General features: G+C 40.7%; 2 protein-coding genes across 2 annotated transcripts; one reads left to right on the forward strand and one right to left on the reverse strand.

Annotated features, from left to right (window-relative positions):
- Positions 1-34799: 34799 nt before the first annotated feature.
- RTF2 (replication termination factor 2) lies at positions 34800-107851 on the reverse strand. The gene is made up of 9 exons (XM_070744578.1): positions 107695-107851; positions 105554-105648; positions 105356-105449; positions 104494-104633; positions 97455-97533; positions 40722-40835; positions 38283-38337; positions 37146-37232; positions 34800-35735 (listed from the first exon to the last, which is right to left on the reverse strand). The coding sequence occupies exons 1-9, from the start codon at positions 107761-107763 to the stop codon at positions 35548-35550; spliced, it is 921 nt and encodes a 306-aa protein (XP_070600679.1). The 5' UTR covers positions 107764-107851; the 3' UTR covers positions 34800-35547.
- On the forward strand, positions 67809-74323 carry LOC139163650 (beta-1,3-galactosyl-O-glycosyl-glycoprotein beta-1,6-N-acetylglucosaminyltransferase 7-like). The gene is made up of 3 exons (XM_070744577.1): positions 67809-68857; positions 72295-72390; positions 73325-74323. The coding sequence occupies exons 1-3, from the start codon at positions 67888-67890 to the stop codon at positions 73519-73521; spliced, it is 1263 nt and encodes a 420-aa protein (XP_070600678.1). The 5' UTR covers positions 67809-67887; the 3' UTR covers positions 73522-74323.
- Positions 107852-112896: the final 5045 nt, after the last annotated feature.

The raw sequence follows: 112896 nt of genomic DNA on the forward strand, positions 1-112896 counted from the left end.
AATAAAATAAAATAAAATAAAATAAAATAAAATAAAATAAAATAAAATAAAATAAAATAAAATAAAATAAAATAAAATAAAATAAAATAAAATAAAATAAAATAAAATAAAATAAAATAAAATAAAATAAAATAAAATAAAATAAAATAAAATAAAATAAAATAAAATAAAATAAATAAATTCCACAGCCAGCTTTGCTTTGTGGACTTCAACTTCAACTTGTGGACTTCAGCTCCCAGAATTCCACAGCCAGCTTTGCTTTGCTGGCTGAGGAATTCTGGGAGTTGAAGTCGACAAGTCTTAAAGTTGTCAAGTTTGGAGACTCCTGCTCTAAAAGTCTCAGATTATGAGTCTGGCGTCCGTGTTTTAAAGACAGAAAAGGAGAAGGGTAAGGGAATGCTACAACCCCTTTCTCTGCATGAAATGTAAATAAGGATGGGGAGAAACCAAGGGTAGGCTCAGACATGATGCCCATCAGAGGAGCCAACTTATGGGTGGTTCAGAAGAGTGACCCCCCATACAAGGTTGGGAGGAGCGGGTTAAATGCCATATCTAACCATGGAAAGGAAAAAAGACACAAGAGCCTGACACACCCAGCAGAAGAACTTCTCAGAAACTTTGGCTCCTGGTTGTCTCGGGGCAAGAAGCTACCTAAACATTTCAGATGATTGCAGGGATGTGCGGTTTTTTCCTCCTAAACTTAATCCATGGTTTGCTTAATTAGGGTTTGTTGAATGAGCCACAATGACTGTGGGCCAAGACTTAATCTTGGTTTGCAATCAAGAGTTGTTGGCTACAGGTACCGGTACATGGTGGAACACATTCAATTTGAAATTATGGATAAAAATATGAATGTGATTAATGGAAATAAATTGCAGGAACTGATGGGACAATGGGACAGGTGAGAGGTTATATTGATGAGGAACAACGGATGGAAATTGAAAAAGGAGAGATTCAACCTGGAAACAAGGAAGAACTTCCTGACGTTCAGAGAGATCAACCAATTGAACGGCCTGCCAGCGGAGGTTGGGAATGCCCCAACTCTTGACATATGGCCGGGGAGGTGTAGGGTTTCTGCTTGAGCTGGGGGTTGGACTTGATGACCTGCAAGATCCCTTTCAACTCAAATGAAAGAATGAATGAACGAATGAACTACCAAACAAACAAATTCAGTAGAATTTGAGACCAAGGTATAAAGAATAAATTGGAATCACTCTATAATATGTAAATATTGTAATGTTCTTAGTTTAAAATGCTATAAATAAGGTACACCCTCATTCTTCAAGGCATCGGACCAGAATATCTCCGGGACCACCTTCTGCCACACGAATCCCAGCGACCGGTTAGGTCCCACAGAGTTGGCCTTCTCTGGGTCCCATCGACTAAACAATGTCGTTTGGCGGGACCCAGGAGAAGAGCCTTCTCTGTGGTGGCCCCGACCCTCTGGAACCAGCTCCCCCCAGATATCAGAGTTGCCCCCACCCTCCTTGCCTTTTGCAAGCTCCTTAAAACCCACCTCTGTCGTCAGGCATGGGGGAATTGAAATTTTCCCTTCCCCCTAGGCTTATAGAATTTATACATGGTATGCTTGTATGTATGATTGGTTCTTTAAATTGGGGTTTTTTAGATTATTTTTAATATTAGATTTGTTCACATTGTCTTTTTTATTGTTGTTAGCCACCCTGAGGCTTTGGAGAGGGGCGGCATACAAATCAAATAAATAAATCAAATAAATAAATTCTGGTGGAGGGGTTTGAATGTTGTTGGGTGGTGGGAGCACGCATCACTGAGCACTGTGTTAAATGTAGTGTGTATGTGTTATTATTTTAAAAATCAATAAAAAATTAAGACATCAAAAGAGACCAGTGATGGTGAATCTTTTTTTCCTTGGATGCCGAATGAGTGTGTGCCCTCGCTATCGCACCACACCCATAATTCAATGCCTGGGGAGGGCAAAAACTGCTCCCCCTTGCCCCCAGGAGGTCCTCTGGAGGTTGGAAATGGCCTGTTTCCCAACTTCTGGTAGGCCCAGTAGGTTTGTGTTTCACCCTCCCCAGGCTCCAAAGGCTTTCCTGGAGCCGGGGGAGGGTAAAATGTCCTCCCCATTCCCCCCGGAGGCTCTCTGGAAGTCAAAAACGCCCTACCGGAGCCTCCGTGTTAGCCAAAAATCAGCTGGCTAGCACACACATGCATGTTGGAGCTGAGCTAGGGCAACAGTTCACGTGCCAGCAGATATGGCTCTGCGTGCCACCTGTGGCACCCGTGCCATAGGTTGGCCATCACTGAAACAGACCACCCCAATCTAAATTAGACAAAACCATTTTATGACTTAGTGCAATGTTGTTGTTGTTGTTTGACATTAGCCACTTGAAAAGATCTTCAACTCCCAGAATGCCCCACCTGGCGTGAGTCAGTGCCTGCACCTGGCTATCATCAGAGCTCCTTACCATGAAGGAAATCAGATGAATATGCAGTGACTGATAAAGATAGAAATTCCTTCTCTTTGCAAGATTGGATTTTGAGAGGAGGCTGAGCTCAGTGCATTAAGGTAGCCCCGTCCTATCTTCTGCATGCTAATTTATTCCACATCCTCTAGTGGTCTTGGTTCTCAGTAGCCTCATCGCAATCTTTTGAATCAGTTCCATGACTCACATGGGATATACACACATAGAATAACATGCTAGCCTTCTCAAAATATTACACTTGGGAGTCTACATCGAGGAACAAAACAAAGCTTTGAATAATTCCTATAACCCCCCAAAGCCAAACTGTAGCAGGTACTCTTCCTGCAAACTTAGGAAGTCTCTTCTAACCTAAGGCCACTCTGGCTAGAAAGATGGCAAGCAATGACATATGAAGGTTGCTGGGTTGAGAAAGAGGTCTCTATCCCGGAGCACCTATAGAGGAAGGGAACGTGCAAAATTTGCAAGATGGCAGAGATGGTTTTTCAAATTCATCCATCCATCCATCCATCCATCCATCCATCCATCCATCCATCTGTTCTGTCGGGCTCTCTGGTAGACTCCTCCCAAAAATTCACAGGTACAAATTTCAGACACACACACACGTTTGAAAATTCAAAACAATGTTCTTTATAATGAAAATTCACTTAAACTAAGCCCTCTTTTGGTATAGCAAAGAGCACTGGTCTCCAAACAAACTGGTAATTTGTACAAATCCCTTATCAGTTCTGTGATACTTAGCTTGCAGCTGTGAGGCAATTCACAGTCCTTCTTCTTTCACAAAGTGAAACACACTTTGCTCTGGTTTAGTTTCCAAGCGGGGGAAAATCAGCACACAAAAGGTCAAAGTCAGTAAAGCAGTCATGAAACACAAAGATCAGATAATCCTCCACAATGGCCAAACCCACAGGCTGCTATTTATAGCAGCCTCACTTATCACCACAGCCCCACTCAACCACAGGTGGCCTCATTTTCTTTGATAATAATCTCTCAGTTGTTGTTGCCTATGCATCGCTCTCCGCATGCGTGGCTGTATCATTAACTCTTGTTCTGAATCCAAGGAGGAGCTAGATAATTGATCTCCTTCTGAGCTGTCTGCCCCACTCTCCTCCTCCCTGTCACTCATGCCTTCTTGGTCAGAGGAGCCTTCATCAGCAGATTCCACTGGGGGGGGGGGGGCAAAACAGGCCTGCAGCATGTGGATGTCTCCCCCACATCCACAGTCCTTGGGGCAGGAGCTGGGCCAGAGCTAACCACAACACCATCCATTCATCCATTCATCCATTCATTCATTTAGAGTTGGAAGGGACCTTGCAGGTCATCTAGTCCGACCCACCCCCTCAAGCAGGAATTCCTACACCATTTGAGACAGATGGCAGTCCAATCTCCCCTTGAAAGTCCCAAGTGTTGGGGCTCTCACAACATTCGCAGGCAACCTGTTCCACTGGTTGATCGCTGTCACCGTCAGAAAGTTCCTCCTTATTTACAGGTTCAATTTCTCCTTCGCCAGCTTCCATTTGTTATTCCTTGTTTGGCTTTCTGGTGCCATAGGTAGCATCCTTTCAACACTATCATGTCACCCCTGGTCCTTCTCTTTGCCAGACTGACCAAACTCAGTTCCAGCAACCGCTCTTTGTATGTTCTATTGTCCAGACCCTTTATCATCCTGGTTATTTTCGCGAGAGTTTCAATGTCTGTTTTGTAGAGTGGTGACCAAAACTGGATGCGGTAGCCAAGGCTTTATACAGTGGTATTAGTACCTCTCTGGTCCTTGATTGTATCTCTCTATTTATGCAGCCTTGGCCTCTTTGGCTAACCAAGTCCCCAAAGCATAATCCCAAAACCATTTCTACCATCTTGTAGATTTTGCTACTCTGAGATGCCTCTCTGCTCTTTACACTCATCCCTGATGGAGCTTAGGAGTTCACAGCCTAGACTGCAGCTCCTTATTCACAATTCTTTTGTTTCTTGCAATATCTGAGAGCAACACTTGGGGAAGATTGGTTCCAGTGACCTGAGAACCAACTTAAGAATTATCCTGCAGTTGCATTGGTGGGGTGGGAAAGACTGCAACTCCTTATTCTGCGGAGAAGGGTGGCATACAAATCTAATAAATTATTATTATTATTATTATTATTATTATTATTATTATTATTATAGAAACATAGAAGATTGATGGCAGAAAAAGACCTCATGGTCCATCTAGTCTGCCCTTATTACTATTTCCTGTATTTTATTTTAGGATGGATATATGTTTATCCCAGGCATGTTTAAATTCAGTTACTGTGGATTTACCAACCACGTCTGCTGGAAGTTTGTTCCAAGGATCTACTACTCTTTCAGTAAAATAATATTTTCTCATGTTGCTTTTAATCTTTCCCCCAACTAACTTCAGATTGTGTCCCCTTGTTCTTGTGTTCACTTTCCTATTAAAAACACTTCCTTCCTGGACCTTATTTAACCCTTTAACATATTTAAATGTTTCGATCATGTCCCCCCTTTTCCTTCTGTCCTCCAGACTATACAGATTGAGTTCATTAAGTCTTTCCTGATACGTTTTATGCTTAAGACCTTCCACCATTCTTGTAGCCTGTCTTTGGACCCGTTCAATTTTGTCAATATCTTTTTTTAGGTGAGGTTTCCAGAACTGAACACAGTATTCCAAATGTGATCTCACCAGCACTCTATATAACGGGATCATAATCTCCCTCTTCCTGCTTGTTATACCTCTAGCTATGCAGCCAAGCATCCTACTTGCTTTTCCTACTGCCTGACCACACTACTCACCCATTTTGAGACTGTCAGAAATCACTACCCCTAAATCCTTCTCTTCTGAAGTTTTTGCTAACACAGAACTGCCAATGCAATACTCAGATTGAGGATTCCTTTTCCCCAAGTGCATTATTTTACATTTGGAAACATTAAACTGCAGTTTCCATTGCTTTGACCATTTATCTAGTAAAGCTAAATCATTTACCATATTACAGACGCCTCCAGGAATATCAACCCTATTGCACACTTTAGAGTCATCGGCAAATAAGCAAACCTTCCCTACCAAACCTTCCCCTATGTCACTCACAAACATATTAAAAAGAATAGGACCCAGAACAGACCCTTGTGGTACACCGCTTGTAACCAGTCTCTGTTCAAAATACTCACCATTAACAACAACTCTCTGAGGTCTACGCTTCAGCCAACTGCAAATCCATTGAACTATCCAGGGATTAAGACCAATCTTCACTAATTTATCTATCAGCTCTTTATGTAGAACCGTATCAAAGGCTTTGCTGAAGTCCAGATAGACAATATCCACGGCACCACCTTCATCCAACATTATTATTATTATTATTATTATTATTATTATTATTATTATTATTAATTATTCACAATTCTTTTGTTTCTTGCAATATCTGAGAGCAGCACTTGGGGAAAATTGGTTCTAATGACCTGAGAACCAACTTAAGAATTATCCTGCAGTTGGATTGGGGTTGGGAAATGCTTTAGATCTTTGTAAAGCAAACTTTGTTGCATCTTATCAGTTTCTTTAACAGCTTCTTAATGGAAGAACTCAACCGGAGAAGATCTTCACAACATGGTGATCATCATTATCACTTGCTAATGTCTGCAATGTTCGAGAACTGTTTCAAAGTGCGTGGATCAAAGTTGGTATCTCTGGTGATAAAAGGAAGCAAGAGTTTTTAAGCTCAGAAACAATCCAGCCTTTTAAGACAATACAGACAACAGTGGGTGATCTTTATTTTTGAACTGTCTGATGTTTCTCACATTACAATTACTAAGACTACTAATTTTGGAAACAGTCCGGTATGAAAGCATTCATAACCATAATACTGTGGGAAAATTTGTCCTACCTGCCCTGCAGGACATGAAGTACTTATTCACTCTATAGGACAGCAGAATTCCTGGAAAATTAGGCTGAGAGCAGAGCTGGATTCAGCATCCTGCTTTTAACAAACACGGATCAGCTAGCTGTTACAGGAAAGTTGAGAAACAGAGCAGAAAAGTTGAGAAACAGAGCGTGGAATCAACTCTCTTCTGCTATTCCTTTCCTCTGTCCTTTGATGTACGGAGAGGCAACTGAGATTCATAAAATATGTAGCATGTAGCAGTAACCGGCTGCTGCCCACACCAGTGGGGGGGGGGGATACAGTGGGAGCAGTAAGTTTATGCACTATTTATTGTATACTTAATAATTTTTTTAATTGTCCTTCCTTCTCTAGTACCTTCATATGATTCTTAATCACTTTTAAAATAGTAAATAATTAAATAGTATGTTTTTAGTCATAAATGCTTTAAGCATTAGAACTGAACTTTTATAGCAATTAAAGAAAATCAAGCTACTTGCCTAATCTGTTATCATACTGAACCTTGTGGGTTAAGTACAAAACCTTAAAATGTTACTGTGCTCCTCAACAAATAATGCTTTCTATCATTTGTTCTTTTTGTGGATAATGTGACTTAATCAACTGAAAAAGAGTCCAAGCACCTATTTGAAAACTTATCTTGGCCGGTAAGCCACTCCCATGACCTTTTAAGCCACCCCCAGTCACATGATTGTCAAGCCACTCCCACCTGGTCACAAGGCTTGCAAGTCACTCCTACCCGATCACATTACCATCAAGCCACACCCATACAATAAGCCACACCCACAGTGTGGTAGTAAAACCTTTGGCAGCCCTCCACTGCCATGTAGCTTTTGCAGAATTCTAGTCAACCATCTTTGTTGAGACACAGATACTAAAGAAATACTATGGAAGGAGGAGACAGGGTTAGAGAAAATAATAAGAGAAAAAAGTGAGGGGATAAAGGCGCAAGCAACCAATATATATAAATTGCTAGTGCAGTCAGATGGGGACACGATTGATGGATTGACTAAATGGGGGCAAAATGAGATATTAGTAGAGGTACAAGAGATGGAAAATATAGTAGAAAATATAAGGAAAATTAAAAATACAAGAATCAGGGAAATGAGAAGGAAAATATTACATAAGTGGTATTTTACTCCCGTTCAACTCGCACACTTTCAGCAGAATGTCAGGGGGAATTGTTGGCACGGGTGTCAAGATAAAGGAGTGTTTATGCATATGTTTTGGGAATGCCCGATAGTGCAGGAATTTTGGCAAAAAGTGAAAGAGGATATCAATAGAATGCTAAATATACAATGGACAATCACTAAGGAAATGGCAGTACTAGTTAAAAGTAATGCGATGGGAGAATTTAGAGAAATAAAAAAAGCAGCAATAGAAAGCGCTCAGGCAGTAATAGTTTTGGGTTGGAAGGATGCGACAAAATGGACAATGCAAAATTGGTATAGGTACATGGTGGACCATATTCAATTTGAAATTATGGATAAAAGGATAAATTCGGATAATGAAACTGAGTTGGGACAACTGGTGGGACGGTGGGACAAGGTAAGACAATATATGACGAGCAGAATCCGAGACCAAGCTACAAGAAATAAATTGGAATCACTCTATAATATGTAAATAGATATATTGCTCTTGGGTCAAGTGGATTATATAAGAAACACACCCGATTTGGTGGTGGGGAATGTGTGTCTGGGTGGTGGGCACATTTCACTATGCACTGTTTTATGTTGTGTGATATATAAATTGTGTTAAAAATTAATTAAAAAAAATTATATATATATAAAAAAAGAGACACCGATACAGATTAACAGAGTTGGAAGGGATCCTGTAGGTCATCCAGTCCAAACCTCCATCCAAGCAGGAGATCCTACACCATTTCTGACAAATGGCAGTCCTGTCTCTGCTGGAAAGTTTCCAGGGATAAAGCTCCCACAACTTCTGCAGGCAAGCTGTTTCGTTGGTTGACGGCTCTCAATGTCAGAAAATGTATCCTTGTTTCCAGGTTGAATCTCTCCACTCTGTCCTCATGTTTATAGTAACCATCTGAACATTTTTAATTCTAGCTGTGTTGCCTGTGGGGTCATCTAGTTTAGCCTATCACAACAGGTTTGTTTATCTAGCTCTGTGCAGCATGTTAGGTGATGTATGAGAGCGATGGCAATAGAAGAAATTGCATTCACCCTTGGGTATCAAACACTGGGAATGAATCTGCAATGTGCAAATTTTATTGTGAGGCTGGCGTGATTTATAATTTTGGGGTTTGGTCATTGGATGATGTTTCTCAATGATTGTTGAGTGTCACACCAACACTCCGCAGTCTGCATTGGTTGCCAATCAAAGTGTTGGTTATGACCTATAAAGCCCTTCAGGGCACTGGACCAGATTATCTCAGGGACCACCTTCTGCTGTACGAATCCCAGCGACCAGTTAGGTCCCACAGTGTGGGCCTTCTCCGGGTCCCGTCAATTAAACAATGTCATTTGGCGGGACCCAGGGGAACAGCCTTCTCTGTGGCAGCCCCAGACCTTTGGAACCAACTCCTCCCAGAGATTAGAATTGCCCCCACCCTCCTTGCCTTTCGTAAGCTTCTTAAAACCCACCTCTGCCATCAGGCATGGGGAAACTGAGATATTCTTTCCCCCTAGGCCTTACAATTTATGCATGGTATGTTTGTATGTATGTTTGGTTTTACAATAAGGGTTTTTTAGTTTTTAGCATTGGATTGTTACATGTTGTTTTTTATCACTGTTGTTAGCTGCCCCGAGTCCACGGAGGGGGGGCATACAAATCCAATAAATAATAATAATAATAATAATAATAATAATAATAATAATAATGCCTGAACATCTTTTAAAATCATCTGAATCAGGACTTATATTGATTGATTGATTGTATTTTCTATGCTGTCCAACTCCTGAAGGACTCTGGGCGACTTACAACAGGATATAAAATACAATTAAAAACATCATAAAAGATTAAGAAAAAACAGTTTAAAAAATCACATACGGTACATGTATACATTATGATGTTTGCCAGTGAGCATTTTAAAAATAGAATGTTTGCTTAATTGCAACAAATAATAGAAACAGAAACAGAAAAGTTTGATGACAGAAAAAGACCTCGTGGTCCATCTAGTCTGCCCTTATACTATTTCCTGTATTTTATCTTAGGATGGATATATCTTTATCCCAGGCATGTTTAAATTTAGTTACTGTGGATTTAACAACCACATCTGCTGGATGTTTGTTCCAAACTTCTACTACTCTTTCAGTAAAATAATATTTTCTCACGTTGCTTATGATCTTTCCCCCAACTAACCTCAGATTGTGCCCCCTTGTTCTTGTGTTTACTTTCCTATTAAAAACACTTTCCTCCTGAACCTTATTTAACCCTTTAACATATTTAAATGTTTCAATCATGTCCCCCCTTTCCTTTCTGTCCTCCAGACTATACAGATTGAGTTCATTAGGTCTTTCCGGATAAGAAATGTTGATGCTTTGAAATACTGAGAATAACAATACAATACAATACAATACAATACAATACAAATACAATACAAATGCAATGCAATGCAATGCAATGCAATGCAACACAATGCAACACAACACAATACAAATCTAATCTATTTTTTTCCAAAACATAGTATCTAAAGGTACAATACCTAAAATCTCCATCTTTTTCAATTAAAATAGACTTTTTTCAAAAGTTTTTTTATTTTTTCTCCATCTTCACAAAACAAATTCACATGTGTATAGAGTCCAATGTTACAGAAAACATATATAAATACACATTCTTATCATTTATTCAAGAATCCCGTTCTTAGTCCATTGTTTTTTTTAACTTCCCCCAGTCTGTTTCTTTTATCATTCTTTCTTGGGCTTGTTTAGACTTGTTTTAAAGCCTGAGTACCTGCTTTGGATTTGAAGTCATTGATTATAAATTTTTTAAAAAGGAAACTTAGTTAAATGAAACAGCTTGCCTCCTGAAATTGTGAGTGCTGCTTCATCTTTGAAGGTTTTGAAGAAAAGAATGGACCGCCATTTGTCTGAGATGAAATAAGGACTCTTGCCCTGGGCAGGAAATCGGAGAAGAAGCCCTCAAGACCATTTGCAGCCCTGTGATGGGGGAAGTGTTCAATTTCTACCAGGCTGCACAATTGGGAAGGGTTGGGCCAACCTTTTTTTTAAAATCAAGTCTACTCAAGCATTTGCTGTGAGGTCAAGGGAGAGAGAGAATGAGATAAAGAAATGTCACGCCATAACTTCTCCCTTTCCATCTAAAATGACTATACAACCACACACACACACACATTAACATAATCAACCTATAAATATATCACTATGTAGAAGTGTTCTGTCGGGCTCTCTGGTAGACTCCTCCCAAAAATTCACAGGTACAAATTTCAGACACACACAGTTTGAAAATTCAAAACAATGTTCTTTATAATGAAAATTCACTTAAACTAACCCCTCTTTTGGTATAGCAAAGAGCACTGGTCTCCAAACAAACTGGTAATTTGTACAAATCCCTTATCAGTTCTGTGATACTTAGATTGCAGCTGTGAGGCAATTCACAGTCCTTCTTTCACAAAGTGACACCCACTTTGCTCTGGTTTAGTTTCAAAGCAGGGAAAAATCAGCACACAAAAGGTCAAAGTCAGTAAAGCAGTCATGAAACACAAAGATCAGATAATCCTCCACAATGGCCAAACCCACAGGCTGCTATTTATAGCAGCCTCACTAATTACCACAGCCCCACCCAACCACAGGTGGCCTCATTTTCTTTGATAATAATCTCTCAGTTGTTGTTGCCTATGCATCGTGGCTGTATCATTAACTCTTGTTCTGAATCCAAGGAGGAGCTAGATAATTGATCTCCTTCTGAGCTGTCTGCCACACTCTCCTCCTCTCTGTCACTCATGTCTTCTTGGTCAGAGGAGCCTTCATCAGCAGATTCTACCGGGGGGGGGGGCAAAACGGGCCTGCAGCATGTGGATGTCTCCCCCACATCCACAGTCCTTGGGGCAGGAGCTGGGCCAGAGCTAACCACAACACGAAGTGACAGGGAAAGGAGTTTATCTACCTATTATCAATGTTTATCTACCTATTATCAGTGTTTTTCAACCAGTGTCGTGGGGAAATTAAACATGGGTCCCCAAACTACCATTCCTGCCAGGACATCCCTTTTGTGCTCATTGAAACAGGGCCAGGTTTCACTGAGTATTAATACATTTAGAAACAATATTATTAACTATATGTATAATATGTACTGTGTTAGAGTGTCATTTTGTGTCATTTTGGTTGGTGGTGTCCCCAGGATTTTGTAAATGTAAAAAATGTGCCGTGGCTCAAAAAAGGTTGAAAATCACTGGTGTAGATAGTCCAACTAGATGGACTACATCAGTGGTCCCCAAACTAGGGCCCGTGGGCCACATGCGGTCCACTGAGGCCATTTATCCGGCCCGCCGGTGAGTGACAAGAGCACAAGGAAAAGAGAGAGAGAAAGAAAGAAAAGGGAAAGAGAGGGAGGGAAGGAGAAGTGGAGATGAATGAAGGAGGGAAGGAAAAAAGGAGAAATGGAGGGAACAAGAAAGGAAGGAAGGAAGAATGAAATGAATGGAGGGACAGAGGAAGGAAGGACTGTTTTGGGTGTGTGTGTAATTTTTTTAATTTTTTCTCTCAACATACATTCCAACAACACAGTGTACCATCTAATTTTCCATTAATAAAATGCAGTATTTTGTTAGTAACTAATATCAATCATCAAAAAAGTTGCAAAAGTATTTTTTTTCTAATTTTGTCATCCAGTTACATTCATTTTTTAAAATTAAATTTCCTCCTTAATGTTCCTTCAAAAAGTGCAACACCAATTATATTTCTAACTTATTAACCATTATGAATTTCATATATGAATTTCAGACCTTCTCCCCCCCCCCCTAAATAGTACATTCCCATTTTGTTTTTTACTTTAAAACAAGGTATGTGTAGCGTGCATAGGAATTTGTTCATAGGTTTTTTTTATAGTCCGGCCCTCCAACAGTCCGAGGGACAGTGAACTGGCCCTGTGTAAAAATTTTGTGGACCTCTGGACTACATGAGCTACTCCAGTGTTGGTGAACCTTTCTGGTACCGAGTGCTGAAACAGGAGTGCGCGTGCATGGGAGCATCCAAAACTGGAAAAACAGCTCCCTTGCACACATGGACAGGTGGTCTCCTAGTTTTTGGCATGCATGCGTGCACAAAGAGCAGGTGGCTGGTGTGGATGTGTGCGCCGGAAACCGGAAACTCATCTCCTGGGAGCATGCATACATGCCGGGGAGCTGCTTTTCCAGTTTCCAGCACTGCCGCACCTATGAAGACCAGCTGGCTGGCACAATGCACATGCTGGAACCCAGAAGAGCAACAGGCAACAGGGTGGCGTGCTCAGAGAGATGGCTCTGTTTGCCACTTCTGGCATGTGTGCCAAAGGTTCACCATCACGGGTCTACCCAAACAAACTCTGCTGATATACTGGGATCGCATTTGCCAGAAATCTCCACCAGGCTAACTGCAAACTCTGGATGCTGTAGACCAATGTTTCCCAACCTTGGCAACTTGGAGATATTTGGACTTCAACTCCCAGAATCCCCCAGCCAGCTGGCTGGGGGATTCTGGGAGTTGAAGTCCAAATATCTCCAAGTTGCCAAGGTTGGGAAACACTGCTGTAGACACACAACTATCTGGAAGACGTCAGACTGTGTGATGTTAGTTCTCACATTAGGGTAATACTTTGGGAAAAAGTTTGGGGTCACAGTTGTATAAGAGGTGTGATGCCAAATATAGGTAGTGCTGTCAAACTATTTAATAAGTTTGCCCTACTATTACTACTAGTTTCTTCTCATCATTCCTATCACACATTTCCTCCTACTTAGGACTGTATGACTGTAGCTTGTTGCTTGTATCCTTAAGATTTTTATTGTTTCTTCGTTGCTTATTTGACCCCTATGACCAGTGTTCCCTCTAATTTTTTTGGGGGGTGGGCGGAAAAGTATAGTGTCTGAGCAGTAGTCCCTTCGGGACTGGGAGGCACAGAAATAAACAAACAAACAAACAAACAAATAAAAAACCCACCCTGTTTTGCCTCAGAGAATTTCAAAATAAAATACTGTAGTGTGTGTCTATAACAGTGAGCTCATAATAGGGCAACTCTATCAATATCAAAATGCCACTTAAATAGTTGAGCTAGTTTCAAACTAGATTTTGATTTTCTTTCTCTCTTCCTTATTCCCATTCTTTTTCTTTCTCTTTTCCTTCCTCTCTTTTTTCTATCTGTTTCTCTCTCTTCCTCTCTCTCTCCTTCCCTCTCACTCTTTCCCTCTCGGCTTCTGGGCAGGTTTGGAAAACTCTGAGTTGATGATGATTTTTAAGTGAGCGATTGCTCACTGCTCAGCTTAGAGGGAACTATGCCTATGACAATCATTAAGTGTTGTACCAGATGATTCTTGACAAATGTTTCTTGTCTTTTATGTACACTGAGAGCATATGCACCAGAGACAGATTCCTTGTGTGTCCAATCACACTTGGCCATTATAGAATTCTATTCTATTCTATTCCATCCCATCCCATCCTATTCATTGAGTTTAGGAATAACAAAAAATCATAGAGTGGGAATTAAATAACATAATTAAATCCAGAGCAGGCTCTTCCCTTTTAACATCATGAAATCCTTATTTCATGCTTTCTACTGTCACTTTACAGCAGACAGGTCCAGTCTAGAATTCAGAATCTATTAAGTTCTCTAATGTCTCCATTGAGTAATTTTATTCATTTTAAATTTCACTCCACTCCTATCACTTTTGAGACTTTTATTTTGACTCATCTCTTCTCACAAGACCCATTTTCCAAAAAAAAAGGCTGTGCTGTGGTTGCCATCCTGTGGACAAAGCTAGCAACTGCAACTGAGCAGCCGGTGCTCTGTGCTAAAGAGATGCGTATTTTGAAATAGGAAAATTTGACCTCCTTAGCCAGAGGTCTAGCTTCAAGAGCTACAGTGAATTTGAGCAAAAGGCATTAGCAGAGTTTAAAATTTGTGCACACACATTCACTCCCAGCCATAAATCAGCATTTGGAGACAAGCCCCTCCCTTCCTCCTCCAGTCACTTCTTATAGTCTTTCTTTCAAGCCCAAATTTTGGATTAAAACCATTCCTAATGTTACCATTGGTTACAAAATGCAATCACATGAAAAACAGTAGGACTGCAGGAGCTACAGGAACCTATGAAAGAATTCAGTTTTGATGAATGTACCAAGAATGGGAACGATGCCCTACAATGAAATCAGAAAATGGTTGAGTTCATTAAGCGTGGTCAAGAAACAGATGCATCGCTTATTTTCAATAACTACATTTTAACATTTAAGTGATAGAAAGAGATAAACTCTGCGAGGCTATTTTCAGGAGAACCTTCTGTTTTTCATAGAAGAGACATTTATACTTTCTCAGCTCTCACCTGGCAGGAATAACCAATCCAGTTGATCACCTTCAAGCTTAATTGGAGAGAAGAAAAACTTCAGAAGAGAAGGATTTAGGGGTAGTGATTTCTGACAGTCTCAAAATGGGTGAACAGTGCAGTCAGGCGGTAGGGAAAGCAAGTAGGATGCTTGGCTGCATAGCTAGAGGTATAACAAGCAGGAAGAGGGAGATTATGATCCCGCTATATAGAGCGCTGGTGAGACCACATTTGGAATACTGTGTTCAGTTCTGGAGACGTCACCTACAAAAAGATATTGACAAAATTGAACGGGTCCAAAGACGGGCTACAAGAATGGTGGAAGGTCTTAAGCATAAAACGTATCAGGAAAGACTTAATGAACTCAATCTGTATAGTCTGGAGGACAGAAGGAAAAGGGGAGACATGATCGAAACATTTAAATATGTCAAAGGGTTAAATAAGGTCCAGGAGGGAAGTGTTTTTAATAGGAAAGTGAACACAAGAACAAGGGGACACAATCTGAAGTTAGTTGGGGGAAAGATCAAAAGCAACGTGAGAAAATATTATTTTACTGAAAGATTAGTAGATCCTTGGAACAAACTTCCAGCAGACATGGTTGATAAATCCACAGTAACTGAATTTAAACATGCCTGGGATAAACATATATCCATCCTAAGATAAAATACAGAAAATAGTATAAGGGCAGACTAGATGGACCATGAGGTCTTTTTCTGCCGTCAGTCTTCTATGTTTCTATGTTTCTAAGAGTTACCAACAAGATGCTGGAGATGTTGAGTCCATACCAGATGTTAGAAGGTGGGTGGATTTGTAGCCGGTGTTTGATAGTAATAGCAATAGCATTTAGACTTATATACTGCTTCACAGTGCTTTACAGCCCTCTCTAAGCTGTTTATAGAGAGTAAGTATATTGCCCCCAACAATCTGGGTCCTCATTTTACTGATCATGGAAGGATGAGTCAACCTTGAGCCTACTGAGATTCGATGTGCTTCCAGAAATGGTGGTATTACAAACTGGGGAAAAATGCCCCCTTCCTTTCAATTTTGTTTGTGCTCTGACAGGGATCTTAAATCTATCATTTGAGACACACATCCCACCCAGCAAAGCTACAGGTTTTACTAGAAAGAGCATTGAAAGTTAGTTTGGAGGTATGCATAACAAACCTGCCAGTTTGAAATAATAATAATAATAATAATAATAATAATAATAATAATAATAATGCTCTCTACATGGGGCTACCTTTGAAAAGTGTTTGGAAACTTCAGATCGTTGAAGAATGCAGCTGCGAGAGCAATCATGGGCTTTCCCAAAAATGCCCATATAACACCAACACTCCGCAGTCTGCATTGGTTGCCGATCAGTTTCCGGTCACAATTCAAAGTGTTGGTTATGACCTATAAAGCCCTTCATGGCACCGGACCAGATTATCTCAGGGACCGCCTTCTGCTGCATGAATCCCAGCGACCAGTTAGGTCCCACAAAGTGGGCCTTCTCCGGGTCCCGTCAACTAAACAATGTCGTTTAGCGGGGCCCAGAGGAAGAGCCTTCTCTGTGGCGGCCCCGGCCCTCTGGAACCAACTCCCCCCGGAGATTAGAATTGCCCCCACCCTCCTCGCCTTTCGTAAGCTCCTTAAAACCAATCTCTGCCATCAGGCATGGGGGAAACTGAGATACTCTTTCCCCTAGGCCTTTAAAATTTATGCATGGTATGTTTGCTTGTATGTATGATTAGTTTTACAATAAGGGTTTTTTAGTTGTTTTAGTTTTGGATTTACATGCTGTTTTTTATTGTTGTTGTTAGCCGCCCCAAGTCTACTGAGAGGGGCGGCATACAAATCCAATAAATAAATAAATGAATGAATGAATGAATGAATGAATAAATGAACAAATAAATAAATAAATAAATAATAACAACAACAACAACAACAACAACAACACATGTTTTTAACAGGTGACAGAAGCTCTGATTAATAATAATAATAATTGCGGAGAAAAAGAAAGTATGGATCATCAATATCGCAATCCCAGGAGACAGCAGAATTGAGGAGAAGCAGCTAGGGAAATTAGTGAAATACGAAGATCTAAAAATCGAGCTGCAACGACTCTGGCATAAGCCAGTGAAAGTGGTCCTAGTGGTACTTGGCACGCTGGGCGCAGTACCAAAGGATCTCAGCGGACATTTGAAAACCATTGGAATTGACAAAATCTCCATCTGTCAATTGCAAAAAGCTGCTTTACTGGGATCGGCAAACATAATTTGCTGCTACATCACGCAGTCCTAGGTGCTTGGGAAGCGCCTGACTGGTGATGAAATATGAAATCCAGCATAGTGATTTTGTTTGCTGTATTGTATTGATATAACAACAACAACAACAAGAACAACAATAATAATAATAATAATAATAATTATTATTATTATTAATTAGATTTGTATGCCGCCCCTCTCTGAAGACTCGGAGCGGATCACAACAACAATACACAGTGTATATATCCAATGTATTTAAAAACAATTAAAAAACCCTTGTAATAAAAATTAATCACACAACCCAAACAAACCATATATAAACCATGATAGCTAAGGGATATATCAATTTCCCCATGCCTGGTGGCATAGGTGGGTTTTCAGCAGAATATGACGTGAACAGAGGCTTATTAGAATATTCTGTCCATTGTTCCAATGTATTTATCTACTGTCCACAAAAGAAAATTGTCTCTGGAGTTCGTAGCTGACATTCAGATAAAATCTGTCGCAACAAAGTCTCGTGGAAACAGATGGATTTCAGTTGGCCATGACAATCTGCCTCAATGTTAACAACTTCACTCCTCTACGGTAATTTCAATAAATCAGAATAGAGCTGGAAGGGACCATGGAGGTCTTCTAGCCCAGCCCCCTTGCTCAAGTAGGAGACCTTATACCATTTCAGACTGTCCAGTCTCTTCTTAAAATCTCCCAGTGATGAAGCACCCACAACTTCTGAAGGCAAGCTGTTCCTCTGGCAGCGTTCCGATATTTGAAGAGCTGCCAGAGGAAGGGGTCAAGCTATTTAACCAAAACACCTGAAAACCAGACAACCTGGAAATAAGAGGAAATTTTGTGAAAGTGAGAGTAATCAACCAATGGAATAGAAGATGATATTTTGGCAAAGATGGTATTTTGAGGAGGGATGACAGATTATTAAAAACGTACTAATTATGAAATGATGTAGTGAGATTTACTGGGTGTTGTTTTTAAGATATATTTCAAGTTATTAAATTTTACTGAAGTATAGAATTATACAGAAATAGATAGAAATACTTAGATCATTGGATTATTGAAACTATTGGGAAAGACGATGATAACAAAGTGATAAACATTTGAATAATAATTATGACTTGGAATGAAATATGATTATAATATTATGATGATTATTTGAAGATTTAAAATAATGGTTTGGTTAATTTTTATATTGTTATAATATTGTTATAATAATAGAGTTCATTTTTTTCTTTGATTATTTTTCTTTTTTCTTTTCTTTTTTCTTTCCCTTCCTTTTCTCAATTACAATTCTCCTTTTTTATTGTTTGTAGTTGATAAAGTCTATTTTTTGGAGAATACATAAGAAGGAGTAGGCACTATGGCATACCTGAATTACTAAAGGAGAAGGATATTAATTCAATAAGGTTTGAGATTCAATAATCTCAAAAGGAGATTAAGTTTGAATTAAAAGAAAATTAGATATCTAGTCTAGATGACAAAATTAGAGGTCAAGGTTGGGGGGGGGTTGGATTGACACCGGAAGTAATTAATTGGGAACTAATAACTTTTTGGGGGATATTAATTATAAAGAATTTACTAACTCGATACTGTTTTTATTATAATATGAAAATATTTTAAAATGTGTTGAAGAAGTTTGTATGAAGAAAAAAAAATTACCCCCCCCCCCCAAAACCCCCCCCCCCCAACAACAACCAAAAAACAATGGAATAGAAGTTGCCTTCAAAGGTTGTAGGTGTTTCATCACTGGAAGTTTTCAAGAAAAAGATTGAATTGCCATTTGACAGAAATGGTGTAGGGTCATCTGCTTGACCAGGGGGTGGAATTAGATGACCTACATGATCCCTTCCAATTTGGTTAATCTGTATCTTAGACAATGACCAGTGGAGTAAAATCCGCAGGGACTTTACCTTTTTTGAGTCTAAATGTCTTTAATTTTCACATACTCCTTGCAAAATTGAGAATATAACCAGTAAGCAGTTATACAACAAACTCAAGAAATTAATAAGATAAACTATAGCTTATAGAATTATTCCAATTTGGGAACTCTCGTACAATCCACCGACCTCTAGCCAGATGAATTAAATTTGCACAATGAGCTACCAGTGGTTCTCAACCTGGGGGTCGTGACCCCTTTGGGGGCTGAACGACGACTTCACAGGAGTCGCCTAAAACCATGGGAAAAGACAAATTTCCATGGTGTTGGGAACTAAAGCTTCTATTCTGGCGCCTTGGAACATATTTTTACAATCTGACCAATCAGGCGTTTACAGTGGGGGTGGCTCTCTGACCTTCCTGCCAATCAGCTTAAAGCTCTGTTGGGAGAATTGGCACTAGACTTATGCTTGGGGGTCACCACAACATGAGAAACTGTATTAAGGGGTCGTGGCATTAGAAAAGTTGAGAACCACTGTAAAAGGAAACTCTTTAGCTCATTGTTGCAGCTCAGTTTGTCAGGCAAGTCAATAATTACATACAAGTGGTGAAAAAACCCATCAGTATTAGTGGAACTTGCGAGTCAGCAAAAAAAAAGAAAGAATAAAAAGATTTAAAAGTTTCTCAGGTTTGGTTGCCTGCCCTCCCACCCCATCCAAATCTGTGAACGAGCTCAAAGGTTGCTTACACCTACACCATTCTGTCCAAGAGCTCATAACTGAAAAGTGCTTATAAGATTTAAACCTGCGAAAGAATATTAAAAGATAATTATCCCCTTTCTTCCAATTAAACTGAGCTGAGCTGAGCCTCTTAGGATGAAAAAGTGACACTGGGAATGGGAGTAAAGCTGCAGCAGGTGTCTGCTGGGTTTCGAGGGTTATTTAAAAGCACAAGAACATTTGCTCCCGAGACAATCCAGACACACAGCTTAAGGCAAAAATCATATTTCTCACTCCAACTTTCCCTACAAGATAATTGCTAAGGAGCAAAATGTGCAGGCACAGCACAACTATTCTACATCAAGTTTGATTTCCAGTGGAAACCAGGCTTTCAATTCCCAGCATTTGTGTGTGTATTTGTGTGTGTGTGTTTAATTCTTAGTTTTAAAGGAGGTGTTACCTCTGCAATGCAAAACATCTGGGAATTCTCTTTTTTGTTGCTGTTAAAGCTGAGACAGCAGTTGCCAACAACCAAACATACTGTGTTTTTTTTCCAAAAGGCAACTGGAAATTTCTTGGTTTCATCCTTGAAAGCTTTTTGCTTCACATCCAAGAAGCTTCTTCTGTTATTGGAGGAGAAGCGAAAACTTTTTCAAGGATAAAACCAAGGAAGTCCAGTTGCCTTTTGGAAAAGCACCTTTGGTACAACGGTCGACTAAAAATGTCATCTGGCGGGACCCAGGGGAAGAGCCTTCTCTGTGGCAGCCCCAACCCTCTGGAATCAACTCCCTCCAGAGATTCGAACTGCCCCCACCCTCCTCGCCTTCTGCCAGACCCTGAAGACTTATCTGTGGTGCCAGGCATGGGGAAATTGATGCATCCCCCTTAGGCTAGTAAGATTTATGTGTGGTTATGATTGGGTAGTATTGACTGTTTTTAATGATATTGGGTTTTTAGTTATAGTTTTTTCATCATTGGATTTGTATTGCATTATTTATTGTTGTTGTGGGCCGCCCCGAGTCTTCGGAGAGGGGCGGCATACAAATCTAATAAATTATTATTATCATTATGAAGTGGATGATTGAGAAAATGTATAGCAGGGGTGTCAAACTCAATTTCATTGAGTTGTATTTTATCCTTGGGGGAGGGGCAGGGCCAGTGTGGATGTTGCCCGCTCGACATCACTTGTGTCAGTTGCACCTGTGGTAGCCCGAGTGCTCTGCAAGCCAAAACACACACCCTTCTCCCGTTTTCAGCTACAATGGCCTCATACAACCCTTTGCCACTGAAAACATTTTCCATTTTCGCTGGCGGAAGCATCACGGGCCAGTCCTTCACTTTTCCAGGATGGCCCACGGGCCAGATCTAAGCAGCCTGTGGGCCAGACCTGGCCCCTGGGCCTTGAGTTTGACAGCCCTGCTGTATAGACATGCAAACATAAAACACCTGAATGATTTTAGAGTGGGTGTTATTATGTTAGAGATGTCTTCCTTTTTTTTGTAGATACACAAGTGTCTTGGAAGAGCCATTCTATCTTTCTAATGGGTTTCCGCTTATTAGATTAGATTTATTGGATTTATATGCCGCCCCTCTCCGTAGACTCGGGGCGGCTCACAACAATGGTAAACAAAACATATTAACAAATCTAATATTTTGCAATCTAAATTACAGTTTTAAGTTTAAAAAATCCAAAAGAACCCCAATATATAAAAAACAAGCACACAATCGAATCATACACAAAAACTACATGGGCAAGGGGGAGATGTTTCAATTACCCCATGCCTGACGGCAGAGGTGGGTTTTAAGGAGTTTCCGAAAGGCAAGGAGGGTAGGGGCAATCCTAATCTCTGGAGGGAGCTGGTTCCAGAGGGTCGGAGCCAGCACAGAGAAGGCTCTTCCCCTGGGTCCCGCCAGACGACATTGTTTAGTCAACGGGACCCGGAGAAGGCCAACTCTGTGGGACCTAACCGGTCGCTGGGATTTGTGCGGCAGAAGGCGGTCCCGGAGATATTCTGGTCCGGTGCCATGAAGGGCTTTATAGGTCATAACCAACACTTTGAATTGTGACCGGAAATTGATCGGCAACCAATGCAGACTATTATTTATTTCTTCTTCTTTTTTTGTATTCGTTTACTTGTCAAATGTAGTAACTACTGATCTCCCTCACAGAGGGACTCAAGAGCTCGAAGCAGGACGAATGCAATTCCCTTCTCCATTTTTTCCTCACAATAATAATAATTGTTTGTACGATAATTCTCTGTGAGGTAGATTGAATGGAAAGAAAATGATTCTGTTCTGCTCGGCCTAATCGGATCGGAACAAAGGGAAAATTCACCCGCTGAGATTTCAAATCAAATCAAATCACGTATATATTAAAAAACAGGATTTATACAAGCAAGTTCAGGTGTTTTGGTCCATGTTGGCAGCTTTCAAGGTTAAATTGGCGAAGAGATAAAGGACCGGGCTGCAGCCAAGAATGAAAGCCAATTAATATTAAGAACATAAGAACATAAGAAGAGCCATGCTGAATCAGGCCAAAGCCCATTGGTATTCTTCAGTGAGATAATGTTTTCTTCAGTCACATGTGCACATTCACGGATCTCCAAGTTTTCCTCAGACAGCTGCATCTCGGCTCGATGAATATAGAAGACTAAGAGCAGTTTTCCAGTAAAGCATTTCTGGAACTCCGAATCCAGGACTTTCACCATTACAAATGTTGCAACTCCACACCTTTTTAACCCACGATTCTTCACTTATATACCGTCTGGGTGTGGTCAACTGTTTCCTAGTGCTATAACTGTCTAGACTTTCTTTCATAGACTCACCTTCTGAACCTTTACCATAAAGATATTCCTGTCTGCTTTGTGACCTTCTAACCCAGGCATCTAATAGGAGCTCATGATCCCCCATGTCGCCTTCCTCCTCTGACTCTGACATTACCATCATTGAGGTTTCTACAGTCTCTGGAGGTTCCTCAGGTTTCTCAGGTTCCAACTTTCCCTCACTCTCACTCTCTGACTCAGTTATCAAAAACACTGGCCTAGGGTACATGGTTCATTCTCCTCAGAATCTGTGACTGAGCCCATTGTGGACCACTCACAACATGATCCACAATCACACAATAAGGTTCAATGGCTGACTCAGGGATTCAATTTGGTTCTCCCTTGGCCAAGTTCAACAGTTTAACCCCTCACTTCACTAGCCCTCTTGTTCATTTTACTGAATGGGGTTTTGGATTGATATCCCTGAATGCTGTTCTGATAATTCACTGGCTGGAATGTTGGAAAACCATATAGAAGCCAACATGCAGTGGTCGGCTGCTGATCGCAAGGGTTCAAGTGAACCTTTAGCTCTGGTCTCTGCTGGGCCCAACCACTTGCTCCTGTTCTTTTTTTTTTAATTTAATTTTTATTGCAATTTTCCCATTAAAACCAACAATAAAACAAACAAACAATACCACGTTCAAAATAAACTTGTACATCACATATATAGAAACATAGAAGACTGACGGCAGAAAAAGACCTCATGATCCATCTAGTCTGCCCTTATACTATTTTCTGTATTTTATCTTAGGATGGATATATGTTTATCCCAGGCATGTTTAAATATAATTCCATTAAAACAGTTTTACGCCATTGTAATTTCCTTCTCATTGCCACATTTTCCTAGTTATGGCTACTGTTATATACTCAAACATTTCCTCTCTTTTCCTGTTTGGTATATACACTGCTACCTGTTATCCCATAGTTTCATACTCTTATTCACTTTTATATACACTATATACATTATTTTACAACCATTTAAATTTAAGGTTACATCTCTCATATTTCCTCTTTTTTTGTTGTTTCATTTTTTCACATATTTGCTTCTATCCTATGTATAGAACTTTTATAAGTAAGTTATAACTTACTAAACTATAACTAAACTATAACCAAAACTTATAACTTACTTTCAGGCTAGTTGGCTGGCCTAGTTGCGTTCCGTGCTGCCCCTGCTGTTCTCACCAGAGCTGCCTGGCATGATTAGGAGCCTGTTTGAAGCTCCATTTCTCTCCCAAAGGGGAGCCTTTAGAAAAGCAAACCTTTTGTTTAAAAAAGTGCAGCTCACCTCTGCCAACAGTCATTCACCTAGGTTAAAAAAAAACCTAGACATACATACAGCCTGGGAGAAACCCCTCTCAGCAGTAGCAACGGCGAAAGAGATCTCGGAGTCTTGGTGGATAATCAACTAAACATGAGCCAACAATGTGCAGCAGCAGCCAAAAAAGCCAATACAATCCTAAGCTGCATCAACAGGGGAATACACTCCAAGACCAGGGAAGTCTTAATACCACTCTACTACGCCCTGGTCAGACCACACCTGGAGTACTGTGTTCAGTTCTGGTCACCACACTTCAAAAAGACGTTGAAACTCAGGAGAAGGTGCAGAAAAGAGCAACCAAAATGATCAGGGGTCTAGAAACCAAGACTTACGAAGAGAGACTGCGGGAACTGGGCATGGATAGCCTAGAGAAAAGGAGGGCCAGAGCGGACATGATAGCAGTCTACAGGTATACGAGGGGTTGCCACAGAGAGGAGGGGATCACTTTATTCTCCAGGGCACCGGAGGGCCAGACAAGGAACAATGGCTGGAAGCTGACCAAGGAGAGATTCAACCTGGAAATAAAGAAGAACTTCCTGACGGTCAGAACGATCAACCAGTGGAACAACCTACCAGCGGACGTTGTGAACTCCAATATTCTGGACATTTTTAAGAGGAAATTGCACTGCCATTTGGCTGGGGTGCTATAGGGTTCCTGCTTAGGCAGGGGGTTGGACTTGACCCGCATGGTCCCTTCCAACTCTAACAATCAATCAATCAATCAATCAATCAATCAATCAACAAACAAACAAACAAACATGATACGCCTATGTGTATACTCCAACCAATTAAGTGTGTTTAGTCTTTGACTTTCTTTGAGCTTTGTTCATTTCCCAGTATCGCTTGTAGAGCACCAACTTACGCAGCTTCTTCTCTGGCAATATATACACTGCTAACCAGAGCTTACAAAACATTTGTTAGACCAATTCTGGAATACAGCTCACCTGTCTGGAACCCGCATTGCATATCAGACATTAATACAATTGAGAGTCCAGAAATATTTCACAAGAAGAACCCTTCACTCATCCGCTCGCAACAAAATAGACTTGAAATGCTGCGATTAGACAATTTACAACTATGTCGCCTCCGATCTGATCTAAATGTAGTTCATAAAATCATATACCAAAATGTCCTTCCTGTTAATGACTGCTTCACCTTCAACTGCAGCAATACATGAGCACGTAATCGATTCAAACTAAACGTAAACCACTCCAAACTCGAATGCGGAAAATACGACTTCAACAATAGAGTGATCAGTGCCTAGAATGCACTACTTGACTCTGTAGTTTCTTCCCCAAACCCCAAAATCTCAACCTTAGATTGTCTACAGTTGACCTCTCCCCTTTTCTAAGAGGTCTGTAAGGGACGTGCATAAGCGCACCATTGTGCCTACCATCCCTGTCCTATTGTCCTCTTTTATCATTTTATTTATTTATTTATTTATTTATTCATTCATTCATTCATTCATTCATTCATTCATTTATTGGATTTGTATGCCGCCCTTCTCCGTAGACTCGAGCTGGCTAACAACAGTGGTAAAAACAACATGCGACAATCCAATACTAAAACAGCTAAAAACCCTTATTTTAAAAACCAATCATACATACAAACATACCATACATAAATTGTAGAAGCCTAGGGGGAAAGAATATCTCAGTTCCCCCATGCCTCACGACAGAGGTGGGTTTTAAGGAGCTTATGAAAGGCAAGAAGGGTGGGCGCTATTCTAATCTCTGGGGGGAGTTGGTTCCAGAGGGCCGGGGCCGCCGCCGAGAAGGTTCTTCCCCTGGGTCCCACCAAATGACATTGTTTAGTTGACAGGACCCGGAGAAGGCCCACTCTGTGGGACCTAACTGGTCGCTGGGATTCGTGCGGCAGAAGGCGGTCCCGGAGATAATCTGGTCCGGTGCCATGAAGGGCTTTATAGGGTCATAACCAACACTTTGAATTGTGACCGGAAACTGATCGGCAACCAATGCAGACTGAGGAGTGTTGGTGTAACATGGGCATATTTAGGGAAGCCCATGATTGCTCTCGCAGCTGCATTCTGCACGATCTGAAGTTTCCAAACACTTTTCAAAGGTAGCCCCATGTAGAGAGCGTTACAGTAGTCGAGCCTCGAGGTGATGAGGGCATAAGTGACTGTGAGCAGTGACTCCCGATCCAGATATGTTTATACAAGCTACTACTATCCTATACATGTTTGACAAATAAACAAAATAAACTTTCCTTGGCTTTCTAAACCTTGGCTTTGGTTTGTGATTGGAGCTGGCAGTTTTGAAAAAGAAATGGGTAGGATTAAGTGGCTATGGAGATTCTCATGGTTGCCCCAAAAGTGCTTTTTCAAAAGACAACTGGGACTTGTTTCCCCCTGAAGACATTTTGCCTTCTTATCCAAGAAGCTTCTGACTGAAGACTGAGTCAGAACTGAAGAAGCTTCTTGGATGAGCAAAGAAATGTCTTCAAGGAAAAACAAGTCCAGTTGCCTTTTGAAAAAAGCACTTTTGGGGTAGGGCCAAGGGGAAAAAAATATTGATTTTTATCTTTGTCATTTCATTCATGTTTGCATTTATATTATTAAAATTGAATGTATCTAACGTGCAATAATGCAGTTAGGATATTCTCCTTTATTTAAAATTCAGGTTTTGGTAAATTTATTAATTTAAATTTGATTTCAGGAGGTATTGCATGGATGAATCCAAAGATTATAGTGTACAGTGTTCCCTCAATTTTCGCGGGGGATGTGTTCTGAGACCACCCGCGAAAGTCAAATTTCCGCGAAGTAGAGATGCGGAAGTAAATACACCATTTTTGGCTATGGACAGTAACACAAGCCATCCCTTAACATTTTAAACCCCTAAATTACCATTTCCCATTCCCTTAACCATTTACTCACCATTATTACTGGTACTCACCATTGAATAAAACACTTAGTGATCCTGATATTTATAAACATAATTATTTATTAAAAATTATTATTATTTTTTTATTTATTTGCAAAAATTATTAGTTTGGCAATGACGTATGACATCATCGGGCGGGAAAAACTGTGGTATAGAAAAAAAATCGCGAAGTATTTTTTAATTAATATTTTTTTTAAAACCGTGGTATAGGCCAGTGTTTTTCAACCAGTGTGCCGTGGCACACTAGTGTGCCGCGAGACATGATCAGGTGTGCCGTGAAGCTCAGAGAAAGAAAAGAGAAAGAGAAAGAGAGAAAGAAAGAGCAAGAGAGAGAGAAAAAAAAGAGAAAGCAAGCAAGAGAAAGAGAGAGAAAGAAAGAGAGAAAGAGAACAAGAAAGAAAGCAAGAGAGAGAGCAAAAGAAAGAAAGCAAGAGAGAGAGAAAGAGAGGGAGGGAAGGTGGGAGAGAGAAAGACATAGAGGGAAGTAGGGAGGGAGAGAGAGAGCAATAAAGAGGAAAGAAGAGAGAAAGAAAGAGGGATGGAGAGAGAGAAAAGAGGGAGAGAGAGGGAGAGAGAAATAGAGCGAAAGGGAGGAAGAGAGAATTTTTTTGTCCAAACTTTTTTTAGCCCCCGCCCCACTCAATGTGCCCCATGGTTTTGTAAATGTAAAAAATATGCCCCGACTCAAAAAAGGTTGAAAATCACTGGTATAGGCTATTCACGAAGTTTGAACCCGCGAAAATCAAGGGAACACTATATTCTACATGCATTGGACTCCAAAAAAGATTTATCTATGGTAGATCATTGTTGCTTTGTTCTGTTTGTGAATTCTGCCCATACTATTAACCAGCATCTGGCTCCTGTTTTATATAAACTTGGATTTATAGAATACAAGCAGCCCCCTTTTAAATTGTTGCCTGTCATTGAACTGGATGAGCTTGTTACAGTTCTCCCATCCCAAATGATGCTGACAGCAACTGGCGCCTCAACATTGAAAAATTAAGCCATGCCACTTATGAAAGAAGTCATGTTGATCCTATAATCCAGCTAAGAACGTGACAAAGAAAGGAGAAAAATATTCATCTCGCTACATTGGGAGATGTATTTGACATTGTGGGAATCTCCACCATTCACAGAATTCAGTGAGTTGAATGCTCATAAAATAACAAAAACAACAACAATTTTAGAAGTAAGAAGTAACGTGAGAAAATATTATTTTACCGAAAGAGTAGTAGATGCTTGGAACAAACTTCCAGCAGACGTGGTTGGTAAATCCACAGTAACTGAATTTAAACATGCCTGAGATAAGCATCCTAAGATAAAATACAAGAAATAGTATAAGGACAGATTAGATGGACCATGAAGTCTTTTTCTGCCATCAATCTCCTTAGTTCTAAGTTATTTCTTTGTTTAGTTTCCACCCATTGCTTCTTGTTCTACCCTCAGGTGCTTTGGAGGATAGCTTGACTCCTTCTTCTTTGTGGCTACCCCTGAGATATTGGAACATTGCTATCATGTCTCCCCTGGTCCTTCTTTTCATTAAACTAGCCATGCCCAGTTCTTGCAATCGGTTCTTCATATGTTTCAGCCTCCAGTCCCCTAATCATATCTGTCACTCTTCTCTGTACTTTTTCTAGAGTCTCAATATCCTTTTCACATCGTGGCGACCAAATCTGAATGCAGTATTCCAAGTGTGGCTCTACTATTATATAGTGGTATCAACACTTCACCCGATCTTGATTCTATCCCTCTGTTAATGCAGCCTAGAACTGTGTTGGCTTTTTTGGCAGTTGCTGCACATTGCTGCCTCATATTTAAATGGTTGTCCACTAGGACTCCAATTGTCTTAGGCTCCATCCATACATTCTCTAGCATTGATTTGAACATGTTCTTCAGAGGCCCGTCTGGATGACCCTTGTCTTTATCCCCAGACATAGCTGAGGACCTTCATGGCACCGGACCAGGGTATCTACAAGACCGCCTTCTGCCGCACGAATCCCAGTGACCAGTTAGGTCCCGCAGAGCTGGCCTTCTCCAGGTCCCGTCAACTAAACAATGTCGTTTGGCGGGACCCAGAGGAAGAGCCTTCTCTGTGGCGGCCCCGACCCTCCATTACCCTGGGGGGGGAATTATTGACCCCCTCAGAGAGGGTCCGCAACTTGGGCGTCCTCCTCGATCCACAGCTCACATTAGAAAAACACCTTTCAGCTGTGGCGAGGGGGGCGTTTGCCCAGGTTCGCCTGGTGCGCCAGTTGCGGCCCTATTTGGACCGGGAGTCATTGCTCACAGTCACTCATGCCCTCATCACCTCGAGGCTCGACTACTGTAACGCTCTCTACATGGGGCTACCTTTGAAAAGTGTTCGGAAACTTCAGACCGTGCAGAATGCAGCTGCGAGAGCAATTATGGGCTTCTCCAAGTATGCCCATATCACTCCAACACTCCGCAGTCTGCATTGGCTGCCGATCAGTTTCCGGTCACAATTCAAAGTGTTGGTTATGACCTATAAAGCCCTTCATGGCACCGGACCAGAATATCTTCGGGACCGCCTCCTGCCGCACGAATCCCAGCGACCGGTTAGGTCCCACAGAGTTGGCCTTCTCCGGGTCCCGTCGACTAAACAATGTCGTCTGGCGGGACCCAGGGGAAGAGCCTTCTCTGTGGGGGCCCCGACCCTCTGGAACCAGCTCCCCCCTGAGATTAGGATTGCCCCCACCCTCCCTGCCTTTCGTAAACTCCTTAAGACCCACCTTTGCCGTCAGGCATGGGGGAACTAAAACACCTCCCCCTTGCCCATGTTGTTTTGTTGATTGATTGACTGTGTGCCTGTTTTTTATATATACTGTTTTGTTTTTGTTTTTTTTATGAGATTATTAATTTCAATTGGAATCTGGATGGGTGGGCATTGGATTTGGTATTGTGTACTGTACTGTTTTTTATTATTGTTGTGAGCCGCCCCGAGTTTGCGGAGAGGGGCGGCATATAAATCCAATAAACCTAAACCTAAACCTAAACCTAGTATGTATGTTTTTTATATATTGGGGTTTCTTGTTTTTTAGACTTTTAAAATGTATTATTGTTATTTTAGATTCTAACTATTAGATTTGTCATTATATATTGTTTTTATCATTGCTGTAAGCCGCCCCGAGTCTACGGAGAGGGTCGGCATACAAATCTAATAAATAATAATAATAGGGTGTTCCTGAACAAATGTGGAAGGAGTGTTTCCCTTTTTTTCCTGACACCAGCCATTCAAAATGCATGATTTATGTTGCACTGATGGAAACAAAAGTGATGAACTACCTTATCTGCAATCTATCCAGCTTCTACTGGTTGCTTCTCCTTTCCAGTAGCTCCTTTCCAGTCATAGCATAATTTAACATAACTTTGTAACAAAGCGTACAGGTAATGAAGTATTGTTGTTAGGAAACAGAAAATTTCTGGCTAAACTTCAGTTTCTACCAACACTCACTATTCAGTTGGACTGCTGAGAATTATGATCCAGAAACATCTGAATATTTCTATGAACCAAAAGCTAGCTAAGTCAGATATAAACAGAAATTTACATTATTTCTCTATGATGAACTGCTTCTTTGGAGAAAAGCTAAGGAGATGTTGTCAAAATATATCTACACTGTGAATTGGACTGTCATATTCTGCCTTCTGTAATGAGAAATTAGCTTCTGTGCTTCACAATCGAAAAGAAAAAAGGAAGAGAACAAGAGGGAAAGGTCAAACATTCATTTATTAATAGAATAGAGGAGGATGAGAAAGCCTCACAATGTTTTGATCTGGGAGAAAATTCTCAAGGAGGTAAAATTGTTTTTTAATGGGTTAATAACTTAGAAGAAGGGAAAAAAAATATTATGCAAATGATATGACAAACCAAGTGTGAAAAATATGACTAATTATGTGTATAAAATGGGGAAAATGTTGCAGCTACCAGTACTGAAGCTGTCCTCAGTACTACTCCACTATTAATATTGGTGGAAAAAACACAAACAGCATCTTAAGGCAATGTCATTATTAGTAACATCTCAAATATCTATGAAAATTCTCATTAGCATTAATTGTGTGCAAATTTTCAAAAGCTCTTTCTGGAAACCAACACTAGGTGGCAGCACTGTTTTTTTCTGTATTTGTAAATTTGTCTCTATTTGTGCTCTTCAAATGTACAGAAGTTCACTCTCATTATCCCCAGCTAGCATGGCCATGTTGCGCTGGAAGGCACATTGTGGAAACAGGACATAATGTCCTGCTTTGTCCTTTTGGCAAAAAGTGGTGATGAGTTAATTCATCTGGAAACTTTTGAGGAGTAACTGAGGAAGCATTGCCAAATTAAACAGAATCAGCTTTCGAAAAACTCAATTTCAACTGTCCTTCGATCCTTTTTTATTTATTTATTTTTAAATTAATTTTTAACAAATTTATATTACACACAACATAAAACAGTGCATAGTGAAATGTGCCCACCACCCAGACACACACACATTCCCCACCACCAAATCGGGGGTGTTTCTTGTATAGTCCACTTGACCCAAGAGCAATATATCTATTTACATATTATAGAGTGATTCCAATTTATTTCTTGTAGCTTGGTCTCGGATTCTGCTCGTCATATATCGTCTTACCTTGTCCCACCGTCCCATCAGCTATCCCAACTCAGTTTCATTATCCGAATTTATCCTTTTATCCATAATTTCAAATTGAATATGGTCCACCATGTACCTATACCAATTTTGCATTGTCCATTTTGTCGCATCCTTCCAACCCAAAACTATTACTGCCTGAGCGTTTTCTATTGCTGCTTTTTTTATTTCTCTAATTCTCCCATCGCATTACTTTTAACTAGTACTGCCATTTCCTTAGTGATTGTCCATTGTATATTTAGCATTCTATTGATATCCTCTTTCACTTTTTGCCAAAATTCCTGCACTATCGGGCATTCCCAAAACATATGCATAAACACTCCTTTATCTTGACACCCATGCCAACAATTCCCCCTGACATTCTGCTGAAAGTGTGCGAGTTGAACAGGAGTAAAATACCACTTAAACAGAATCAGTTTTCAAAAAACTCAATTTCAACTGTCCTTCAATCATGACAAAAAATCAAGCAGTGCTAATCCAAGATCAAAATGACCTGGTTATGCTAGTAATCCATAGCTACTACTACTACTGCTACTGCTACTACCACTACTACTACTAATTATTATTATTAAAAATTTTATTATTAAATTTATTATATTATTATTATTATTGTTATTATTATTATTAATATTAATATTATTTATTAGATTTGTATGCCGTCCCTCTCCAAGGACTCGGAGTACTAATGTCATATTAATGCAGTAAAAATAGTTGTTGAGAGGTATGTGGGGGAAGGATTGGAATTTTATATACACTTTTCTCACTCTTCCTCTGTATGAAAATAGTTTATTATTAACAATACTTTTCTTCTTCCTCAAAATGTTGGAAATGCAAAGAATACAATGGAACATATCATGTATGGTGGATGTGCCCAGCCACAAAAAGGTTCTGGGGAAAAAATCAGAAACTATTTAAAGCAAATTACTACCCAACAAATTCCATTAAAACCGGAATTATATCTACTTGGAATATTTGGACAAAAAATATCTAAAGAAGACAGATACTTAATATTGCATATAATAATTGCTGCCAGGCTCATATATGCACAGAATTGGAAATTAAGACACCATCCCCTCAATATTAAATCTAATAATTAAAATTCATGAAACTTCGGAAATGAATAAGCTGAAACTGGAACTACAGGAAAGAGATGATACATGAAGCAGGTAGTACGAATGGGTCAATCAGAAAAAATACTCAAAAGTTTAAAAATTTATAAATTGTAAGATTTTCACAATTTGAAAAACATAGAAACATAGAAGTCTGACGGCAGAAAAAGACCTCATGGCCCATCTAGTCTGCCCTTATACTATTTTCTGTATTTTATCTTAGGATGGATATATGTTTATCCCAGGCATATTTAAATTCAGTTACTGTGGATTTGTCTACCACTTCTGCTGGAAGTTTGTTCCAAGGATCTACTACTCTTTCAGTAAAATAATATTTTCTCATGTTGCTTTTGATCTTTTCCCCAACTTCAGATTGTGTCCCCTGGAGACAATGTGCTTTTGGAAACAAAAGTACATAAGTAATCTTATTAATACTTTAACCAAACTTTGATGTATATATAATACAAAGATAAGTCATTGCCTAGCAATTTTAATAATTCATAATAAAAAAAGTAATATGATTAAAAATAATATGATAAAGATATAGAAAACAAATTGTATATTATATCAAAGTACTTGAAACAAAAAGAGGAGCAGGTAGAGGAAAATGATAAAGATCCAAGGGAAGAGGACTTTGAAGACAGACAGACTAATGACTATTTTGAGTTTTATGATTATACTGAATTTTATGATTATTACACTGGGATTTACAATGGGGAAAAAGAATAAGGTGAGGATATATGTATTGGGCTAGGCAAGTTAGTAGGGAGGAGGGATTAAGGAAATGTGAAGGGATATTTAGGCAATTATTATTAAAAAAAGAAAGGAAAGAGGGGAAGAAGATGGGAGTGCATTGTTATAAGAAAGAAAAAGAAGGGGAAGTTGAGATTAAAAAGATGGAAATTTAAAGAAAATGGTTGTTTGCCGTTTGACTATTTGATCATTATTTGATTACTATATAATGGTGGGGTTTTTTTTCTTTATATCTGATGGAATACATTTATGAACATATTACCTTATTAATCAATATTTTTGTTTTGAGTTATAATTTTAGAAGAAATGGGGGGGGGGAAGAAACTTAGAAAAGTAGAATGGAAGTTTCAAGAAAATGGATGAATGTTTTATACATATAATTTAGCATCCATATGAATACATTTATGATTGTTACTTGATTATTTGATTACTATTTGATTACTTTATAATGATTTCTTTATATATATATATGATACATTTTTGGAAATTTTGAATTTTGAATGATAAATATCTATCTGAAAATATAGTTGAAGATGACAATTAATATTGATACTGCTAATGAATAAGTTTTTACTTAAGAATTTAAATCTAAATTTAAAAACAATTAATTATATAATTAAGTGATAGCTCTGGGAAAATATAATTATATTAGAGATTGGTATAAATTAGATTTGTTGAAATAAATTTAAAATGACATATTTGTAATATTAGAGGGGAAGACATAGTATAATGAACAATGAATGAAAGAAGTTAATGTGTTTTGAGTTTTGGATTTTGAATGATATTTTTCCTTGTATTGTATTAGTCTGATTTAAGATGTATAATATTTAATATGAATTGACACTTCATTTTTGATAATAAGTAAATGTGGAATTTTTAGGGGTATTTAGTTACATAAAAATAGGGGTTAAGAAAAATGAATGATGAGTAAGGAAGTAAGGGAATGAATGAAGCACAAAGGCTTAGATTTATTAAGTAAGAGAGAACAACTAGCAGAGGAAGTAAGCAATAATATTAAAATTTAATTGAAAAATGAATCAATTGGGATAATTCCCTTGCAGCATTGATGAAATACTATATCAACTTTCATTTGTCAACACCATTGGTCTGGTGAAAGAAGGGCTTTTTCATTAAGGCCTTGGGAAAATCTGAGAAAAAAAATTATTCAGAGGAATGTAACATGAAAATACCTCCATCAGAATGTCTCATCTCTACTCAAGATTGCTTAATTTTTTATAAAGAACTCTGTGTAAATAAGGGAATATTCAGTCTCATATTTTTCTTCCAACTTCTAAAAAATTATGGTTCTACACTTTGCAAATTCTAGCCTCCAGAAGAGTTTGGAAGTCACAAAACAGCCCTGGATGCTATATTTTAACCTTTTAACCTTCAGGCCTTCTATTACTTATTGTGGGAAAGGCCTGGAGGCTGAAAGGTAAATGATAGCTTCCAGGTCTGAGAGCAATTATATTTTCTCTTTCTATTTGCAATTCTTTTGATCCAAAAACTTTTTAAAAAACCCAAGTTGTGCTGAATTTAATAAATCTGAATCACACACAAGATGAATTAATCAATTATTGTTTTATTTCAACATACAAGGTGTCAGAATGTTAAAAAAACACTGTTATTTAGAAACTGCAGAATTAAGATTATAATTTCATAATTCCTCAATATAAGAACTCTTAGATCACTAAGAGCTATATCACCAAGGATGAACAAGGTAGAATAAAGACTGCAAAAATGCAATGGCGGCTCATCACTCCACAAACATTCTTGGACATGTCATTCATGAATCTGCTTCAGGACTAGAACCTATGAAATTAATCTCACATTTGGTCAACAGGATGGGGAAATGTCTCAAGCGGCATCTGTAACAAATCTAGACAAAAACTGAACAGGATGATGTAATCCTGGCCTTTATCTTTCTACTCACAATTTTGAAATTTCCTACTAAGGTAAATGGATAGAAAATAAATACAAGATGCCAACTGTGCCTATGCATTCAGATGTAGCCTAATGATTCAGATTGAGCAGAAACTAGTTGAAATAAGCACAGTTCCCAACTTCAAAAAGTGCATCAAACAGTCGTGTTACAATGAGTACTTACTCCAAGTAGATGTCCTTTAAAAATTAAAGCCAAGTTCAGCTACCGTTTTTAAAATCTCCTCTACAAAACTATGTTGGCTTGTTTTCGAAGCTGTTTTGTTGTTCAAAAAGCACTATTTCCTATAACAAAAGCTTCTCCTATATAAAGAAAGCAACAGGTGGCAAAAAAAGCAGGGGGCGCTCAAAATCATACAATTTTCTATTTCAGAAATAGTAGGCGGTGTGTGTGATCCAATTGGAAGACTCTTCCTTAGAGCGTTTGGCCGAGCTGTGGCTAGTAAAAATGGACTTGTACACTTCTGATGTCCCCCCACCGGCTGCTGAGGGCCTCTTCACAGGTTCAGATGCACCTTTGATGCTTTTTTCGGAGAAAGATGGTGCTTTTTCACTGACTGCCATAGAACAGAGGACAAAGAAAATAGGGAACCCGAATTTTAGGTTAGTTTAAAGTATTAGTTTTCCTATTTTTTAAACTTTTGTATTACTGTATTATATATTTTATAAATTTATGTATTATTATTATTACAAAGTAACTTTTTAGCCAAAAGGTTTGCTAAAGATACATAATAATAATCTTTTCTATAATTTGCTAAATGTGGATACAATATACAGTGATACCTCGTCTTACAAATGCCTCGTCATACAAATTTTTCAAGATACAAACCCGGGGTTTAAGATTTTTTTGCCTCTTCTTACAAACTATTTTCACCTTACAAACCCACCGCTGCCATGGGGATGCCCCGCCTCCAAACTTCCATTGCCAGTGAAGCACCCGTTTTTGCGCTGCTGGGATTCCCCTGAGGCTCCCCTCCATGGGAAACCCCACCTCCGGACATCCGTGTTCCATGTTTTTGTGATGCTGCAACAGAAGTCCGGAAGTGTGGTTTCCCAGCGAGGGGAGCCTCAGGGGAATCCCAGCATCGCAAAAACACAGGTCCAGAGGTGGGGTTTCAAGGACTTCAATGTTTTTGCGATGCTGCGATTTCACTGATGCTCCCTTCGCTGGGAAACCCCACCTCTGGACTTCCGTTGCCAGCGAGTTTGTTTTTGCAATGCTGGGATTCCCCTGCTGGGATTCCCCTGCAGCATCGCAAAAACACAGAAGTCCAGAGGTGGGGTTTCCCATGGAGGGGAGCCTCAGGGGAATCCCAGCAGCGCAAAAACGGGCACTTTGGCTGGCAAAAGGGGTGAATTTTGGGCTTGCACGCATTAATCGCTTTTCCATTGATTCCTATGGGAAACATAGTTTCATCTTACAAACTTTTTGCCTTAAGAACCTCGTCCCAGAACCAATTAAGTTTGTAAGACAAGGTATCACTGTACTTTTCACAGAAATATTAACATTCCAACAGTTTGGTTCTGTCAGCCAGGGGTCTCCAATCTTAGCAACTTAAAAACTGGCTGAGGAATTCTGGGAGTTGAAGTCCACAAGTATTTAAGTTGATAAGGCTGGAGACTCCTGCTCTGAGGCATAACAGGGAATCTTTCAAGTATCACAAGACAACGCAGCAGCTCAATTAAATCTGCCAAGAATCAAGTTCAAGCAAGCTCCTTCGCACAATTAAATATTTCACTTTCAATTGTTACTTAAGATGGAAGTCTGGTTAGTTTACATAGGTTTAAAATTCAACACTTAATCATGATTAACACTAATAGGGAAAGTACTCTCAGTAAGAAAGGAACTTAATTCTGTAAACTCTGATCTTTCAGTTTATGGAAGGAGGCAATTGGCTGCAACAGTTACATCTGTAGGACTATTGAATGGAGTATTTATAAATTAAGTTTTGAACTGTGACACCAACCTGTACTCTTGCAGAAGGCAATGCTTCTCTTTTCTCCAGTTTGTGTAGCATCCTTTGCAGTATTTACTTGAGATGGACTCTGGGAATCTGTATAATAGTTTTAAAAAAAGATAAAATGGTGCAGCATGGATTAGTTGTATTACTGAAACTCTTTTTTCAATTAGATTACTTTGTGACTGACACAGGAAGACATGTCTCCATCAGGCTATTCTTGAGAAGCAATAATTGGCTGAATTTTGAACGAAAAGGAAGGGGGAAAGTAGGAGGGCTTCCAAAGTTGGCCTACTTTTTTTGCAGAATGAGGACATTTGTGTAACAGCACACACTTCAAATCTACTTTTTTCCAATCTCATCACTAGAGGTTCAATTATCATGTTTTAACAAGTACATCACACCTAGCACTAATAAATCAGAAAAGATGGGAAAGCTAAAGACATAAATATTTGCGCAACTTGTTAATCGTTGTATTAACCTTGGAATAGCTAAAGAATTAATCTTCTGGTTAATTTATGATTCAATGTACCGCGGTACCTCTACTTACGAACTTAAGTAGAAAAATTTGTAAGAAGAAGCAATTTTTCCCATAGGAATCAATGTAAAAGCAAATAATGCGTGTGATTGGGGAAACCACAGGGAGGGTAGAAGCCCTGTTTCCTCCTAGGAGATTCATAGAGAGGCCCCACGGAGGCTTCTCCCCGCCTTTTCTGGCCCTGTTTCCTTCAGGAGATTCCTAGAGAGGCCCCACGGAGGCTTCTCCCCACCTTTTCCAGCCCTGTTTCCTCCCAGGAGATTCCTAGAGAGGCCTCATGGAGGCTTCTCCCTGCCTTTTCCGGTTATAGTTTTGGAGGCTTGGGATTATAAGTGGAAAAGGGTTCTTGAGAAGAGGCAAAACAATCTTGAACACCCGGTTCTTATCTAGAAAAGTTCGTAAGTAGAGACATTCTTAGGTAGAGGTACCATTGTACTCTGAAAAGCATTAATTCAATAAGAAACTTCTGCAGACTTACTCAATAATAAAAGAGCTCACAAATCTTGCAAATAATAACAGAATAAAAACATATGTTTTATTTATTTTGATTTATAAGATCTTTAATCTCTTTTCTGCATTTATAACCGAACCCAACATAAACAATTCACCTTCAGCGGCTTCTGATTTCACAATGGTCTCAGCTGTTTTAGATTTCTTGGATTTCTGAAACAACAGAAACAAACCATAAAAGATTTAAAAAGTTCAAAGAGTAACAAAATCCAAAGAGACGATAAAGAAAGATAACTAGGAATATACTTGACATAGAGGTGCCTTACACATTCATTCATTGATTCATCCTTGCTACACAATCTACTCAGCTAAAAGCCAGGCTATATATTTCTAAGTTATCTTTTACAGTGGTACCTTGTGATACAAACCCCTCGTGATACGAACAACTCGGGATACGAACCCGGGGTTCGGAAATTTTTTGGCTCTTCTTACGAACTTTTTTCAGCTTACGAACCCCGCAAAATGGCGCTCCGCTGGGCGCCGCCGCCCGGCTATCACCTTGTGAAACAGCCGGGGGGCTTCTCGGTGTTCTCCCGAACCCGAACTTTTCGGGTTCAGGAAGACGTCCAGACGTCTTCGTGACGTCAAAGCTCCGCCCATGGAATTCCCTATTGGGATTCCCCACCTCCTTTACAGCCTCCAGATTGGCCGAAAATGACGACGCCGATCGCAAAAACGGCGCTCCGCCAAGCGGCGGTGCCTGGCTGTAACCTTCTAAAACAGCTGGGCGCTTCTCGGTGGCCTCCGGAACCCGAACCCGAACTTCTGGGTTCGGGTTCGGGAGAACGCCGAGAAGCCCTCCGGCTGTTTCACAAGGTGACAGCCGGGCGGCGGCGCTTTTCGGCGGCCTCCCAAACCCGAAAAGTTCTGGTTCGGGAGAATGCCGAGAAGCTCCCCCCCCCCGGCTGTTTTAAAAGGTGACAGCCGGGCAGCGGTGCCCAGCGGAGCGCCATTTTGTGATTTTTTTTTTCTTTTTGCACACATTAATCGCTTTTACATTGTTTCCTATGGGACACAATGTTTCATCTTACGAACTTTTCGACTTACGAACCTACTTCCGGAACCAGTTAGGTTCGTAAGATGAGGTATTACTGTATTTTATAATATTGAAAGGCAAGTATATAAGTAGGTATTGGGGAAAAAAATATGAAGCAAAATTGCTTGTTCTAAGAGAAAGTATGTATCCTGAATCCAGATGTATTGTCAATATGAACTTCTAGCAGGTATTTCAGTAAGGCAGGAGTGCCAAAATCAAGGCCCCGGAAACAACAAAGGACCAGCCTGAAGTGCCTCTGCCAGCAAAAAATGGAACTGAACCCTCAGTATACGCCCCCCCCTGAGCTCTGCAGAGGATTGCCAGAAAGGGAACTTGGGTGCCCGTTTTCGCTGGCAGAGCGCTTAGGCCACCACAGTCGCCCCTGACACGAGTAATGTTGAGGTGGCTCCCCCTCCCCCGACCTCCCAAGGTCAAACAGAACCCTGATGTGGCCCTCAATGAAATCAAGTTTGATATCCCTGCATTAATTTGTTCATTTATCTAATGAGCAAAGGCAGCATGAAATGTAAGCAGTCAACTCCATTTTCTGGGCCAAAGAAGGGCAGTTGTTATTTCTGAGTTTGGAAATAAAAAGAATTGTCTCTTATATGTGGTTTAGGTTGTCTGAGTTTTCAAAAAAAGAAGAAATCTACTGAACAAAACCATATCATAGTGATGCATCGAAAGTACACTCAGAAATATGTCAAGCAAGTTTAATTTTGAGAGATGGATAAACCCGTATGTTTGCATCATCTGTCATCCACTAGATGGCACACTACCTTTTCATTCTAGAGAAAAAAAATAAGAGTAAATGGCTTTTGATTAAAATCCTGTTTATAGCTCTTAAGTAGGTCGATAATTGACCTTAAAATGTATTATTGATTGAACTCAGTGCAATAGCTAAGCACCTTACAGCACCTTGAAACCTTAACAAGATTTTAAACAAATTTATATTTGGAATAACACACAAAACAATTACTTGGTGGTCTACTGTAAAACTATCTCACCAGTCCCTTCTGAAATTCAATGCATTTTTCTTTTAGGGAAATGAAACATAATAGTGTGCTGAAGTGTGTGGATTTTATTTTTTTTTTGCTTTGCGCTTCCTGCGCTCTCCTTTCTGGGTCCCCCCACAGCCTCAGGCTGGCTAGCTAGGCGAATGGGTGCTGCCAGAAGCATAAATGCTGCCAGTGCTGCTTCCACCCACTCCCTTCTGCTTGCATCTCAGGTGGGAGGTGGCTGTGTGAGGCTGGAGAGGAGCCTGGAAGGAGAGAGGGAAGCCGAGACGAGACTGGTAATCCAGGTAGTGACAGCTGCGGATCAGCTGGAGCTGTGCACGCATCTTCATTTCCGCCGGTGGAACTGTGTTCCACCCCATCTGCCTGCTGCCCACCCCTGGTTCCAGGTAACCCCTATCGCTCCAGAACCAACAATTTACAACCCCGTCCTTATTTTATTCCTGTATCTGCATACAACTTCAGAAGATGTGTTTAGACCTTACCTTCCCTACTTTACTTTTCAGCCTTCGCTCCTCCATTCTTTTCTTTAGCATCTCTACGTCCTCTTTACTGCCATTGAGGACAATCACATCGTCATCTTGAAAGGGGATCCCACACTTTAATAAGGAAAAAAAAGAGAGGAGCCTTTTGGTCTAAGATGCAGTACAGTTCCAAACAGAAGCTCTAGAAAGTTCATCTTGCAAATAATGGTCATGATGATTTGCTTAATGACCATACCGAAATGGTAGTAAAATCAAGTATAACTGTATCTCTATTTAAGAACTTGATTCATTCTATGACCAGGTTCTTAAGTAGTTCTTAAGTTTGTAAGTAGAACCAATTTTTCCCACAGGAATCAATGTAAAAGAAAATAATGCATGCAAACCCAATAGGAAAGAAATAAAAGCTCGGAATTTGGGTGAGAGGAGAAGGAGGAAGAAGAGGAGGAGGACAGTCGCTGCCCAGAGCAAAGGGAGGGTTTCTTTTCTCTGGACACTGGCAGAGGTTTACTCCCTCTCCAAGCACCCAGAGAAAGGAAAATGCTTTGTTCGCTCTGGACTGCCAAAGCCTCCTTAAGCGCCACCAAAAGGCTCCTCTGGCAGCCCAGAAAAGCCCAAGATGGCCGGGATTAAAGGGGGAATGGCAGGAAACTGGCTTGGGTTCTTAAGTAGAAAATGGTTAAGAAGGGGCAAATTTTTTTTGAACATCTGGTTCTTATCTAGAAAAGTTCTTAAGTAGAGGCGTACTTAAGTAGATGTACCACTGTACAAATTTTTTAATGACTGCTTCACTTAAAAATAGAACAGAACAGAAAATAGAACAGAACAGTACAGTGATGGTGACCCTTTTTTCCCTTGCGCGCCGAAAGCGTGTACATGTGTGCTATTATGCATGCTTGAGTGCCCACACCCATAATTCAATACCTGAAGAAGGCAAAAATGCCCCCCCCCCCCACCAGAGGCTTTCTGGAGGCTGGAAATGGCCCATTTCCCAACTTCTGGTGGGCCTGGTAGGCCTGTTTTTGCCCTCTTCAGGCTCCAGAGGCTTCTCTGAGCCTGGGAAGGGCAAAAACACCCTCCCCATTCCCCCAGAGGCCCTCCGGAAGCTGAAAATGTCCTCCCAGAGCCTCTGTGTCAGCCAAAAATCAGCTGGCCAGCGCACACATGCACTTTGGAGCTGAGCTAGGGCAACGGCTCGCGTGCTGGCAGATATGGCTCTGCGTGCCCGCTGTGGTATACGTGCCGAAGGTTCACCATCACTGAAATAGAATTTATTGGCCAAGTGTGGTTGGACACACATCTTGGTGCACATGCTCTCAGTGTACATAAAATATAAGTTCGTCAAGAATCATAAGGTACAGAAGAATGACAGAAGTTCCGGTCCCACACGTGATCATAAATCAAAGATTGCCTGTAGCACATAAGTAGACCCTAATATAACATGTCAGTCACAACCAACATATTTTATACACCTAACAGGACTTAATAAACAAGTCAGCAGTTTTACTTTTTCTGGGACTCAACATGCCTCCTACCAAAGAAATATATTAAGCTACCTTATAAGCAGATCAATATGTTTGTTTTTCCAACAGTTATTATAAATCTACCAGATTTAGGTAGCCTGTCACTTATGTCCACAATTGAGCCCAAAATTTCTGTTGCTAAGTGAAACATTTGTTAAGTGAGTTTTGACCCATTTTACGACCTTTCTAAGCCACAAATTAATTCATCTATCCATCCATTTATTCATTCTTTCTTTCGATTTTTGGGCCACCCTTCTCCAGAGACTCAGGGCAGCAGTTAAGTGAATCATTGCAGTTGATTGTTAAGTGCATCTGGCTTCCCCACTGATTTTACTTGTCATATGCTTGGCAATTGGTTCATACTTACGACCATTGCTGAGTCCTTGCAAAAAGGGATCACATGACCTTAGGACTCAGCAATGGTCGTAAGTATGAACCAATTGTCAAGCATATGAATTTTGATCATACGGATGCTTCAAAGGTTGTAACTATGAAAAACAGTCGTAAGTCACTTTTTCCAGTACTATTGTAACTTTGAACGGTCACTAAATGAATTGTTGTAACTTGAGGACTGCCTGTGTGGAATTTCCAGAGAAAAGAACTTGTTATCTAAAAAAGAAAATATCTCTGGAAAGGCTAAAACCAGCTCCTGCAGAAAGGGGAAGAAAAAGGATTAAAGCACTAATGGCTTTACAGTATTTGGAGCTGAACGAACTGCATTCCAAGGAGAAATAAAGAAAAAGGCACATATCTGAACAATGAGGAAATTGGTTAAGAAATCGGCATTGCCAAATTTATCAGCAATGTGTACATCGAGTTCTTGATTGGCAAGCTGAAAGCTATAGTTGCTCTTCTGGACAGAGTTTCTGCCCATTCTTTCAAACTATCACGTTGCTGGGAAATTGAGAAAGAATAATAGGGGAGCATGAAATTGTTGGGCATCTATCATATTACATTACTGAAGCTTTGTTGTTGCTAAAACTCAGGGACTTCCTCTCCATTTCTCTATTTGCTTACAGAATCCCATAGTCTGTTGTGCACTGGGTCTCCTTTAATAAATCTTTTGCCTTCTTACCAAAGCTGTGCAAACGTTAGGCTTTTCAAGATTATTTACAGGATCGTCTCCTACCACATTCCTCCCAGAGACCAATAAGAGCACACAGAGTTGGCCTCCTCCAGGTCCTGTCGACTAAGCAATGCAGGCTGGCAGGACCCCAGGGGAGGGCCTTCTCTGTGGCTGCCCCGGCTCTATGGAACCAATTACCGCCCAATGTCTGTACTGCTCGCACCCTGCTAGCCCTTCGTAAGGCCTCGAAAACCTGGCTTTGCTGGCAGGCCTGGGGGCCATGAATTGTACATCTTTCATGGCCAAACTGTATGAATGGTGTGCACGCATATGATTGTGATTGTCTTTTTAAATAACAAATAGGTTTTTATCATGGGGTTTTAGTCTTAGATATAATACTGTATTTGACTTCTTTTTTATTGCTTTGTATCTATTTATATCGCATTAGAAACATAGAAACATAGAAGTCTGACGGCAGAAAAAGACCTCCTGGTCCATCTAGTCTGCCCTTATACTATTTCCTGTATTTTATCTTACAATGGATATATGTTTATCCCAGGCATGTTTAAATTCAGTTACTGTGGATTTATCTACCACGTCTGCTGGAAGTTTGTTCCAAGGATCTACTACTCTTTCAGTAAAATAATATTTTCTCATGTTGCTTTTGATCTTTCCCCCAACTAACTTCAGATTGTGTACCCTTGTCCTTGTGTTCACTTTCCTATTAAAAACACTTCCCTCCTGGACTTTATTTAACCCTTTAATATATTTAAATGTTTCGATCATGTCCCCCCTTTTCCTTCTGTCCTCCAGACTATACAGATTGAGTTCATTAAGTCTTTCCTGATACGTTTTATGCTTAAGACCTTCCACCATTCTTGTGGCCCGTCTTTGGACCCGTTCAATTTTGTCAATATCTTTTTGTAGGTGAGGTCTCCAGAACTGAACACAGTATTCCAAATGTGGTCTCACCAGCATTCTATATAGCGGGATCATAATCTCCCTCTTCCTGCTTGTTATACCTCTAGCTATGCAGCCAAGCATCCTACTTGCTTTCCCTATTCATATTATTATTGTAAGCCGCCCTGAGTCCTTCGGGATTGGGTGGCATATCAAAACAAATTGGAAAGGTTTAAAGAGGAAAGTGAAGGTCTGTCAGTGGAAGCCATTAAATGGCCAGTTAAGAGTTAGACAACACCAGAATTTTCCCTCTTCCTTTTTAAAATGGGGGGGGGGGGGGGCGGCACAGGAAATAACCTTCTATGTGTAAGCAAATAATACACAGATTCAGAATGATTACCAATATGATTGTCCACAGAGAGGGCCGGCATGTAAGTCAATCAATCAATCAATCAATGATTGCACTGTCCAGAAGTATCAGGTGGCAATACTCTTCAATATCTTCATCAGACCAGAATACCTTCGGGACTGTCTTCTGCTGCATGAATCCCAGCGGCCGATAAGGTCCCACAGATTTGGCCTTCTCCGGGTCCCATTGACTAAGCAATGCCGTCTGGCGGGACCCAGGGGAAGAGCCTTCTCTGTGGTGGCCCCGGCCCTCTGGAATCAACTCCCCCCGGAGATTAGAACTGCCCCCACCCTCCTCGCCTTTCTCAAGTTTTTGAAAACCCACCTGTGTCGCCAGGCATGGGGAAATTGATGTGCCCCCTAGCTTTTACGATTTATATATAGTTTGATTGGGTTGTGTGACTATTTTAATGACAAGGGTTTTTTTTATTGTTTTTTTTAAGTATTAGATTTGTACACTTTATTATTGTTCTGAGGCGCTCCGAGTCTCCGGAAAGGGGCGGCATACAAATCTAATAAATTATTATTAATTATTATTATTAAATGATCTAGCTCAGGGGTGCCAAACTCAATTTCACTGACCTCAGTTTGACCTCAGGAGGCCGAGGGGGTTTGTGGCCAGTTTGATGTCACTCGTTTTGGGGAGGGGGGGGCTGTAGTGGCCCGGGTGCTCTGCCAGCGAAAACAGGCTCCTGAGCTCCATTCTTGATTGCAAAGGCCTCCTTCAAGCCTCTGCCAGTGAAAACTGAGCTCAGAAGGGCCCGAGCTCCATTTTCACTGGCAGATATACCATAGGCTAGTCCTTTGCTGTTTCCAGGGTGACCCTGTGGGCCAGATCTAAGCACCCACTGGGTCAGATCTGCCCCCCAGGCCTTGAGTTTGACACCCCTAATCTAGATGAAGGTCTAGAAAGGGTTGTCATCAATTTGCAGGCGAACCAAGCTGGAGGGAACAGCTAACCCTTTATATGAAAGACTCAACATTCAGAAAGAGCTTGAATGACTGAAACATTGAGCCCTATCTAACAAAATTCAGTGGTGAGAAAAGCAAGGTCCTACACACAGGCAAGAAAAACCAAAATAGTAGCAACTGTGAGAGGGATCTAGTTGTCCTAGTAGACAACCACTTAAGCACACCAGCATGCCTACCATCCCTGTCCAATTGTTCCCTCTTAGCAGTACCCAGCTTATGTATATAAACAATGTGATATCTACAGTAATACGTCATCTTACGAATGTAATTGGTTCCAGGGGGAGGTTCGTAAGATGAAAAGTTCGTAAGACGAAACATTGTTTCCCATAGGAAACAATGTAAAATCAATTAATCCGTGCAACGGAAAAAAAAACCCGCAAAAAAACACCGCCGCCCGGCTGTCACCTTTTGAAACAGCCAGGGGGCTTCCCAGCGTCCTCCTGAACCCGAACGCCAAACCCGAACTTCCGGGTTCGGCATTCGGGAGGCCGCCGAGAAGCCCCCTGGCTGTTTTTAAAGATGACAGCCAGGCGGCGGGGCTTCCCAGCGGCCTCCCGAACGCCGAACCCAGAAGTTCGGCAAAAGTTCAGGTTCGGGAGGCTGCTGGAAAGCCCCGCCGCCCGACTGTCACCTTTTAAAACAGCCAGGGGGCTTCCCAGCATCCTCCTGAACCCGAACGCCAAACCCGAACTTCCGGGTTCGGCGTTCGGGAGGCCGCCAAGAAGCCGCCCGGCTGTCACCTTTTAAACGGGTTTGGCGTTCGGGTTCAGGAGGACACTGGGAAGCCCCCCGGCTGTTTTAAAAGGTGACAGCCAGGCGGTGAGGCTTCCCAGCAGCCTCCAGAACCCGAACTTTTGCTGAACTTCTGGGTTCGGCATTCGGGAGGCTGCTGGGACGCCCCGCCGCCCGCCTGTCAACTTTTAAAACAGCCGGGGGGCTTCTCAACGGCCTCCCGAACGCCGAACCCGGAAGTTCAGGTTTGGCGTTCGGGTTCAGGAGGACGCTGGGAAGCTCCCCGGCTGTTTTTAAAGGTGACAGCCAGGCGGCGGAGCTTCCCAGCAGCCTCCCAAACCCGAAGTTTTGCCGAACTTCCAGGTTCGGTGTTCGGGAGGCCGCCGAGAAGCCCCGCCACCCGGTTGTCGTCTCTTGAAACAGCCGGGGGGCTTCTCGGCGGCCTCCCAAATGCCAAACCCGGAAGTTCGGGTTTGGCGTTCAGGTTCAGGAGGACGCTGAGAAGCCCCCCGGTTGTTTCAAAAAGCGACAGCCGGGCGGCGGGGCTTCTCGACTGCGGCGTGTTTGTAAGAAGGAAAAAGTTCGTAATAAGAGACAAAAAATTTCTGAACTCTGGGTTCGTATCTCGGGTTGTTCGTAAGACGAGGGGTTCGTATCATGAGGTACCACTGTATTTTACAAATACGTACCTGACAAAACAAAGTAAAACAAACAAACAAATAAAAGTATAAGCCGGCAGTGCTCTGCAGCTGTCAAAACAGCTAATGCATCAACAGAGAGGGGTTTTTTGTAACATTTTTTTATTTTTTTCTCCACAATTTCTATTTTTATGTCAACACATATACTTAAAAAATCAATAACATATATATTTATACGTTTTTATTCAATGAAAAGTCAATAACCTGTTTTGCACCTATTTTTATCCTGTTCATCAGTGTTTTTCTTCATTCTGTTACACTCCCCTCCTTCGATCTCCACCTCCTCCTTCTACATTCTTATTTCTTCTCTAACCATCCTTCTTCCCTCCACTCCTTCTTCCCTCCCTTCCCTTCCTCTCTCCCTTTTTGCCTCTCTCTGAATGCTTATCCTAGTTCTTCTCTTATTTACCAGACTGATGATATATGCCATACATTTTAATCTAACGGTGCCTCTCCTATAATCCTTATGTTTATAACTTTTCTATCTATGTAACTCTTTATTCTAGATATATGTTACTCATCTGATGCTGCCTCTTCCAGCCTCGTTTTGTCTCTTGGGTCTACTACTAATTAATTTTGATTTTATTCTCAAATTAACTGCTATAGCTTAACTTCCGGAATATTTATTGTCTTTCATATCTCTTAATTCTAAGACATATTGCTCCCTCCCCTCATTTAATATCTTTATTCATCATTCACTTTCCCCGCCTGGTTCTAACATTTCTAAATGCTCTAAATTCCTAATTTCTCTCTCTTATATCTCCCCTTTCTATATAGTTAAGCCAATAATCTTTTGTTTTTACTCTTCCATCTTATTGGTTAAAAACCAAATTCCCTATAATAAAAAAATCCCAACAAATCAATTGCTTAATTTAAAAAAAAAACCACCTTATTGTAACAGAGGGATAGTTTCAAGATCACATGAAGTAGACCCTAGAAAGAATGCAGAGTAGAGCAACAAGGCTGACAAAGGATCCGGAGGCTGAACCATGCAATAAACGAAGGATAATATTGCAGGACCAGGAAGTTTAGTTTTCTGAGCTTTCGGACTCATGCTGGAGCCCATCCTCAGGGAACTTCTCTTTACCAGAATGTATATTGGTATTAACTAAACAGCACATTCGGGGCTGTCGCTTGTGGCCGACCGGTACTTGATTTACTGCAGCCTTAATTTCTGTTTTTCCTGTTCTAGCATGTCCGCTTTGCGATACAACTGTGGTTGCGGTCTATGAGCAGCAAACTGTTATAGTGGATTTAAGATTTTTTTTAATACACTAAGCAGAGTGCTGGAGATACGCTGAAGGACAGAAGTAGTGATGAGTTTCTGGTATAATCTTCACATCAAACATAAAAAAAATCCTTCCACCCACCAATCTTCCCCCCCCCCAAAGGAGATCTGCAAAGAACAAACAAACAAACAAACAAACAAACAAAACCAAGCTGCCTCCAGTATCATAACTTCATCAGATCTAATAGAATTGTCACATCTTAAAAAGTTTTGGAGAAAATATCTGGTCTCTGTTTTGATGGATAAGCAGTAATAAGAAAACAGAAGGATGGATATCAAAAAAAAAAAAAGAGGGGGGGACATGAGGTAGAAACATAGAAGATTGACGGCAGAAAAAGACCTCATGGTCCATCTAGTCTGCCCTTATACTATGTCCTGTATTTTGTCTTAGGATGGATTATATGTTTACCCCAGGCATGTTTAAATCCAGTTACTGTGGATTTACCAACCACGTCTGCTTGAAGTTTGTTCAAAGCATCTACTACTCTTTCAGTAAAGTAATATTTTCTCATGTTACTTCTGATCCTTCCCCCAACTAACCTCAGATTGTGCCCCCTTGTTCTTGTGTTCACTTTCCTATTAAAAACACTTCCCTCCTAAACCTTATTTAACCTTTTAACATATTTAAATGTTTCGATCATGTTCCCCCCCCCCTTTCCCTTCTGTCCTCCAGACTATACAGATTGAGTTCATTAAGTCTTTCCTGATAAGTATTATGCTTAAGACCTTCTACCATTCATGCAAAGAAGAACTATGGCTTCTGTCAACAAGTAAACGGAACAGGCTTAGTGTCACACCTGCCTCAACCTGAGCCTCTAAGAAAGAACGATCCTCTGCTAAATTTACTGAGAAAAAGTATAGTTTATTAGAGGTCACATGAAACACAATAAGACAAAGTCAGAATTTAAATCCCCAAGTGTAACTGACCTCCCCCCCCCCCCCAAGCTTCTAAGTTCTTCTAAGGTGAGCAGTGTGGTCGGGCAGTAGGAAAAGCAAGTAGGATGCTTGGCTGCATAGCTAGAGGTATAACAAGCAGGAAGAGGGAGATTGTGATCCCCTTATATAGAGCGCTGGTGAGACCACATTTGGAGTACTGTGTTCCGTTCTGGAGACCTCACCTACAAAAAGATATTGACAAAATTGAACGGGTCCAAAGACGGGCTACAAGAATGGTGGAAGGTCTTAAGCATAAAACGTATCAGGAAAGACTTAATGAACTCAATCTGGATAGTCTGGAGGACAGAAGGAAAAGGGGGGACATGATCGAAACATTTAAATATGTTAAAGGGTTAAATAAGGTTCAGGAGGGAAGTGTTTTTAATAGGAAAGTGAACACAAGAACAAGGGGACACAATCTGAAGTTAGTTGGGGGAAAGATCAAAAGCAATGTGAGAAAATATTATTTTACTGAAAGAGTAGTAGATCCTTGGAACAAACTTCCAGCAGACGTGGTTGGTAAATCCACAGTAACTGAATTTAAACATGCCTGGGATAAACATATATCCATTGTAAGATAAAATACAGGAAATAGTATAAGGGCAGACTAGATGGACCAGGAGGTCTTTTTCTGCCGTCAGTCTTCTATGTTTCTATGTTTCCCATTGCTTGTCCCCATTGTCCAATCCATAACAAAAAAAATATTTTTTGAAAGGGTCACTAGATTTTGGTATGCAGCTGTGTTCCGTTCTCAGCCGTTTGACCCTGAAGCTCTTCTTAGAAAGATACAGTTATCTTTCATTTTCCTTGAAACTTCCTCCCTTCTATCTAGCCGTCCTTGACTTTGTGGTAGCTGATGCCGAATGATTGGAAAGTACAAGTGTGAGGTGGAAGCTGACACTTAGGCTCAATAGCTAAATTGCATTTGGAATGGAATATTGGAAATATCGATGGTTCTATGTTTCTATTTGAATGCCGGCTGTAGCTGAAAGACTGAGAACCAGTGAACTGGTGTAACGTCTGTGAAGAGCCAAGGAAAAGACAATGATGGGGGAGATCAAATATCCCATTATGGGGTTTGTGCTCATCTTTCTGAGCTTACTTCTGCAATATCCTCTTGTTTGGATTGCCTGTGCAACGAGCATTCTTCCGTGGTCTGATGTAACAGGAAGCCAGTGCAAGAGACCTTTGAAGTGCGGTAAGCTTATTTCCTTTTGTTAATTACCATCTTGGGGTAAGTGTTTCTCAGCCAGATTTCCTAATGAAATTATCTCTCTGTTTGACTTACTTTTCAGTAAGCACGCTGCTTCGTTTTATCAAAGAGCAATAGAGTTGGGGAGAGATTCTGCTCACGCAGAATCCACTAGAAAACTTTTTATTTATTTGATATCCGTAAAAGGTATTTTTCTGGCCCCGGAGGAGGGAGATGATACCAATGGTAAGAGTGGGTAGGAATGGGCAGGAGATATCGTTTGCACAGACTAGACAAAAAACTGGGGGAAACTTAAGTGCACATGGCTCTTAAGAAACATAGCTTCTGCTATGAGAATTTATTCAGATTCAGTGCACCGTGCGTATATTTCGGTTATGCAGTTTGTTCCGCTTGAAGATTTTATATATATATATATTTGTTTTCGTAAATTTTCACAGGTATATGTATGTAGATTGTTCTGAGTTCGGGTTTTGCCCTGTGGAACATTTTACAACAGCACGAAGCTTGGAAACTTCAGCCTGATGATGGTGGATGTGATTTCGCCGAAACGTCGCATAAACATGCAAAATATTACAAAGGGCAAAACCCGAACTCAGAACAATCTACATATATATATATATATATATATATATATATATATATATATATATCATACATATTCTCTCCTTATCTACCTATCTACCTACCTACCTACTACCTACCTACCTATCTATCTATCTATCATATATATTCTCTCCTTATCTCTTATATCATATATATTCTCTCCCTCCCATCTACTTCTCTTTTACTTTCTATCTTTATATATATTACTTAATGTCTATTCTCTTCCATATGTATTGTATATTGGACAAAGAATAAATAAATAAATAAACAAACAAACAAACAAACAAACAAATAAATAAATAAATAAATTTTGCTTGGTGACGTTACGAGGTGCTAAGAATAGAGAAGGATACAGAGACTGAGTGATTTATATAGGCCTGCAGAGCAACCGTAATGGGAAATCGGTTAAGCTTGCCAAAGTGCTGTGCATTCACTATTGGGAGGTTCTAGTAACAGTTGCATGGTTTTCGGTAGAGGTTGCCAATAGTTACCTATCCTTTGTATATCTTTTTGTGTACTGTTTTCAGGCTCCTAGGCGGTTTATCTTAAGAAGCAGTTGCTAGCTAGGGAGAACGGTAGAAGAGACACTCTTCAGTCTGTGCATTTGAAAGCTTTGCAAATGTTACCCGGCTGGTCCTTTCGAAGGATTCCAGGATCAGATGGATCAACTCGCCTGAACAGGTAAGGGTCAAAATGTTGTGTTCAGGATTGAGCTGTAAAGATAGGGTGTGCCAAAATGACACAGGAAGTAAACTTGCTGACTGTGTAAACTGCTTAGAAAAGGCTGAAGAGCACCAGGAAGCGGTAGATAAGTCCAAGTGTTATTGCTATTCAATATTTTCTCATTCGTTTAAATCAGGCGATGCCAACAGTTCAAATGAATATAAAGGTTTATTGCAAGTTTAAGCTCTCTACAAGACTCTGACTAACTGGCGGTTAATGGAAATGAGTGGGAGAGTCCCATTCAAGGTGGGCTGCACTCAGATCTCTGGCGGGTGTGGAGGGACTCATGACTTACGACACATTTGACCCCTCCGTCAGCCTGGTCATCTCTTACATGGAATCTTCTTTAGGCTCCAGCTCTGCAGCAACCCATGCTAGCTGGGGAATTCTGGGAGTTGGCGTCCATATATCTTAAAGTTGGTAAGGTTGAGAAACACTGCTGCAACCTGATGCCCACACACCTCATTCCCCCAAAGAGCACAGACTGGATAACTACAGAGCTTCAGAGCCCCACACAGCTTCTCTCCATCCCCTTAAGACCATGATGGCAAACCTGTGGCATATTGTTTATGTATGGTATGTTGTGTGCATGTTTTTTTAAAATTATGGGTTTTTAGTTTTAATTATTAGATTTGTATTCTACATTGTTTTTTCTATTACTGTTATGAGCTGCCCCGAGTCTACGGAGAGGGGCGGCATACAAATTAAATAAATAAATAAATAAATAAATAAATAAATAAATAAATGTCTTGCACAATTTAACATCAGTTGTTACTCTAGTGTTAGTGTTAATAGGCTCAGACTCAATCCCGACAAGACAGAGTGGCTGTGGGTTTTGCCTCCCAGGGACAATTTCAACTGTCCATCCATCACCCTGGGGAGAGAGGGGGGAGTCTTTACCCTGCTCAGAGAGGGTCCACAACTTTGGTATCCTCCTCGATCCACAGCTGAGTTTAGAAGACCATCTCTCGGCCGTGGTGAGCAGGGCGTTCGCATGGGTACGCCTTGTGCACCACTTTATTTATTATTCATTTATTTATTTATTGGATTTGTATGCCGCCCCTCTCCGTGGACTTCTACTATGGACTTCTGCTATTAGATTTGTAATGTATTGTATCACTATTATGTTGTGAGCTGCCCCGAGTCTTTGGAGAGGGGGGGCATACAAATCTAATAAACCATAAACTATAACTCGGGGCAGCTAACAGCAAACATAGAATACATAATAAACAATTTGATCCAATTAATAACAGTTAAAAGACTTAAAAGCATCCTAAAAACTTAAAAATATTCAATTATCATTCACTCAATCAATAGATCATTCTAAATACTTTCGTTGGTTGGGGGGGGGGGGAGATCTAATGGCCTCAGGCCTGGCGGGAAAGATGAGTTTTCAAAACTTTTTCAGAAAGCAAGGAGAGTGAATCTCTGGGGAGAGCTGGTTCCAGAGGGCCGATTTGTAGTTTCCGAACACTCTTCAAAGTTGCAGCCCTATCCCCTATCAGGGAGTCACATCTAACAGTCATTCAGGCCCTTGTCACCTCGAGGTTCGATTACTGCAATGCTCTCTACATGGGGTGCCTTTGAAGAGTGTTCAGGAGACTACAGATTGTGCAAAATGCAGCTGCGCGAGCTGTAGTGGGGCTACCAAGATCTGCTCACATTTCAACTCCGTGAGCTGCATTGGCTGCCAACTGGTCTCCGGGCGCAATTCAAAGTGCTGGTTATGACCTATAAAGCTCTACATGGCATCGGGCCAGATTATCTCCGGGACTGTCTTCTGCCTCATGTATCCCAGTGGCCGGTTAGGTCCCACAGAGTGGGCCTTCTCCAGGTCTGCTTTTTTTGTCTTGTTTTTGTCTCTCTTTTCATCTTCCCAACATTAGGGATCCATTTATTTGCTTTCTTGACTGTCCACATTCTCCAACACAAAAGGTTAATAATACACTTCCCATTCTAATTTTCCAAAGTCCAACTTTGACTTCCATAGAGTAGTACAGAAAATACCAAAATTTGCATGATTCTGCTCTTTGTAGATATCCTAGGTATCATGCTATTACAACTGCCAGTGCAAATCAGAATGACAGTAAAAGGAATTTGCTTTAAAAACCTGAGAATCCAGGAAGAGCATATTATCAGAAGTAGACTTCAGAAATTTTACTCAATTTTTTTCCTGGAGTAGAAAAAAACCCACCAACTTTTATGAATCAGGGTTTAGAAACAGCGGGTCCAAAGACGGGCTACAAGAATGGTGGAAGGTCTTAAGCATAAAACGTATCAGGAAAGACTTAATGAACTCAATCTGTATAGTCTGGAGGACAGAAGGAAAAGGGGGGACATGATCGAAACATTTAAATATATTAAAGGGTTAAATAAGATCCAGGAGGGAAGTGTTTTTAATAGGAAAGTGAACACAAGAACAAGGGGACACAATCTGAAGTTAGTTGGGGGAAATATCAAAAGCAACATGAGAAAATATTATTTTACTGAAAGAGTAGTAGATCCTTGGAACAAACTTCCAGCAGACGTGGTTGGTAAATCCACAGTAACTGAATTTAAACATGCCTGGGATAAACATATATCCATCCTAAGATAAAATACAGAAAATAGTATAAGGGCAGACTAGATGGACCATGAGGTCTTTTTCTGCCGTCAGACTTCTATGAAACATAGAAGTCTGACGGCAGAAAAAGACCTCATGGTCCATCTAGTCTGCCCTTATACTATTTTCTGTATTTTATCTTAGGATGGATATATGTTTATCCCAGGCATGTTTAAATTCAGTTACTGTGGATTTATCTACCACGTCTGCTGGAAGTTTGTTCCAAGGATCTACTACTCTTTCAGCAAAATAATATTTTCTCATTTTGCTTTTGATCTTTCCCCCAACTAACTTCAGGTTTCTTTCCTTTTTAATTCTTTAAAGTCAGAGCTAGAGCTTCATAGATTGGTAGCTTGTTTTGGAATAAAACTAAAATAGGTTGTAATAATGCTACACAAATTAAGTTTCTTGTTACTCTGCCTCCAAGAAATGAAACTAAAACAGAATGATTTAAGATAAGAGTTGTCCAATTGCTCATTTGTGATTTGCATAACAGACAGAGGGGAACTTACTTTTCTATTACCCTGTTCTGACATATACTGGGTTTTGTAACCTCACAGTAGATGAAACTTTCTAAAAATAAACAAAGCCATGACAGAAAGAGAACAGAAACATGATAAAAAAGGGGGTGAAGCTAATGATCAGTTGTGGTATCATGTGGTATCATATCTAAGAAAATTATTCACACTATTCATAGCTAACATATACTCTACTTAATACAATACATAAGTATACTGTATTAAGTACAGTATCCTTACAATTGAAATTTGTAAAAGTTTCATTAATTATTATCTCCAGTAAGCCAGCACTTAGCAATGCATAATTTCTTAGTTTTATATCTGCCATTTAGTGGTGCTATTGCTGACATACAAATTACACAATTGTTGATACTTTTACATTGAAAAGTAAAGCATTGTTTAATTCTATTGCCAATAATTTTGTCAAGAAAAATAGCTTTCATTTTGGCTGAAGTTAATTCATCAGCTTTGAAAAGCACTCTTTTAGCTTATCTATAGTGTGCTCCAATACAAGTGCTGCTTGACTTATAAGTGGTTGTTTAACAACTAATAGCCATTGTGATGCAGTGGTTACAATCCAGTATTGCAGGCAACTCACTGACGAACTGACAGCAGTTCGATCTTGTGAACAGCTCAAGGTTGACTCACCCTTCCACCCTTCCGAGGACGGAAAAATGAGGATCCAGATTGTTGGGGGCAATATGCTGACTCTGTTAACCGCTTAGGGAGGGGCTCTGAAAAGCACTGTGAAGCTTTCTATCATGTTAGCTCAGGAATTCTGGGAGTTGAAGTCCACATGTCATAGAAGAGCCAACTTTGTCTATCCCTGGCCTAGGACATCTTTATACAGAGCAACAATTCATTTTTTTCAGATCCTTAGAGAGTTTATTTATTAATTGGATTTATATGCCGTCCCTCTCCGTGGACATGGGGCGGTTCACAACAAACATAGAATACATAATAAAACAATTTGATCCAATTAATTACAATTAAAAGACTTTAAAAGATCCTAAAAACTTAAACAAACATTCAACTTATCATTCACTCAATAGATCACTCTAAACACATTTGTTGGTCAGGTGGGGGAGATCTAGTGGCCCCAGGCCTGATGGCAAAGATGAGTTTTCAAATTTTTTTGGAAAGCAAGGAGGGGGTGGCAGTGCGAATCTCTGGGGAGAGCTGGTTCCAGAGGGCTGGGCCCCCCACAGAAAAGGCTCTTCCCTTAGACCCCGCCAGCCGGCATTGTCTGGCTGACGGGACCCCGAGAAGACCCACTCTGTGGGACCTCACCGGACGCTGGGATTCATGCGGTAGAAGGCGGTCTCGGAGATAATCTGATCCTATGCCATGTAGGGCTTTAATAAGTCATAACCAACACTTTGAATTGTGTCCGGAAATCAATCGGCAGCCAATGCAGTCTGCGGAGTGATGTTGAGATATGGGCATGCCTCGGGAGGCCCAATACCGCTTGCACAGCTGCATTTTGGACGTTTTGAAGTTTCCGAACACTCTTCAAAGGTAGCCCCATGTAGAGAGCATTGCAGTAGTCGAACCTCGAGGTGATAAGGGCATGAGTGACTGTGAGCAAAGACTCCCTGTTCAAATAGGGCTGCAACTGATGCACCAGGCGAACCTGGACAATGCCCCCCTCGGCACAGCCGAAATATGGTGTTCTAAAGTCAGCTGTGGATCGAGGAGGACACCCAAGTTGGGGACCTTCTCCATGGGGTAGTAATTCCCTCCCCCCAGGGTGATGGATAGACAGATGAAAGTGTCCTTGGGAGGTAGTACCCACAGCCACTCCATCTTGTCTGGATTGAGCTTGAACCTGTTGTCACCCGTCCAGATCCTGACAGCCTCCAGACACCGGCACATCACTTCCACTGCTTCACTGAGTGGAAACGGGGTGGAGATGTACAGCTGAGTATCATCAGTGTACTGATTGTAACTCACCCTAGAGCCTAAAGTTCATTGCCATGAGGTACCAGCTATTGAGAAAATATTATTTTACTGAAAGAGTAGTAGATCCTTGGAACAAACTTCCAACAGACGTGGCTGATAAATCCACAGTAACTGAATTTAAACATGCCTGGGATAAACATATATCCATCCTAAGATAAAATACAGAAAATAGTATAAGGGCAGACTAGATGGACCATGAGGTCTTTTTCTGCCGTCAATCTTCTATGTTTCTATGTACCATGCTGAACTTCCAGTGACCAGTATTAAGAGTGAGAGCGATAGCACCAAATTTAACACACCTCTTCTTCCATCACATCTGAGACTAGCAGGTGGGTGCGCATGTCGGTGCAAGATTCGCCCTCTGCATATGCACTGGAAGCTAACTCTTGTCTGAAGATGCGCACGCATGAGAGGTTTCAGCGACTTTTGCCAATTTTTTTGCTTCTGCGCATGCGCAAAAGCAAAAAACCCAGCAACAATCACTGAAATCTCACTCGCACACACTTCCTCACACAAAATTTGGCTTCCGGTGCATGTGCAGAGGCCGAATCTTGTGCTGAAGTGTGTGCCCACCGCTCAATTTTTGCTACCAGGATGCCGTATTGGGCCGTACCGGCTGCAACCCGCTATTGGTTGTAACTGAAGGACTAACTGTACATCACCTAACTGGGCCAGTCAGTGATAGCAATTCTGGCACGCTCAGCTGCCACTGATAAATGAAAACCTCATTGTGACTGCAACATCTGACTTCCTTGCCAGCTTCCCCCTTGATTTTGCTTGTGGGAAGCTGGCATGGAATCATGATTTATGACTCTCTGGAAGCCAAGTGTTGAGCGCCCGGATTGTGATTGTGTAACACCCAGCCTGTAAGCTTGAATGGTTACTAAGCAAGTAATTGAGGACCCTCTGTAAGGAAAAATAACAATGAGCCAGAGGGGAGACTCTGTAATCAGAAAGATAAATATCCTGGTTCCTGCAAGATGACGATCTTTAATTGACAGGGCCTAAAGCTGACTCATTTTGCTAGATCTAATAAAATGAGTAGAGATCACTGGAGAGAGCAGTTTTTCAAATATCTGACTCCATGCTATGAAGGACTATATAGATCAGTGGCCCTCAACCTTTTGGGCACCAGGGACCGAATCTGTGGAGAGAGGTTTTTCCATAGACCGTGGGGCAGGGGGGGCATGGTTTCGTATCCCACCTACATCCCACTGATGGGGCTTCCCTTCCTTTCACAACTTGGTTTCTGGAATACTGGACCATGGGTTGGGGACCCCTGCAATAGATGACAATCACTATCTTAAATTGAACTTGTAAATCTGCTAGAAGGCAGAGCAGCTTGCAAAATAAATGTATTACATGGGCAAATCTGGAAATGTTCGGGAGTATTCTTTTATATGACTCTTTTAGCAGTCAAGAGAGAAAGAAGAATAATATTATTTTTCCCTACAATGTCTCCTATTCCTATCCCTAAAGGCTGAAATAAGCCTAGTTATAATGAACAGCCCAATACTATCTGGTTTGCTTCCTTAAAAGGTCAGATTTAATATTATTTGAATTGTTATTTTTGCTGGATGCCCAAAGAAGGGACATAAGAGGTTAAAGGAATCCATCACAAAAAGCTCACATTTCATGTTAACAATTAACTTCTTTCATGTGACTGAAACCACTTATAAAATGGACAAGCTTAAAAACCGAACTTGCCTGAAGGGCAATGGATCCTAACAACATTTCTACACATTTCTTAAGTTTGGCTCCAAACCATCTGTCTTTGCAATACCGGGTGAGTGTATGATTTCTGAATTTTAAGAATAAATTCTTTTAAAATTTGAGCCAGCTGTAACATTACTAGAAATTTTGTGGTACAGTAATTTACTTTGGCAATAAGCCCCACTGAACTCAGAGGAACTTACGGCTGATAATTGCATTCAGAACTGGTACATATTCAGATTCAATCATTCTCTACTTAATTGCAGCGCAAAACATTTTGCTGGGTAAAAATGTTTTCGAAGTGCTCCTTGTTAGAAAAAATAAATTAAATAGAAGAAATATGTTTAACCAATTTATAAGGATTTTTACTGTCTACAATCGACATCCTTGAAAAGAACTGCTTGGTCTGTAATTTCTCTCCTTTTAAGCTCTTCTAAATAAGAAAGTTGACATATCAAATGTTTTAAATACAATTTTATGATCATTTATATTGAGTGTGATTAAATGTGTGTGGACCCTTCCCAACAGCTAAATGGTTAACTTACCTAAAGTCTTGGTGCCTAATTTCAATTTTAATTTTTATGAGAGAGAGAGATTTAAATAATAAGCAAAAGTATACCATATTAGTGGTCATCACTTCTGTTAAAGAACTTAGCAATTCTTATATATCTTTCATATCAAATGATTTTCTGTACGCCAATGATTTCTTTTAAAAAATGTAAACACTTTCATTTGCTCCAAAATTCACTAAGTCAGCTCACCAATTATAGAACAGTAAAACTATTCTTGCTTACAACACTGGTTTCACAAACAAATTCTGTTTGGAAAATTGTTCACTGTTAATCTCACTTTAAACTTCATGCCAAATTTCCCCCACAATAACTACCCTGTAAGGTGGGTTGTTAGTAATCTCCTTAGTAACCATTAATGCAATCATTGAAAATTCTGAGAGTTAAGGAAGACAGAAGTTATCACTTTTTGGATTAAACAAAAGTTTACTGCCAATTTTGTGCAAAACTATGGCTTGCATGGATGAAACTTTTAAAATGCTCCATTCTTTATCCATTATCTAAATATCCATTTATCCATATGAATTGATGCAGGAAACATATCTCATTTTGGCATGCTTTGAAGGATGCCTTAGTTGACATACTTCTTTAAAGAAGGGCTTTAAACCAGGGGTCTCCAACTTTAAGACTTCTTGATTTCAACTCCCAGAGCTCCTCAGCCAACTCTGGGAGCTGAAGTCCACAAGTCTTAAAGTTGACAAGGTTGGAGACCCTGGTTAAACACACCTATCTTCCCAATCAAGCCCACGTTGGCTGTGAATGATGACTGGAAACAATTAAAAAACAGGAAAGTATTAAGATTGGAAGACCATGATATGCAGATAGGGTGGTATGACCTACTTTGGGAAGAGAAACACAAGTTTCACCACTACTTCCCGAGGCACTATATCAGATGAGCATTAAAAGATGTTTGGATCAAAATTAAGCAACAAAACTACCTGCAAATTCCAAATTGGATATGAACATTGTAAATGTTCATACACCCAAAATTTATACAACCAGGAGAAGTAACAATATATAGACCAGTGGTTCCTAACCATTTGTTTCCTTGCCATTTCCCCACCTAAGCATCTCTAAAATCCTGACACAGATACCCCCCAATGGCATATAATTCTTACTAGTCAAAAAGTGAACTCCTACTCATGGGGAGAAAGCCTAAAATGCCATTAACTTGGTTTAAACAAGGTTTCAATTGCCCCCATCAAAAATCAAATTGCCCCCTGTGGGGCATGGGCCCCACATTGGTATAGACACTATGTGAAGAGATTTGAAGTCAAGGAAAATTGTTCAGGAAGAAAAAATTGAACTGGAACGGTGGGCATAGCTGCAACTGTATTCATGATACAGGAAAGACAAAGAAGATTAGGGCATAAAAATAGAGTTGACAGAATTAGATAAAATATTACTGGAGCCATTATCTTCTACAACAAGTGATGTACGTAGGACAAGTTAAGGAAACTATGCTAACATGGAGTAGGAATTTTGGCTAGAACACTGATTCACATATTTGGCAAGAACTATGGAACAGAAACAGGAAACTCACCTTAGTAACCTCATATAAGGAAAATATTTATAAGATGTTTTCCAGATGGCATTTCCCACCTACGAGGTTACCAGTAAAATGGGCCCAAATTTCTCACTAATGTGCTGGAAATGCAAAATAATATCAATGACCTATCACATGCATGGGAATGCCTGAAAGTTCATGCATTTTGGAATGAAATAAAGCAATGGTTAGAAGAATATTAATGTTGACGACAGAGCTAAAACCCGAACTTTTCTTATTGGGTATTGCTATAGATAAATATGATAAGGGAACAATATATTTAACGTTACATATTTTGACTGCTGTCAGATTGTCTTTTGCATAAAAATGGAAGAACAAAGAGGAAGAGATATTGTATAAAATACTGTCTTGTGCTGAAATGGACAGACTTACGATGGAATTGAAAGATAAGAATGAATCAGAATACCTTGAAAAAAATTGTACTACAGTGTTCCCTCGATTTTCGCGGGGGATATGTTCCAAGACCGCCCGCGAAAGTCAAATTTCCGCAAAGTAGAGATGCAGAAGTAAATACACTATTTTTGGCTATTAACAGTATCACAAGCCTTCCCTTAACACTTAAAACCTCTAAATTACAATTTCCCATTCCCTTAGCAACCATTTAGATTATTACTCACCATGTTTATTTATTAAAGTTTATTTTAAAAAATATTTATTAAAGGCAGACAAAAATTTGGTGATGACATATGATGTCATCGGGCGGGAAAACCCGTGGTATAGGGAAAAACCCCGCGAAGTATTTTTTAATTCATATTTTTTTAAAACCGTGGTATAGACTTTTCGCGAAGTTCGAACCCGCGAAAATTGAGGGAACACTGTATTGGTGAGAATCAAGGAGGACTGTCGGGATTATGAATTAGCGATAAATTGGAAATGTATACTGTGTAAACTTTATGTTAACGAATAGGAAAAATTGTATTTAGTATTGTATATAAAGTTGGGATATATTTATATAGAGATAAAGAATTATATTTATGAGGAGAAATAACTCAATGGGAATGTTTAAACTGGAATGTTACATCATATCCATGTTTTCCTTTTTAAAATTGTATAATAAATAAAAAAGTATTTTTTAAAAAAGAATGATGAATATTTAGGTTCAACACAGTTGGAAGACACTAACTATTCAAACACAATTATGTCTTCTAGCACATCTTTCTGCAAAGGAATTAATAATTTTTGTTTTAAAACATTCCCTCCCCAACACACACATAGTGGCTTAATTGTTGGGCAGAAAAGAGGATTTGAAACTAAATAGTAAGCAGAGAAATCCCAGGATTAACCACTAAAATCAGACAAAACTAGTTGGGCCTTCATCAAATCCCCCCCCCAAAAGACCCAGCAAGCGCTACTCCATTACAGACAAAGAAGAGAACAATAAATGTAACAGCGTTGAATTCATTCCATACGTTGCAGGAATTAATATCTGGAAAGCTCAGGAGGAACATGAGAAAATATTATTTTACCGAAAGAGTTGTAGATCCTTGGAACAAACTTCCAGCAGACGTGGTTGGTAAATCCACAGTAACTGAATTTAAACATGCCTGGGATAAACATATATCCATTGTAAGATAAAATACAGGAAATAGTATAAGGGCAGACTAGATGGACCATGAGGTCTTTTTCTGCCGCCAGTCTTCTATGTTTCTATTTTCGACCAACACAAGATACATGTACTGTACACTTTAAACCCAAGAATACACTATGGCAGAAGCTTGTCTACCCCAAGGATAAAACACCCAGACAAAAAACGAGCCATGTGATATATGCAATACAATGAGACATGTGCAGATCTGCGCAACAAAACTACTACTTCACAAGCATGTGGCACAATATCGGAAAGTCGGGACAAGTTTCAGTGGTCCACCTGCATTTGAAAGGCAAAGGTCACCATTTTGAAGGCAGCAAAGTCCACATTTTGGTTAGAGAGGACCATTGGTTTGAGAGAGAGGCAAAAGAATCCATCCACGTTAGAACTGAACTGCCCTCCCTCAACAGCAGGGAAGGAATAAGACACCATCTATCGCCAGTTTACAACACAGCCCTTGCAGCAATTCCAAGAAGATCCCACGACCAACTGCACTCTGGTTCAGGTGACCGTCAGGGTATGGATAAACATGCGAGTGTCTTCAAGAGCTTTCAGAGTCCTAATGACCAGATGCCTTCAAAGAAATTAGATTAGATTAGATATATTGGATTTATATGCCGCCCCTCTCCGCAAACTCGGGGCGGCTACAATCCTTCCATCCCTCCTGCCCCACCATCCAGTCTCAACTGTCAGTACCTGTCCTTCCATCCGTCACCACCATCAGAAATGCTGAAATTTCTTGGATGAGAAGCAAAATGTTTTCTTCTTTGTCCTCAAGGGGGGAAAAACAGTCCAGGTGCCTTTTGGGGGGATGGGGTGGAAAAGTACCTTTCAGACAACTATGAACTGGATGACTGAGAATCTCCAGACACATTGCTTGGGGAGTTGAGACTATTAAATTATTGTAATAACAAAAGTTCCCTAAAAACAGAGCTATTACACTTTATTATAATTGAATCACTCCTCTAATATTATGGAGTAGATATGATGACCTTCTCTGTTTGAATATGGTATAAAAGGCTAAGGTGACAAGCTATTAGTGTACGTCTTTATTGCTGCAGAAATAAACAAATTAGCTTGGATTTCTACTGTCCTGCATGTTATTTATGGTGGATCCTTGTACTTATAATGGTTTTATGGCCAACACATAAAACTTCAAGAATACAATATTTATTCATTTCATTTAAATTATTAAATTAGTTTGCCCACCCAGGTCACCAAGAGGTGATGATGTCTTAACCTAACAGTGCTTTAAGATCTAAGAAAACTTTCTGCAAATTATGGGGCTATTACTAGTGGAATACTAATAAAGGTGTTCTCATTTCCACTTCTGAAATGATGAAGACTATCCAGTATTATTGACTGGGATGTAATCTGTGCCCCACTAAAGTGTATCCTTAAATGTATTGATTATTGTTTCTCTTTCCCTCTCTAACATTCTGGCTTTATTTTCCATTAAAAAAAAGAAATAAAAAATAATAATAAATAACAAAAATAAATAATAATAATAATAATAAAAACCCGGTTCCTTTAAGTGATAAAACTGATGAAAAGGTTAAGAGTCAGACAGAGGATTTACAAAAGCAGGTGGAGGGAAAAAGATAAGAGATGAATTCATACTTCTCAGTTGTACAGACTCCTTAATGACGAAGGTGCAGAGTACAAACTCAAGAGGTTCCAGGTAGCTTGCAGCATATTCACACACAAGCTGTGATACATCTTAACAGAAGCCTGGCACTCTGACAAATCAGCTATCAACAGACACATAAACATTAGCAATATCTAAGGACCGATGCAAAAGAGACTTATCAACCAGCCCCAAAAGGAACAAAAAGACTCCAGCACCTCTCATAAGAACAGAAGAAGAGCCATGCTGAATCGGGCCATAGCCCATCGAGTCCAGCATTCTGTGTCACACAGTGGCCCACCAATTGTACATGGGGATCTTGAGCAGAAAGAGAAGGCAAGACCCTCCCTTTCCCTTGACCCCCAACAAATGGTACTCAAGGGAATCCTGCCTGCCTCAACCAACATAGAGGCGGCACATGGACATCCATTTCAATAACCACCGATACACTTGGCATTCATGAATCTGTCTAATCCTGCCTTGAAGCTCTCCAGGCTAACAGCTGTCACAACCTCTTCTGGAAGTGAATTCCATAAAGCAATGACCCTCTGGGTGAAGAAATATTTCCCTTTATTTGTCCTCACTTTCTTAGCTATGAGCTTTAGGGAGTGCCCCCTCATCCTAGTACTGTGCGATAAAGAATTTTTCTCTATCCAACTTTTCTATCCCATGCATGATTTTATACACTTCGATCAAGTCACCCCTTAAACGCCGTATTTGAAGGCTGAAGAGACCAAGGCGTTGCAACCTGGTTTCATAAGGGAGGTGCTCCATTTCCTTGATCATTCTTGTTGCCCTTTTTTGCACCTTTTCCAATTCCATTATATCCTTCTTGAGGTGCGGTGACCAGAACTGTACACAGTACTCCAAATCTCCACCAATCATCAGCACTCAGATCAGCATAGATTAACTCCAAGATTAACATCAAATCAACAATGAAGCAAACAATACCTGATCAAACAGTCCGACCAAACAATCTCTTAATACAGCTCATCTGTTTGGAACCCATATCACATCTCAGACATTAACACCCTTGAAAATGTCCAAAGATACTTCACCAGAAGAACCCTTCACTCCTCCACTCGAAACATACCCTACGAGACTAGACTTTCAATCCTGGGCCTAGAAAGCTTAGAACTAAGACACCTAAAACATGATCTAAGTATTGCCCACAGGATTATATATTGCAACATCCTGCCTGTCAACAACTACTTCAGCTTCAACCACAACAACACAAGAGCACACAACAGATTTAAACTTAATATTAACCGTTCCAAACTTGACTGTAAAAAATATGACTTCAGTAACCACGTTGTCGAAGCGTGGAACTCATTATCGGAGTCCATAGTGCCATCCCCAAACCCCCAACACTTTACCCTTAGATCATCCACGGTTGATCTATCCAGATTCCTAAGAGGTCAGTAAGGGGCGTGCATAAGTGCACTCGAGTGCCTTCCGTCCCCTGTCCTATTGCTCTCCTATATCCCCTATACATTTCTTCTATTCCTATATCTCTTCTTCTATTCTTTCATTGATAGGTTTTATTCCTATATCTTCTCTTCTATTCTTTCTTAGATATATTTTACTATGGGTATATCCTTTATAACCATCATTATGTATTTTACTATGTGTACACCCACTAAAACCCTCATTGTGTATTGGACAAAATCAATCAATCAATAATAAAATAAGACTGCCCCCACCCACAAAGACAGTCACCAGACAGCAAACAATACTCCTTCCTAGCAGTGATGACGTTACCTACTTAAGGTAATTAAATGTCTGCAAGAAAAAAAGCCAGCTCAGAGAGCACCAAGGACCCCTCGTGTCAACCCTACACTGCAAATATTCTCCTTTGTTGCTCTAGCTTAACAATTCAAACTCTTTCCCTTTACTCTTTAAAAGTAAAGATTATAAATGGGCTTGAAGCCCAGCGCTTGCTGCCCTTTTCACGCTCTTATCTCCCCAGTGAGAGGCGACAACATCGACCAGCGACAACAACAGATTGCAGACCTCCTTCAGAGATAGTTTATTCTCTATCACGCAAGGCATTTCCCACCGGAGTCGGTAATACAGGACTATTCTTTCCCCCCTCTCACACGCTCCTTTTTCATCTCCTAACCCCCATTACAGTGTAAGCAATGTGCATTATAGTCATCTATTCCTGGCTGTGTTAGTCATTTTGCAGCAGGCGGCATTTCAAGAGCGTGATTTTGCTTTCCTCGGAAACGCTTGCATTCACCTTCCAAATGTTGCGTCCTGCCCCCACCCTTTTTCTTTCACATCACCGAAAGGCTGGCGAGAGAGCGGAAGCCTTGCCGATTCAATGGACACTTACAGCTCGTCCTATTAAGAAGATGCTGTGTAGATGTTTACATACTAAGCCTAACTCCTATGAGCCTCCAGGCAAGCACAATTCCACTGGGAACTGATTTTCCTGGTGTTTTTTTTTTTCTTCTTCTTCGACCTGCAGTAGCGGCAACGCGGAAGAACGCTGTGGCTGGGGGGAGGAAAAAAAGGGATCAAGCTAACCAGCAAAATGAATGCATCCTTCATCTAGCCCTCCACATACACAGCGGTCAGCACTGCGAACTTGGGAACAGGAGAATATTCTGACTTGAAAGCCCAGGTCTCATCAGTAAGGACAATGAATGGCATTATGTATATTATTGTATGATTTATTATTGTTATTATTTGTGTAACTGTATGTGTCGAAGAGGAGCATGCTGTTCTTGACAGCCGAGGTTGGGAAAAAAAAACGTGATTTCAACTAAAACGAAGCTTTGAGATTTATGGATCCGTGGGGTGGGCAGGCAGGCAGGCAGACACATCAACGCATGCACAAAATCATTAAGAGAAGGCAGATTATTAGAGGGTTTTTTGCTACTGTATGTCCTATCGTGAGATTAAAAAAATCACTGGAGTTAAGAAGATAAGGACATGCACATAATGATTTAAACATCATATGTGAATATAATCTCTGCTCAACAGGGTGAGTGTTTGTTGTAGCAGGAAAAGTCAATAGAAGATAATTGTTGGTTTGAATCTCAGTTTTTCAACAAGCTGTCCCTTTTCCTTCATCTTTCCCCCCACCCTAGGGTTGCATATACTTAGCACCTAAGAATTCAAGGATGAAGACTTTATTCCTGAGCTCTAAAGAAACATACTGCTACACGAAGGCACTACTAATATTTCAACAAAGCCACACTTGTGGAAAAACATATTCGGAGAGGTAAAAATATGCAACCGTATTTTTTCTTTCTTTCTAAAACTGCTTTGAAAGGCTCTTTAAACAGCAGTGCGAGGCAATGCAGTGTTGCTAAGGTCACAATTTCTTCCAAGCAGAATAAATATGAACTGCATTCAAGACCATTTCCTCTCTATTTTATATGATGCGTTTCAAAACAATCTTAATTTGGGCAATTCAGGGAAAAACAAATCAACTTATGGTTTAGATTTCATTGTAATGATGATGGCAAAAACTTCAGTCTTTTCTAATATCGCCCCATAAAATCAACAGTAAAAACCAACAACGCTAAGAACCAATTCTGGTTATGCTTTTAAATTTTGAAACCCATAACAAGGTTTCTATCTAATCCAGAAGATTTATCAGCTAGTTGTATGAAAGAACAGTTTATCTCTATTCACGTCAGTGAAAGAGAGAGAAATTCCATAATCAAAACCGCAAGAGGTAAAAGCAGATTAATTGTTGAAGCAGAGTTAAGCCAGTCTCCGAGAACACCTACATTTGTAATATGAAACCTTAATAGCAATGAAGTATTTTTTCCCCTTTCAAACTGAATAAACCATCAACTGAACTTCATTTAAATTAAACAATTAAAATGCTGCTGTGTTTGTTTTTCCCCTAACCTTTCCTAGGTAGAACAGTTTCAGGGAACTGTGGCCAGAAGGAAACTCCAGAGAACATTTGGAGCTCCAGAAAACATCTGGAAAGCCAAAGATGAACCTACTGGAGACAGCAAAATCAGGGTTTCTAATCTGCATCGTGGTTTGCATTTTCGTCTTTGGTGTTTTCTATCTACGGAATACGATCTTCAAGGCGGACAAGGAAAAACTCATCTCAAAGGAGTGTGGCTTTTATCCGGATGAACTTTGCTCAGCCCTTTTTGATGGTAAAAGAGTTGCTTTTCAAATTGGCCAGCTTTGCCAGGAGGCTTTAGGGGGGAAAGACACGTCGAACTGCATTCAAACACCGTGCAACTGTTCTACGCTGCAGAAGAAACTCCACTTCATTACGAGACCACTGTCAGAAGAAGAAAGGAACTTTTCCTTGGCGTACATCATCACCATTCACAAGGAACTGGACATGTTTATAAAACTGCTCAGAGGCATCTACATGCCTCAGAACGTTTACTGTATACATATTGATGAGAAATCACCGACGGATTTTAAGCAAGCTGTCCAAACCTTGGTCAACTGCTTCGAAAACATTTTCATCGCTTCAAAGAGAGAAAATGTTGTCTATGCAGGATTTTCCAGGCTGCAAGCAGATATCAACTGCATGAAGGACTTGATCCATTTAAACAATCAATGGAATTATGTTATTAATCTCTGTGGTCAGGATTATCCCATCAAAACAAACAAGGAGCTTATACGCTATATTAAAAGCAAATGGAATGGTAAAAATATAACCCCAGGAATTGTTCAACCACCTCATATGAAACACAGGACTAATTTCATTTACCAGGAATCTGTAAATTCAAGAAAATCACATGTTTATCAAACTAATAAAGTGAAAAGTGAACCACCCCACAATTTGACTATATATTTTGGGACTGCGTACTATGTACTTACAAGAAAATTTGTAGAGTTTACACTGACCGATGAACGTGCAAAAGATTTGCTTGAATGGTCAAAAGACACCTACAGTCCAGACGAGCATTACTGGGTTACTCTGAATCATATACCAGGTAAGCAGAATTATAGAATTATCTTCCACCCTTCCAAAGTGGGTAAAATGGGGATCCAAATTGTTGGGGGCAATATGCAGATTGTGAACCACTTATAGAGGGCTGTAAAGTAGTATATAAGTCTAAGTGTTATTGCTATATAGCACAGTTCATCAGCAGAAAAAATGTTTTATGGAATGTTTGTATTTATTATATCATATACATTTTGATACTTTCAATATCGTAATTTTTTAAAAAATAAAATTTGCCAAATTTCAATACCATGGAAACATAGGTCCCACATTTTGGACCCATTCTGTAAGTTAGCCCATTTGAAGTACTTTAGTTCAAAACTGTTGCGTTATCATACATTGTTTTGCCCACTAAAGGTTACAGGAATGAGAGGTTTTAGTAATATATTGATAGATGTAAGCTAAGGAGAACCTATTGGAAACCATTAACCAAATTCCAAAATCTATTTTCTGCATTTCAGATTTAGAAAATAAACAATTCACAGCACAATATGAATTGGAGGGCTTTTCCTTAACCTGTGAGTTAAGGGGAAAGGGAGGAATAAAGAAAAACAACCATAAAACAAATCAAAATTAAAACAAAGAAAGATTTCACATTGTTTCAATCCCAATGATTTAAACTATATAATTTTTAAAAAATCAGAAGACACCAACAGCTTGCTTTACTTCTTTACCTGTCCATTTAATTCAATATGTATGGCTACCAATCTCACCGAAGCTATTTTACATGGCTCTCAACAAACAAAAGTGTAACTAAAATGACATTAAAGAAGAAATCCTGTAAAGACAGCAGAGATAAAAAGGCAATAAAGGCAATAAAGTTCACAATCACGTGGGCTCCACCTTCCACCTAAGTTTGGAAAAAGTGGATTAGAGAACCTCCCAGATCTGCAGTCTTTACATTTGGAATACTCTGTTCAGTTCTGGAGACCTCACCTACAAAAAATACTGATAAAATTGAACACGTCCAAAGATCTTAAGCATAAAACTTATCAGTTCACAATCACGTGGGCTCCACCTTACTGCCTGACTCCTAGTTCTAGGAAAGTTTTTTAGTCTTTGAAGGTGAAATACAACCCATTATTTGAAGGTGAAATACAACCCATTTCCTTATTGATATCAGCTATGCTGTTATATGTTTCAGACGTTTCTTGGCAAATATTACATTCCCACCAACAATGAGTTTCACCCACATTTGGCAGTTTGAGAAACATATGATCTGTCACCCAAGTACCATGTTGATGTATCTCAAACCTGAAGCCTGGGACTGGACAGATTCTGACCAGTTGGGACTCAGAAGCATACAGTAAGCAGTATAATTTTTTTAAAGAATGGGGCCACCTGTTTCAGGTGTGGTTCTGTAGCCTAGGTTTGGAAAAAGTGGATTGGAGAACCTCCCAGATCTGCAGTCTCTACATTTGGAATACTGTGTTCAGTTCTGGAGACCTCACCTACAAAAAGATACTGATAAAATTGAACAGGTCCAAATATCTTAAGCATAAAACTTATCAGGAAAGACTTCATGAACTCAATCTGTGTCATCTGGAGGACAGAAGGGAAAGGGGAGACGTGATCGAAACATTTAAATATGTTAAAGGGTTCAATAAGGTTCAGGAGGGAAGTGTTTCTCATAGGAAAGTGAACACAAGAACAAGGGGGCACAATCTTGAGCTTAGTTGGGGGAAAGATCAGAAGCAACATGAGAAAATATTATTTAATTGAAAGAGTAGTAGATGATTGGAACAAACTTCCAGCAGACGTGATTGGCAAATCCACAGGAATGGAATTTAAACATGCTTGGGATAAACATATATCCATCCTAAGATAAAATAAAGGAAACAGTATAAGGGCAGACTAGATGGACCAGGAGGTCTTTTTCTGCTGTCAATCTTTTGTGTTTCTATGTCTCTCAAATTCTTAATGATATGCCTACTACCCTAACCAGCAGTGAAATCTACTTATCTTCCCTAGCAGTTCAGAAGTGTACATTTTTTCAACCTCTGTGCATGCACAGAAGGCTTTGCACATGTGCAGAAGGTTAAAAACTTAAAATGGCGGCATCTGGGCAGGTGGGTGGAAACTTGCGCTGCCACTGCTACCGGTTTGCTGAACCACCGGCAGCCATCACTACACTTGAACTGGGACGAACCAGTAGCATTTCACCCCTGACCCTGACAGAAGAAATCAAATATGTAGCAGTACTCATCTGCATTGCATCTACTAGAGTTCCTTCATTTTTTTCTTCCAAAGAACACCCCTTAGAAAGTAGTTAGCTTTTATAATATAAGGCATTAGCTTTGTCCTGAAGCTGTTTCCCCAAGGGCAAATATCATCAAATCCTTGTGGATTGAATCTGTAATGAGAATTTGTATTCTTGTTCTTATTTTAAAATAGAAATGTACTTTTATTCCAAAGCAAAGGCTGTACTAGCTTTAACTGATGTGCCAAAGATTGGACTCCAAAATGTAGAGGAGACCAGGGCAATTTAAATTTGATATTGATTTAGTGCTAAAGCATAACAAAATTCCAATTTTGTAGCAACTTTTGATGGGGTCCTGGGGACTTCACCCAAATTTTTTTTAGAGGCTTCAAAGACTGCAGTTCATTTAAAAAAAATAGCACATTCATATTTCTGCATTTTCATAAGAAACATTCTTTTTGTGTTGCAACTGATAATTATGTTGCAACTGTCATCACATCCTTCAGTAACTGCAACAAAAGCTTTATGGCATCTTAAACGCTAACACATTACTGCAAAATCTTTCATGGCCCTAGTCTGCTTAAAAATAGCATCTTCAAAAGTGGTCTTCTTTGCTTCACTGAGATGAACTAGAGTTATGTTCATTTATTAATGGTTTTAAGCAGCCACAGATTCACAAAATAATAGAATTCTTTTTTGACCGAGTATGATTGGACACACAAGGAATTTGTCTTTGGTGCATATGCTCTCAGTGTACATAAAAGAAAAAAATATATTTGTCAAGAAGGTACAACACTTAATTATTGTCATAGGGCAGAAATAAACAATCAGGAAGCAATCAACATTAATGTAAATTGAAAGGATACAAGCAACAAGTTACAATCATAAGGATTCATAGATGTTGTTTTAAGAGGCAGTATAGTCCATAGGCAAAGTTGGCTCTTCTATGACATGTGAATGTCAACTCCCAGAATTCCTGAGCTAGCATGGCTCAGGAATTCTGGGAGTTGAAGTCCACAAGTCATAGAAGAGCCAACTTTGCCTACCCCTGGTCCATACTTAAAAATAGGTAAAGGCAGATAGAATACTGTGTGCTACGGGGAAATCACTACTATTTGTTACCCTGGGAACAGCAATACTAGAAGAATAATTCATACACCCAAAGCATAAATCTGTTTTTCAAAATCCAAAACATGAATAATAAAGCTTTCTATTTGGTTGTACAGATGCTCCTGGTGCTACACTAAACACAACTTGGCAAGGAAATATACGAGCAATCAAGTGGAAAGATCAAGAAGGAGAAAGCCATAATGGCTGCAAAGGTAATTACTAAACATAACACAATCTTAGTTCAGGAACCAGTGAGAAGTTGTCACCTGTCAGGTGCTCAACTATGCATGACATTCTCGTCATTCTGGTGGGAATGGAGGGATAAAGTCCACAAAACCCCACTGAAGCAATGCTAAGGAAACCACAGTATTAGACAACACTAGATGACTCAACAAGCTGCAATACAGAATAATCCTAATTGTGAATTTAATTACAATGTGGAGCACAAAGAATTTACAGACATATCCAATATATATAATTGGCTGAGTTTTAGCCAACTAGTAAAATTTTGTGGCGCCTGATTTTTTTTTTTTGTTAAAGCAGCTTTATTCTTCCCAACTTCTTTGAAAGGAAACATAAATCATAGATTTTTTTCCTTCTTATTCCCCCATTTCAGACACACATGCCATGTGTGTCCATGTCACATGTAGACATATCTGTGATCAAAAGCAAAATTAGGGTAAAAAGTAACTAATCTTTTTAGGTTATTACGTTAATGGGCCGTTCCTTTCTCTTCTCCTTCCCCCAATTATGATCTACAGTTGTGGTTCTCAACCTGGGGGTATGGAACCCTTTGGGGTCAAACCACCATTTCACAGGGGTCCCCTAAGACCATGGGAAAAGACAAATTTCCCATGGTGTTAGGAATTAAAGCATCTATTCTGGCGCCTTGGAACATATTTTTACAATTCAACCAATCAGGGATTTACAGTGCGGGTGTCCTGTTGACCTTCCTCCCAATCAGCTTAAAGCTCTGTTGGGAAAATTGGCGCTAGACTTATGGTTGGGGGTCACCACAACATGAGGAACTGTATTAAGGGATCGCAGCATTAGAAAGGTTGGGAACCACTATCTACAGCATATTTCATTTGCTGAATGGTATTCAGCCTGGGATTATCAATTTACAGTGCAATTTCTCTTCCGTAGGACATTATGTCAGAGATATTTGCATCTATGGACTTGGAGACTTGGAGTGGATTATTAATTCTCCTCATTTATTTGCCAATAAATTTGAGCCAACAACATACCCACTTGTCATGGACTGTTTAGAAAGGCATTACAGGACAAAGTTGCTCCAGGAAGCTGAAGTCCCTTTGGAGGCAAACTGGCATTTGGAAGAATAAACTGCTCAACAAATCTGGACTAACTGTACTCTTTTATGGAGGGCAAAGCAGAACCAAAGACATGCTACATTGCAAAATGTACGTTCTATAGAAGGATACCACATAATAAGTATTTAGCATCTTGGACCTGAAAACGGAAAAGAAAATTCTAAACATGAAGATTCAATATGCACAGCTCTAGTGTCTTTACGAACATTAACTTCTTTGGGCCTGCCCCGCCCCCCCCCACACACACAATTGCTCTGAAACATATAATTGATGCATATTGTCAATAGTTTTCAGTCCTTGTTTAGCAACTGCTGGCAGTTATGAAGATGACGTACAAATAAATTTGTGACCAATTCTTGCATTTACAACTCTGGCAAGTTTGTAGAGCAAAGAAAAATGGCTGAAAAATGATAAAAGCATAATGGCAATTTGCTTAATGACTGCTGCTTTGCTTAACAACTGAGTTGTGGTCAACAAAAAAGTGCTAATAAATAGCTTTACTTTCTTTTGCATAAATCTCTTTCTAACAGGATGCTTGCTCTTTTAAATGGACTGTTTAAAAATAGCCTCCTGATTTAAGTCCAGACCACACCTTCTGAGGTTAAAGGCACCTAAATGAATCATGATTAACTTGTCCCACTTGGTCTAATAAGCATATCTAAATCCCTAACTAAATATAATTCATACACTGTTTCTCCTTCTTTTTCTACATGCAATTTTATGTAAAATATAATTTTTATCATTTTTCTACAGGCAATTTTATGTAAAATATAACTAATAAATTGCTGAATAAAAAGTCATAAAATTAATAAAATATTTCTGTCATTTGATAATACTGTTCTTCCATCCAGTCCTACCTAATAAAGCTTTATGTAAAACCAAGTTTTTTTAAAAAAAAACTCTATAAATAAGTTAATAAATAAATATAAATAAAATTCAGGATTCCATAAATTTTAATTCAGACAGAAGAGAAAATTAAGTAAGATAAATTAGGTAAATAAAAGTATATGGGGCACTGAACTAAATCTTTACTCATTAACAATCCAGATTTCACTTGAAGCTGTATGTTCTGAACTGAAAGTTTATACACAAAACAGTATTAATGGAAATATAGTTTATATTATTAATTTACTCTTTGAGTTCCTCTATAGGCGACTGAAATAAAAAGGCTGAAAATATACAGATTTAGGACCATATGTTCAGCAACGGTTCAAACTTATAACGGTACCCAACATGTGGCCGAGTCGTCGGAGAGGGGTGGCATACAAATATAATAATAATAATAATAATAATAATAATAATAATAATAATAACAACAACAACAACAACAACAACAACAGCAACAACAACAACAACAACAACACCCCTTGGACACATCACCAAAGTTTGCTTGCTTGGCAGCCTGCCAGCCCTTATGATTGGCTGCACAGGTGCTGCAGCTCCTCCCATCTGCCTATCTCCACCCTCCCCAGCTCCACCCATAAATGTCGGGAAAGTTCTAATAGCACACCACAAAGCAGACTTCAATGTGTGAAACTTCAATGGTTCAAAGCAATAACTTTGCACCGATGAAACTCCCCCCCCCATCCCAAAGGCCTGGGAAGCTCCAGCCTAGCTGCTTTCACTGCCCTCCCCATCACAAAGTTGAGTCAGTCACCTGCTAATCTGTTTAATGGGTGTAACAACTTCTGACCAAATTTCCAGGCTCAATTGTGGTTAAGTTGAGGACTACCCTTATCCCAAAGTTTAAGAGCTACTAGCTTAACTAGCAATAATCTACTAACATATTCCATATACCAACTGTTTCGTTCCAAGTGATGGTTGGTTCAGTATGAAAAAAACACTCCGCATCGTGGTTTACATTTGCTTTTGTGTCAGTATTTTTTTTACAAATTTAACTTGCATTTTTAGAAAAGAGGCCCTCCTAAAGGCCCATAGGTCAAATAAAACTCACACACAAAACAATTTATTCTCAATAGAAACATAGAAGACTGACGGCAAAAAAAGACCTCATGATCCATCTAGTCTGCCCTTATACTATTTTCTGTATTTTATCTTAGGATGGATATATGTTTATCCCAGGCATGTTTAAATTCAGTTACTGTGGATTTACCAACTTCTGCTTGAAGTTTGTTCCAAGGATCTACTACTCTTTAACTTCAGATTGTGTCCCCTTGTTCTTATGTTCACTTTCCTATTAAAAACACTTCCCTCCTGGACCTTATTTAACCCTTTAACATATTTAAAGGGTTAAATAAGGTCCAGTGGGGCATTTCCCCTATACTTGTAAAGGAAAATTGTTAAGCAGATGAGCTCAACCTTTAATGTTCTCTGTCTCTAATTCCTCTAACAAAGACTCAATCATTTAGATATAATCAGGTTTTGTTATATAATGTGCCATTAGGCTGGTTTGTGTCTTAGCAATGGAGGGCAAAATATTTCTCTTTTCCCAAGAACACAGAAGGTAGATGTAATTACTCTAATGTGATTTGGTTACGCCAGAAAAATGAGCTCTATCTTGTCCCTAAAAAGACTTCAGAAATTAGGAGCACTAAATGGGGTAGTCAGGGAACAATTTGATTTGTACTTTAAAAGCTCTGTATTTAATGTACTTGAGCCAACTGAATTTATGTTCATTTCCAAGCATAATAAAACTTGTGACATTGGATTCATAACACTCATAACTAATCAAATTGCAATAAGATACCTGAAAGTTTGCCTCCTCCCTCTATATGTACCTATTGCAATTTCTGAAATGAGGCTTTATTTTAATTCTAGAAAAACTGGGTTGAGTTCTTAAGGGGAAGGGAAAAAAATCAAAACTTTCACAAAGATTGGATGGATTTGATCCATATACACAATCATCTTACTACTCCCTTCCAAAATATATAATCTTATGAAAAGCAAAGAATAAAGACTAAGGAGTGTTTTGCAAAGGGTATTAAAGACATTGACTGGAGACAAAAAAGAAAATCTAACTAATAATATAAACCAACACCATTCACTATCCTCCATAGCAATAGCAACATCACATAGACTTATAAACTATTTCACAGTGCTTTACAGCTCTCTAAGTGGCTTACCAAATCAGTGTATTGCCCCCAACAATCTAAGGTCCTCATTTCACCAACCTTGTAGGGATGAAAGGCTAAGTCAAACTTCAGGCAGTGGGCAGAATAGAGCCTGTACCACTTCGTCACCTCTGTAACATTTTAACTTTGCAAACCATTCTACCTATCTATTCTAATTTATACATTGCCTTTCAACTTTAGATTTCCTCCTCTTTGGTTCTCATTAACTTCTTATATTAATGCCTTTCTCATATTTCTGCTTCTTCTCAGCCTGTTTCTCCTCCTTTACCAAGGGAAAGAAGAGAATAAGCCAGCATGATGAAATAAGTCTATTGATTGTGATTAGCAGGTTTTGGTTTTCTGCTACAGGTGCTTTTACTTACTTAAAACTACCTCTTTTTTTCTTATTTTCTTACTCAAATCTACCTCACAGGGGTATTATTGTAGCAAAACCAAAAAAAGCACTTCTGAAGAGTAAATATAAGCAGGAAGGAGTACTAGGTATATGCATCGCTTTGGGTTGCTTATAAAGTAATACCAATGGGATAAAAATCAACTAACTAACCAAAGAAACAAACATTTATTTTATCACTCAACCCTCATTCATTCTCTCTATATGAGTTAAACACAAGTACTGTACGTATATTTATATTGACCACTGATTTTAATAATCCTTCCACGTTTACTCTTGAAGTAACAGAAAATGAACAACTGATGTTGTTGTTGATGGGGATGATTAGTGTACGGTGGTGTTACAATAACCAGGAGACCACAATGCTATTGCAGAGCAGTAGTTTGGCTTGCCAAGGTACCAGCCTTGTTACAAGAAACACTTGCACCCTTCCCAAAGTGTGCCACAGAAGGGCAAGCTGGCTTTGCACCAGACGGAAAGGCTAGTGGTCCTTCCTGAAGTGTGACCCAAGCCCCTCCCTTCCCAGACCTGCCTTGCAAGCAGGCACCACAACAGGCAAAGTTCAAAGCCATCAAGAATCTGCTTGCCTACGTGGAGCCCCAGCTCGCCTCTCCATTGAAGTGATACCTATTTTATTTACTCACATAGAACATGCTTTCGAAGTGTAAGGCAGACCGAAGGGGAACTCACTCACTACAAAAAGCTATGGCTCGAACTGCTGGAGCTGAGGCCATCTCTCTCATTATTAAGCCACTGAGTCAACATGCCTCTTCATATTGCCCACACCAGATTTAGTCCAATTCTTAATCAAAGCTATACAGCTATTCAAGCAGTATCAACCAGATGAAGAAGGGAAATGGGTTTGTTTTTACACTCAGGCTGAAATGGCATTCAACGGAATCAAATTCTTCTTTCCTTCCTTTATTTATGTTGAAGGAAGGATATCATTTTGCAATTCAATAGGCGTTCCTTCTTGCCAAGCACTGAGGAATTGTTCTTCATTCTTCATACTTGCCACACTGTGTATCGGTAATGAAGCTTACCCTATTTTTATAGCTGGACACAGCATTATATCTTTTCAATGGGGTTCATTCACAGCTTGAAAATATCTCATTACAAGAAAGATGTGGAAATGCCTTGCCTAACGTACAGTAAAACAGTTCATCAGCAGGGAGAGGTAGATGAAACCTTCCATTTCAGTTACCTCTGGCTTAATCCATTATTAAACATTTTCCCACAGCTATGAGTATTTTCTGCAGCAGCTGTGCTTATTTTGAATAATCTCTAACCTTACTATTGGCCATTTGTTCCATTATTTATGCGAGAAACTAAGTCCAAATAAACTTCAAAAGGAAAGCAGTTATTGTTTTTCGAGCATAAATCGTCTACCTCCTCCCACCCTGGAACTGTAGACATAATTTCAGAAGGATTTTCTTCATGTAAAACAATGGATGGCAGTGATTTATCCACTGGGTTTAATTGGCTGAAAGCTGATATTACAATGGCTCTTCCGAAGTGTAACAGTAATTTTGGAGTCATTTTAATAGCAATACAGTAATCCCTCGCTACTTCGCGGTTCATCTTTCGCAGATTCGCTACTTCACGGGTTTTCAAAGGGGGCGTAAATCCATTAAAAATTTAAATCCACAAAAAATTCATTAAATTCATTAATTACTCTATTAAAGAAACTGGTAGGATATCACATGTAGTTCCAGCTGAGAAACATTATAGAATGACTGTTTAGTGCAAAGGGTGGGTTTTAAAAGTCCAAATACTCTTTAAATACATAAAAAATATATTTCCTCTACTTCATGGAAATTCGTTTTTCACGGGTGGTCTTGGAACGCATCCCCCGCGAAAAACGAGGGATCATTGTATATCAGCAAAGCTTTGGACATCACTATAGTTTTCAATAAAATACACACGATGCAGACTTTCTTGGGAAGGATCATTAAAAAAGAATAGATGTTTTGTTTTCAACACCAAAGAATTTAGAACAAAAGAAATAAAACAAACAGAAACATTAAAGGAAAAGAGAAATGATAAACAGGATGAGGGGCACAGTTTAATTTCCTTTTCTGAAGCAAATGGCTATGCTTTTAAATTATCAATTTCGAACAGCAAAATGTATTTTAAAAATAATCAATACCTTTCAGTATGCCTAACATCTTCTCTGAGTAAAGTCCAACAATTAAATTAGAGATGTTATTAAGTTACTTTGTTACTTTCAAGCTAACAATGCATTTCCAAGATAAACACTGATTACCAATTCTCCTCCCACTGCCTAATTTGGAGTGAAGCAACTATATTTATCCTTAATGTATAGGGGAGAGGAATGAAAGAAGATACAATTAATCCCCAGGATATTTCACATATAAAACCACAATTTTCTAATATTTTCCCAAATCAAACTAAGTTGAGTGCATAAACTAAGAGTTCAACAACTATACTTATCCTTAGGAGAGGAATGAACAGATGATACAATAATACAATTTTTGACATTTTTTTTCAAATCAAAGTAAGTTGATTTAGGTTAAAAAAATGTGACAGAACTACTAGCTTGTTTTATTTAATTTACTTATCAAATTTATATCGTTCCTTTGACAGAATTCACAACAATTGATTATTGATATGTAGTATATCAACATTGCTATTATCTATTAATAGACAGTTTGGTGTTACAATGAGCACACTGTAACATCAAACTGGACTAAGGTATAATGGAAATTTACCTCCAAAATGTACAAAGAGCAGTGGGTTGCCTATTCCTGCGACACAGGCGGGAATGTTTTTAATCAAATATAGACCATTTGTGTTTATAGAACATGTCGCTGACATAAATAGAATATTAGAACATTTCCGTTTATATTCCTCGCACAAGAAATATGGCATAGAACATCTACCTGCAAAGCAAAACTGAGTTGATTTAAGGCTCCTTGCCTTCACTCAGTAAACCCACTTGGACAGACTATAATTTTTCCTTTGCTAAACAAACACCTCGTTCATACGAAGAAGTAAAATTCAGAATGAAGATTTTGCAATATTGTGCACAGAAGTCTAGAGGTTTCTAATAGGAAAGTGAACACAAGAACAAGGGGGCACAATCTGAGGTTAGTTGGGGGAAAGATCAGAAGCAACGTGAGAAAATATTATTTTACTGAAAGAGTAGTAGGTCCTTGGAACAAACTTCCAGCAGACGTGGTTGGCAAATCCACAGTAACTGAATTTAAACTTGCCAGGGATAAACATATATCCATCCTAAGATAAAATACAGGAAATGGTATAAGGGCAGATTAGATGGATCATGAAGTCTTTTTCTGCCATCAATCTTCTATGTTTCAAGGTAGAAATCTATTTTAGGAGAAAAAAAACTTTTGTACTGTATAGGACCTTATTATCACTATAGGAATGAATTTTTGCTGCCTGTAATACAGTAATATTAATCTGTCATTCTACCATTAAAAGTGGCATGTCACAGTCACCATGCCTGAAATTTTTCACATGTCAACACTCCTCATTTACACTGTTTGTTCTGTTGGAAGGGCTATAGAACAGCATCTCAAATACTTTTTGATAAAATGCTTTATATATAAGGTGGAATAAACAGAGGCAATATATGGACCATATGAAGAGTAAGTAAGGAACAAACAAACTCATATTAATTATGGGGAGATATTATTTGTAAATGTTTATGAACGGACAGCTTTTTAATGTGTATTTATTTATTAAAAACATTTTTATACTGCTTCCCCTAAGATGTAAAATGAGACTGGACAACCATTTGTCTGATTCCAGAGGGACTCCTGATAACATGGCAGGAGAAGAAAGTCAGAATTAACTCAATAGAACAAGCTTGAGGAGAGGAACAAACTAGTAGAGAAAGTAAGGAGAGCAGAGAAGATCTAGAGGATAGAATAAAGAAGAACAACTAGCGGAAGAAAGGGAGAGACAAAAGGAGGTTATTAAGAAACAAGCACAGCAAGAAAGAACACAAGGCAGAGTGTTAAGAGAGACAAAGTATCGTGAAAGATATTACAAATAATAATGTCCGAAGATATAACATCCATGGACTCAATCTGGAGAACTCAAATGTTTTCTAAACAAATTTAAAAAACTTGACACAAATATACGGTAATTGCTCTCCTAGAAGTACAGTGATCCCTCGAGTTTCGCGATCTCGATCTTCGCGAAAACGCTATATCGCGATTTTTCAGCAATTGTTACCATCTCGATCTTCGCGAACACTATATCGCGATTTTCCCCACCCGATCAGGTCACTCTCTTCCTTCCTTTCTCATCTTTCTTTCTCTCTCTCTATGTTGCTTCTTCCTCTCTCACACTCTCTTCCTCCCTCTCTCATCTCTTTCTTTCCTTCTCTCTCTTTCTCTCCCCCTCTTGCTCTCGAGCGGCCGCCTAGCAGCTGATCTGCTCGGCAGCGCAGCAGCAGCGAGGAGCCGAAGATCTTCGGCTCCTCGCTGGTGCTGCGCTGCCGAGCAGATCAACTGCTAGGCGGCCGAAGGAACGTTCCCTGGGTCTTCCCCGCCGCCTCGGATCCTCGCTGATGCCCGCCCGCCGTTTGCCGCTCGCCCCGTTCGGCGGCCGCACGTCCCGTTCGCCCGCCGCTCGCCCCGTTCGCCAGCTGCTCCCCTCGTTCGCCCCCCACTCCCCTCGTTCGCCCGCCGCTTGCCTCATTCGCCCGCCGCTCCCCTCGTTCGCCCCCCACTCCCCTCGTTCGCCCGCCGCTCCCCTCGTTCGCCCCCCACTCCCCTCGTTCGCCCGCCGCTCGCTTCGTTCGCCCGCCGCTATCGAACTTGCTATCGAGCCTGCTAATGAAATCCAACCCGCAGCGGCCCTTTCCCTCTCCAGGCTGCGGGAGGGGTCCGGAGAACAATGCCTGGCGCCGCGCTCCCGGCTGGGCTTTTTCCCCCCATTTCCCCTCGGGTGGAATTTCAGACCCTCCGCCGGTTGGATTTCATTAGCAGGCTCGATAGCAAGTTCTTCCTCCCTTTAGAAAGCCCCGCAGCCTCCTCCGCCCGGCGAGGCCGCCAGCGAGGACCCGCAAAGCCGCCGCCGCCGCAGCGAGGCCAAGCCGCCCGCTCCCACGGCACGGGCTCCCAACACAGCGCCGCTCAGTCCGCCCTCGGCGATGCCTCCGCGGATCTGCAAACCCAGCCGAGCGACGCCTCTGGTCTGGGCGAAGGCAGTGGGCAGGCCCCGCCGCAGCAGTCCCCGCGGGCACCGCGCGCCAAGGGCCGGCCAGGCCGCCGGCCAACAAAGGGGCTCCCTCGCCTCCAGCGCGGCAACTTGGAGCCCGGCACGCCCCGCAGCCCTCGCCTCGCCCGCCCCCGCCTGGCCGGCGCTCCGGCTACCCCCGGCTGAGGAAGAACCGAGTAGCCCCCGCCCTCCCCCGCCTGGCTCCCTTCAGCCCCCCGGGGCCAAGCGGGCGGGGGGCGGGCGGGACTTCGCCTGTCTCCGCCGCCAGCATCGCCCCTCCGGCGGGCCGGCCTCCCCCGCCCGCCTCTGCTGCAGCCGCCGCCGCCTCCCCGACTGGCACAAAAGGGCCCCGCCCGCCCCGCCCCGAACCTTACCTTGCGAGTTTTTGGCTGCGGGGGGAGAAGTAGGATTTTCCTAACTCCCTCCCCCTGCAGCCAAAAACTCAAAGCCTGTATCCTGCCGCCCGGTTTACCCAGGACACGAGCGGCGAAGTGACTTGGAGGAATGGAGATCCGGCCCTTCACTTGCCCTCCCAGCAAAAGGCAAAGCCGCGCAGCTCCCCAGCCGCCAAAGGAGGCTTAACCCCACCCCTCTGTCCCACTCATCGCCCGTGGTCGGCATAACCTCCTCCTGCCTATCCCCGCTTTTCTGCCGGCCACGGGCGATGGGTGGGACAGAGGGGTGGGGTTAAGCCTCCTTTGGCGGCTGGGGAGCTGCGCGGCTTTGCCTTTTGCTGGGAGGGCAAGTGAAGGGCCAGATCTCCTGCCTCCTGCCTCCCCCCCCCCAATGTCTCCGCTGTAGCAGCTGCTACAATAGACTTCCACGCCTTTCGTCCGTGCCTGGCGGGAGGTGAAGAGTTCTTTGCCCAGTGCAAAGTTGACAGCAAGCAGTTCCGCAGTCGCCGAAGGAGGCTTAACCCGCCCGGTTTCAGTGGGGTTTCCCCGTTGCCCAGGGATTCCTGAACACACCACAGCCACCTCCGTTCGGGCGAAGGAATCCCTGGGCAACGGGGAAACCCCACTGAAACCGGGCGGGTTAAGCCTCCTTCGGCGACTGCGGAACTGCTTGCTGTCAATTTTGCACTGGGCAAAGAACTCTTCACCTCCCGCCAGGCACGGACGAAAGGCGTGGAAGTTTATTGTAGCAGCTGCTACAGCGGAGACATTTTGGGGGGGAGGCAGGAGGCAGGAGATCCGGCCCTTCACTTGCCCTCCCAGCAAAAGGCAAAGCCGCGCAGCTCCCCAGCCGCCAAAGGAGGCTTAACCCCACCCCTCTGTCCCACTCATCGCCCGTGGTCAGCATAACCTCCTCCTGCCTATCCCCGCTTTTCTGCCGGCCACGGGCGATGGGTGGGACAGAGGGGTGGGGTTAAGCCTCCTTTGGCGGCTGGGGAGCTGCGCGGCTTTGCCTTTTGCTGGGAGGGCAAGTGAAGGGCCAGATCTCCTGCCTCCTGCCTCCCCCCCCCCAATGTCTCCGCTGTAGCAGCTGCTACAATAGACTTCCACGCCTTTCGTCCGTGCCTGGCGGGAGGTGAAGAGTTCTTTGCCCAGTGCAAAGTTGACAGCAAGCAGTTCCGCAGTCGCCGAAGGAGGCTTAACCCGCCCGGTTTCAGTGGGGTTTCCCCGTTGCCCAGGGATTCCTGAACACACCACAGCCACCTCCGTTCGGGCGAAGGAATCCCTGGGCAACGGGGAAACCCCACTGAAACCGGGCGGGTTAAGCCTCCTTCGGCGACTGCGGAACTGCTTGCTGTCAACTTTGCACTGGGCAAAGAACTCTTCACCTCCCGCCAGGCACGGACGAAAGGCGTGGAAGTCTATTGTAGCAGCTGTTACAGCGGAGACATTTTGGGGGGGAGGCAGGAGGCAGGAGATCTGGCCCTTCACTTGCCCTCCCAGCAAAAGGCAAAGCCGCGCAGCTCCCCAGCCGCCAAAGGAGGCTTAACCCCACCCCTCTGTCCCACCCATCGCCCGTGGCCGGCAGAAAAGCGGGGATAGGCAGGAGGAGGTTATGCCGACCACGGGCGATGAGTGGGACAGAGGGGTGGGGTTAAGCCTCCTTTGGCGGCTGGGGAGCTGCGCGGCTTTGCCTTTTGCTGGGAGGGCAAGTGAAGGGCCAGATCTCCTGCCTCCTGCCTCCCCCCCCCCAATGTCTCCGCTGTAGCAGCTGCTACAATAGACTTCCACGCCTTTCGTCCGTGCCTGGCGGGAGGTGAAGAGTTCTTTGCCCAGTGCAAAGTTGACAGCAAGCAGTTCCGCAGTCGCCGAAGGAGGCTTAACCCGCCCGGTTTCAGTGGGGTTTCCCCGTTGCCCAGGGATTCCTGAACCCACCACAGCCACCTCCGTTCGGGCGAAGGAATCCCTGGGCAACGGGGAAACCCCACTGAAACCGGGCGGGTTAAGCCTCCTTCGGCGACTGCGGAACTGCTTGCTGTCAACTTTGCACTGGGCAAAGAACTCTTCACCTCCCGCCAGGCACGGACGAAAGGCGTGGAAGTCTATTGCAGCAGCTGCTACAGCGGAGACATTTTGGGGGGGAGGCAGGAGGCAGGAGATCTGGCCCTTCACTTGCCCTCCCAGCAAAAGGCAAAGCCGCGCAGCTCCCCAGCCGCCAAAGGAGGCTTAACCCCACCCCTCTGTCCCACCCATCGCCCGTGGCCGGCAGAAAAGCGGGGATAGGCAGGAGGAGGTTATGCCGACCACGGGCGATGAGTGGGACAGAGGGGTGGGGTTAAGCCTCCTTTGGCGGCTGGGGAGCTGCGCGGCTTTGCCTTTTGCTGGGAGGGCAAGTGAAGGGCCGGATCTCCTGCCTCCTGCCTCCCCCCCCCCCCCAAATGTCTCCGCTGTAGCAGCTGCTACAATAGACTTCCACGCCTTTCGTCCGTGCCTGGCGGGAGGTGAAGAGTTCTTTGCCCAGTGCAAAGTTGACAGCAAGCAGTTCCGCAGTCGCCGAAGGAGGCTTAACCCGCCCGGTTTCAGTGGGGTTTCCCCGTTGCCCAGGGATTCCTGAACACACCACAGCCACCTCCGTTCGGGCGAAGGAATCCCTGGGCAACGGGGAAACCCCACTGAAACCGGGCGGTTTGGACTTTCCATTCCTCCAAGTCACTTCGCCGCTCGTGTCCTGGGTAAACCGGGCGGCAGGATACAGGCTTTGAGTTTTTGGCTGCAGGGGGAGGGAGTTAGGAAAATCCTACTTCTCCCCCCGCAGCCAAAAACTCGCAAGGTAAGGTTCGGGGCGGGGCGGGCGGGGCCCTTTTGTGCCAGTCGGGGAGGCGGCGGCGGCTGCAGCAGAGGCGGGCGGGGGAGGCCGGCCCGCCGGAGGGGCGATGCTGGCGGCGGAGACAGGCGAAGTCCCGCCCGCCCCCCGCCCGCTTGGCCCCGGGGGGCTGAAGGGAGCCAGGCGGGGGAGGGCGGGGGCTACTCGGTTCTTCCTCAGCCGGGGGTAGCCGGAGCGCCGGCCAGGCGGGGGCGGGCGAGGCGAGGGCTGCGGGGCGTGCCGGGCTCCAAGTTGCCGCGCTGCCTTTGTAAACCTGCCCGAGGGAGGCGAGGGAGCCCCTTTGTTGGCCGGCGGCCTGGCCGGCCCTTGGCGCGCGGTGCCCGCGGGGACTGCTGCGGCGGGGCCTGCCCACTGCCTTCGCCCAGACCAGAGGCATCGCTCGGCTGGGTTTGCAGATCCGCGGAGGCATCGCCGAGGGCGGGCTGAGCGGCGCTGTGTTGGGAGCCCGTGCCGTGGGAGCGGGCGGCTTGGCCTCGCTGCGGCGGCGGCGGCTTTGCGGGTCCTCGCTGGCGGCCTCGCCGGGCGGAGGAGGCTGCGGGGCTTTCTAAAGGGAGGAAGAACTTGCTATCGAGCCTGCTAATGAAATCCAACCGGCGGAGGGTCTGAAATTCCACCCGAGGGGAAATGGGGGAAAAAAGCCCAGCCGGGAGCGCGGCGCCAGGCATTGTTCTCCGGACCCCTCCCGCAGCCTGGAGAGGGAAAGGGCCGCTGCGGGTTGGATTTCATTAGCAGGCTCGATAGCAAGTTCGATAGCGGCGGGCGAACGAGGCGAGCGGCGGGCGAACGAGGGGAGTGGGGGGCGAACGAGGGGAATGGGGGGAGAACGAGGGGAGCGGCGGGCGAACGGGGCGAGCGGCGGGCGAACGGGATGTGCGGCCGCCGAACGGGGCGAGCGGCAAACGGCGGGCGGGCATCAGCGAGGATCCGAGGCGGCGGGGAAGACCCAGGGAACGTTCCTTCGGCCGCCCAACAGCTGATCTGCTCGGTAGCGCGGCAGCAGCGAGGAGCCGAAGATGAGGTTTCCCCGTTGCCCAGGCAAAGGGGAAACCCCATCTTCGGCTCCTCGCTGCTGCCGCGCTACCGAGCAGATCAGCTGTTGGGCGGCTGAAGTAACCTTCCCTTGGTCTTCCCCACCGCCCACACGCAAACTTCACCATCTGCGCATGTGCGGCCATGAAAAAATGGCCGCACATGCGCAGATGGTGTTTTTACTTCCGCACCGCTATATCGCGAAAAATCGAGTTTCGCGAGGGGTCTTGGAACGGAACCCTCGCGAAACTCGAGGGATCACTGTACATATTAAAAGAGAATTAAGAATACTTGAGATCCTAAATTAGGAATTATTGTATACGATAATTGGTCAAAAGAGAGAGATAATAAATAAAAGTATAAAGTAATCTCGTAAAGGTTTTATAAATGGGATAGGTAACTTGACAGCAAAATACTCTGTAAAATGTATACAGTATATCCGATAATAGCTTTTGTTTGATAAGGGACTATAGATGTCCCACCTGTATGTTATATGTTTTGTCTTGTTTTGTGTGTTCAATAAAAGCCAATAAAAAATTGAAAGAAAAAGATGAGACTGGACAGCCATTTGTCTGAAATATACACGGTCTCCTGTATGAGCAGGGGCTTGGATTAGAAGACCTCCAAGATCCCTTCCAACTCTTGTTATTCTGTTATGAAAATGTAAACAATCACAAGATTAATACTCTGCAATTCATTGGAACCTCTCTGAATCATGCAGGTTTTTAATGAGGAAAACAATATACAGTGGTACCTCTACTTAAGAACTTAATTCGTTCTGTGACCAGTTTCTTAAGTAGAAAAGTTGGTGAGTAGAAGCAATTTTTCCCATAGGAAACAATGCAAAAGCAAATAATGCGTGCTAACCCATTAGGACAGAAATAAAAGCTCGGAATTTGGGTGGGAGGAAGAGGAGGAGGAAGAGGAAGAGGACAGTCGCTGCCTAGGGCGAAGGGAGTGTTTCTTTTCTCTGAACGCTGGTAGAGGTTTTTCCCTCTCCAAGCGCCCAGAGAAAGGAAAATGCTTTGCTCGCTCTGGACTGCCAAAGCCTCCTTAAGCGCCACCGAAAGGCTCCTCTGGCAGCCCAGAAAAGCCTGAGATGGCTGGGATTAAAGGGGGAATGGCAGGAAACTGGGTGGGCCTTCGTGCGACTTCAAATTTCCTGGGAAATTTTCCCGGGCTTGGGTTCTTAAGTAGAGGCAAAACAATCTTGAACACCGGTTCTTATCTAGAAAAGTTCTTAAGTAGAGGCGTTCTTAAGTAGAGGTACCACTGTACTAGATCAGGGGACAGCAACCCGCGGCTCTGGAGCTGCATGCAGCTCGTTCAACCATCTGCTGAGTCTCCCTGTCGCTGGTTGGCACAATTTTGAGAGGAGCTTCCGGTTGGGGGGGGGGGAGCAGTGCATGCCAGAAGGAGACTCTACAATTGATTGGGCTTTCAGTTAGCACAGGTAGAGGAAAAAGGATGACACACTAGAAGGAAACTCTATGATGGGGAACTGTACTTCCAGTGTGCTCCAGAATTGAACAGTGGGCTTCTGGCTAGGGTTAGACCCCAAAGGAGAAAACTGTCTGAAGTAACACAAGTGTTTGCTGCATGTATCCAGCCAGGGGCCGTAGTTTGAGGACCCCTGATATAGTGCAATATAAAAATGCAATTAATTTTTCTGCAGACCACCAAAATTTTCACCAGTGGTCCACGGCCCACCAATTATACAGCATTAAATAACAGGATAAAGAGGCACAACTTATAGTCTGAAACTGTCTTTGTAATTAGGATTGGAATCAAGTAAGGCAGCACCTCCAACCTCCACCTCAAGGAGATAACTCAAGAGCCATTGCACAGTGCATAGTACCAAAAGTCCCGAAATATCTGACAGGATCTTTCATTCTTTCTTTCCTTTCTTTCTTTCCTTCCTTTCTTCCTTCCCTCTCTCTCTCTTTCCCCCATCCCTACCTTCCTTTTTCTTTCTTAATAATAGCCAAGAAGAAACCAAGACTGCTTTATTCCCCAATTCGCTGGAAAACTCCTGCTTTAAGTCTCAGTTGGTACCAATTAAGCAACATTTGTACAGTTAAGGTGGGTGGGGCGGCACATGGAACAATGATACGATTCAGATTGAACAGAGGTGATAAAAATATATACACAATGGAGATCCAAGGAAAACAATACAAGCTGAGTGGAACAATTGAATATGAATGTGTCAGAACAGTGCTAAATTGAGTGTGCCTGAGGATTTTTAGTCCATATCCTCATCAGTCTACACACAGAGGATAAATAAATCAAGAGGACTTAATGATCCTCTAATAATTTCAAGTTCTGGAGTTTTTTAATGCAGCTTTGAACTAGTGTCAATAAGTAAAGTTAACATCTAACTAAATTCTAAAGGATGCCTTATTTTTAAATAAAATTAACCTTGAGACTAAAGAGATTGGAGATGCAGTCTACAAAGTGGTAACTTTTACTTACAACCACAATCGAACCTAAAATTTCTGTTGTTAAGCGAAAAGTTTGTAAAGCGAATTTGGCTCTGCTTTACGACCTTTGCCATGCTTAAGTGAATCGCTGCATTAGCTACATTAGGAACACACCGTTAAGTGATTCCTGACCTCTCCTTTGACTTTGTTCAGCGCAAAGGTTGCGAAAGGTGACCACATGATTGCGGGACACTGCAATGGTCATAAAAATGAGTTGGATGCCAAGCATCTAAATTTTGATCACGTGACTACAGGGATGCCACAACTGTCATAAATACAAAAAATGATCCTAAGCCACATTTTTTCAGTGCCGCTGTAACTTTGAACGGCAAAGTTAACAGTTAAACAAACTGTTGTAAGTTGAGGACTGCTTACATTATGTATTGTACCCAAAAAATGAAGTAAATCTCTAGTGCTTGTACTTCATTGTGGTGTGGCTTTTTTTTCTTTCTTTCTTTTCTTAACATGTTCAAATTGGGCTGAGTAAAATGTCTTTAAAGATTTCAAAGAGATAGCACACTTGGGGAAAACTAGCTAATTGCTAATAAAAAAACAAACATTAACTACCAGAAACATAGCAACCAACTCCTGCAGGACACATTTATCCCACAAATATGTCAGCAGTCTTACTTTTGTAGATAACTAGAGGTTTTGTTTTCATCTTAACAGAGAGAAAAAAACACCTCCTAAAATTACAGGTATTGTGATTTATTAATGTGTGCATTTGACACCTTTGTCTGCATTCCTCTGAACCAAAAAAAGCCTGTTCTTTGCCAGGCCAACCAGGAAACATTCCCTCCACCTAAATAAAGGATCAAATCGTAAAATCATAAGCCTAGAAGGGACCTTGGAGCTCATCTTCTCCAATTCCCTCCCTACCCACGGCAGGCTCAAGTTCAAAAATATTCCATCAAATTCCAAAAAATTAAGGATACGCAACTTGAACTCTGTCTAATTACAGTCATGTGATGTCCTGTGCAGTATTTATTTATTCCAATCTTGTATTAGACAGGAAAAAGTATGAATTGTATCTGTAGTGTTAAATAAAAGCAATTTTATTTACAGGGTTTTAAAAGGATAAGGATCTTGTGGAGGTGGACGATCTGTTTAGGTCGTGGCGAGCTCAATCAAAAGCCTCTGTACTGTTGTAATCAGGTTCCCTTGGCTTCATAGGCCTACTGTGTGAGGGAGGCCTAGCCTGAGTTGGGGTGAAGGACGATCCTGGGAACATAGGCCAAAGCTGTTTATTTTGTTTTGTTCGTTTGTTTTCTAGGCTGCCCTTCTCCTGAGACTCAGGGTTGCTTACAACATAATAATACAGAACAATAAAAGAAATCGAAGTTAATTAAAACAACTAAAAACACCCTAAATTTTTTAAACATTATAATCAGTGCATCACATACAACTCAATCACACTTCCACCAATCAAAAAGTAAAAAGCGGCTGGAGCTGAGTGACCAAGCTCAAGAGCCCCAAGCCTGCCGGCATAAGTATGTTTTCCCTGTGAGATTGGGCCACTGCAGTGAGGTGGGGATGGGCGATCTTCTTAGGCCGTGGCATGCTTACTCAAAGCCCTCTGTACTGGCCTAATCAGACTCCCTTCGCTTCACAGGCCTACTGTGCGAGGGAAGCTTAGGCCTGTGTTGGGACAAAGGATGATTCTGGGAACATAGGCCGAAGCTGCTTCTTGCGAGATTGGGCCACCACAGTGATTATATATACAGTGATACCTTGTCTTACAAACTTAATTGGTTCTAGGACGAGGTTCTTAAGGTGAAAAGTTTGTAAGGCGAAACAATGTTTCCCATAGGAATCAATGGAAAAGCGATTAATGCGTGCAAGCCCAAAATTCACCCTTTTTGCCAGCCGAAGCGCCCGTTTTTGCGCTGCTGGGATTCCCTTGAGGCTCCCCTTCATGGGAAACCCCACCTCCGGACTTCCGTTGCCAGCAAAGTGCCCATTTTTGCACTACTGGGATTCCCCTGCAGCATCACAAAAACTCGGAAGTCCAGAGGTGGGGTTTCCCATGGAGAGGAGCCTCAGGGTAATCCCAGCAGCGCAAAAATGGGTGCTTCGCTGGCAATGGAAGTCCGGAGGCGGGGCATCCCAGCGGCGGCAGGTTTGTAAGGTGAAAATAGTTTGTAAGAAGAGGCAAAAAAATCTTAAACCCCGGGTTCGTATCTCGAAAAGTTTGTATGATGAGGCGTTTGTAAGATGAGGTATCACTGTAATTATAATTTATAATTATAATATAATTAACTCAGTTCTATATATAATTTATATATTATTATATAAATTATAATAATATATAAATTATATATAATTATAATTTATAATTATAATATAATTAGCTCAGTTCTACCCAATACTATACAGTATTGGGTAGAACTGAATTAATTATATTAGTCCGGCCCTCTAAAACCAATTTCTCATGCAGCCCTATGGCAAAATTAATTGCCCACCCCTGGCTTAGGCCATGCCATTCTCAATCAAAGGCCTCCATACTGGCTTAATCAGGCTCCCTTCATAGGCCTACTGTTTGAGGGTGGCCTAGCATCTTCAGAAAAACACCGAGCCAGTATGGAACACGACCATTGTTCCAAAAGGCCACCCCTAGGGGAACTAGAGGTGTCCTACCCCCACAGTATTTTTCACCAGATAGTAAGTCATATGTGTACCATGTTTGGTTGAAATTGCTCACGGCATTCCAGAGTTATGCTGGAGCATACATACAGCTTTTTTTATAAAGAAAGAAAGAAAGAAAGAAAGAAAGAAAGAAAGAAAGAGAGAGAGAGAGAGAGAGAGAGGGAGGGAGGGAGGGAGGGAGGGAGGGAGGGAGAGAGGGAGGAAAGAAAGAAAGAAAGAAAGAAAGAAAGAAAGAAAGAAAGAAAGAAAGATCTGAACTCCCACTCTGTGAGAACCTTTCAGGAAAAAATTATCCTGCTGCCCTTCAGATACCAAACATTACTGTAAGATTTTATAAAATGAGAGCATACATGAAAATGTAAACAAACACTAGGAAGTTTACAGAAGAAGACAGCGCATCCTTGCCACATGTGTTGGAATTCAGAAATGTTTGTACATTTTTCCCACACTTAATGAAAACACAGATATATCTAAAATATGACAAGACTCCCAACTTAACTTGAAATGCTTTCTGTTTAATGGAATGCAGAAAGATGAATTAGCTAATCATTCCTCTGCCTATTGAGGACATACCTAATTTTCAGAGGGACACCCAGATGAACTGATACAGGAGAGGAAAAAGTTCATATAGATAGGGGTTTTTTGTTTTGTTTTAGAAGCAATGCTGCCAAGTTACCAAAATATTATAGGACCATAGCAAATTTCATTCCCAACAGACTCTGCTGCCAAGAAGGAAGCAGCTGAAAGGAGACGCTTGGAAAGATAAAGAGTGAGGTTATGGGGGGGGAAATGAAATCCACAGTTAATGGACACCTGATAGAGCAGCAGTGGTGATAGAGGCAATTTATTAGTACTAATAAGGACTAAAAGTCTGTAGAGATTCCCATTCATCAAGGTTATAGTTGTTCCAAAGGTACTTTCTCAGGAGGCAACTGGACTTTCTTTTGAAAACATTTCTCTTCTCATTCATGGAAGCTTCCCGAAAGCCCAAGTCTGCAAAAAAGCAGCACAACAGGCAAACCAGAAGTGCATTTTTCTGAACTTCCGGTTTAGCCATTTTTTCACCATTCCAGGCTTCAGTGAGGCCTGTGTGCATGCGCAGGAATGGGGAGGATTGTGTGGATATACAGGGGCAGTGCAGGGCATGTGTGCGCGCATGCGTGGGGAAGGGAAGGGTATGGGTACATACACATATGCTAGCACACCCACATACCCTTTTGGCATGCGAACAAAAAAGGTTTGCCATCACTTGTCTAGGGCTATAAAATAGATACCAACTTTTTAATTAAAAAAAATATACTACTCCAATAAGGTTTATCTAGCACAATATTCTTCTCTGAAATGAAGTTCTGACTGGGGTCCACAATCGGCTGATTAAGCAATCAAAAGTAACAAGTTATAAAAATTCAGAAATGCTACATACTAAAAACAAAGAGTTGTACCAAAATCCAGATGTTTCAAACTTGATCCCTGCTCAGCAACCCTAATCTAAACATGAACCACGCTCACTATATCTAATCTTTCCCCCCCCCCACCCCTCCAGGAGATGCTATTAGAATAATTTGTCAAGCCTTTTTTCTTCCAAATGGGATAGCAACAAGGTTGAACAGATCGTCCCTTCTGCCCATAGCTCCTTGCATACATCCAAGGCAAGTGATTAAAGAGAAGGTTCCCTCAATGGTTCAAGGGAGCTTGCTTTAAGGTCAACAAAATAATTTGAGAAAATTATCTAGTTGCCCTAATGCTCAGGAGAACTTTGAGGAAAGAAGAGAGAGAGAAAAATAATTGCATTTACTCCATATGTACAATATACTGCCAAAAAGCCATATTAAATAGCCCAACCAAAGCCCAAAAGAGAAAAAAGACTTCACCAGTAATCAGCACCCAGATCATCATAAATTAACTCCAAGGTCAACCTCAGACCAACAATCAAGCAAGCAATTCCACAATAATGGGTGGAAACTAAACAGGGAGAGAAATAACTTAGAACTAAGGAAAAATTTTCTGACAGTCAGAACGGTTGATCGGTGGAACAGCTTGCCTCCAGAAGTTGTGAATGCCACAACACTGGAGATTTTTAAGCAGATGTTGGATAATCATCTGTCTGAAGTAGTGTAGGGTTTCCTGCCTAAGCAGGAGGTTGGACTAGAAGACCTCCAAGGTCCCTTCCAACTCTGTTATTATTATTATTACCCCAATCGAGGAAACTGCCAAAGAGCTACTATCAGTAAACAGCCCTAAGAATATCTAAGACTGCCCTCACCCAAACAGACAGGCAAGTCACCAGAATATAAAACAACAGTCCTTACTAGCACTGATGGAGATACCTACTTAAGGTAATTGAGCTATGCTGACTGCATAATTCTGGGAGTTGAAGTCCACAAGTCTTAGGTTTTCCGATCTAGACTGAAAACACTGCATAAAAGGGAACTAAAGAAACTGCAGAGCTCAATAATTTTATAGACATTATACTGTACACATATTTATGTTAGCAATTATTGCACAAACTTTGAGTCTAGATATTGATGTCTGTTAAAATCTCTTTCAGATGTAACTTTCATTTAAAATGTAGGCATTGATCAGAATTTGAAAAGAAAATCAAATGCAATATAATTATTACAAATACATTTAATGATACAAGAACACTCATAATCTCTATTTCCAAGAAACATTGTAAGATGATAACAATGTCTGTCACTCTGATTTCTTTCTCTTGATCACCTAACAATCAAGTAGCCTCAGCAAAGAGTTAAACTACAAGGATGTTTAAGCTTGTTTTGTGAAGGATCCCAATAAGAAGAGATGAGAACCACAATGGCTAAGGCAACCACCGCTAAAGAAAATCAGCATAATGAAAAAAACCTAAAATACCAATAAATCATTGTCTACTGACATTTGTATTTCAAACTCAAGAAGCATCATCAAGTCAAAAGCTCCGCATTTACTTCAGTAGTAAAAAGAAACAAATTTAGAAACCACACTGTTCATTTTCAATGTGGACAATCACAGAATTTATGTGACTATGAATAATTGTGAACCATGAAAAGCCAAGTCTGTCCATATTGTAAGGTTATTCAGTGGACTGATTATCAAATACAAAAGAGCTTACAGCAGTGATGGCGAACCTATGGCATGGGTGCCACAGGGGGCATACGAAGCCATATCTGCTGGCATGCGAGCCGTTGCTATAGCTCAGCTGCAACGTGCATGTGTGTGCCAGCCAGATGATTTTTGGCTTGCGCAGAGGCCATCACTGGCTTGTAGCATAGCATAGACCAGTGATGATGAACCTATGGCACGCAGAGCCATATCTGCTGGCACATGAGCCGTTGCCCTAGCTCAACTCCAACATGCATATATGTGCCGGCCAACTGATTTTTGGCTCACACAAGAGACTCTGGGAGGGCATTTTTGGCTTCCAGAGAGCCTCCAGGGGGATGAGGAGGGTGTTTTTACCCTCCCCTTTGGAACCTTTGAAGGGGAGGGTGTTTTTAACCTCCCCTTTGGAACCTTGGCAGGGCGAAACAGGCTGTTTCTGGCCTCCAGGGGGTCTCCGGGGGGTGGGGAAGCTGTTTTAGCTCTCCTCGGGCATTGAATTATGGGTGTGGGCACTTGAGCATGTAATATAGCATGCCCGCATGCTCTTTCAGTACCTGAGAAAAAAAAAGTTTCACCATCACTGGCATAGACTTTATTGTCAGGTGCAAGCTAATGCTTCACTATATTCTGCCTCTTACACAGAAATATATCCAGATTGCGTGCTTTCTCTTGGGAACAGACAGATAACACTCTGTGAAAGTGGAAGTGGTGGATGGTCAGTCCTGGACTTCTTATGGTTGCACAATCTCCCACTTGAGTCCTCATGCTTGCCTGTCCAGGAAGACACACACCACACAATAAAAGGAAAACCCAAAAGTGTTTATAAACAGAAAAACAGAAACAGCTCTCTTTTTAAATGTCAAAGGGATTTTCTGGTACACACAAGGCACAGGTTAAATGCACTCCAATTGCTCACCCAATAACTGGGAAATTGAGTCCAATTCTAAAGTCCAGAGAGTGCACACACACAATCCTGAACAGCAAAAACCACGATCTTGACGAAACAATGAATCAGATAAACTGCCATGAGGCTAAAACACCAGGCTGCACTTTTATCTGTAGCACTAATTACAGCAGCCCCACCCAACCATAGGTGGCCTCATTTTCTCTTGTAATAATCCTTCAGTTGTTGTCTCCTATGCATCACTCTATGCATGTGTGGATGTGTCATTAATTCTTGTTCAGAATCCAGGGATGATACAGATGACTGATCTCCTCCTGGGCGGTCTGCCAAACTCCCCTCTTCCCTGTCACTCACGTTTCCTTGGTCAGAGGAGACTTCGTCGTCAGATTCTACTGGGAGCAAAACAGGCCTGCGACATGTGGATGTCTCCCCCACATCCACCTCCACATTCCTTGGGGCAGGAGATGGGCCAGAGCTAACCACAACATGTAAGATGCATCAGAGTATAAGACACACCTTAGCTTTGGGGGAGGAAAATGGAGGGGGGAGGAGAGAGGAGGAAATCTGCCTACCAAGTATTCATCTGGCCAGTGTCCTTTTTAAAAAAAAGTAATGCGATGGGAGAATTAGAGAAATAAAAAAAACAGCAATAGAAAGCGCTCAGGCAGTAATAGTTCTGGGTTGGAAGGATGCGACAAAATGGACAATGCAAAATTGGTATAGGTACATGGTGGACCATATTCAATTTGAAATTATGGAAAAAAGGATAAATTTGGATAATGAAACTGAGTTGGGACAGCTGATGGGACGGTGGGACAAGGTAAGACGATATATGACGAGCAGAATCCGAGACCAAGCTACAAGAAATAAATTGGAATCACTCTATAATATGTAAACAGATATATTGCTCTTGGGTTAAGTGGACTATACAAGAAATACCCCCAATTTTGTGGTGGGGAATGTGTGTATGTCGGGGTGGTGGGCACAATTCACTACGCACTGTTTTATGTTGTGTGATGTTAAATTGTTAAAAATCAATAAAAAATATTTTTTAAAAAAAATCTGGCCAGTGTCCTTAGTCTGGTCAGTTCAGCATGTTATTTTATCCCCTAGTTAGGGCTTAAGAAACCTTATTAAGAGAGAGTAGCAATGAAAAAGCCTGTAAGCTGGGAAGAGAGGGCAAAATTGTTAGCGCCTCGTTAGGGCTGGAAAAAAAAAACCTTCGGAAAAAGCTACATTCAGAGTATAAGACGCACCCTAATTTTCACCATCAGGGGGATGGTGCTTCTTATACACTGAAAAATACGGTATCTAGATTTGGGGGAATACTGAGACCTTCAAAATGAAGAACAGAGCAGTTTTGTCATCAGAGTTCCTTAAAAAGTAGGGCCACATAGATGAAAGGGGGGGGTCAGGGGGGAGACAGGAAAACAAAATCCTAGTTCTAGAGACAGATGTCAATTTGGCTAAAAGTGAAAAGCTTTGTGCTTGAATGAATTTTTATTGGGCTGCCAAGACAAAAGACAAAAGATTTCCACTGAATAAACAACCAATGTCCTTTTCTCAAGAACCAAATGCATCCAAAATCAAATCGAGGCAGTGAGAATAAATATTTCCCTAACTCACAACTGCAATTCAGTTAAGCTAAGATTAAAGCTTTGTCAAAATCCACAGGACTTAAGATAAAGGAACACAGGGCAAAGTTATCCTAGAATAGTGTGTGTGTGTGTGTGTGTGAGAGAGAGAGAGAGACAGAGAGAAAGAGAGAGAAAAACACACACAACTGAGGTCAGAGCAAGGAAGTAACGTACCTTGTGACAAGTTTCCGTTTTAATTTCTTTGAGAGCACGTTCAGAAAACACACACCCACAGTTGCGCAAGAAGCAAAAGCTGAGAAAACCAAAAGAAAAGAGATTAAGTTAAATCGAATATATAGCTCTTAATCCAGCTCAAGCAACTCATGATTAGAACAGAAATCCTATGTACGGTACGTAGTCCTTGACTAACAACCACAACTGAGCCCAAAAGTTATGTTGCTCAGCCCCATTTTGCAATCTTGCTTGCCACAGTTGTTAGGTGAATCACTGCAGCTGTTAAGTCAGTAACATGGTTGTTAAATCAATCTGACCTTTGCAGAAGGTCACAAAAGGGAATCACTGGACTCGGGACACTGCAACTGTCATGAGTCCTTGACTTACAGTCCTTGAGTCCTTCAGGATTGGGCGGCATAGAAGTCAAATATATAAAATAAAATAAAATAATAAATAAATGTCTCTGACTTTTGTTCATATCACCATGGGGATAGTTGTTCATGTGGCAAATGGTCAAAGGACTTTTTTTAGATCCGTTGTACTTTTGAACGGTCATTAAATGAACTGTTGTAAGCCAAGGATTACGATGTATTTTAAGCTAGTAATTAGAAGACCTACAGAATTCATGCATACTTATTACTGTGAAAAAATATATAGGATCCTGGTAATGTTATGCAGGCTAATTTTTAATCAATACACTATTTGTTTCAAAGGTATCCTAGTTGCAATGTTGCACACTCCTTGTTAGGAATTAAATCTCTTTGCTAGGGCAGATTTTTTAAGCAAATCTCTGATTAGGAACAATTTGCAGACAGAGTAGGGAAGTCGTATCCTGTTGCAATAAAAACAATTTTTTCCAGAGCTTACTGGAAAGACAAAACAAGGAAATATTGCTCCCACGCTCCATCTAGATTTTTAACATGGTGCAGACAATAATGTAAATAATGTTTATATTCTTACCAGATAAAGTTTCTGGGAAATCAAATACCCAACACTATTTAAAAAAAAATATTTTCAACTAGCTTAATCAACGAATTGCTTTTGAAAAGTATGGCTTTTGATGTATGATCAACTCAGAAACTTCTACTTTCAATTTGTCTTCAGGAAAAAATATATATTTTATGTTTTTGGCAAAACTGCCAATTGATCATTCTGACTTTCTCCGAACGCCTATGTACTTAACATAGATTAATATGTGGTAATCTGAACATTTTAAGAAAAAGAAAACAATGCAAGACTACAATATTTGCTATTACATTTCAGTAAACTAATAAACACCAGTATATGTTTCTTAGATTTAACATTTTCTTCCAATTGTTAAAATATTAGATTACAGGTAGATCCAGACATTTCAGACCTAAGCCTGAAAATCATTATTCACAAACATTCATCAGTAAGATTGATTTCTGCAATAATGTAAAGGTAAGAATAATAAATAAAAAATATATTTGCCAAAAAAAGTCCTACTGACTATATTGAGAACTAATTGTACAACAAGGCTGCTGTCAACAATCTGCCATAAATATTAATTACTTTATAATGTTGTTTGGCTTACGGTGGAGGAAAAAGAAGGGGTTAACAAGGATTTGAATGAAATAAGGAAGAGGCAAGGATGACAGAGTTTCCAGGACCTAATAGTAAAACCAGTGAGAGTAGTCCTTATTGCTGCGTATATTTATTTCTTAAAGAGTGTATTCAAAAGAAATTGGGAATCTGTCAGGGTCTTATGTTTATGAGAACAGAAAGATGCAAGGAGGGGAGGGGAAGGGAAGTAACATCACCTTCAGTGTGTATTTTCTGTCTTGTTTGGGGTTTCTATTTTGTATCTCCATTACTCTTTTTTGCATTCTAACACACAATTATATAGTTAGTGTTGTGGTTAGCTCTGGCCCAGCTCCTGCCCCAAGGACTGTGGATGTGGAAGAGACATCCACATGCTGCAGGCCTGTTTTGCCCCCCCCTGCCCCCCCCCCGGAATCTGATGATTCAGAACAAAAGTTAATGGTGCAGCCACGCATGCAGAGAGCGATGCATAGGCAGCAACAACTGAGAGATTATTATCAAAGAAAATGAGGCCACCTGTGGTTGGTTGGGGTGTGGTGATTAGTGAGGCTGCTATAAATAGCAGCCTGTGGTTTGGCCATTGTGGAGGATTATCTGATCGTTGTGTTTCGTGACTGCTTTACTGACTTTGACCTTTTGTGTGCTGATTTCCCCCGCTTTGAAACTAAACCAGAGCAAAGTGTGTTTCACTTTCTGAAAGAAGAAGGACTGTGAATTGCCTCATAGCTGCAAGCTAAGTATCACAGAACTGATAAGGGACTTGTACAAATTACCAGTTTGTTTGGAGACAAATGCTCTTTGCTATACCAAAAGAGGGCTTAGTTTAAGTGACTTTTCATTATAAAGAACATTGTTTTGAATTTTCAAACGTGTGTGTGTCTGAAATTTGTACCTGTGAATTTTTGGGAGACGTCTACCAGAGAGCCCGACAGAACAGTTAGGGACTGTGGATAATCAATTTCATAATTTATACTATTGATAATAAAGTATCTGCATTTGCATTGCAACCATTTGTTGTTACATTACAGGTTTTTTTTAAAAAACAACAACAACTATGTTCCAGGGAATTCATAAGTGATTAAAGACCAAAGAAGAATTCAGCCAATTTTCCAGTGTTATTAGAGTTTTGCTCCTTCACCAATAGTTCCAAAATTCTTTTTTTTTAATAAAAAATCTTAATTAAAAGAACAATCCAATAAAAACTTAAAACCCCTGTCACGGGGTATTGCAAATATGATCTTCATTGCTGTGACATGCTGAGTAATAAATCTGCCTGAGTAAATATGCTTGTATGTGGGTTTCAGACTAGCCTATGTGCTGTTTCACTAACCCTCAAACCACAGCATAAATAATTCTAACCGGCTCAGAACTATTTTTTTAAAAATCACATGCTAAATAAGAACATGAACAAACCCTTTAGCTCCATCTAGTTTAAGCTGCAGTTTTAATCACATTGGCGAGGAAACAAGTATCATTGGAATTAACATATAAAAACATTTTAAGACTAAATATTCAGCTGAATTGAGTTTGTATATGGGTATTTGTTTAAAAAATAACTTTTCTCTCATTTTCCTAAGAATATGGATTTACTAGCTCAATGTCATCACAGGTTTCCTAGCCAAGAAATCTTGTACAGCAGGAATAGGAAAAAGTTCAGATGGCAGAAGCCATTACAATGGAGATTAGAAATAGAATAAAATAGAATAGAAAATGAATAATAATAACAGAGTTGAAAAGGACCTTGGGGGTCTTCTAGTCCAAATCCTGCTTAGGCAGGAAACCCTACACTATCTCAGACAAAGGTTATCCAACATTTTATTTGAAACTTCCAGTGTTGGAGCATTCATAACTTCTGGAGGCAAGCTGTGCCACTGATTAATTGTTCTAACCGCCAGGACATTTTTCCTTAGTTCTAAGTTGCTTCTCTCCTTGTTTAGTTTCCACCCATTGCTTCTAATTTTAACCTCAGGTGCTTTGGAGAATAATTTGACTCCCTCTTCTTTGTGCCAACCCAAGATATCATAATATAATATAATATAATATAACATAATATAATAATGTCATTCATGAAGTCTTGCCAGATTTCAACAATTTGCTGGTTGGCTTGAAGTCCCACTGGGGCAATTCTACTCTGGAGGTGGTGCTAGATTTATTTATTTATTTATATTTATTTGATTTGACTTCTATGCTGCCCAATCCCAATGTTGTAGATAGACAACAAATTGCCCCTCCTTCTGGCTCCCCAATCGCCCATCTTTTTTATTAGTCATATTGATATTTTTTCCCGTGTTATCTTTTTCTTTACTTATTACTCTATTATTTTACTTTCACTTTGCTTAACCTTCCCTTTTATGTCCTTGTTTGTTATTGTTGTAAGCCACCTAGAATAGCCTCTACCGGAAATGGGAGATATACTAAGATGACTCCATTACTGCGAGATAGGAACTCCATACTACTCCATTACCAAGGTGAGATAGATGACAAATAAATTTAATAAAACAAAGAAGAAGAAAGCAAAAGTAGTACCAATCACGCTAGGCCCCTTGGTTGCAGGCTCAGAACAACTGAAACACTTGACAAATTCACCATCCGTCAATTGCAAATGTCCGTCTTATTAGGAACAGCTTACATCCTACAATGGTAACATCAACAAACATCCACTTTTTTCTATCCCAGGTTTTGGGGAAGGATTCAACAGGTGGATAAAAATTCCAAGTCCAGTCTGAACATCCGGCTATGAATCATAGTAATCTCATCCCCAAGATTTCACAGGTGAACCATCTCATACATGAGCATCTAAATCTCTTCTGATGTACAGTATATTCTGATGCACCTCCCTTATGAAACCAGGTTGCAACATCCTGGTCTCCTCAGTCCTGAAGAATTGCATTTAAGAGAAGTGACTTGATTGAAGTGTATAAAATCATGCATGGGATAGAAAAAGTGGATAGAGAAAAAATATTTTCTCTATCACACAATACTAGGAGAAGGGGGCACTCCCTAAAGCTCATGGGTAAGAAAGTGAGGACAAATAAAGGGAAATATTTCTTCATCCAGAGGGTCATTGGTTTATGGAATTCACTTCCAGAAGAGGGCGTGACAGCTGTCAGCCTGGATAGCTTCAAGGCAAGATTACACAGATTTATGGATGACGAGTGTATCGGTGGTTATTGAAACAGATGTCCAAGTGCTGCCTCTCTGTTGGTTGAGGCAGGCAGTGTTCCCTTGGGTATCATTTGTTGGGGGTCAAGGGAAAGGGAAGGTTTTGCCTTCTCTTTCTGCTCAAGATCCTTAAGGACAATTGGTGGGCCACTGTTTGACTGGATGGACTGACACTGTTTGACTGGATGGGCTTTGGCCTGATTCAGCATGGCTCTTCTTATGTTCTTATGATGTGAAAAAGATGTGCAATATTATGAGTGACAGTGTTGAGGCTAGATAGATAGTGGGGTTGCCAGCACCACAGTTGAGTTGCATAAATACGAGAACTGATGAGAAAGATAGGAAGATCTTCTGGTGCCACTGGACCTGTTGGGCTATTAAGCTATTAAGGACTTTGTTGACAATAGTGATGAACGGGCAGAGCCTCCAGAATTTTATTTATTTACTAATCAAATTTGTATAGCTGCCCACCTCACAAAAACCAACTCTAGGTGGTGTATAACAATTGGATAAAAATCACAAATATCAAAACAATAGATATTTTTTAAAAATATAAAAATCTAAGATAAAAAATATTTCATTAACAGATAAACAGTTAAAAAACAAACATACAAACTCCTGTAAGAAGAGAGGATGAAAATAGTCACCACAGTAATGGAACCTCTGAGCATATCTCCCATTTCTGGTTCCATAAAATGGGCATGTCCCCTGGGGCCCACCAAGTGGTGCCCCCTACCTGAGTATGTCTCTTCTGCCAGATCTAATGGAGCAAGCTGAAATAACTGGAGAGGGAGTCTCTCTGACACCTGGTCCCATGCCATGAAGGACTTTAAAAGTCAAAACCAGCAACTTGAGTGGGACCTGAAAGCAAACTGTCAACCAACAAACCTCATGGAGCAATGGTGTAATGTGCTGTGTTGTAGGAGTGCACATAACTGTTCATGCTGCTGCATTTTGTTCTAGCTAAAGCCTTGGGTTAGTCTACAATGGCAACCCCATGTAATGTATGTAGTCCAATTTGGAGATGACTAAGGTGTAAGTGACTGTAAACAGAGTCTGCTGATCTAGGAACGGCACACAAGAAGGAGCTGTACAAAGGACTTCCTGGCCATGACTGCCACCTGCTTATTGAGCTGGAGTTGAACAGAGTAGTTAAAGAACAGTATTGTGAGGAATAAGTTTCCAGGTGCTCCTGATAACATTTAAGATGGACCAGGAACTAAAATCTTGGTATATTTGAGACAGATATGACAGTCTCATATAGTGTGAGGTCCGTTATTTGGTGGCATCAAATGTTGTTCAGTGGTAGCATGTTTGCCTGGATCAGCTGCTAGGATCTGGGGCAATCGTGAAGCAAATGTTTCATTGGAAGTGATGACAGCAGCTGTTACTTACTGTTTGGTGATGACCTGCCATGAGGTCATCATCAATACACTACCCTTCCAAATAAAAAGTCCTGGATGTTGCTAAGCACCAGCAGTAAGTAGGAGAAGGCAGAATCGGAGTACCGGCCTGAATCTTGTGCCTGCAATTCTATCTATCAACCTGGGCAACAACTGTAGTATCTTGCCTCTCTCATATTTTATGAAGACTGCAAGCAAGTGAACAAAAGGCTGTTTAGTGCAATCACTGACAGTGTTTTTTGTTGTGTACATTGGAGGAATCTTTACCTGACAAAATTAGAACATTCAATCATTGTCCGAAAATATCACGGTGGATGTTTTCTGGATAGGAACAGAGATTTCCATGCATCACTGAAACAAATCTTACCAAAGATTTGCACTTTGCCAAGTTTTATTCTTTATTTTTCCTTGTATCTCACATGGGATACTGCTTTTCACAGGGATATTATTTTCACGGAGCTATTTTTATTACTACATCATCAAACGTTTGGAGTCACATCTAATTTTTTTTTTTTACAATAACTTTTTTAATGGTTTTTTAGTTTGTTATGTTTTAATCTCAGGTAACTATTCGACTTCTTTTACTGTTTTGTATTTATTCTTATATTTGTACCGCTGTTGTAAGCCGCCCCGAATCCTTTGGGATTGGGCAGCATAGAAACTGAATGAATGGATAAGTAAGTAAGTAAATAAATAAATAAATAAATAAATTTTTTGTACTGTACATGTACATGAAATCTACTGAATAGTTTTTATGTTAGCATTCAATAATATTTTACATCTTTTATTTTCATGGCTTGGAAAGATTGTGGAACAGAACAAGCAATCTTTTTACGAAAAAATGCCACACACTATTAAAAAAAGGTCTCAAATCATATTATTCATAACCTAATTAAAATGGAAACACTTACCGATGCCGTCCATTCATTTCCAATCCAACCACGGGGCAAATAAAACGTGCACTTTGGATGTCAGTATATTTATCCCCTTTTGTATTACCCTTGTCACCAGTCCAAGCTGGATTGTCTGAGAGATTCAATTCTATGACATTCTGTAAGAAATGAACCATACTTTATGTAACTTGACTTAACATTGTGATTAAAAAAAGTATCACCTGTATTGGAAGACAATAGTACTGTTTGAAAAATACAAATACAGTATTCCAGAAGGAAATATATTTTGTTATAGGGTGTAGATGCAAGCAGGCAGTTTCTGGTGATAAAAGCTAATTTTTCTCAAATTAGGTTAAACAACACCAATGGTCCTTTATATGTTTAAAAGCATTAGGGAAGGAAAAAGTCTTCCTTCTTTATAGGAAGAATTGTGACAATGTTTAGGCATCAGAAGCAAAAAGAAGGCAGTATATGTAAGAAGCAGCAATCTAACAACGTATCTTTATGTCACAGAAACAAAAAAGAAACATGTTGACGTTTTTGGGGAAAAATGCATTTTATATACAGTATATGTCCATTTAAAAAAAATACTGTGTAAATTTAAATTTAACACAAAATTGTCAATAAATTTAAATTTAACACAAAATTGTCACAAAAGCAATTGCCTGCAAAGGATCATGGATTGTGGCTGAAAGGCAAAAGCAGAAGCAGTATGTTCCATCCCAGAAATACACTTCATGCTGCATAAATAAGATGCTTCAAAGTTTCATTAATATCAAGGAAATTTATGGCAAGAAAATACAGATAAATTTTGTGACTCTCCTTGTAACTTGTGTACTATAATCATTAATTAACAAGTATTTTACATTTGTTTACATACCTTAATACTCTTGATATGGGATGCAGCCTCCACAAGGACTTTATCAGAAGATTTATCCAGCAAAAATTCAATGACTGCATCTTTGTTGTAAAGTCTAAAGCCAAAAATATATTGTGAAAAATAGGCTAATTTTCTAATTCAAAGTTATTCAAAACATGTGACAATTTGTCTGAAAAAGAACTTAAAGTGTAATCTTACCTGCCAAGTTCACAAGCTACTATAGGTCTGCTTAATTTTTCTTGACTTAGAGTGCAATAGTACCACTGGGCTACTAATTCTGCATTTTTGTCAACCTGGAAATATAACAAATTATATACAATTTTAGAAAAATAAATAATAGTTAAAATCAAAATCTTTGCATTTACTTTGCATGCTTTCTTTTTCACCCATTTCAATTTGCATAGATAGACTATAGTTGGTTAAGTAAACTGCATATGTTTTCCTGTATTGGAATATCTGTAACACAAGTAAATATTACTGTGTGCTATGATCTATGCAGATGTAATATTTTCTTCGGCAGTCCAAGACTATGCTGGCTTTTTTAGTTAATGTGTCACTTCACGCCAATTATTTTCAGGATGCTACATTTCTACTTTATAGGTACAAAATGATTTGTTATTTTATTATCAAATGTTTACACCCCCCTATGCCTTGTGATCCTGGGCAGCATCCAGATAAAAACAAAGAGAGCAATAATGCTATAATAAAAACAAAATTAAAAAATGGCACAAACTAAGCAACAACCAGGAAACCCCTAGACCAGAAGGGGGCTCCAATCACCTTCACAAAAATGAAGTAATCACAGAATTAATAATAATAATTAATAATAATGTATTAGATTTATATGCCACCCATCTCCGAAGACTCAACTGGTGCCCACAACATTGGGCAGGTGCCCACAACATTATGTGTTTATTTCACCATGCTTATTCACCAGTGGAGTCAAAACTAAGTCTAGCTGTTGACACATGTATATGCCCATCTGGATATTTCTAATGTTGAAGAACAAGTTCCCACATTTTGAATTGCTGAAAAGCTTGATTATTATTATTATTATTTATTAGATTTGCATGCCGCCCCTCTCCGAAGACTCAGAGCGGATGCCATTTCAACAGTTACTTTAAGTGTGTGTATGTATGTATGCTCGTACGTACGTACACACACACACACACACACAGTATATTTGTTTTTGTAGATTTTCACGATACAGAGACTTCTGAAACTTACACGGGAAGAAACCCGAATATGCCAAGACCTACATATATATATATTGACACACACACACACATGCATATACACACATATATTGTGTATATATATATACACACATTGTGTGTATACACACACACATATATATATATGTCAAATCCCAGTAAGGGTATGGCTAGCCAGAGCAAGGCCAAAATAGCACTATCCTAGTCTCCCTTAATTTTAAAAATTCAGCAAAAAACATGTGATACAACTGTATGTATGGTATGTTTGTACGTATGTTGGTTTTATACATTTAGGGGTTTTAAGTTAGTTTTTAGTATTGGATTTTTTACTGTATATTGTTCATGTATATTGTTCATGACTGTTGTTCGCCGCCCCGAGTTTTCGGAGAGGGGCGGCATATAAATCCAATAAATTGAATTGAATTGATATATATACATTTCATGAAAAATGTGATGGGAATAATTAATCATGTAAAAACAAACACAATACAATAATCTGATCATAATATGCTCTCCTGACAGCCTGTGGATAACAAATCCCATCCACCCAATCCCAAAAAGAAACAGCTGCCTCTTGTCCTGGAATTACATTTCCCATAAGCTGATTAAGTTATGAAATTCAATGAAACTCCTGTCTACTGTATAGGTAGTCTTCAACTTATGACCACAATTGTGTCCAACATTTCTGTTAAGTGAGAAATTTGTTAAGCAAGTTTTGCCCCATCTTACCACCTTTCTTGCCACAGTTGTTAAGTAAATCCCTGTAGTTGATAAATTAGTAACCCGGTTATTATCTAAGCCTTCCCAGTGACTTTCTTTGTGAGGTCACCAAAGGTGATCACATGGCCCTGGAACAAAGCAACGGTCATAAATATGAGTCAGTGGCCAAGCACTTGAATTTTGATCACAGAGAAGCTAAAAAAATTACCTAACAACGGTCATAAGGCACATTTTTTTCACTGGCGCTGTAATATTGAACGGTCACTAAAAGAAACTGCTGTGAATCGAGGACTTGCAAAAATGAACTCCAAACTCTGATAGTGGATCTATCAGGGTCACCATTTCTCCGTTCCAGAACGGAATACACCCACCAGCCGGAGCGCCCCATGCTAAACCCGGCCTCACCTTCTCCACCTTACGAGGGCCCTTCACCAGCTCGTGCCGTTTCGGGATGGTTCCTCCATCGCAACCCATTTTGCCTCCAACTGGTTTTCTGGAAGTTCCGTGTTGACAGGCAGAAAGGCTCTTCCGGTCAGGTGAACCAAGCTTTTCCGGCGCCAGACCGGCGAAATTGAGGGTGAGCCGTGATGACGTTATCGGTTATGACACCCGGGTAACCTAGTAACGAAGCTGTTTCCCAAGCCGGAAGTGTCTCCTTTAAGGGCTGTATTCGCGCTGCAGACTGAGACATTTAATTAGGCGACCGCTAGGGCGGCGTTTCTCAGTCTGGTTCACTGGAAGAGGTGTGGACTTCGGCTTCAAACCTGGCTGCGGAATTCTGAGAGTTGAAGTCCAAACATCTTTCAGTGGCCAAGTTGAGAAACGCTGCCTCATTGCCTTGGGCTCGCTCAGAAGGCAGATTGAGTTCAGGAATGGTCATTTCGTGCGAATTGACCTAACCCGAGGGGGTTTTTTTTCATAGAAACATAGAAGATTGATGGCACAAAAAGGCTTCATGGTCCATCTAGTCTGCCCTTATACTATTTCCTGTATTTTATCTTAGGATGAATATATGTTTATTCAGTTACTGTAGATTTACCAACCAGGTCTGCTGGAAGTTTGTTCCAAGCATCTACTACTCTTTCAGTAAAATAATATTTTCTCAAGTTGCTTCTGATCTTTCCCCCAACTAACCTCAGATTGTGTCCCCTTGTTCTTGTGTTCACTTTCCTATTAATAACACTTCCCTCCTGAACCTTATTTAACCCTTTAACATATTTAAATGTTCAATTTTTTATTATTTTTTTCTCCACCCTATACAAAGCTACATGTATATACCGTACAATATTACAAAAATCATGTATAAATACACAATTCTTATCATTTAGTCAAAAATACCCTTTTTTCATACATTATAAATCTTCAATAAATCTTATGAATTACATGTGATATATAACTCTGAAAAAAACAAAAAAAAAACCCCACCTCCAGTAAAAAAATGATCTAGCTTTGTCATCTGGCTTCACAATCTAATTAAAGCAACCATTAACCTGGGTTTTGTGGCTGAGTCAGTATGGAGTTGATGATGTGAAACTAAGATTCTGAAACCCAACCACGGTTACTGGGCAGATTTGACCCAATAACAGAATTGGAAGATACCTTGAAGGTTTTAACAGATTAACAGAGTTGGAAGGGACCTTGTAGGTCATCTATTTATTTTATTTATTTATTTATTTTGTCCAATACACAATGAGGGTTTTAGTGGCTATATATCTATATACACATAGTAAAATACTTGATGAAGGTTATAGAGGAGATACTCATAGTAAAATATACCTAAGAAATAATAGAAAAGAGGATAAAGTAATAGAACATATCAATGAAAGAATAGAAGCAGAGATATAGGAATAGAAGAATGGTATAGGAGATATAGGAAAGCAATAGGACAGGGGACGGGAGGCACTCTAGTGCACTTGTACTCGCCCCTTACTGACCTCTTAGGAATCTGGATAGGTCAACCGTAGATAATCTAAGGGTAAAGTGTTGGGGGTTTGGGGATGACACTATGGAGTCCGGTAATGAGTTCCACGCTTCGACAACTCGGTTACTGAAGTCATATTTTTTACAGTCAAGTTTGGAACGGTTAATATTAAGTTTAAATCTGTTGTGTGCTCTTGTGTTGTTGTGGTTGAAGCTGAAGTAGTCGCCGATAGGCAGGACGTTGCAGCATATGATCTTGTGGGCAATACTTAGATCTTGTTTAAGGCGTCTTAGTTCTAATCTTTCTAGGCCCAGGATTGAAAGTCTAGTCTCATAGGGTATTCTATTTCGAGTGGAGGAGTGAAGGGCTCTTCTGGTGAAGTATCAACCCCCCACCTCAAGCAGGAGACCCTACACCATTTTTGACAAATGGCTATCCAATTTCTTCTTTAAAATCTCCAGTGTTGGAGCACCTCTAACTTCTGAAGGCAAGCTGTCCCACTGATCAATTGTTCTGATTGTCATGAAGTTTGTCCTTTTTTTCTAGATTAGTTCTCTCTTTCATTAGCTTCCATCACAGGTGGGCTACTGCCCGCCCACCCGGATGGGGGGGGGGAACGCAGTGGGGTAGCGAAAATAAAGCTCCACCCCAGAGCACCCAATTGGCACTGAAAGATGTTGAAAGAAAATGCAGGGCGTCCTGCATAAGCCACGCCCACAGTGTGGTAGTAAAAATTTTGGTAGTCCTTCACTAGCTTCCATCCATTGTTATTTGTGCTGCCTTCAGGTGAGCCCCATGAGACTTGCAATGGAAGAATAAAATAAAGAGAATCTGCTGGTAAGATGGGAATTGCTTGGTGAATTTAAACTTCTGTGCACACTTCTCTGATCTATAAAGTCTCTGTTCTATAAAGTCAAACTTCAGAAACAACAAAATATTTGATTTTTGGCACCCAGGGTTTGGGGTTCTTAGTGCTGAGCTTGGTTATTTCCTTGAAGATGTTTTATTCCCCAGCTAGGTAATATCATCAATGCTAGTGAGGGTGGGGTTTGTCCAGCAGTAGGCTACGAGCTGGAACGCTAGATTACACTCGCCATGTTTCAGCATGTGCAGAAGCAAAAAAAAACCCTCGCCGAAACACGGGTGCACCTGCGGCTCCGTGCGTGATTTTGCTACCTCCACAGGTGTAGAAGCAAAATCGCGCTGTCCCCGCAAGAACTTACGAGCCGCCACGGCAAGCACAATTTAGCCCACCGCTGGGTTTTGTCTCTATTTATATAGCAATACCACTTAGCTGTATACCATTGCTCTGCCAATCAATTAAGAAACTGCCAATCAAGAACGTGCCAAAAAGCCATCAGTAAACAGTCCAACCAAAAATCTCTAAGACCACCCCCACTCATACAGACAGGCAACACATCAGAATCTAAACTGACTGCAAACAGCACTCCTTACTATCATTGATGATGTTACCTAGTTAGGGTAATGAAATGTCTGCAAGAAAACAAGCTCAGAAAGCATCAAGGACCCCTAGCTTTCAACCCTGAGCTACAAATATTCTCTTTTATTAGTTTTCTTTTTGATAGTTCCTTGATTAGGATATTACATGATTCATTGTTTGCGTGGTGTTGATCCTTGCTTATCTGAATATGGGAATGTGTCTAGTCTTTTTGATTCTATTTGTTTTTTAAAAAATTACTCTTTTGAATAGTGTGTAAATGTGGCTTATCTCTATTGAGACTAGTTTGTCTACATGCCAGGTTTCCTAGAAATCTCTGGCATTTTTGGATTGAGATTGGTCTAAGATGCTAATTATAACCTAGTTGAAACAAAAGATTTGTTCTGTCTCTTTGTTGTGAGATGAGTTTTCATTCATCTTCAACCAAGTTTAGAGGACACCAAGAGTTCATAGTTCAACCCCCAGATACATATTAAATATCACTTAGTCTAATAAATACTTTGGCCATCTGATGAGAAGGGAGAACTCACTGGGGAAGAAGCTAATGCTGGGGAAAAGGGCAAAAGAAGAAAGGGACTACAGAGAATGAGGTGGCTGGACAGAGTCACTGAAGCAGTAGGTGTAAGCTTAAATGGACTCCAGAGAATGGAAGAGAACAGGAAGAATTGGAGGAACGTTGTCAATGGGATCGCGATGGGTCAGACACGATTTTGTGACTAACAACAATACAACTAACCAATGTCGCTTGGCAGGACCCAGGGGAAGAACCTTCTCTGTGGCAGCCCCGGCTCTCTGGAACCAACTCCCCCCAGAGATTAGAATTGCCCCCACCCTCCTTGCCTTTCGTAAGCTGCTTAAAACCCACCTCTGCCGCCAGGCATGGGGGAATTGAGATATTCTTTCCCCCTAGGCCTTTACAATTTTATGCATGGTATATCTGTATGTATGTTTGGTTTTTATAATAATGGGTTTTTAACTGTTTTTAGTATTGGATTATTATTATATGCTGTTTTATTACTGTTGTTAGCCGCCCCGAGTCTGCGGAGAGGGGCGGCATACAAATCCAATAGATAGATAGATAGATAGATAGATAGATAGATAGATAGATAGATAGATAGATAGATAGATAGATAGATAGATAGATAGATAGATAGATAGATGATAGATAGATAGATGATAGATAGATGATAGATAGATAGATAGATAGATAGATAGATAGATAGATAGATAGATAGATAAATAGTCTAATAAGCTTGAACAGATTTATGTTCACTGTACTGAACAGATTCCTTTAACATCAGCATATGGTATTTTCTGACAAATTTACTTTTAAAAATATTGAACTGTTTTAATTAATAGCAGAGTAAACTAAAAATCTTCAATAGGTTTTCTATTGAAGGTGGAAGAAGCAGTGGCAAATGGGTCACAAATGAGTAATAGCTTTTCCTCTTCCTTGCAAAATGTAGTGAATTATAAAAGACAACAAAAGATGCATCATCAGTACTCTCTATTTATATTTCCGCAATGTGTTTGCATAAGGGCAGTTAATAACTTAATGAACACAGTCATATAACATGGTAAATTCAATTAGCATTAACCCTGGTAACATTTCTTGTATTTCAGTGTGTTCAGCATAGGACATTTTGTTTGTGGTTCAGTGTATTCTGTAAAGCCAGAAAGTGGGTAAATTCAGTAATTTGGTAAAATGACATTTAGAAAACCTTTTAAAATGTTTGGAAAAATCCTGCCTTTTGCCTAAAGAGAACAATACTGTTGCGATGTATATGTACAGGGGGAGGGCTGAACGTCATTTTATGCACTTCTGTTCACTCCTCATCACTACAAGAGTGAACTCAGCTTTTCTCAAGGACTTCCTCTTGAAGTTCATTGGGTTTTTAATAATGGTCTTCAAATCCATAATTCAACAATAGCTACCTTTTTTATATTGAATGTGTCCTAAAAAGAAGAGACTAATAGTTATTTTGCAAATATTTTCATTGATTTTTACCTATTATGAATGAGTAAGTCACCCTTTAGCTAAACAACCTTACATGCACAAGGAAGGTTTAATTGTACCTAGTCCCTTATTTTTACATACATACATACTGTACATACATACATACATACATACATACACATTAGGCAATCCCTTGGATGTTGTAAGGGTCTGAAAGATACCCTTTTATTTGTTGCCTGTTACTTTTCCTTTTTTTAAATCTCTCATTGT

The sequence above is a fragment of the Erythrolamprus reginae genome, chromosome 3 (assembly GCF_031021105.1).
Source record: "Erythrolamprus reginae isolate rEryReg1 chromosome 3, rEryReg1.hap1, whole genome shotgun sequence".
Classification (NCBI taxonomy): Eukaryota; Metazoa; Chordata; class Lepidosauria; order Squamata; family Dipsadidae; genus Erythrolamprus; species Erythrolamprus reginae.

Bases quoted from the DNA above. Each gene is read 5' to 3' on its own strand.
- RTF2 (XM_070744578.1), bottom strand. From the start codon at position 107,763: ATGGGTTGCGATGGAGGAACCATCCCGAAACGGCACGAGCTGGTGAAG. The intron at 105,450-105,553 runs GTAAGATTACAC...TTTTGGCTTTAG, and splicing joins GTAGCTTGTGAACTTGGCAG to ACTTTACAACAAAGATGCAG. The intron at 40,836-97,454 runs GTACGTTACTTC...TCCTTATTAAAG, and splicing joins AAACGGAAACTTGTCACAAG to TGTGGGATCCCCTTTCAAGA.
- LOC139163650 (XM_070744577.1), top strand. From the start codon at position 67,888: ATGAACCTACTGGAGACAGCAAAATCAGGGTTTCTAATCTGCATCGTG. The intron at 68,858-72,294 runs GTAAGCAGAATT...TTGGTTGTACAG, and splicing joins TACTCTGAATCATATACCAG to ATGCTCCTGGTGCTACACTA. The intron at 72,391-73,324 runs GTAATTACTAAA...TCTCTTCCGTAG, and splicing joins AAGCCATAATGGCTGCAAAG to GACATTATGTCAGAGATATT.